Source organism: Scardinius erythrophthalmus, assembly GCF_964197995.2.
Source record: "Scardinius erythrophthalmus genome assembly, chromosome: 12".
Classification (NCBI taxonomy): Eukaryota; Metazoa; Chordata; class Actinopteri; order Cypriniformes; family Leuciscidae; genus Scardinius; species Scardinius erythrophthalmus.
Genome location: NC_138232.1, coordinates 15,772,486 through 15,916,664, shown reverse-complemented (window position 1 = coordinate 15,916,664; position 144,179 = coordinate 15,772,486). Strand labels below are relative to the sequence as shown.

General features: G+C 35.0%; 3 protein-coding genes across 4 annotated transcripts; 1 reads left to right on the top strand and 2 right to left on the bottom strand.

The window, feature by feature from the left end:
* Positions 1 to 80,459: 80,459 nt before the first annotated feature.
* LOC308700056 (uncharacterized protein) lies at positions 80,460 to 84,286 on the bottom strand. 2 transcript variants are annotated; one of them, XM_081381392.1, is made up of 8 exons: positions 83,933 to 84,091; positions 82,745 to 82,846; positions 82,609 to 82,659; positions 82,023 to 82,382; positions 81,713 to 81,757; positions 81,558 to 81,599; positions 81,395 to 81,482; positions 80,460 to 80,941 (listed from the first exon to the last, which is right to left on the bottom strand). In XM_081381392.1, the coding sequence occupies exons 2-8, from the start codon at positions 82,824 to 82,826 to the stop codon at positions 80,785 to 80,787; spliced, it is 825 nt and encodes a 274-aa protein (XP_081237518.1). In that variant the 5' UTR covers positions 82,827 to 82,846; positions 83,933 to 84,091; the 3' UTR covers positions 80,460 to 80,784. The 2 variants fall into 2 exon arrangements, with proteins under 2 accessions (XP_081237518.1, XP_081237517.1); XM_081381391.1 differs by lacking the exon at positions 83,933 to 84,091 and adding an exon at positions 84,113 to 84,286 and having other exon boundaries at positions 80,502 to 80,941.
* pomgnt1 (protein O-linked mannose N-acetylglucosaminyltransferase 1 (beta 1,2-)) lies at positions 83,976 to 95,895 on the top strand (the record flags this gene model as incomplete). The annotated part of the gene is made up of 21 exons (XM_081381390.1): positions 83,976 to 84,143; positions 85,386 to 85,488; positions 85,741 to 85,856; positions 85,948 to 86,013; positions 86,154 to 86,267; positions 86,363 to 86,480; positions 87,523 to 87,621; positions 87,724 to 87,851; positions 89,020 to 89,090; positions 89,420 to 89,495; positions 89,623 to 89,706; positions 89,888 to 89,929; positions 90,025 to 90,083; positions 90,362 to 90,434; positions 90,653 to 90,781; positions 91,659 to 91,784; positions 92,019 to 92,083; positions 92,176 to 92,220; positions 92,324 to 92,459; positions 92,762 to 92,871; positions 94,554 to 95,895. The coding sequence occupies 21 exons, from the start codon at positions 83,976 to 83,978 to the stop codon at positions 94,633 to 94,635; spliced, it is 2,010 nt and encodes a 669-aa protein (XP_081237516.1). The 3' UTR covers positions 94,636 to 95,895.
* A 5,350-nt stretch (positions 95,896 to 101,245) lies between these two features.
* On the bottom strand, positions 101,246 to 115,923 carry tspan1 (tetraspanin 1; the record flags this gene model as incomplete). Its single annotated transcript, XM_081379738.1, has 7 exons — positions 101,246 to 101,305; positions 101,617 to 101,700; positions 104,125 to 104,271; positions 104,598 to 104,696; positions 111,045 to 111,119; positions 111,226 to 111,432; positions 115,867 to 115,923. The coding sequence occupies 7 exons, from the start codon at positions 115,921 to 115,923 to the stop codon at positions 101,246 to 101,248; spliced, it is 729 nt and encodes a 242-aa protein (XP_081235864.1).
* Between the last annotated feature and the right edge of the window lie 28,256 nt (positions 115,924 to 144,179).

Here is a 144,179-nt window from a genome sequence, read left to right as displayed (position 1 = left end):
GTATAATAACACAGTGTATTATTACACTGCAATAAATGTATAATACCACAATGTGTTATTACACTGTAATAAAGGTATAATAGCACAGTGTATTATTACACTGTAATAAAGGTATAATTACACAATGTATTATTACACTGTGATAAATGTATAATAGCACAATGCATTTCATTGTCATAAAGGTATAATAGCACAATGTATTCTTACATTGTAATGTATAATTACACAATGCATTATTACATTGTAATAAAGGTATAATTTCACAATGTATTATTATACTGTAATAAAGGTATAATAACACAATGTATTATTACATTGTAATAAATGTATAATAACACAATGTATTATTACACTGTAATAAAGGTATTATAAGACAATGTATTATTACACTGTAATAAAGGTATAATAACACAGTGTATATTACACTGTAATAAAGGTATAATAAGACAATGTATCATTACACTGTAATAAAGTTATAATACCACAATGTGTTATTACACTGTAATAAATGTATAATAGCACAGTGTATTATTACATTGTAATAAATGTATAATAACACAATGTATTATTACATTGTAATAAATGTATAATAACACAATGTATTATTACATTGTAATAAATGTATAATAACACAATGTATTATTACACTGTAATAAAGGTATTATAAGACAATGTATTATTACACTGTAATAAAGGTGTAATTTCACAATGTATTATTACAATGTAATAAAGATATAATAAGACAATATATCATTACACTGTACTAAAGGTATAATACCACAATGTGTTATTACACTGTAATAAAGGTATAATAGCACAGTGTATTATTACACTGTAATAAAGGTATAATTTCACAATGTATTATGGCACTGTAAAAAGGTAGAATTACACAATGTATTATGGGACTGTAATAAATGTATAATAAGAATGTATTATTACACTGAAATAAAGGTATAATAGCACAGTGTATTATTACACTGTAATAAAGGTAAAATTACACAATGTATTATTACACTGTGATAAATGTATAATAGCACAATGTATTCTTACATTGTAATGTATAATTACACAATGTATTATTACATTGTAATAAAGGTATAATTTCACAATGTATTATTATACTGTAATAAAGGTATAATAACACAATGTATTATTACATTGTAATAAATGTATAATAACACAATGCATTATTACACTGTAATAAAGGTATTATAAGACAATGTATTATTACACTGTAATAAAGGTATAATAAGACAACGTATCATTACACTGTAATAAAGTTATAATACCACAATGTGTTATTACACTGTAATAAATGTATAATAGCACAGTGTATTATTACATTGTAATAAATGTATAATAACACAATGTATTATTACATTGTAATAAATGTATAATAACACAATGTATTATTACACTGTAATAAAGGTATTATAAGACAATGTATTATTACACTGTAAGAAAGGTATAATAGCACAGTGTATTATTACATTGCAATGTGTAATTGCACAATGTATTATTACATTGTAATAAAGGTATAATTTCACAATGTATTATTATACTGTAATAAAGGTATAATAACACAATGTATTATTACATTGTAATAAATGTATAATAACACAATGTATTATTACACTGTAATAAAGGGTATAATACCACAATGTGTTATTATACTGTAATAAAGGTATAATAGCACAGTGTATTATTACACTGTAATAAAGGTATAATTTCACAATGTATTATGGCACTGTAAAAAGGTAGAATCACACAATGTTTTATGGGACTGTAATAAATGTATAATAAGAATGTATTATTACACTGTAATAAAGATATAATAACACAGTGTATTATTACACTGTAATAAAGGTATAATAAGACAATGTATTATTACATTGTAATAAATGTATAATAACACAATGTATTATTACATTGTAATAAATGTATAATAACACAATGTATTATTACACTGTAATAAAGGTATAATACCACAATGTGTTATTACACTGTAATAAAGGTATAATTTCACTATGTACTATGGCACTGTAAAAAAGTAGAATCACACAATGTATTATGGGACTGTAATAAATGTAAAATAATAATGTATTATTACACTGTAATAAAGGTATAATAACACAATGTATTATTACATTGTAATAAATGTATAATAACACAATGTATTATTACATTGTAATAAATGTATAATAACACGATGTATTATTACATTGTAATAAAGGTATAATACCACAATGTGTTATTACACTGTAATAAAGGTATAATAGCCCAGTGTATTATTACACTGTAAAAAGGTAGAATTACACAATGTATTATGGGACTGTAATAAATGTATAATAAGAATGTATTATTACACTGTAATAAAGGTATAATTTCACAATGTATTATTACATTGTAATAAATGTATAATACCACAATGTGTTATTACACTGTAATAAAGGTATAATAGCCCAGTGTATTATTACACTGTAAAAAGGTAGAATTACACAATGTATTATGGGACTGTAATAAATGTATAATAAGAATGTATTATTACACTGTAATAAAGATATAATAACACAATGTATTATTACATTGTAATAAAATGTATAATAACACAATGTATTATTACATTGTAATAAATGTAGAATAACACAATGTATTATTACACTGTAATAAAGGTATAATTTCACAATGTATTATGGCACTGTAAAAAGGTAGAATTACACAATGTATTATGGGACTGCAATAAATGTATAATAAGAATGTATTATTACACTGTAATAAAGGTATAATTTCACAATGTATTATTATACTGTAATAAAGGTATAATAACAATGTATTATTACATTGTAATAAATGTATAATAACACAGTGTATTATTACATTGTAATAAAGGTATAATACCACAATGTGTTATTACACTGTAATAAAGGTATAATACCACAATGTGTTATTACACTGTAATAAAGGTATAATAGCACAGTGTATTATTACACTGTAATAAAGGTATAATTTCACAATGTATTATGGCACTGTAAAAAGGTAGAATTACACAATGTATTATGGGACTGTAATAAATGTATAATAAGAATGTATTATTACACTATAATAAATGTATAATAACACAATGTATTATTACACTGTAATAAAGGTATAATACCACAATGTGTTATTACACTGTAATAAAAGTATAATTACACAATGTATTATGGCACTGTAAAAAGGTAGAATCACACAATGTATTATGGGACTGTAATAAATGTATAATAAGAATGTATTATTACACTGTAATAAAGATATAATAACACAGTGTATTATTACACTGTAATAAAGGTATAATACCACAATGTGTTATTACACTATAATAAAGGTATAATAGCACAGTGTATTATTACACTGTAATAAAGGTATAATTTCACAATGTATTATGGCACTGTAAAAAGGTAGAATTACACAATGTATTATAGGACTGTAATAAATGTATAATAAGAATGTATTATTACACTGTAATAAAGGTATAATTTCACAATGTATTATTATACTGTAATAAAGGTATAATAACACAATGTATTATTACATTGTAATAAATGTATAATAACACAATGTATTATTACACTGTAATAAAGGTATAATACCACAATGTGTTATTACACTGTAATAAAGGTATAATAGCACAGTGTATTATTACACTGTAATAAAGGTATAATTTCACAATGTATTATGGCACTGTAAAAAGGTAGAATCACACAATGTATTATGGGACTGTAATAAATGTATAATAAGAATGTATTATTACACTGTAATAAAGATATAATAACACAGTGTATTATTACACTGTAATAAAGGTATAATACCACAATGTGTTATTACACTGTAATAAAGGTATAATAGCACAGTGTATTATTACACTGTAATAAAGGTATAATTTCACAATGTATTATGGCACTGTAAAAAGGTAGAATTACACAATGTATTATGGGACTGCAATAAATGTATAATAAGAATGTATTATTACACTGTAATAAAGGTATAATAGCACAGTGTATTATTACACTGTAATAAAGGTATAATTTCACAATGTATTATGGCACTGTAAAAAGGTAGAATTACACAATGTATTATGGGACTGCAATAAATGTATAATAAGGATGTATTATTACACTGTAATAAAGGTATAATAACACAATGTATTATTACATTGTAATAAATGTATAATAACACAATGTATTATTACACTGTAATAAAGGTATAATACCACAATGTGTTACTACACTGTAATAAAGGTATAATAGCACAGTGTATTATTACACTGTAATAAAGGTATAATTTCACAATGTATTATTATACTGTAATAAAGGTATAATAACACAATGTATTATTACATTGTAATAAATGTATAATAACACAATGTATTATTACACTGTAATAAAGGTATAATACCACAATGTGTTATTATACTGTAATAAAGGTATAATAGCAGAGTGTATTATTACACTGTAATAACGGTATAATTTCACAATGTATTATGGCACTGCAAAAAGGTAGAATCACACAATGTATTATGGGACTGTAATAAATGTAAAATAAGAATGTATTATTACACTGTAATAAAGGTATAATAACACAATGTATTATTACATTGTAATAAATGTATAATAACACAATGTATTATTACATTGTAATAAATGTATAATAACACAATGTATTATTACATTGTAATAAATGTATAATAACACAATGTATTATTACATTGTAATAAAGGTATAATACCACAATGTGTTATTACACTGTAATAAAGGTATAATTTCACAATGTATTATGGCACTGTAAAAAGGTAGAATTACACAATGTATTATGGGACTGTAATAAATGTATAATAAGAATGTATTATTACACTGTAATAAAGGTATAATAACACAGTGTATTATTACACTGTAATAAAGGTATAATAAGACAATGTATTATTACATTGTAATAAATGTATAATAACACAATGTATTATTACATTGTAATAAATGTATAATAACACAATGTATTATTACACTGTAATAAAGGTATAATACCACAATGTGTTATTACACGGTAATAAAGGTATAATTTCACTATGTACTATGGCACTGTAAAAAAGTAGAATCACACAATGTATTATGGGACTGTAATAAATGTAAAATAAGAATGTATTATTACACTGTAATAAAGGTATAATAACACAATGTATTATTACATTGTAATAAATGTATAATAACACCATGTATTATTACATTGTAATAAATGTATAATAACACAATGTATTATTACATTGTAATAAATGTATAATAACACAATGTATTATTACATTGTAATAAAGGTATAATACCACAATGTATTATTACATTGTAATAAATGTATAATAACAATGTATTATGGGACTGTAATAAATGTATAATAAGAATGTATTATTACACTGTAATAAAGGTATAATTTCACAATGTATTATTATACTGTAATAAAGGTATAATAACACAATGTATCATTACATTGTAATAAATGTATAATAACACAATGTATTTTTACACTGTAATAAAGGTATAATACCATAATGTGTTATTATACTCTAATAAAATTATAATAGCACAGTGTATTATTACACTGTAATAAAGGTATAATTTCACAATGTATTATGGCACTGTAAAAAGGTAGAATTACACAATGTATTATGGGACTGTAATAAATGTATAATAAGAATGTATTATTACACTGTAATAAAGATATAATAAGACAGTGTATTATTACACTGTAATAAAGGTATAATAAGACAATATATTATTACATTGTAATAAATGTATAATAACACAATGTATTATTACATTGTAATAAATGTATAATAACACAATGTATTATTACACTGTAATAAAGGTATAATACCACAATGTGTTATTACACTGTAATAAAGGTATAATACCACAATGTGTTATTACACTGTAATAAAGGTATAATAGCACAGTGTATTATTACACTGTAATAAAGGTATAATTTCACAATGTATTATGGCACTGTAAAAAGGTAGAATTACACAATGTATTATGGGACTGTAATAAATGTATAATAAGAATGTATTATTACACTGTAATAAATGTATAATAACACAATGTATTATTACACTGTAATAAAGGTATAATACCACAATGTGTTATTACACTGTAATAAAAGTATAATAGCACAGTGTATTATTACACTGTAATAAAGGTATAATTTCACAATGTATTATGGCACTGCAAAAAGGTAGAATCACACAATGTATTATGGGACTGTAATAAATGTAAAATAAGAATGTATTATTACACTGTAATAAAGGTATAATAACACAATGTATTATTACATTGTAATAAATGTATAATAACACAATGTATTATTACATTGTAATAAATGTATAATAACACAATGTATTATTACATTGTAATAAATGTATAATAACACAATGTATTATTACATTGCAATAAAGGTATAATACCACAATGTGTTATTACACTGTAATAAAGGTATAATAGCACAGTGTATTATTACACCGTAATAAAGGTATAATTTCACAATGTATTATGGCACTGTAAAAAGGTAGAATTACACAATGTATTATGGGACTGTAATAAATGTATAATAAGAATGTATTATTACACTGTAATAAAGGTATAATAACACAGTGTATTATTACACTGTAATAAAGGTATAATAAGACAATGTATTATTACATTGTAATAAATGTATAATAACACAATGTATTATTACATTGTAATAAATGTATAATAACACAATGTATTATTACACTGTAATAAAGGTATAATACCGCAATGTGTTATTACACGGTAATAAAGGTATAATTTCACTATGTACTATGGCACTGTAAAAAAGTAGAATCACACAATGTATTATGGGACTGTAATAAATGTAAAATAAGAATGTATTATTACACTGTAATAAAGGTATAATAACACAATGTATTATTACATTGTAATAAATGTATAATAACACCATGTATTATTACATTGTAATGTATAATAACACAATGTATTATTACATTGTAATAAATGTATAATAACACAATGTATTATTACATTGTAATAAAGGTATAATACCACAATGTATTATTACATTGTAATAAATGTATAATAACAATGTATTATGGGACTGTAATAAATGTATAATAAGAATGTATTATTACACTGTAATAAAGATATAATAAGACAGTGTATTATTACACTGTAATAAAGGTATAATAAGACAATGTATTATTATATTGTAATAAATGTATAATAACACAATGTATTATTACATTGTAATAAATGTATAATAACACTAGGGCTTGCATATACTAGTCGAGTAGTCGATCGATCGACTACTTCAACCACTAGTCGACGCTGTCGGAAACAATCGACTACTCGAGCGTCCATTAACCATAAATGAATTAAAAATGGCGACCAACAGACACCACACGTCAGATGTGTGGAAGTATTTCATCAAGGATGACAAAAATATTGTAATTGGCCAACTCTGCAAGAGGCCGTTCACATATTGCGTCTAAAAACGTGTGGAAAGCGCGCGCGGCCGTGCCGCTGTCTCCTACAAGTGCTCGCGCTCCCGTGGCGTCTGTCGTTGCTATGCAAACAAACTGCGCTCTCCATGATGACGACGAAGAAGTATCATTCAGCAAAGGATTAATTTATTTCTAGCCCTTGCATTAGCTTTACTACTAGATATATTTCTGGAGATGAGAAGAAAAAACCCGCCTGGAAAAACTAGCGCACCATGTTGCTTTCATTATGAGCGCGCGCCTACATTTGAAATAACGACCTTGAGCGCGGAAAAGACGCGATATGTGAACGGCCCCTAGAAGCAGACGTCTGAAATGAAAGGCAAGAACGGCCATTTATTTGGCTTTTGACTGTTACATGAAAATTTAAAATTAAATGTCATAATTATAATGTTTTGAGAGTTTACTTATGTAATTGTTGCATTAGGCTATGAATAAATAAATGTTTATTGATAAGATCTAGCTATTTCATGTCTTTTCATTTACAGTAGCATGAACGACGAGTAGTCGAGTAACTCGAGTATTGTTTTGATAAGAAATCGACTAGCAGAAATCAGTAGTCGTGCAACCCCTAAATAACACAATGTATTATTACACTGTAATAAAGGTATAATACCACAATGTGTTATTACACTGTAATAAAGGTATAATAGCACAGTGTATTATTACACTGTAATAAAGGTATAATTTCACAATGTATTATGGCACTGTAAAAAGGTAGAATTACACAATGTATTATGGGACTGTAATAAATGTATAATAAGAATGTATTATTACACTGTAATAAATGTATAATAACACAATGTATTATTACACTGTAATAAAGGTATAATACCACAATGTGTTATTACACTGTAATAAAAGTATAATAGCACAGTGTATTATTACACTGTAATAAAGGTATAATTTCACAATGTATTATGGCACTGTAAAAAGGTAGAATTACACAATGTATTATGGGACTGTAATAAATGTATAATAAGAATGTATTATTACACTGTAATAAAGGTATAATTTCACAATGTATTATTATACTGTAATAAAGGTATAATAACACAATGTATTATTACATTGTAATAAATGTATAATAACACAATGTATTATTACACTGTAATAAAGGTATAATACCACAATGTGTTATTACACTGTAATAAAGGTATAATAGCACAGTGTATTATTACACTGTAATAAATGTATAATAAGAATGTATTATTACACTGTAATAAAGATATAATAACACAGTGTATTATTACACTGTAATAAAGGTATAATACCACAATGTGTTATTACACTGTAATAAAGGTATAATAGCACAGTGTATTATTACACTGTAATAAAGGTATAATAGCACAGTGTATTATTACACTGTAATAAAGATATAATAGCACAGTGTATTATTACACTGTAATAAAGGTATAATTTCACAATGTATTATGGCACTGTAAAAAGGTAGAATTACACAATGTATTATGGGACTGTAATAAATGTATAATAAGAATGTATTATTACACTGTAATAAAGGTATAATAACACAATGTATTATTACACTGTAATAAAGGTATAATACCACAATGTGTTATTACACTGTAATAAAGGTATAATAGCACAGTGTATTATTACACTGTAATAAAGGTATAATTTCACAATGTATTATTATACTGTAATAAAGGTATAATAACAATGTATTATTACACTGTAATAAAGGTATAATACCACAATGTGTTATTATACTGTAATAAAGGTATAATAGCACAGTGTATTATTACACTGTAATAAAGGTATAATTTCACAATGTATTATGGCACTGCAAAAAGGTAGAATCACACAATGTATTATGGGACTGTAATAAATGTAAAATAAGAATGTATTATTACACTGTAATAAAGGTATAATAACACAATGTATTATTACATTGTAATAAATGTATAATAACACAATGTATTATTACATTGTAATAAATGTATAATAACACAATGTATTATTACATTGTAATAAAGGTATAATACCACAATGTGTTATTACACTGTAATAGAGGTATAATAGCACATTGTATTATTACACCGTAATAAAGGTATAATTTCACAATGTATTATGGCACTGTAAAAAGGTAGAATCACACAATGTATTATGGGACTGTAATAAATGTATAATAAGAATGTATTATTACACTGTAATAAAGATATAATAAGACAGTGTATTATTACACTGTAATAAAGGTATAATAAGACAATGTACTATTACATTGTAATAAATGTATAATAACACAATGTATTATTACATTGTAATAAATGTATAATAACACAATGTATTATTACACTGTAATAAAGGTATAATACCACAATGTGTTATTACACGGTAATAAAGGTATAATTTCACTATGTACTATGGCACTGTAAAAAAGTAGAATCACACAATGTATTATGGGACTGTAATAAATGTAAAATAAGAATGTATTATTACACTGTAATAAAGGTATAATAACACAATGTATTATTACATTGTAATAAATGTATAATAACACAATGTATTATTACATTGTAATAAATGTATAATAACACAATGTATTATTACATTGTAATAAAGGTATAATACCACAATGTGTTATTAAACTGTAATAAAGGTATAATTTCACAATGTATTATGGCACTGTAAAAAGGTAGAATTACACAATGTGTTATGGGACTGTAATAAATGTATAATAAGAATGTATTATTACACTGTAATAAAGGTATAATTTCACAATGTATTATTACATTGTAATAAATGTATAATAACAATGTATTATGGGACTGTAATAAATGTATAATAAGAATGTATTATTACACTGTAAAAGGTATAATTTCACAATGTATTATTATACTGTAATAAAGGTATAATAACACAATGTATCATTACATTGTAATAAATGTATAATAACACAATGTATTATTACACTGTAATAAAGGTATAATACCATAATGTGTTATTATACTCTAATAAAGGTATAATAGCACAGTGTATTATTACACCGTAATAAAGGTATAATTTCACAATGTATTATGGCACTGTAAAAAGGTAGAATCACACAATGTATTATGGGACTGTAATAAATGTATAATAAGAATGTATTATTACACTGTAATAAAGATATAATAAGACAGTGTATTATTACACTGTAATAAAGGTATAATAAGACAATGTATTATTACATTGTAATAAATGTATAATAACACAATGTATTATTACATTGTAATAAATGTATAATAACACAATATATTATTACACTGTAATAAAGGTATAATACCACAATGTGTTATTACACTGTAATAAAGGTATAATTTCACTATGTACTATGGCACTGTAAAAAAGTAGAATCACACAATGTATTATGGGACTGTAATAAATGTAAAATAAGAATGTATTATTACACTGTAATAAAGGTATAATAACACAATGTATTATTACATTGTAATAAATGTATAATAACACAATGTATTATTACATTATAATAAATGTAAAATAACACAATGTATTATTACATTGTAATAAATGTATAATAACACAATGTATTATTACACTGTAATAAAGGTATAATTTCACAATGTATTATGGCACTGTAAAAAGGTAGAATTACACAATGTATTATGGGACTGCAATAAATGTATAATAAGAATGTATTATTACACTGTAATAAATGTATAATAACACAGTGTATTATTACACTGTAATAAAGGTATAATAAGACAATCTATCATTACTCTGTAATAAAGGTATAATACCACAATGTGTTATTACACTGTAATAAAGGTATAATAGCACAGTGTATTATTACACTGTAATAAAGGTATAATTTCACAATGTATTATGGCACTGTAAAAAAAGTAGAATCACACAATGTATTATGGGACTGTAATAAATGTAAAATAAGAATGTATTATTACACTGTAATAAAGGTATAATAACACAATGTATTATTACATTGTAATAAATGTATAATAACACAATGTATTATTACATTGTAATAAATGTATAATAACACAATGTATTATTACATTGTAATAAAGTTATAATACCACAATGTGTTATTACACTGTAATAAAGGTATAATACCACAATGTATTATTACACTGTAATAAAGGTATAATAGCACAGTGTATTATTACACTGTAATAAAGGTATAATTACACAATGTATTATTACACTGTAATAAAGGTATAATTTCACAATGTATTATGGCACTGTAAAAAGGTAGAATTACACAATGTATTATGGGACTGTAATAAATGTATAATAAGAATGTATTATTACACTGTAATAAAGGTATAATAACACAATGTATTATTACATTGTAATAAATGTATAATAACACAATGTATTATTACACTGTAATAAAGGTATAATACCACAATGTGTTATTACACTGTAATAAAGGTATAATACCACAATGTGTTATTACACTGTAATAAAGGTATAATACCACAATGTGTTATTACACTGTAATAAAGGTATAATACCACAATGTGTTATTACATTGTAATAAAGGTATAATACCACAATGTGTTATTACACTGTAATAAAGGTATAATACCACAATGTGTTATTACACTGTAATAAAGGTATAATACCACAATGTGTTATTACATTGTAATAAAGGTATAATACCACAATGTGTTATTACACTGTAATAAAGGTATAATACCACAATGTGTTATTACACTGTAATAAAGGTATAATAGCACAGTGTATTATTACACTGTAATAAAGGTATAATTTCACAATGTATTATGGCACTGTAAAAAGGTAGAATCACACAATGTATTATGGGACTGTAATAAATGTATAATAAGAATGTATTATTACACTGTAATAAAGATATAATAACACAGTGTATTATTACACTGTAATAAAGGTATAATACCACAATGTGTTATTACACTGTAATAAAGGTATAATAGCACAGTGTATTATTACACTGTAATAAAGGTATAATTTCACAATGTATTATGGCACTGTAAAAAGGTAGAATTACACAATGTATTATGGGACTGTAATAAATGTAAAATAAGAATGTATTATTACACTGTAATAAAGGTATAATAACACAATGTATTATTACATTGTAATAAATGTATAATAACACAATGTATTATTACATTGTAATAAATGTATAATAACACAATGTATTATTACATTGTAATAAAGGTATAATACCACAATGTGTTATTACACTGTAATAGAGGTATAATAGCACATTGTATTATTACACCGTAATAAAGGTATAATTTCACAATGTATTATGGCACTGTAAAAAGGTAGAATCACACAATGTATTATGGGACTGTAATAAATGTATAATAAGAATGTATTATTACACTGTAATAAAGGTATTATAAGACAATGTATTATTACACTGTAATAAAGGTATAATAACACAGTGTATTATTACACTGTAATAAAGGTATAATAAGACAATGTATCATTATACTGTAATAAAGGTATAATACCACAATGTGTTATTACACTGTAATAAAGGTATAATAGCACAGTGTATTATTACACTATAATAAACGTATAATTTCACAATGTATTATGGCACTGTAAAAAGGTAGAATTACACAATGTATTATGGGACTGTAATAAATGTATAATAAGAATGTATTATTACACTGTAATAAAGGTATAATAGCACAGTGTATTATTACACTGTAATAAATGTATAATAGCACAATGTATTTCATTGTCATAAAGGTATAATAGCACAATGTATTCTTACATTGTAATGTATAATTACACAATGTATTATTACATTGTAATAAAGGTATAATTTCACAATGTATTATTATACTGTAATAAAGGTATAATAACACAATGTATTATTACATTGTAATAAATATATAATAACACAATGTATTATTACACTGTAATAAAGGTATTATAAGACAATGTATTATTTCACTGTAATAAAGGTATAATAACACAGTGTATATTACACTGTAATAAAGGTATAATAAGACAATGTATCATTACACTGTAATAAAGTTATAATACCACAATGTGTTATTACACTGTAATAAATGTATAATAGCACAGTGTATTATTACATTGTAATAAATGTATAATAACACAATGTATTATTACATTGTAATAAATGTATAATAACACAATGTATTATTACATTGTAATAAATGTATAATAACACAGTGTATTATTACACTGCAATAAATGTATAATAAGACAATGTATCATGACACTGTAATAACGGTATAATACCACAATGTGTTATTACACTGTAATAAAGGTGTAATTTCACAATGTATTATTACACTGTAATAAAGATATAATAAGACAATGTATCATTACACTGTACTAAAGGTATAATACCACAATGTGTTATTACACTGTAATAAAGGTATAATAGCACAGTGTATTATTCCATTGTAATGTATAATTGCACAATGTATTATTACATTGTAATAAAGGTATAATTTCACAATGTATTATTATACTGTAATATAGGTATAATAACACAATGTATTATTACATTGTAATAAATGTATAATAACACAATGTATTATTACACTGTAATAAAGGTATTATAAGACAATGTATTATTACACTGTAATAAAGGTATAATAACACAGTGTATTATTACACTGTAATAAATGTATAATAAGACAATGTATCATGACACTGTAATAAAGGTATAATACCACAATGTGTTATTACACTGTAATAAAGGTGTAATTTCACAATGTTTTATTACACTGTAATAAAGATATAATAAGAAAATGTATCATTACACTGTACTAAAGGTGAAATACCACAATGTGTTATTACACTGTAATAAAGGTATAATAGCACAGTGTATTATTACACTGTAATAAAGGTATAATTTCACAATGTATTATGGCACTGTAAAAAGGTAGAATTACACAATGTATTATGGGACTGTAATAAATGTATACTAAGAATGTATTATTACACTGTAATAAAGGTATAATACCACAATGTATTATTACATTGTAATAAATGTATAATAACAATGTATTATTACACTGTAATAAAGGTATAATTACACGATGTATTATTATACTGTAATAAAGTTTTAATAACACAATGTATTATTACATTGTAATAAATGTATAATAACACAATGTATTATTACACTGCAATAAAGGTATAATAACACAGTGTATTATTACACTGCAATAAATGTATAATACCACAATGTGTTATTACACTGTAATAAAGGTATAATAGCACAGTGTATTATTACACTGTAATAAAGGTATAATTACACAATGTATTATTACACTGTGATAAATGTATAATAGCACAATGCATTTCATTGTCATAAAGGTATAATAGCACAATGTATTCTTACATTGTAATGTATAATTACACAATGCATTATTACATTGTAATAAAGGTATAATTTCACAATGTATTATTATACTGTAATAAAGGTATAATAACACAATGTATTATTACATTGTAATAAATGTATAATAACACAATGTATTATTACACTGTAATAAAGGTATTATAAGACAATGTATTATTACACTGTAATAAAGGTATAATAACACAGTGTATATTACACTGTAATAAAGGTATAATAAGACAATGTATCATTACACTGTAATAAAGTTATAATACCACAATGTGTTATTACACTGTAATAAATGTATAATAGCACAGTGTATTATTACATTGTAATAAATGTATAATAACACAATGTATTATTACATTGTAATAAATGTATAATAACACAATGTATTATTACATTGTAATAAATGTATAATAACACAATGTATTATTACACTGTAATAAAGGTATTATAAGACAATGTATTATTACACTGTAATAAAGGTGTAATTTCACAATGTATTATTACAATGTAATAAAGATATAATAAGACAATATATCATTACACTGTACTAAAGGTATAATACCACAATGTGTTATTACACTGTAATAAAGGTATAATAGCACAGTGTATTATTACACTGTAATAAAGGTATAATTTCACAATGTATTATGGCACTGTAAAAAGGTAGAATTACACAATGTATTATGGGACTGTAATAAATGTATAATAAGAATGTATTATTACACTGAAATAAAGGTATAATAGCACAGTGTATTATTACACTGTAATAAAGGTAAAATTACACAATGTATTATTACACTGTGATAAATGTATAATAGCACAATGTATTCTTACATTGTAATGTATAATTACACAATGTATTATTACATTGTAATAAAGGTATAATTTCACAATGTATTATTATACTGTAATAAAGGTATAATAACACAATGTATTATTACATTGTAATAAATGTATAATAACACAATGCATTATTACACTGTAATAAAGGTATTATAAGACAATGTATTATTACACTGTAATAAAGGTATAATAAGACAACGTATCATTACACTGTAATAAAGTTATAATACCACAATGTGTTATTACACTGTAATAAATGTATAATAGCACAGTGTATTATTACATTGTAATAAATGTATAATAACACAATGTATTATTACATTGTAATAAATGTATAATAACACAATGTATTATTACACTGTAATAAAGGTATTATAAGACAATGTATTATTACACTGTAAGAAAGGTATAATAGCACAGTGTATTATTACATTGCAATGTGTAATTGCACAATGTATTATTACATTGTAATAAAGGTATAATTTCACAATGTATTATTATACTGTAATAAAGGTATAATAACACAATGTATTATTACATTGTAATAAATGTATAATAACACAATGTATTATTACACTGTAATAAAGGGTATAATACCACAATGTGTTATTATACTGTAATAAAGGTATAATAGCACAGTGTATTATTACACTGTAATAAAGGTATAATTTCACAATGTATTATGGCACTGTAAAAAGGTAGAATCACACAATGTTTTATGGGACTGTAATAAATGTATAATAAGAATGTATTATTACACTGTAATAAAGATATAATAACACAGTGTATTATTACACTGTAATAAAGGTATAATAAGACAATGTATTATTACATTGTAATAAATGTATAATAACACAATGTATTATTACATTGTAATAAATGTATAATAACACAATGTATTATTACACTGTAATAAAGGTATAATACCACAATGTGTTATTACACTGTAATAAAGGTATAATTTCACTATGTACTATGGCACTGTAAAAAAGTAGAATCACACAATGTATTATGGGACTGTAATAAATGTAAAATAATAATGTATTATTACACTGTAATAAAGGTATAATAACACAATGTATTATTACATTGTAATAAATGTATAATAACACAATGTATTATTACATTGTAATAAATGTATAATAACACGATGTATTATTACATTGTAATAAAGGTATAATACCACAATGTGTTATTACACTGTAATAAAGGTATAATAGCCCAGTGTATTATTACACTGTAAAAAGGTAGAATTACACAATGTATTATGGGACTGTAATAAATGTATAATAAGAATGTATTATTACACTGTAATAAAGGTATAATTTCACAATGTATTATTACATTGTAATAAATGTATAATACCACAATGTGTTATTACACTGTAATAAAGGTATAATAGCCCAGTGTATTATTACACTGTAAAAAGGTAGAATTACACAATGTATTATGGGACTGTAATAAATGTATAATAAGAATGTATTATTACACTGTAATAAAGATATAATAACACAATGTATTATTACATTGTAATAAAATGTATAATAACACAATGTATTATTACATTGTAATAAATGTAGAATAACACAATGTATTATTACACTGTAATAAAGGTATAATTTCACAATGTATTATGGCACTGTAAAAAGGTAGAATTACACAATGTATTATGGGACTGCAATAAATGTATAATAAGAATGTATTATTACACTGTAATAAAGGTATAATTTCACAATGTATTATTATACTGTAATAAAGGTATAATAACAATGTATTATTACATTGTAATAAATGTATAATAACACAGTGTATTATTACATTGTAATAAAGGTATAATACCACAATGTGTTATTACACTGTAATAAAGGTATAATACCACAATGTGTTATTACACTGTAATAAAGGTATAATAGCACAGTGTATTATTACACTGTAATAAAGGTATAATTTCACAATGTATTATGGCACTGTAAAAAGGTAGAATTACACAATGTATTATGGGACTGTAATAAATGTATAATAAGAATGTATTATTACACTATAATAAATGTATAATAACACAATGTATTATTACACTGTAATAAAGGTATAATACCACAATGTGTTATTACACTGTAATAAAAGTATAATTACACAATGTATTATGGCACTGTAAAAAGGTAGAATCACACAATGTATTATGGGACTGTAATAAATGTATAATAAGAATGTATTATTACACTGTAATAAAGATATAATAACACAGTGTATTATTACACTGTAATAAAGGTATAATACCACAATGTGTTATTACACTATAATAAAGGTATAATAGCACAGTGTATTATTACACTGTAATAAAGGTATAATTTCACAATGTATTATGGCACTGTAAAAAGGTAGAATTACACAATGTATTATAGGACTGTAATAAATGTATAATAAGAATGTATTATTACACTGTAATAAAGGTATAATTTCACAATGTATTATTATACTGTAATAAAGGTATAATAACACAATGTATTATTACATTGTAATAAATGTATAATAACACAATGTATTATTACACTGTAATAAAGGTATAATACCACAATGTGTTATTACACTGTAATAAAGGTATAATAGCACAGTGTATTATTACACTGTAATAAAGGTATAATTTCACAATGTATTATGGCACTGTAAAAAGGTAGAATCACACAATGTATTATGGGACTGTAATAAATGTATAATAAGAATGTATTATTACACTGTAATAAAGATATAATAACACAGTGTATTATTACACTGTAATAAAGGTATAATACCACAATGTGTTATTACACTGTAATAAAGGTATAATAGCACAGTGTATTATTACACTGTAATAAAGGTATAATTTCACAATGTATTATGGCACTGTAAAAAGGTAGAATTACACAATGTATTATGGGACTGCAATAAATGTATAATAAGAATGTATTATTACACTGTAATAAAGGTATAATAGCACAGTGTATTATTACACTGTAATAAAGGTATAATTTCACAATGTATTATGGCACTGTAAAAAGGTAGAATTACACAATGTATTATGGGACTGCAATAAATGTATAATAAGGATGTATTATTACACTGTAATAAAGGTATAATAACACAATGTATTATTACATTGTAATAAATGTATAATAACACAATGTATTATTACACTGTAATAAAGGTATAATACCACAATGTGTTACTACACTGTAATAAAGGTATAATAGCACAGTGTATTATTACACTGTAATAAAGGTATAATTTCACAATGTATTATTATACTGTAATAAAGGTATAATAACACAATGTATTATTACATTGTAATAAATGTATAATAACACAATGTATTATTACACTGTAATAAAGGTATAATACCACAATGTGTTATTATACTGTAATAAAGGTATAATAGCAGAGTGTATTATTACACTGTAATAACGGTATAATTTCACAATGTATTATGGCACTGCAAAAAGGTAGAATCACACAATGTATTATGGGACTGTAATAAATGTAAAATAAGAATGTATTATTACACTGTAATAAAGGTATAATAACACAATGTATTATTACATTGTAATAAATGTATAATAACACAATGTATTATTACATTGTAATAAATGTATAATAACACAATGTATTATTACATTGTAATAAATGTATAATAACACAATGTATTATTACATTGTAATAAAGGTATAATACCACAATGTGTTATTACACTGTAATAAAGGTATAATTTCACAATGTATTATGGCACTGTAAAAAGGTAGAATTACACAATGTATTATGGGACTGTAATAAATGTATAATAAGAATGTATTATTACACTGTAATAAAGGTATAATAACACAGTGTATTATTACACTGTAATAAAGGTATAATAAGACAATGTATTATTACATTGTAATAAATGTATAATAACACAATGTATTATTACATTGTAATAAATGTATAATAACACAATGTATTATTACACTGTAATAAAGGTATAATACCACAATGTGTTATTACACGGTAATAAAGGTATAATTTCACTATGTACTATGGCACTGTAAAAAAGTAGAATCACACAATGTATTATGGGACTGTAATAAATGTAAAATAAGAATGTATTATTACACTGTAATAAAGGTATAATAACACAATGTATTATTACATTGTAATAAATGTATAATAACACCATGTATTATTACATTGTAATAAATGTATAATAACACAATGTATTATTACATTGTAATAAATGTATAATAACACAATGTATTATTACATTGTAATAAAGGTATAATACCACAATGTATTATTACATTGTAATAAATGTATAATAACAATGTATTATGGGACTGTAATAAATGTATAATAAGAATGTATTATTACACTGTAATAAAGGTATAATTTCACAATGTATTATTATACTGTAATAAAGGTATAATAACACAATGTATCATTACATTGTAATAAATGTATAATAACACAATGTATTTTTACACTGTAATAAAGGTATAATACCATAATGTGTTATTATACTCTAATAAAATTATAATAGCACAGTGTATTATTACACTGTAATAAAGGTATAATTTCACAATGTATTATGGCACTGTAAAAAGGTAGAATTACACAATGTATTATGGGACTGTAATAAATGTATAATAAGAATGTATTATTACACTGTAATAAAGATATAATAAGACAGTGTATTATTACACTGTAATAAAGGTATAATAAGACAATATATTATTACATTGTAATAAATGTATAATAACACAATGTATTATTACATTGTAATAAATGTATAATAACACAATGTATTATTACACTGTAATAAAGGTATAATACCACAATGTGTTATTACACTGTAATAAAGGTATAATACCACAATGTGTTATTACACTGTAATAAAGGTATAATAGCACAGTGTATTATTACACTGTAATAAAGGTATAATTTCACAATGTATTATGGCACTGTAAAAAGGTAGAATTACACAATGTATTATGGGACTGTAATAAATGTATAATAAGAATGTATTATTACACTGTAATAAATGTATAATAACACAATGTATTATTACACTGTAATAAAGGTATAATACCACAATGTGTTATTACACTGTAATAAAAGTATAATAGCACAGTGTATTATTACACTGTAATAAAGGTATAATTTCACAATGTATTATGGCACTGCAAAAAGGTAGAATCACACAATGTATTATGGGACTGTAATAAATGTAAAATAAGAATGTATTATTACACTGTAATAAAGGTATAATAACACAATGTATTATTACATTGTAATAAATGTATAATAACACAATGTATTATTACATTGTAATAAATGTATAATAACACAATGTATTATTACATTGTAATAAATGTATAATAACACAATGTATTATTACATTGCAATAAAGGTATAATACCACAATGTGTTATTACACTGTAATAAAGGTATAATAGCACAGTGTATTATTACACCGTAATAAAGGTATAATTTCACAATGTATTATGGCACTGTAAAAAGGTAGAATTACACAATGTATTATGGGACTGTAATAAATGTATAATAAGAATGTATTATTACACTGTAATAAAGGTATAATAACACAGTGTATTATTACACTGTAATAAAGGTATAATAAGACAATGTATTATTACATTGTAATAAATGTATAATAACACAATGTATTATTACATTGTAATAAATGTATAATAACACAATGTATTATTACACTGTAATAAAGGTATAATACCGCAATGTGTTATTACACGGTAATAAAGGTATAATTTCACTATGTACTATGGCACTGTAAAAAAGTAGAATCACACAATGTATTATGGGACTGTAATAAATGTAAAATAAGAATGTATTATTACACTGTAATAAAGGTATAATAACACAATGTATTATTACATTGTAATAAATGTATAATAACACCATGTATTATTACATTGTAATGTATAATAACACAATGTATTATTACATTGTAATAAATGTATAATAACACAATGTATTATTACATTGTAATAAAGGTATAATACCACAATGTATTATTACATTGTAATAAATGTATAATAACAATGTATTATGGGACTGTAATAAATGTATAATAAGAATGTATTATTACACTGTAATAAAGATATAATAAGACAGTGTATTATTACACTGTAATAAAGGTATAATAAGACAATGTATTATTATATTGTAATAAATGTATAATAACACAATGTATTATTACATTGTAATAAATGTATAATAACACTAGGGCTTGCATATACTAGTCGAGTAGTCGATCGATCGACTACTTCAACCACTAGTCGACGCTGTCGGAAACAATCGACTACTCGAGCGTCCATTAACCATAAATGAATTAAAAATGGCGACCAACAGACACCACACGTCAGATGTGTGGAAGTATTTCATCAAGGATGACAAAAATATTGTAATTGGCCAACTCTGCAAGAGGCCGTTCACATATTGCGTCTAAAAACGTGTGGAAAGCGCGCGCGGCCGTGCCGCTGTCTCCTACAAGTGCTCGCGCTCCCGTGGCGTCTGTCGTTGCTATGCAAACAAACTGCGCTCTCCATGATGACGACGAAGAAGTATCATTCAGCAAAGGATTAATTTATTTCTAGCCCTTGCATTAGCTTTACTACTAGATATATTTCTGGAGATGAGAAGAAAAAACCCGCCTGGAAAAACTAGCGCACCATGTTGCTTTCATTATGAGCGCGCGCCTACATTTGAAATAACGACCTTGAGCGCGGAAAAGACGCGATATGTGAACGGCCCCTAGAAGCAGACGTCTGAAATGAAAGGCAAGAACGGCCATTTATTTGGCTTTTGACTGTTACATGAAAATTTAAAATTAAATGTCATAATTATAATGTTTTGAGAGTTTACTTATGTAATTGTTGCATTAGGCTATGAATAAATAAATGTTTATTGATAAGATCTAGCTATTTCATGTCTTTTCATTTACAGTAGCATGAACGACGAGTAGTCGAGTAACTCGAGTATTGTTTTGATAAGAAATCGACTAGCAGAAATCAGTAGTCGTGCAACCCCTAAATAACACAATGTATTATTACACTGTAATAAAGGTATAATACCACAATGTGTTATTACACTGTAATAAAGGTATAATAGCACAGTGTATTATTACACTGTAATAAAGGTATAATTTCACAATGTATTATGGCACTGTAAAAAGGTAGAATTACACAATGTATTATGGGACTGTAATAAATGTATAATAAGAATGTATTATTACACTGTAATAAATGTATAATAACACAATGTATTATTACACTGTAATAAAGGTATAATACCACAATGTGTTATTACACTGTAATAAAAGTATAATAGCACAGTGTATTATTACACTGTAATAAAGGTATAATTTCACAATGTATTATGGCACTGTAAAAAGGTAGAATTACACAATGTATTATGGGACTGTAATAAATGTATAATAAGAATGTATTATTACACTGTAATAAAGGTATAATTTCACAATGTATTATTATACTGTAATAAAGGTATAATAACACAATGTATTATTACATTGTAATAAATTTATAATAACACAATGTATTATTACACTGTAATAAAGGTATAATACCACAATGTGTTATTACACTGTAATAAAGGTATAATAGCACAGTGTATTATTACACTGTAATAAATGTATAATAAGAATGTATTATTACACTGTAATAAAGATATAATAACACAGTGTATTATTACACTGTAATAAAGGTATAATACCACAATGTGTTATTACACTGTAATAAAGGTATAATAGCACAGTGTATTATTACACTGTAATAAAGGTATAATAGCACAGTGTATTATTACACTGTAATAAAGATATAATAGCACAGTGTATTATTACACTGTAATAAAGGTATAATTTCACAATGTATTATGGCACTGTAAAAAGGTAGAATTACACAATGTATTATGGGACTGTAATAAATGTATAATAAGAATGTATTATTACACTGTAATAAAGGTATAATAACACAATGTATTATTACACTGTAATAAAGGTATAATACCACAATGTGTTATTACACTGTAATAAAGGTATAATAGCACAGTGTATTATTACACTGTAATAAAGGTATAATTTCACAATGTATTATTATACTGTAATAAAGGTATAATAACAATGTATTATTACACTGTAATAAAGGTATAATACCACAATGTGTTATTATACTGTAATAAAGGTATAATAGCACAGTGTATTATTACACTGTAATAAAGGTATAATTTCACAATGTATTATGGCACTGCAAAAAGGTAGAATCACACAATGTATTATGGGACTGTAATAAATGTAAAATAAGAATGTATTATTACACTGTAATAAAGGTATAATAACACAATGTATTATTACATTGTAATAAATGTATAATAACACAATGTATTATTACATTGTAATAAATGTATAATAACACAATGTATTATTACATTGTAATAAAGGTATAATACCACAATGTGTTATTACACTGTAATAGAGGTATAATAGCACATTGTATTATTACACCGTAATAAAGGTATAATTTCACAATGTATTATGGCACTGTAAAAAGGTAGAATCACACAATGTATTATGGGACTGTAATAAATGTATAATAAGAATGTATTATTACACTGTAATAAAGATATAATAAGACAGTGTATTATTACACTGTAATAAAGGTATAATAAGACAATGTACTATTACATTGTAATAAATGTATAATAACACAATGTATTATTACATTGTAATAAATGTATAATAACACAATGTATTATTACACTGTAATAAAGGTATAATACCACAATGTGTTATTACACGGTAATAAAGGTATAATTTCACTATGTACTATGGCACTGTAAAAAAGTAGAATCACACAATGTATTATGGGACTGTAATAAATGTAAAATAAGAATGTATTATTACACTGTAATAAAGGTATAATAACACAATGTATTATTACATTGTAATAAATGTATAATAACACAATGTATTATTACATTGTAATAAATGTATAATAACACAATGTATTATTACATTGTAATAAAGGTATAATACCACAATGTGTTATTAAACTGTAATAAAGGTATAATTTCACAATGTATTATGGCACTGTAAAAAGGTAGAATTACACAATGTGTTATGGGACTGTAATAAATGTATAATAAGAATGTATTATTACACTGTAATAAAGGTATAATTTCACAATGTATTATTACATTGTAATAAATGTATAATAACAATGTATTATGGGACTGTAATAAATGTATAATAAGAATGTATTATTACACTGTAAAAGGTATAATTTCACAATGTATTATTATACTGTAATAAAGGTATAATAACACAATGTATCATTACATTGTAATAAATGTATAATAACACAATGTATTATTACACTGTAATAAAGGTATAATACCATAATGTGTTATTATACTCTAATAAAGGTATAATAGCACAGTGTATTATTACACCGTAATAAAGGTATAATTTCACAATGTATTATGGCACTGTAAAAAGGTAGAATCACACAATGTATTATGGGACTGTAATAAATGTATAATAAGAATGTATTATTACACTGTAATAAAGATATAATAAGACAGTGTATTATTACACTGTAATAAAGGTATAATAAGACAATGTATTATTACATTGTAATAAATGTATAATAACACAATGTATTATTACATTGTAATAAATGTATAATAACACAATATATTATTACACTGTAATAAAGGTATAATACCACAATGTGTTATTACACTGTAATAAAGGTATAATTTCACTATGTACTATGGCACTGTAAAAAAGTAGAATCACACAATGTATTATGGGACTGTAATAAATGTAAAATAAGAATGTATTATTACACTGTAATAAAGGTATAATAACACAATGTATTATTACATTGTAATAAATGTATAATAACACAATGTATTATTACATTATAATAAATGTAAAATAACACAATGTATTATTACATTGTAATAAATGTATAATAACACAATGTATTATTACACTGTAATAAAGGTATAATTTCACAATGTATTATGGCACTGTAAAAAGGTAGAATTACACAATGTATTATGGGACTGCAATAAATGTATAATAAGAATGTATTATTACACTGTAATAAATGTATAATAACACAGTGTATTATTACACTGTAATAAAGGTATAATAAGACAATCTATCATTACTCTGTAATAAAGGTATAATACCACAATGTGTTATTACACTGTAATAAAGGTATAATAGCACAGTGTATTATTACACTGTAATAAAGGTATAATTTCACAATGTATTATGGCACTGTAAAAAAAGTAGAATCACACAATGTATTATGGGACTGTAATAAATGTAAAATAAGAATGTATTATTACACTGTAATAAAGGTATAATAACACAATGTATTATTACATTGTAATAAATGTATAATAACACAATGTATTATTACATTGTAATAAATGTATAATAACACAATGTATTATTACATTGTAATAAAGTTATAATACCACAATGTGTTATTACACTGTAATAAAGGTATAATACCACAATGTATTATTACACTGTAATAAAGGTATAATAGCACAGTGTATTATTACACTGTAATAAAGGTATAATTACACAATGTATTATTACACTGTAATAAAGGTATAATTTCACAATGTATTATGGCACTGTAAAAAGGTAGAATTACACAATGTATTATGGGACTGTAATAAATGTATAATAAGAATGTATTATTACACTGTAATAAAGGTATAATAACACAATGTATTATTACATTGTAATAAATGTATAATAACACAATGTATTATTACACTGTAATAAAGGTATAATACCACAATGTGTTATTACACTGTAATAAAGGTATAATACCACAATGTGTTATTACACTGTAATAAAGGTATAATACCACAATGTGTTATTACACTGTAATAAAGGTATAATACCACAATGTGTTATTACATTGTAATAAAGGTATAATACCACAATGTGTTATTACACTGTAATAAAGGTATAATACCACAATGTGTTATTACACTGTAATAAAGGTATAATACCACAATGTGTTATTACATTGTAATAAAGGTATAATACCACAATGTGTTATTACACTGTAATAAAGGTATAATACCACAATGTGTTATTACACTGTAATAAAGGTATAATAGCACAGTGTATTATTACACTGTAATAAAGGTATAATTTCACAATGTATTATGGCACTGTAAAAAGGTAGAATCACACAATGTATTATGGGACTGTAATAAATGTATAATAAGAATGTATTATTACACTGTAATAAAGATATAATAACACAGTGTATTATTACACTGTAATAAAGGTATAATACCACAATGTGTTATTACACTGTAATAAAGGTATAATAGCACAGTGTATTATTACACTGTAATAAAGGTATAATTTCACAATGTATTATGGCACTGTAAAAAGGTAGAATTACACAATGTATTATGGGACTGTAATAAATGTAAAATAAGAATGTATTATTACACTGTAATAAAGGTATAATAACACAATGTATTATTACATTGTAATAAATGTATAATAACACAATGTATTATTACATTGTAATAAATGTATAATAACACAATGTATTATTACATTGTAATAAAGGTATAATACCACAATGTGTTATTACACTGTAATAGAGGTATAATAGCACATTGTATTATTACACCGTAATAAAGGTATAATTTCACAATGTATTATGGCACTGTAAAAAGGTAGAATCACACAATGTATTATGGGACTGTAATAAATGTATAATAAGAATGTATTATTACACTGTAATAAAGATATAATAAGACAGTGTATTATTACACTGTAATAAAGGTATAATAAGACAATGTACTATTACATTGTAATAAATGTATAATAACACAATGAATTATTACATTGTAATAAATGTATAATAACACAATGTATTATTACACTGTAATAAAGGTATAATACCACAATGTGTTATTACACGGTAATAAAGGTATAATTTCACTATGTACTATGGCACTGTAAAAAAGTAGAATCACACAATGTATTATGGGACTGTAATAAATGTAAAATAAGAATGTATTATTACACTGTAATAAAGGTATAATAACACAATGTATTATTACATTGTAATAAATGTATAATAACACAATGTATTATTACATTGTAATAAATGTATAATAACACAATGTATTATTACATTGTAATAAAGGTATAATACCACAATGTGTTATTAAACTGTAATAAAGGTATAATTTCACAATGTATTATGGCACTGTAAAAAGGTAGAATTACACAATGTGTTATGGGACTGTAATAAATGTATAATAAGAATGTATTATTACACTGTAATAAAGGTATAATTTCACAATGTATTATTACATTGTAATAAATGTATAATAACAATGTATTATGGGACTGTAATAAATGTATAATAAGAATGTATTATTACACTGTAAAAGGTATAATTTCACAATGTATTATTATACTGTAATAAAGGTATAATAACACAATGTATCATTACATTGTAATAAATGTATAATAACACAATGTATTATTACACTGTAATAAAGGTATAATACCATAATGTGTTATTATACTCTAATAAAGGTATAATAGCACAGTGTATTATTACACCGTAATAAAGGTATAATTTCACAATGTATTATGGCACTGTAAAAAGGTAGAATCACACAATGTATTATGGGACTGTAATAAATGTATAATAAGAATGTATTATTACACTGTAATAAAGATATAATAAGACAGTGTATTATTACACTGTAATAAAGGTATAATAAGACAATGTATTATTACATTGTAATAAATGTATAATAACACAATGTATTATTACATTGTAATAAATGTATTATAAGACAATGTATTATTACACTGTAAGAAAGGTATAATAGCACAGTGTATTATTACATTGCAATGTGTAATTGCACAATGTATTATTACATTGTAATAAAGGTATAATTTCACAATGTATTATTATACTGTAATAAAGGTATAATAACACAATGTATTATTACATTGTAATAAATGTATAATAACACAATGTATTATTACACTGTAATAAAGGGTATAATACCACAATGTGTTATTATACTGTAATAAAGGTATAATAGCACAGTGTATTATTACACTGTAATAAAGGTATAATTTCACAATGTATTATGGCACTGTAAAAAGGTAGAATCACACAATGTTTTATGGGACTGTAATAAATGTATAATAAGAATGTATTATTACACTGTAATAAAGATATAATAACACAGTGTATTATTACACTGTAATAAAGGTATAATAAGACAATGTATTATTACATTGTAATAAATGTATAATAACACAATGTATTATTACATTGTAATAAATGTATAATAACACAATGTATTATTACACTGTAATAAAGGTATAATACCACAATGTGTTATTACACTGTAATAAAGGTATAATTTCACTATGTACTATGGCACTGTAAAAAAGTAGAATCACACAATGTATTATGGGACTGTAATAAATGTAAAATAATAATGTATTATTACACTGTAATAAAGGTATAATAACACAATGTATTATTACATTGTAATAAATGTATAATAACACAATGTATTATTACATTGTAATAAATGTATAATAACACGATGTATTATTACATTGTAATAAAGGTATAATACCACAATGTGTTATTACACTGTAATAAAGGTATAATAGCCCAGTGTATTATTACACTGTAAAAAGGTAGAATTACACAATGTATTATGGGACTGTAATAAATGTATAATAAGAATGTATTATTACACTGTAATAAAGGTATAATTTCACAATGTATTATTACATTGTAATAAATGTATAATACCACAATGTGTTATTACACTGTAATAAAGGTATAATAGCCCAGTGTATTATTACACTGTAAAAAGGTAGAATTACACAATGTATTATGGGACTGTAATAAATGTATAATAAGAATGTATTATTACACTGTAATAAAGATATAATAACACAATGTATTATTACATTGTAATAAAATGTATAATAACACAATGTATTATTACACTGTAATAAAGGTATAATTTCACAATGTATTATGGCACTGTAAAAAGGTAGAATTACACAATGTATTATGGGACTGCAATAAATGTATAATAAGAATGTATTATTACACTGTAATAAAGGTATAATTTCACAATGTATTATTATACTGTAATAAAGGTATAATAACAATGTATTATTACATTGTAATAAATGTATAATAACACAGTGTATTATTACATTGTAATAAAGGTATAATACCACAATGTGTTATTACACTGTAATAAAGGTATAATACCACAATGTGTTATTACACTGTAATAAAGGTATAATAGCACAGTGTATTATTACACTGTAATAAAGGTATAATTTCACAATGTATTATGGCACTGTAAAAAGGTAGAATTACACAATGTATTATGGGACTGTAATAAATGTATAATAAGAATGTATTATTACACTATAATAAATGTATAATAACACAATGTATTATTACACTGTAATAAAGGTATAATACCACAATGTGTTATTACACTGTAATAAAAGTATAATTACACAATGTATTATGGCACTGTAAAAAGGTAGAATCACACAATGTATTATGGGACTGTAATAAATGTATAATAAGAATGTATTATTACACTGTAATAAAGATATAATAACACAGTGTATTATTACACTGTAATAAAGGTATAATACCACAATGTGTTATTACACTATAATAAAGGTATAATAGCACAGTGTATTATTACACTGTAATAAAGGTATAATTTCACAATGTATTATGGCACTGTAAAAAGGTAGAATTACACAATGTATTATAGGACTGTAATAAATGTATAATAAGAATGTATTATTACACTGTAATAAAGGTATAATTTCACAATGTATTATTATACTGTAATAAAGGTATAATAACACAATGTATTATTACATTGTAATAAATGTATAATAACACAATGTATTATTACACTGTAATAAAGGTATAATACCACAATGTGTTATTACACTGTAATAAAGGTATAATAGCACAGTGTATTATTACACTGTAATAAAGGTATAATTTCACAATGTATTATGGCACTGTAAAAAGGTAGAATCACACAATGTATTATGGGACTGTAATAAATGTATAATAAGAATGTATTATTACACTGTAATAAAGATATAATAACACAGTGTATTATTACACTGTAATAAAGGTATAATACCACAATGTGTTATTACACTGTAATAAAGGTATAATAGCACAGTGTATTATTACACTGTAATAAAGGTATAATTTCACAATGTATTATGGCACTGTAAAAAGGTAGAATTACACAATGTATTATGGGACTGCAATAAATGTATAATAAGAATGTATTATTACACTGTAATAAAGGTATAATAGCACAGTGTATTATTACACTGTAATAAAGGTATAATTTCACAATGTATTATTACACTGTAATAAAGGTATAATACCACAATGTGTTACTACACTGTAATAAAGGTATAATAGCACAGTGTATTATTACACTGTAATAAAGGTATAATTTCACAATGTATTATTATACTGTAATAAAGGTATAATAACACAATGTATTATTACATTGTAATAAATGTATAATAACACAATGTATTATTACACTGTAATAAAGGTATAATACCACAATGTGTTACTACACTGTAATAAAGGTATAATAGCACAGTGTATTATTACACTGTAATAAAGGTATAATTTCACAATGTATTATTATACTGTAATAAAGGTATAATAACACAATGTATTATTACATTGTAATAAATGTATAATAACACAATGTATTATTACACTGTAATAAAGGTATAATACCACAATGTGTTATTATACTGTAATAAAGGTATAATAGCAGAGTGTATTATTACACTGTAATAACGGTATAATTTCACAATGTATTATGGCACTGCAAAAAGGTAGAATCACACAATGTATTATGGGACTGTAATAAATGTAAAATAAGAATGTATTATTACACTGTAATAAAGGTATAATAACACAATGTATTATTACATTGTAATAAATGTATAATAACACAATGTATTATTACATTGTAATAAATGTATAATAACACAATGTATTATTACATTGTAATAAATGTATAATAACACAATGTATTATTACATTGTAATAAAGGTATAATACCACAATGTGTTATTACACTGTAATAAAGGTATAATTTCACAATGTATTATGGCACTGTAAAAAGGTAGAATTACACAATGTATTATGGGACTGTAATAAATGTATAATAAGAATGTATTATTACACTGTAATAAAGGTATAATAACACAGTGTATTATTACACTGTAATAAAGGTATAATAAGACAATGTATTATTACATTGTAATAAATGTATAATAACACAATGTATTATTACATTGTAATAAATGTATAATAACACAATGTATTATTACACTGTAATAAAGGTATAATACCACAATGTGTTATTACACGGTAATAAAGGTATAATTTCACTATGTACTATGGCACTGTAAAAAAGTAGAATCACACAATGTATTATGGGACTGTAATAAATGTAAAATAAGAATGTATTATTACACTGTAATAAAGGTATAATAACACAATGTATTATTACATTGTAATAAATGTATAATAACACCATGTATTATTACATTGTAATAAATGTATAATAACACAATGTATTATTACATTGTAATAAATGTATAATAACACAATGTATTATTACATTGTAATAAAGGTATAATACCACAATGTATTATTACATTGTAATAAATGTATAATAACAATGTATTATGGGACTGTAATAAATGTATAATAAGAATGTATTATTACACTGTAATAAAGGTATAATTTCACAATGTATTATTATACTGTAATAAAGGTATAATAACACAATGTATCATTACATTGTAATAAATGTATAATAACACAATGTATTTTTACACTGTAATAAAGGTATAATACCATAATGTGTTATTATACTCTAATAAAATTATAATAGCACAGTGTATTATTACACTGTAATAAAGGTATAATTTCACAATGTATTATGGCACTGTAAAAAGGTAGAATTACACAATGTATTATGGGACTGTAATAAATGTATAATAAGAATGTATTATTACACTGTAATAAAGATATAATAAGACAGTGTATTATTACACTGTAATAAAGGTATAATAAGACAATATATTATTACATTGTAATAAATGTATAATAACACAATGTATTATTACACTGTAATAAAGGTATAATACCACAATGTGTTATTACACTGTAATAAAGGTATAATACCACAATGTGTTATTACACTGTAATAAAGGTATAATAGCACAGTGTATTATTACACTGTAATAAAGGTATAATTTCACAATGTATTATGGCACTGTAAAAAGGTAGAATTACACAATGTATTATGGGACTGTAATAAATGTATAATAAGAATGTATTATTACACTGTAATAAATGTATAATAACACAATGTATTATTACACTGTAATAAAGGTATAATACCACAATGTGTTATTACACTGTAATAAAAGTATAATAGCACAGTGTATTATTACACTGTAATAAAGGTATAATTTCACAATGTATTATGGCACTGCAAAAAGGTAGAATCACACAATGTATTATGGGACTGTAATAAATGTAAAATAAGAATGTATTATTACACTGTAATAAAGGTATAATAACACAATGTATTATTACATTGTAATAAATGTATAATAACACAATGTATTATTACATTGTAATAAATGTATAATAACACAATGTATTATTACATTGTAATAAATGTATAATAACACAATGTATTATTACATTGCAATAAAGGTATAATACCACAATGTGTTATTACACTGTAATAAAGGTATAATAGCACAGTGTATTATTACACCGTAATAAAGGTATAATTTCACAATGTATTATGGCACTGTAAAAAGGTAGAATTACACAATGTATTATGGGACTGTAATAAATGTATAATAAGAATGTATTATTACACTGTAATAAAGGTATAATAACACAGTGTATTATTACACTGTAATAAAGGTATAATAAGACAATGTATTATTACATTGTAATAAATGTATAATAACACAATGTATTATTACATTGTAATAAATGTATAATAACACAATGTATTATTACACTGTAATAAAGGTATAATACCGCAATGTGTTATTACACGGTAATAAAGGTATAATTTCACTATGTACTATGGCACTGTAAAAAAGTAGAATCACACAATGTATTATGGGACTGTAATAAATGTAAAATAAGAATGTATTATTACACTGTAATAAAGGTATAATAACACAATGTATTATTACATTGTAATAAATGTATAATAACACAATGTATTATTACATTGTAATAAATGTATAATAACACAATGTATTATTACATTGTAATAAAGGTATAATACCACAATGTATTATTACATTGTAATAAATGTATAATAACAATGTATTATGGGACTGTAATAAATGTATAATAAGAATGTATTATTACACTGTAATAAAGATATAATAAGACAGTGTATTATTACACTGTAATAAAGGTATAATAAGACAATGTATTATTATATTGTAATAAATGTATAATAACACAATGTATTATTACATTGTAATAAATGTATAATAACACAATGTATTATTACACTGTAATAAAGGTATAATACCACAATGTGTTATTACACTGTAATAAAGGTATAATAGCACAGTGTATTATTACACTGTAATAAAGGTATAATTTCACAATGTATTATGGCACTGTAAAAAGGTAGAATTACACAATGTATTATGGGACTGTAATAAATGTATAATAAGAATGTATTATTACACTGTAATAAATGTATAATAACACAATGTATTATTACACTGTAATAAAGGTATAATACCACAATGTGTTATTACACTGTAATAAAAGTATAATAGCACAGTGTATTATTACACTGTAATAAAGGTATAATTTCACAATGTATTATGGCACTGTAAAAAGGTAGAATTACACAATGTATTATGGGACTGTAATAAATGTATAATAAGAATGTATTATTACACTGTAATAAAGGTATAATTTCACAATGTATTATTATACTGTAATAAAGGTATAATAACACAATGTATTATTACATTGTAATAAATGTATAATAACACAATGTATTATTACACTGTAATAAAGGTATAATACCACAATGTGTTATTACACTGTAATAAAGGTATAATAGCACAGTGTATTATTACACTGTAATAAATGTATAATAAGAATGTATTATTACACTGTAATAAATATATAATAACACAGTGTATTATTACACTGTAATAAAGGTATAATACCACAATGTGTTATTACACTGTAATAAAGGTATAATAGCACAGTGTATTATTACACTGTAATAAAGGTATAATAGCACAGTGTATTATTACACTGTAATAAAGATATAATAGCACAGTGTATTATTACACTGTAATAAAGGTATAATTTCACAATGTATTATGGCACTGTAAAAAGGTAGAATTACACAATGTATTATGGGACTGTAATAAATGTATAATAAGAATGTATTATTACACTGTAATAAAGGTATAATAACACAATGTATTATTACACTGTAATAAAGGTATAATACCACAATGTGTTATTACACTGTAATAAAGGTATAATAGCACAGTGTATTATTACACTGTAATAAAGGTATAATTTCACAATGTATTATTATACTGTAATAAAGGTATAATAACAATGTATTATTACATTGTAATAAATGTATAATAACACAATGTATTATTACACTGTAATAAAGGTATAATACCACAATGTGTTATTATACTGTAATAAAGGTATAATAGCACAGTGTATTATTACACTGTAATAAAGGTATAATTTCACAATGTATTATGGCACTGCAAAAAGGTAGAATCACACAATGTATTATGGGACTGTAATAAATGTAAAATAAGAATGTATTATTACACTGTAATAAAGGTATAATAACACAATGTATTATTACATTGTAATAAATGTATAATAACACAATGTATTATTACATTGTAATAAATGTATAATAACACAATGTATTATTACATTGTAATAAAGGTATAATACCACAATGTGTTATTACACTGTAATAGAGGTATAATAGCACATTGTATTATTACACCGTAATAAAGGTATAATTTCACAATGTATTATGGCACTGTAAAAAGGTAGAATCACACAATGTATTATGGGACTGTAATAAATGTATAATAAGAATGTATTATTACACTGTAATAAAGATATAATAAGACAGTGTATTATTACACTGTAATAAAGGTATAATAAGACAATGTACTATTACATTGTAATAAATGTATAATAACACAATGTATTATTACATTGTAATAAATGTATAATAACACAATGTATTATTACACTGTAATAAAGGTATAATACCACAATGTGTTATTACACGGTAATAAAGGTATAATTTCACTATGTACTATGGCACTGTAAAAAAGTAGAATCACACAATGTATTATGGGACTGTAATAAATGTAAAATAAGAATGTATTATTACACTGTAATAAAGGTATAATAACACAATGTATTATTACATTGTAATAAATGTATAATAACACAATGTATTATTACATTGTAATAAATGTATAATAACACAATGTATTATTACATTGTAATAAAGGTATAATACCACAATGTGTTATTAAACTGTAATAAAGGTATAATTTCACAATGTATTATGGCACTGTAAAAAGGTAGAATTACACAATGTGTTATGGGACTGTAATAAATGTATAATAAGAATGTATTATTACACTGTAATAAAGGTATAATTTCACAATGTATTATTACATTGTAATAAATGTATAATAACAATGTATTATGGGACTGTAATAAATGTATAATAAGAATGTATTATTACACTGTAAAAGGTATAATTTCACAATGTATTATTATACTGTAATAAAGGTATAATAACACAATGTATCATTACATTGTAATAAATGTATAATAACACAATGTATTATTACACTGTAATAAAGGTATAATACCATAATGTGTTATTATACTCTAATAAAGGTATAATAGCACAGTGTATTATTACACCGTAATAAAGGTATAATTTCACAATGTATTATGGCACTGTAAAAAGGTAGAATCACACAATGTATTATGGGACTGTAATAAATGTATAATAAGAATGTATTATTACACTGTAATAAAGATATAATAAGACAGTGTATTATTACACTGTAATAAAGGTATAATAAGACAATGTATTATTACATTGTAATAAATGTATAATAACACAATGTATTATTACATTGTAATAAATGTATAATAACACAATGTATTATTACACTGTAATAAAGGTATAATACCACAATGTGTTATTACACTGTAATAAAGGTATAATTTCACTATGTACTATGGCACTGTAAAAAAGTAGAATCACACAATGTATTATGGGACTGTAATAAATGTAAAATAAGAATGTATTATTACACTGTAATAAAGGTATAATAACACAATGTATTATTACATTGTAATAAATGTATAATAACACAATGTATTATTACATTATAATAAATGTAAAATAACACAATGTATTATTACATTGTAATAAATGTATAATAACACAATGTATTATTACACTGTAATAAAGGTATAATTTCACAATGTATTATGGCACTGTAAAAAGGTAGAATTACACAATGTATTATGGGACTGCAATAAATGTATAATAAGAATGTATTATTACACTGTAATAAATGTATAATAACACAGTGTATTATTACACTGTAATAAAGGTATAATAAGACAATCTATCATTACTCTGTAATAAAGGTATAATACCACAATGTGTTATTACACTGTAATAAAGGTATAATAGCACAGTGTATTATTACACTGTAATAAAGGTATAATTTCACAATGTATTATGGCACTGTAAAAAAAGTAGAATCACACAATGTATTATGGGACTGTAATAAATGTAAAATAAGAATGTATTATTACACTGTAATAAAGGTATAATAACACAATGTATTATTACATTGTAATAAATGTATAATAACACAATGTATTATTACATTGTAATAAAGTTATAATACCACAATGTGTTATTACACTGTAATAAAGGTATAATACCACAATGTGTTATTACACTGTAATAAAGGTATAATAGCACAGTGTATTATTACACTGTAATAAAGGTATAATTACACAATGTATTATTACACTGTAATAAAGGTATAATTTCACAATGTATTATGGCACTGTAAAAAGGTAGAATTACACAATGTATTATGGGACTGTAATAAATGTATAATAAGAATGTATTATTACACTGTAATAAAGGTATAATTTCACAATGTATTATTATACTGTAATAAAGGTATAATAACACAATGTATTATTACATTGTAATAAATGTATAATAACACAATGTATTATTACACTGTAATAAAGGTATAATACCACAATGTGTTATTACACTGTAATAAAGGTATAATACCACAATGTGTTATTACACTGTAATAAAGGTATAATACCACAATGTGTTATTACACTGTAATAAAGGTATAATACCACAATGTGTTATTACATTGTAATAAAGGTATAATACCACAATGTGTTATTACACTGTAATAAAGGTATAATACCACAATGTGTTATTACACTGTAATAAAGGTATAATACCACAATGTGTTATTACATTGTAATAAAGGTATAATACCACAATGTGTTATTACACTGTAATAAAGGTATAATACCACAATGTGTTATTACACTGTAATAAAGGTATAATAGCACAGTGTATTATTACACTGTAATAAAGGTATAATTTCACAATGTATTATGGCACTGTAAAAAGGTAGAATCACACAATGTATTATGGGACTGTAATAAATGTATAATAAGAATGTATTATTACACTGTAATAAAGATATAATAACACAGTGTATTATTACACTGTAATAAAGGTATAATACCACAATGTGTTATTACACTGTAATAAAGGTATAATAGCACAGTGTATTATTACACTGTAATAAAGGTATAATTTCACAATGTATTATGGCACTGTAAAAAGGTAGAATTACACAATGTATTATGGGACTGTAATAAATGTATAATAAGAATGTATTATTACACTGTAATAAAGGTATAATTTCACAATATATTATTATACTGTAATAAAGGTATAATAACACAATGTATTATTATACTGTAATAAAGGTATAATTACACAATGTATTATTACTCTGTAATAAAGGTATAAATACACTCTAATCAGAGGTAAAATTAGGCCAGGTCCACAGGTCCACAACACACCCTGCCGGAGCTCAGCTCCGTCTCGTTCAGCACCAAATATTTTTATTCCACTTGAATTATTTTTCATCTCCTGGCAACTACATGGCATATGATATTGAATAATTAGCAAGACTACACAGAGACACCCAGGCTACATGGAATTATCAGACGTCATAATGCATTAATCTCTGCGTTCCCTGGTTCAGCACCCCGCCCACAGTCATTAAGGGAAAACTGTCACAATTCTAAGCGTAACAGCGACGTTACCAAGGAAACCCGCAAACAGCTAGAGCGATCGAGTTGCTACCACTGAAGTCCTCTGTTTACAGTCTTGAATCTTTGATTTTTTATTATTTTTTTTTGTTGCCAAATCAAATGTTTTATGGTCAAGATTCATCTCGTAGCTGGCTGCCTTGGTTTCAGACACAAAACTATTTATATCAGCACTTTAATGAAACGTCAATGGAGATATTTAACGGGGAAAACACTTCGGAAAAAAGAGTCGTTAAAAAATGGTGATCACTGTTGAAATCTAGGTCAAATGAAAGCGAAGCTCGTTCTTCTTTGAAGTCTGCATCTACTGGACAGATGGCGCCTCCCCATTGCTCCGGTAAGTGATAACAATAAAAGGAAACAATAAAGTCAAATAATAAAAATAGGTAAAAAAAAGTTTGAGCTGAAAGAAATGTTAGCTGTCTGTATGTTTAACCATTCAATTGAGCTAACGTTAATGTTAGCGAGCTCAGTAACATAAGCTAAGTTAGTTGACATTGCTCAGGCCCAATTTAAACTCTGATTACAGTTTATACCTTAATTACAGAGTAATAATACATTGTGTAATTATACATTTATTAAAATGTAACAATAAATGTTTAATTATAACTTTATTACAGCGTGATAATACATTGTGTAATTATACCTTTATTACAGTCTAATAAAAAAGTTATTACAGTGTAATAATAAATGTGTGATTACAACTTTATTACAGTGTAATTATACATGTATTTCAGTCACTGATCTATATAATGACTGGATAGCTCATGACGTTCTAATCTGCCACTAGGCAGTGAAGCCACCGGAAGTGTTCAAGCGGCCATCTTACGATTCCCTACCAGCAGAGGGCTCCAATGCCTGTTATACAGAGATTGGTAGCTCCGACGGTACTTGACCCGCTGTGCAGCATACAAGTGTAAAACAACGTTCACAAAAGGATGTAGGAAAAATTGCCCACAGGTTGTAATTCAAGCCCTATAAGTAGTCATTTATATGCAAAATTGTCGCTATGCCCGTGTTGTTTTCTCCGAGGCAAGAGCTGCCGCTTCTTCAAAAAAACAACGATAAAACAGTCAACAGTAGCCTATAAGAAACCTCAGAGCAGCAATAATCACAAGTGTCCAACAGCGACACCATTTGACAGCTTCAAAAGAGCTTCGTAGAGAGTCCGTTTACCGTTACATTGATTAACCTACAATTTGTATTATGCATTTCCTGAACATGTTTGCTAATCAAACACTTTATATGAACAAACTACTAATCTATAAAACACAATCGGTCTACCAACCTTTTACTGTATTGTCAATTGATGTTGATATGCGCCAGGGAGAGAGAGCAATACAGCGCTCGTGTTGTTTGAAGGCGATGAGAGTGCGCGCGCGACCGGGGCTCTCGCTCTCTGCTTGTTCTTATGCGCCCTGTCCACTGATCTAAATAATTCGTTGTTGCGACGACTTGAACGATGAACTAATTCCCTCCCTAATTTTGATTTAACGAATTACAACGTGGCTACAATATAATAAAACGAGGGAACAAATTAGTAGGCTAAACGTGCTGAGGTAGGCTATTATTATTATTAATTCGTGGCTACGAAACAATATTCACCTGAATATTCACCAATTCACAAAAATATAGGTCTTTACCTTTCACTATTTATTTAATAGTATCAAACTGTTTTTCTTACCTGTGAAGATAGCTTTTCAGTAAAGGCCGACTAGTGTTCTCGTACAGCTTACTATTCCTTTTGCAAAGAAATTGCCATTTTTTAATAAGCAGGAAAAATTTCCGACTTTAAACAAATACCCATTTCAATGCTTAGGATGTTTGCGTTGTGAAAATGTACAGGGAGACTTTAGATTTAAAAACTGTGTCTCGTTAGGCAATGTTTTTTCAGTCAAATCAAAAAAAGCTGTTCTTGTACAGCTTTTTATTCCTTTTGCAAAGAAATTGCCGTTTTTTAATAAGCAGGAAAAATTTCCGACTTTAAACAAATACCCATTTAAATGCTTAGGATGTTTGCGTTGTGAAAATGTACAGGGAGATTTTAGATTTAAAAACTGTGTCTCTTTAGGCAATGTTTTTGAAGTCAAATCATAAAATTTCCTATTGATTCAATAGAACGTGAGCTCACTAGGGAATACCAATATGGCGGCGCGGTGGCTTCACTGTTTATGACGTCATGAGCTATCCAGTCATTCTATATAGATCAGTGATTACAGTGTAATAATACATTGTTCAACAATGCCTTTATTATGATGTAATAATGAATGTGTAATTATAACTTTATTACAGTGTAAGTATACATGTATTACAGTGTAATAATGCATTGTGTAATTATACCTTTATTACAATTTTATAATAGGCCTAAATATCTAATTTTATTTTTTTTACAGTGTAATAATACATTGTGTAATTATACCTTTATTACAGTGTAATAATAAATGTGTAATTATACCTTTATTGCAATGTAATTATACCTTTATTGCAGTGTAATAATACATTGATTAAATATACCTTTATTATGTCCTTCGGATGAGATGTTAAACCGAGGTCCTGACTCTCTGTGGTCATTAAAAATACCAGGATGTCCTTCGAAAAAAAGTAGAGGTGTAACCCCGGCATCCTGGCCAAATTTGCCTCTTGGCCTCTGTCCATCATGGCCTCCTAACCATCCCCATACTGTATACTGATTGGCTTTATCACTGTCTCCTCTCTACCAGTAAGCTGATGTGTGGTGGGCGTTCTGGCACAATATGCCTGCTGTCACATCATCCAGGTGGATGCTGCACATTGGTGGTGGTTGAGGAGATTCCCCCTTCCATGAAAAAGCACTTTGAGTACCTAGAAAAGCGCTATACAAATGTAACAAATTATTATTATTATTATTATTATTATTATTATTATTATTATTATTAATATGAGCTTTTTATAAATGAGCTTTCATTTGACCCAGATATCAACAGTGACATCCATTTTTTAACGGCTCTGTTTCCGAAGTGATTTCCCCCGTTTAATATCTCTGTTGACGTTTCATTAAACTGCTGATATAAAGACTTTTAAGTCTGGAACCAAGGCAGCCAGCTACGAGATGAATCGTAACCATAAAACATTTGATTCGGACAAAAGAAAAAAAACTTTTGAAAACGGCAAAAAAAATAATAATTCAAGACTGTAAACAGAGGACTTCAGTGGTAGCTGCTCGATCGCTCTAGCTGTTTGCGGGTTTCCATGGTAATGTCGCTGTTACGCTTACAATTGTGACAGTTTTCTTTTGATGGCTGTGGGCGGGGTGCTGAACCAGAGAACGCAGAGATTAATGCATTTTGATGTCTGATAATTCCATGCAGCCTGGTTGTCTCTGTGTAGTCTTGCTAATTATGCAGTCTCATATATGCCATGTATTTGCCAGGAGATGAAAAATAATTCAAGTGGAAAAACAATATCTGGTGCTGAAGGAGACGGAGCTGAGCTCTGTCAGGGTGTGTTGTGGACCTGGCGAGGCGGAGCTGCGCTCCGGTGCGCTCCTGCCCAATTTAACCTCTGGGTGACTGAAAACGCAAACTTTTGAAAAAGGGTTTCAAAGTGCAAGTTTTTGAAAATGGTTTCCCTGTAAACAACAAAAAACGCATGCATATTACACGTTAAGTCTATAGTGTTTCATCGGCATCTAATGGACTGGCAGCAGAATACAGCGTTTTAAGTAGTTTCCGTGGATCCGTGTGAATTGGGATCGTTTTGACAATGTCTGTAGGCCCTATGCGGAAAACTCAAAGAAAACACGTACAAAAACGTCTTGTAAAAGTCCAAACATAACAGAACCGTGGCACATATAGAAATGCAACTTAAGATGCTTTTCCACTGCGTGGTACGACTCGGCTTGGCTCGCTTTACTTTGGTTTGGTTTGCTTTTCTACTGCAGTTTAGTACCGCTTCAAGGTGGGTGGGATAAAGACTGATCATTACCCAGATAGTATACATATCCGGGCCTCATCTGGGCCAACTATGGCACATCTGGCTCAGTTCTGGCAGCGGCAGAGGTTATATGGGCCGTCTCTGGCCCACACACATCAAGCCGGTTTTAGTGTGAGTCGTTTAGTTGCGCCGCCTCTACTGTTGCTTCTCGTCTACCATCGAGAGGTGCGTTTGCACCTCGTCTACTGACCACGATACTGCCATTTCTTTTTTCAAGCTGCGTGCGACGGTCGTTTAAAGCAAGTCATTTAAAAAAAGTTGTGTGAACAAATGATACTGCGGTGGCTGTTGCACACTATTTAAATAGCAGGTTTGGTGTGTCATGTGCAAATCCAATGACGCCATATTGACGATCAGTGATCTGCAGTGTTTACGTAACATTTAATATCGGTACCCCCCAAAAGTGAGCCGTATCGAACCATGCGGAAAAGCGCCAGATAAGTGGAAGTATTGTTAAATGTTGCATTTTGCTATACTGTCTTTATTTTTCTGTTTATAAAACAGAGTTAGAAAAAAAAATAGATACCTTTCATTCATGACCTTGCTCTTGTTTATTCTCTTTCTTGGAAGACCATGTTTGTCTGCCTGCTTCTGGAGCAGCTCCACTCAATGAAAATCTCTACATGGGGTCATTGTGCCACTCTGCCCAGCCTCCTCAATTAAGTCTCACATCCGTAGCATCATCATGGAGACCAATGCAAGAAGAGCCTGTAAGATATTCTGTCAGGCCCACATATATTCATCTGAATATAAACAGCAGAGTGGGATTAAATGCCTTCTGTTTTGTCCCTAAATAATGAGAATGAAAAAAAAAATTAAATGTTAATGGGGAAAACAAGAACAAATATTAATACCTTGCATATCCCACTTTTTTCCTTTCTGCAACAACATACATGAAATAATATCCTAGATGAATCCTCTGGCCAGAAATCATTACAAGACCAGTAAGGACCTGAGAAAGTGAAGAGAGAATGCAAGTGTGCATTTTAGAGGTGGGCAGGATGGAGTTAGGGAACTCCATAAATAAAATGTTGATAAAAAATGATAATTTGGTTTATTGTAAAGTAAAGTACAACCCTTAACCATTTTATAGACATTTTATTTAACTCAAAAGGATGTTTTAAAAGTATCTGTATTGATTGTTACTGAAACCATCAGTTATTTTAGGAGAAGTTCGAATTGTGCATGCACATATAACCTGATATGACCATGGTGAATTGTGTATTAAATTATTACTGATTTTATATTTATTGAGTGATACAAATTATTCCTGCTCTCTCCTGCTGTTTGTTTAGGGGGGTTCTGGTACAGTAGATAGTAAAAGGATTATCATTTACCCATCCTCATGTTATTCCAAACCTGTATGCATTTTTGTTATCATGACTATATAAAGAGGGGAACATTTCTGCATAAGCATAAATGGTTACACTTTATTTAGTAGCAGTTTATTTTAAGGTGACGTAGTTACATGTTACTACATGTACTTACTGTAGTAATAACAGTAAATATTACTACAGTAAGTAGATGCAAGGAACTAACCTTAAACCAATCCCTAGTATAGTATAGTATAGTATAGTATAGTATAGTATAGTATAGTATAGTATAGTATAGTATAGTATAGTATAGTATAGTATAGTATAGTAAGTACATAGTTATTTAATATTACTGTCACGGTCACGTTCTTCAGCCTTCATCTGTGTGTGCACTTCATTCCCCAGAATCATCATCATCACCTGCACTCCCTCATTAACCACCCTTTATATTCAGCACTCTCCCTTCACTCCTTGTCTGGTCTCGTCGATGTTCACCTTAACATGACCCACAGACTTCCGAACACTTACCTGGATTCCTACCTGTCATTTCATCCTCTCCAATCCATCCTGCCTGCCATCCTGTTCTGCCTTCAGCCCGACATCATCTGCAAAGAGAAAGAAAGACAAGGACATTACCAACCAGCTAAGCATCCACTGTTATTCTGTGTTTCTGTTACTCACCATCTGTCTGCATCTCCACACTCCCTGAAAATAAACTTTTAACCTTACCATCTTGTCTGCATCCTCTGTAAAACCGTGACAGAAGACGAGACCCCACGAAGCATGGAAGTTGCTCACTTCACCCTAACCCCAGCTGATCATCTGATTCATTGTTTTCAAGATGGGTGCTCAATCGAGGAATATGTCGCCGGCTTTCTGGAGCTTTCTGTTGGGGTAAGCTGGACAGATGATGTCCTAAAAACAGTATTTTGGGGCGGACTGGATAACCATCTGTACCAGCAAGCTCCAGCGGAGGCAATCCCAGGCTCATTTGCCCAGTATCTAGATCATGTGTTGTGGTTGAGTGGCTCAAGGTTCACCGTAGGTGAGGTTGAGGACATCGCCACTCAACCACCATCTCCAGCCATCATCATCCGGAATTCAGTCACCAGCACTAGCGGGCCCGCGCTTCGCGCCGGTCCAGCCGAGCCCGCACTTCACGCCAGAGCTGCCGAGACCAAGGCAGTAGGCTTCGTGCCCGCCGCCCCTGAGTCTATGAGCGCCTGCCCGCCAGAGCCAGAGCCAGTCGCCTGCCCGCCAGAGCCAGAGCCAGTCGCCTGCCCGCCAGAGCCAGAGCCAGTCGCCTGCCCGCCAGAGCCAGAGCCAGTCGCCTGCCCGCCAGAGCCAGAGCCAGTCGCCTGCCCGCCAGAGCCAGAGCCAGTCGCCTGCCCGCCAGAGCCAGAGCCAGTCGCCTGCCCGCCAGAGCCAGAGCCAGTCGCCTGCCCGCCAGAGCCAGGGCCAGTCGCCTGCCCGCCAGAGCCAGGGCCAGTCGCCTGCCCGCCAGAGCCAGTCGCCTGCCCGCCAGAGCCAGTCGCCTGCCCGCCAGAGCCAGGGCCAGTCGCCTGCCCGCCAGGGCCAGTCGCCTGCCCGCCAGAGCCTGTGAGCGTCATTCTCCCCGAGCCAGAGCCAGAGTTTTCAAATCCCTCTTCATCGCTGGTTCCGTCCAGCTCAAATCCCTCTTCATCGCTGGTCCCGTCCAGCTCAAAGCCCTCATCGCTGGTCCCGTCCAGCTCAAAGCCCTCATCGCTGGTTCCGTCCAGCTCAAAGCCCTCATCGCTGGTTCCGTCCAGCTCAAAGCCCTCATCGCTGGTTCCGTCCAGCTCAAAGCCCTCATCGCTGGTTCCGTCCAGCTCAAAGCCCTCATCATCGCTGGTCCCGTCCAGCTCAAAGCCCTCATCATCGCTGGTCCCGTCCAGCTCAAAGCCCTCATCGCTGGTCCCGTCCAGCTCAAAGCCCTCATCGCTGGTCCCGTCCAGCTCAAAGCCCTCATCGCTGGTCCCGTCCAGCACAGAGCCCTCGCCGCTGGTCCCGTCCAGCACAGAGCCCTCTTCGCCGCTGGTCCCGTCCAGCACAGAGCCCTCTTCGCCGCTGGTCCCGTCCAGCACAGAGCCCTCTTCGCCGCTGGTCCCGTCCAGCACAGAGCCCTCTTCGCCGCTGGTCCCGTCCAGCACAGAGCCTTCTTCGCCGCTGGTCCAGTCCAGCACTGAGCCCTCTTCGCCGCTGGTCCTGCCCAGCCCAAAGTCTACACCGCTGGTCCTGCCCAGCACCAAGCCTTCACTGCTGGTCCTGCCCTGCACAGAGCCTTCACTGTTGGTCCCATTCAGCTCAACGCCCTCTTCACAGCTGGTCCTGTCCAGCTCAACGCCCTCCTCACAGCTGGTCCAGTCCAGCTCAATGCCCTCCTCACAGCTGGTCCTGCCCAGCACAGAGCCCTCATCGCTGCCCAGCACAGAGCCCTCATCGCTGCCCAGCACAGAGCCCTCATCGCTGCCCAGCACAGAGCCCTCATCGCTGCCCAGCACAGAGCCCTCATCGCTGCCCAGCACAGAGCCCTCATCGCTGCCCAGCACAGAGCCCTCATCGCTGCCCAGCACAGAGCCCTCATCGCTGCCCAGCACAGAGCCCTCATCGCTGCCCAGCTCACAGCCCTCATCGCTGCCCAGCTCACAGCCCTCATCGCTGCCCAGCTCACAGCCCTCATCGCTGCCCAGCTCACAGCCCTCATCGCTGCCCAGCTCACAGCCCTCATCGCTGCCCAGCTCACAGCCCTCATCGCTGCCCAGCTCACAGCCCTCATCGCTGCCCAGCTCACAGCCCTCATCGCTGCCCAGCTCACAGCCCTCATCGCTGCCCAGCTCACAGCCCTCATCGCTGCCCAGCTCACAGCCCTCTTCGCCGCTGGTTCCGCCCAGCTCACAGCCCTCTTCGCCGCTGGTTCCGCCCAGCTCACAGCCCTCTTCGCCGCTGGTTTCGCCCAGCTCACAGCCCTCTTCGCCGCTGGTTCCGCCCAGCTCACAGCCCTCTTCGCCGCTGGTCCAGTCCAGCTCAGAGTCCTCTTCGCCGCTGGTCCTGTCCAGTCCAGAGCCGCCTTCATCACTGGTCCTGTCCAGCCCAGAGCCGCTTTCGCCCCCTGCCTCTTCCAGTCCAGTGTTAAAGCCTGATATTTCCCCAAAGGAATTTTGGGGGGGGGGCTATCAGTCTTCTCCGCCATGGCCACCCGAAGGGTCTTCTCCACCATGGCCACCTGAAGGGTCCTCACCGCCGTGGCCACCCGAAGAGTCTTCTCCGCCATGGCCACCTGAAGGGTCCTCACCGTCGGGGCCACCCGAAGGGTCCTCTCCGCCGTGGCCACCCGAAGGGTCCTCTCCGCCATGGCCACCCGAAGGGTCCGCACCGCCATGGCCACCCGAAAGGTCCTTACCGCCATGGTCCCCTGCTCAGCCTGTATCACCATGGTCCCCTGATCAGTCTGCTTCACCTTGGTTCCCTGCTCAGTCTGCACCGTCCTGATCACCTCCTCTGTCTGTCCTGCCACCATCCTGGAGTCCGTACTCCTGAACCTGCTCCACCTTCCCGTCACGGACTCCAGGATGCCCACCCTCCCTCCCGTATGCTGCCTTCTTCGGCGCGGGACGCGCCTTACGGGAGGGGGGAGTAATGTCACGGTCACGTTCTTCAGCCTTCATCTGTGTGTGCACTTCATTCCCCAGAATCATCATCATCACCTGCACTCCCTCATTAACCACCCTTTATATTCAGCACTCTCCCTTCACTCCTTGTCTGGTCTCGTCGATGTTCACCTTAACATGACCCACAGACTTCCGAACACTTACCTGGATTCCTACCTGTCATTTCATCCTCTCCAATCCATCCTGCCTGCCATCCTGTTCTGCCTTCAGCCCGACATCATCTGCAAAGAGAAAGAAAGACAAGGACATTACCAACCAGCTAAGCATCCACTGTTATTCTGTGTTTCTGTTACTCACCATCTGTCTGCATCTCCACACTCCCTGAAAATAAACTATTAACCTTACCATCTTGTCTGCATCCTCTGTAAAACCGTGACAATTACTCAGTACGTCACCTTAAATGGGTCCTATTATGCCCTTTTAAGTAAATTGTAAGTTGATTTTGTTTTTGGGGTGTACTAAAAATATGTATATTTTTTCACATATTTTACATCATTTTAGCACCTCTCTCCCCAGTCTGGCTCAAACATGCTGATTTCGATGAAGCCCCTCCTTCCAAAATATGAAATGTGCTGTGATTGGCACCGTTTCGAGAAATGTTTGAGAAATGTCATGCCCCCTCCATAACTGCGAGTTCTTCTCTAAAGTTATTTTATTGCTGGACCCTTGTGTGATGACTTACAATGTGCTTTTGTGCTTTTATTACTGTAAAAGGGTTACATGAAAGTAAATATATTGCTCAAAAACATTTATTGATGAAGTCAGTTGTTTGTATTGACCATGGTTAATTGACCCTTAAAATTATGCAATTTCTCATTCTCTTGAAGTCTAACCAATCTAGCCATACACACACAAACACACACATACTGTATACACCCAATTACATTAGTGAGGCCACTGTGACCTTCTCACATACATACATACAAGTAATTGTTTCTTTAGAGGAAGACAGAAATACTTCCATCTGTATCTCTTCCTGTTTTCTTCCCTCTCTGCCACCTCTTTATTTTGATTAAAATTAAGCCTCCCAGTCCCCATAGAAACTCAGCTTTACAAATACAGACAGTATCTTATTTCACTTGTCCATGGGAAAAAAAATGATCATGTGGTGATGATCTTGGAGGATTACCGGGGCATGTTTTGAATCTTAGAGATTGAACAATGCTACTCTGACCCACCAGACCTCAGCTTGTCACAGCAAAGGCCGTTAAGAACGAGTGAGCTTCCATCCTAATGTCTGCGTGACAGTCTGATGAACTGTGATGCAGAAATGAACAGTGAGCGAAAATAAAGTAGAAAACTGAACAAAGGAAGAAGGGCAGTAGAAGGCAGCATATATTTTTTTAAAAAATATAAACCAGACTCATTTAGTGAGAAATGGTCTATTTACAGAGGTGTCTGGTTGAATGCACTTACTGTTTTGACAGCAACGTTGCAAATGAGGGTGAAAGAAAGGACAATTGTGTAATGCCATTGAGACTGGAAAAAGAGGACAAGATTGTTTCTTGCATATTGATGACTAACAAATCATATTTTCATTTATTCTGCATTTGTATGGTATTTTGTAGTTATCAATACACATTTTATCTGAAGCGAGATACAATGGTTGGTCGAATAGCTGCCCTGGAGCACGCCGGCATAAGGCAGCTGGCTCAAGGGCACAAATTGGACGTAAAGGTCAGAAGTGGAATCAGTAATAAGCTCCTGAGGATGTGTGAAGTAGGGTTCAGTATCTCCTTCAGTCCCTGAGAACCTGTTATGCGTTAGACCAGAACCTATAAGGCTATCCATGTTAAAATATTAGATATGGTATATACTCATAGTATAGCCTAGTGAAAGTTATTAAGTCTTTATTTCTTCTGCAGAACACACACAAATATACATTTTAGAATAAAGTTCCAACTGTTTTTTTGTCTGTACAATGAAAGTGAGTGTACGTTTACACAACAATGATATGCTCAAAACGGAGAAGTTTTTCCTTTGAGTTTGCCACGTACAGACGACACCATTGCCGATCCCCATTCACACGGATTTGCGAAAACGACAAAAAACTGTGATTCTGCTGCCTGGCCATTAGATGGCGATGAAACACTGTAGAGTGAACACGTAAAACACATGTGCACGACGTCATCGTCTTCAGAGATTCGCATTTTTGTCGCTTACAGAGAGACCGTTTTAAAAACTTGCACTTTGAAACCCGTTTTCAAAAGTTTGCGTTTTCAGACACCCAAAGTGCCGTTGTCGTGTAATTGAACTGCCAAAACGCATTAAAAGTTTTCCGTTTTTAGTTTAACGGTGTCGTGTAAACAGCCCCTCAGTGGGGACCGAAACAACACTGGTGTTAGCAAAGTTGCAGATGAAGATCAGGATAAAGTTCAAATGCAGGGTTTAATAATGATCCAACAAGCAAAATAACAGAAGATAGTAGCAACGCATTCACAGATGAGACCGGACAAACATTGAGTGAAGATGAAGAACTTAAATACACATGGTGATGAACTAAATGACGAACAGCTGTGATGACGATTAGTGGCGGGAAACTCAAATAAAGGAACACCTGTGACTAATGAATACAAAATGCACAGTGTCAGTATTCAATATTCATTTTCATTATGCAGTGAATTATGTGTGTAATGTAGAACTGTGTTTTGTGTAGAAATCTCAGGCGAAATCCCAGCCTTTATCAGAGAATAATCACTGTAATTGTGTTGTAATTGTATACTGTCAGACTGAGAAATGTGTACAGTGCTATTTTGAATAACAGAGGTCTTTTTCTCCTCAGGTCCAAAATGCCACAGCACTGCTATTGCACATTAAACATAAAGAAAATCATTACTTTTACATTTGGTTGCATTTGCACATACATACCCGGAAAAAAATGTTTTTCAAATTTCCATTTACATGCACTGGAGAACACAGGAAAGTATTCCATTGCTTATAAGTCTACACTTGAGAGTTTCAGAGACCACTTTTATTTCCTAATTTGGATTTTCCAGTAGTGAAAGCACTGCAGCTGTGTCCAATTATTGGTATATTTGTGCTTACAGGAGGTTGTTTATTGTCTTGTACAGTGTTAGGGTCATGTACAGGTAATAAAAACAATGTATTTATTAAGAAGTTCACGGGGAGAGACAAAGGATTGTTCGGAACCTTATAAGCAGTGTTCTATTTGAAATGCACATTTTTGTTGCTTTACTTCTGCTGTGCTTTATTGTGAGGCTGTTGTGGTCTCATTATCCAGTTCTTTGAACACAACACAAAATTGATTTCCTCTCCGGGATTTTGGAGAACTCATCAATGGGTCCCCTTATACAAAGAAAAAAGGTCAAACATGTAGGAAAGCATTTTTGGGGAAAATGGGTACCGTAATAGATTAGAGTGTGTAGTAGATCACAGATGTTGCAGATCTTTCAGTGACCTAAAATACAGAGAAACGCTCATCCAATCAAAGGGACATTAGGATGTAATTTCCCTGTGCGCTGAAGATCAACTCTATGAGATTTGACATGCGTATACGAGAGGAAATGATAATCAATTTCTCTGTTAAAATATAAATTATTATATTGGGATTTCAAAAGCTAAAGCCGCAAGCACCTAATAGCATTAAGATGAATAATAAGATGTTGAGGATCAGAAGATGCTGCATAGTGGATGCTCAAGATTTTTCCATGTTGTTGCCATGGAGATGTTCCTTGAACACTGTTCTTAGACTGTATACATAGTTGCCCTATCGATGTCCTTGTCGCAATGTGAATAGGATGTTTTTTTCTTGCACCATTCTATAATTATTGGTGCATAATTCAATATTAAAGAATATTGTGGCATATAATCATGGTTTACGAACACTATACTAAATTTAATCTTTAAGACAGCTGTCTGACTGTCAGTGTTGTTTTGGCAAGCTCAGGGCAGCAGAGAGAAATGCACTTCTGGTAGCCTAGATTAAAAAATATCAGAACATGAGGAGGGCAGTAATTATTTTGTCTGAGGTGACTGACTGTTGATTGTATTTCTCGGAATAAATGGGATAGAAATACGCAGTAGCCTAAGTGGCTATATACGGAACATATGTTTGCGTTTATAAACATGAGGGCACACAGGGCAGTGGAATTAAAAATTATTCTGTTGACTTGAGACACTTTAAGACACTTTACACATTTTAACTTTTGACACCGTGTCTTTACAGCGGTCAGACATGTCCGTCTAGCACATTTACATTAAAAAACAATAGAAAAGTTGATGCGAGCAGTGGAGTGAAAGAAATGAAAGGTCTAGAGACGCGGTTTTATTTTAGTAAATTTTAATTTATTTTAACTTGAGCACTGCGTGTCATGTGCCAGATGCTGCAAATCACGAGATGCGAGCGCAACTGTCAAACATACTGCATGTTTAGCCTACATAGAAAAACAATAGAAAAGTAGCACAGTTCCATGTAAAATACGGGACACGCAAACAGTGAAACGGGAATAAAACTTTCTTGAGCAACCGTGTTCTGTGTGAACGTCCCATAAAGGCCCGTTCACACCATTAAAGCACCATGGTACAACAATACTACTCGTGTTCTAAAGAGAGAAACCCGTAATTTAGAGCGTAAATGGAAACAAACTAATTTAGAGGTTTTTAGAATCGCTTGGAAAGACAGTACGTCACGCTATAAAAAGGCCCTAAAAGCGGCCAGGGCTGAGCATCTCCGCAAACTAATAGAAAATAACCAAAACAATCCTAGGTTCTTATTTAACACCGTGGCTAGACTAACAAATAAACAAGCGTCACCTGAACAAAATATTCCGTTACAGTTTAGTAGTAATGATTTCATGAATTTTTTCACTGAGAAAATAGAAAACATCAGATCCACAATTGTAAACGTTCAATCTTCAATCGCGCCTTATAATTCAGCCTCGATTATCACCCCGCAAGAACAATTACAGTGCTTTACAACTATAGAACAAAAAGAGTTAAATAAATTTATCATTTCCTCTAAAACAACAACATGTTTATTAGATCCCATACCAACTAAACTATTGAAAGAAGTGTTACCTATAGTGGAAGAGCCTCTCCTCAATATTATTAACTCGTCTTTATCTTTAGGTCATGTTCCAAGAACATTTAAATTGGCAGTTATAAAACCTCTCATTAAGAAACCACAATTAGACCCAAATAACCTAGCAAATTATAGACCCATTTCAAATCTTCCTTTTATGTCCAAAATATTAGAAAAAGTTGTGTCTGCCCAACTGGGCTCTTTCTTGCAAGAAAATGACACCTATGAAAAGTTTCAGTCTGGGTTCAGGCCGCATCATAGCACTGAAACTGCGCTCGTTAAAATCACAAATGATTTACTCTTAGCTTCTGACCAAGGCTGTATCTCAATACTAGTTTTACTTGATCTTAGTGCTGCGTTCGATACTATAGATCACACAATACTCTTAGATCGGCTACAAAACTATACCGGTGTTCAAGGACAAGCATTAAGCTGGTTCAGATCATACCTATCTGAACGCTACCATTTTGTCTATTTAAACGGAGAAAAATCGATCATAACTCCAGTAAACTATGGAGTGCCGCAAGGATCTGTGTTAGGCCCTCTATTATTCTCAATATATATGCTGCCACTTGGAAATATTATAAGGAAACATGGAATTAGTTTGCATTGTTATGCTGATGACACTCAACTATATATTTCATCACGGCCGGATGAAAACGCTAAATTATCCAAATTGACAGAGTGTGTTAAAGATATAAAAGATTGGATGACGCACAATTTTCTTTTATTAAATCCAGATAAGACAGAGGTAATACTTATCGGTTCAAAAAACCGCCCACAAAACCTCTTACAATACAACTTTAACATAGTAGGGTGTCCTGTTACTTTATCCTCTACAGTAAAAGACCTGGGTGTTATATTAGATTGTAACTTGTCTTTTGAAAATCATATTTCATATGTTACAAAAACAGCATTTTTTCACCTTAGAAATATTGCTAAATTACGTAACATGCTATCTGTTTCTGATGCAGAAAAGCTAGTTCATGCATTCATGACCTCGAGACTAGATTACTGTAATGCTTTATTAGCTGGTTGTCCTGCATCCTCAATAAACAAGCTACAGTTAGTCCAAAATGCCGCCGCTAGAGTTCTTACTAGATCAAGAAAGTTTGACCATATAACACCAATTTTATCATCACTACATTGGTTACCTATAAAGTTCCGTATTAATTACAAGGTATTGCTACTGACTTATAAAGCCCTAAACGGCTTAGCTCCAGTTTATTTAACGGATCTTCTATCGCCCTATAATCCATCGCGCTCTTTAAGATCACTAAATTCGAGGCTTCTGGTCATACCTAGGATATCCAGATCCACCAAAGGAGGGAGAGCATTTTCACATTTAGCACCAAAACTCTGGAATAGCCTTCCTGATACTGTTCGTTGCTCAGATTCGCTCTCCCAGTTTAAAACTAGATTAAAGACGCATCTCTTCAGCCAGGCATTCATATAATATTTTAATCTTACAGTTAAATCCGGTCTCTACTTCATAAACGCCAGAGGAGAACTGGCCCCCGACTGAGCCTGGGTTCTCCCAATGTTTTTTTTTCTCCATTAGGTCACCTAATGGAGTTTTTCGGTTCCTTGCCACTGTTGCCTTTGGCTTGCTCAGTTGGGGATGCTTAAATTGATTAATCGATTCACCAGTGCTATTGATCTGCATTACCAAACGTGGATGTTTTACACCAGAAACAAACACTGATGTACTATTTTATTTAATACTGTGAAGCTGCTTTGATACAATCTGTATTGTGAAAAGCGCTATATAAATAAAGTTGACTTGACTTGACTTGACACCAAGGTAACTATAAATTATAGCCATACCATAACTGTAATGATGGGTCAGAAACGTTCGGATCCATTTGCAGTGTTTATTAATAGAATAGTCAAACAGGCAGAAATCAGGGAACAGCGTTAAGAATGTCAGAGGCAATCCAGAATCACAAACAGAGTTAGGCAGACGTCGGGGCAGGCAGCAGAGAATCAGAAACAATACCAGGCAAAGGTCAGGACGGGCAGCAGACGAAACACGTGAGTAGAAATAACAGGCAGGGGTCAGGAAACAGGAATCAGTACAATGCAGAGAAAACGCTCAGAGATGTCAGCCGTGGCAAAACAAGACTTCGCAATGACCAAGAGTTCAGAGTCAGTATAAATAGAGAGGAGAAGTGGCTGCACCTGTGCAGGTGATTAGACATAGGTACGGGGCTGATGGGAATTGAAGTTCAATACTCAGGTGAACTTGATCTTTGGTGAGAGGAGAGAGCCACAGAGGTGCGATCTATGACAGAGCCCCCTCCCTGCGAGCGGCTCCTGAAGCGAGGATCAGCACGACGCCGAGGTCTTCCACGGGGTCTAGGGGCAGGTCTCTCTGGGTGGTTCTGATGAAACTCAGTGGTAAGTGCGGGGTCCAGTATATCTTGTGATCTCACCCAGGATCTCTCTTCCGGACCATACCCCTCCCAGTCGATTAAGTACTGTAACTCCCTGCCTCGGCGCCTTGAGTCGAGTATCTCCTTTACCCGGTAGGCCTCCTCACCGTCGATGATGAGGGGAGGGGAACTCTCATTGGCAACCTCATCCTGGTCCCTCTCTCCTCTCGGAACCCCAGCCGGTTTGAGCAATGACACATGAAAAGTGGGAGAAATGCGATAAGTGGATGGTAAGGCTAGGCGGTATGACACTGGAGTTATTTGTCTAAGAACTTTAAAAGGACCCACGTACCTAGGATTTAGCTTCTTGCTGGGGAGTCGAAGATGAAGATCTCTCGATGACAGCCACACCCACTGTCCAGGAACGTACTCTGGCCCCCTTCTTCGAAGACGATCGGCCTGTTCTCTGACTCTACGGACTGCTCGTTGAAGGTGTACATGAGCGCTGTTCCAGGTCTCCTCACTCTTCTGTAACCAGGCATTAACGGCAGGGACATCGGTAGGTTCGCCAGACCAGGGAAATAGAGGTGGTTGGTACCCAAGTACGCATTGAAAGGGTGTGAGACCCGTTGCGGGTTTGAGGAGGGAATTTTGTGCATACTCGGCCCACATGAGGAAACGACTCCAGTCCTGCTGGTTCTGATGACAGTAGGTGCGCAGGAAACGTGTAAGTTCTTGGTTTAGCCTCTCTACCTGACCGTTGGCCTGTGGATGATATCCGGAGGTCAAACTGACATTGATGTTGAGCTGTCCACATAGCTCCTGCCAGACCCGGGAGGTAAATTGCGGTCCTCTATCTGATACAATATCCTCAAGTAGCCCGTACAGTCGAAAGACCTGCTGTATCAAAGCCTCCGCTGTTTGAAAAGCTGTAGGCAGTTTGGTTAAGGGAATGAATCTACAGGCCTTAGAGAATCGATCCACCACCGTAAGTATCGTCGTGTAGTTCTGGGAGCGAGGCAGATCAGTGACGAAGTCAACAGCTATATGAGACCATGGTCGTTGCGGTACTGGAAGGGGCTGAAGTAATCCGGCTGGTTTCTGATGTGATGCTTTGACTATGTTGCAGATGGTGCATTGATGTACAAAGGAAATCACATCGGCCTGGAGCGTAGGCCACCAGAAGCGATTAGTCACAAGATGAGTGGTGGCTGTAATCCCGGGATGTCCAGCACTGGGGTTATCATGCACCCACTGTAATACCCGAGTACGGAGGCATTGTGGCACATAGGTGCGATCTGGAGGGCAATCAGGCGGTGTTTGCTCCTGACTCTGAGCCACTGCAATCTCTGTCATTATGTCCCACTGTACTGGGGCAAGAATGAGGGTCTTGGGAAGTATGGGCTCTGGTGTAGACGGAACAGAGGAACTGTCGAACTGTCGGGAAAGGGACTTGGAACCCGGGCGGTACGTAACTTTGAAATCAAATCTGGAGAAGAAGAGAGACCACCTGGCCTGTCTGGGGTTCACTCGTTTGGCGGCCCGAAGGTACTCTAAGTTCCGATGGTCAGTCAGAACCGTAAAAGGCAAGCGAGCTCCCTCCAACCAATGTCGCCATTCTTCAAAGGCGGCCTTCATAGCCAGAAGTTCTCTATCTCCCACATCGTAATTTCGTTCAGCTGGAGTGAGTTTGCGGGAATGGTAAGCACAGGGGAACAATTTAACTGGACTTCCATGCCGTTGTGATAATATTGCCCCAATCCCAGTATTGGAAGCGTCCACCTCCACAATGAACTCTCTTTCAGGATCTGGATGGTGCAGAATGGGAGCGGTGGTGAATTTCTCCTTGAGCTGTTTAAATGCTGCGTCACTCTCGGCTGTCCACTTTAACCGGTGTCCTCCACCCTGGAGAAGAGATGTGAGCGGTGCGGCAGTGATGCTGAAGTTTCTAATGAACCGTCGGTAGAAGTTGGCAAAACCCAGGAAGCGCTGCAATTCCTTCACATTAGTGGGTTGTGGCCAGTTAACCACTGCTTGTACCTTGCCGTTGTCCATGGTTACTCCCTCGGTACTGATGACGTAACCCAAGAAGGCGATCTGCGTCTGATGGAACTCACACTTCTGGACCTTGGCGTATAGTTGGTTGTCGATGAGGCGCTGAAGTACTGCTCTCACATCTTGCACATGTGTCTCGAAAGTCTCAGAGTAAATTAGAATGTCGTCAATGTAAACAATTAATTTCTGGTTAAGCATATCTCGGAAGATCTCATTGACCAGTGCCTGGAATACGGAGGGACTGTTGGCTAGCCCGAACGGCATCACGTGATACTCATAGTGCCCGGTAGTGGTTGAGAAAGCGGTTTTCCACTCGTCTCCCTCCCTGATCCGAATCAGATTATATGCATTGCGTAGATCCAATTTAGTGAAGTACTTTGCGGTGCGGAGCTGTTCAAGGGAAGCAGGAACCAAGGGTAGAGGATAACGAAACTTCACAGTAATCTCGTTGAGACCACGATAATCGATGCAAGGGCGTAAACCTCCATCCTTTTTTTTCACGAAGAAGAACCCAGCTGACGCAGGGGAAGTGGATGGTCGAATGATTCCCTTAGACAGTTGTTCCTTGATGTACGCCTTCATAGCGTCAGACTCTGGTTGCGAGAGGGGGAAAATTCTTCCTCGTGGGGGCACAGCTCCGGGAATACGATCTATAGCACAATCACAGGCTCTGTGAGGAGGAAGTTGAGTAGCTTTACTCTCACTAAAGGCGAGTGCAAGATCATGGTATTCGACAGGAATCTGTTGAAGGTCTGGATTCTCAGTGTGAGTGGAAATCGTGGTAGTCTTGATGAGAGGATGCAGGCATTCCGTTAGACAGGTGTTGGACCACTGGATAATCTGTCTATCAGTCCATGAAATTACGGGATTATGCTTCTCTAGCCAGGGAAGACCCAGGATGATGGAGTGTCGTGGAGATTCGATGGTGAAAAACTGAATAGTCTCAGTGTGCAGAATGCTAGTGCTTAAGGTTACTTCTTGAGTGATGTGTTGGATTTCTCCGGTACCCAAAGGGCGTCCGTCTAGTGCTGCAACTGCCACCCGGGATGTACATGGAAGTAGAGAAAGATCATGCTCTTTAGTGAATGATAGATCAATAAAGTTTCCTGCAGCCCCTGAATCTATCAAAGCAGTGGTATGAACTATTTTCTTGCCAATGCGCAAACTGACGGCCAATTCAAAGGGTTTAGAGGAACATAGATTAGAACTCACCGCAGCAGAGTCTCGTGATGTGGGTCTGTTGGGACAGGTCGCCCTCATGTGGCCGGATTGCCCGCAGTAAAGGCACAAGCGATTGCGCAATCTTCTCTCTCTCTCTGCGGGAGTAAGCCGAGTGTAACCGATCTGCATAGGCTCCGCCTCTAGACTCGCGGAAGGAGATTCGACAACTCGGTGCATCTGAGGCGCTCGTCGTGCTCGCATCAGGTTATCAAGGCGTATGGTTAAATCCATGAGTTGGCTGAGAGACTTATCCTCATCTCGACACGCCAGTTCTCCCTGCAGATCAGAATTGAGCCCTTTTCGGTAGAGTAACTTCAACGGAGCCTCCGCCCACCCAGTTTGTGCAGCGAGGGTGCGGAAGGAAAGTGTGTAATCTGCCGCTGAACTTCCCCCTTGACGTAGAGAAAGCAAAAGTTCACCAGGCTCCTTACCCCCGGCTGGATGCTCGAAGACCTCTCGAAATTGCCGGAGGAAATCATCATAGGAAGGAAATGACAGGTTTCCCCCCGACCAAAGCGCCGTCGCCCAATCCAGAGCTTTTCCAGTTAAGAGTGAACAGATAAGAGACACTCGGCTGTCCTCGGTGGGATAGAGATTAGATTGTTGGTTAATAAACAGTGAGCATTGCAAAAGGAATCCCTTACACCGTGCAGGCGAGCCATCATATTTATCAGGAAGAGACAGTCGTGGATTACTTGAACTTGAACTCACATTCTGAGTTGGCTGCTCTGGAGATGCTGCGGGAGGAGCTGCGGCGGTGGCTTGTGTCGTGAGGGCTTGCATAGATCTCACTAATTCCTCGGTCAGCGATGTCAGCTTGACGAGCTGTTGTTGGTGGGCTGCGAGCATGGAAGCCTGTGACGATACTTCGGAGGTAAGACGATACATGGCTGCTGGATCCTGTGGTGGCGAAGTCTTCTGTAATGCTGGGTCAGAAACGTTCGGATCCATTTGCAGTGTTTATTAATAGAATAGTCAAACAGGCAGAAATCAGGGAACAGCGTTAAGAATGTCAGAGGCAATCCAGAATCACAAACAGAGTTAGGCAGACGTCGGGGCAGGCAGCAGAGAATCAGAAACAATACCAGGCAAAGGTCAGGACGGGCAGCAGACGAAACACGTGAGTAGAAATAACAGGCAGGGGTCAGGAAACAGGAATCAGTACAATGCAGAGAAAACGCTCAGAGATGTCAGCCGTGGCAAAACAAGACTTCGCAATGACCAAGAGTTCAGAGTCAGTATAAATAGAGAGGAGAAGTGGCTGCACCTGTGCAGGTGATTAGACCTAGGTACGGGGCTGATGGGAATTGAAGTTCAATACTCAGGTGAACTTGATCTTTGGTGAGAGGAGAGAGCCACAGAGGTGCGATCTATGACAATAACGATAAAGATGTATCTTTAAAAACGTTCTAAATTTAACCCTTAAATGCATGAATGTTTCGCCAATCATTACATATTCGGGTCTTTATCGACCTGGATCTAGGCTATATCTTGCGATGGATCTCTACCTGACGCGATAATATGAAACTCTCGTGATATTAGAGTAACAATTACAGAAGAATAAAATACAGCATATTTTGTTACCTTTTGGAGACTGGAAGGGTTCCGTTGGTGCAGATGTTTTATACCATCACTGTACAAATGTGTACAAAACGGTGTGGATGCTATTATTGTTATTGTTATATTTATCTTTATAGTTATCATTCCTGGTGTGAATAATTCACTAAAATCCTACTAAAAAATAGTGTTTTCCACACTTTTCCTGCTTTCAAACTCTGCTCTCAGATATTCCAGAGATCATATTAACTGTGCAGACCATTTTGTGAACACTTGTGATTCCGTGTGACACAGTCCATTTACTAATTAGCCAGTAATTGACCTTAGTCTTACAATAGTGCCCCCATTACTTGGGCCCCACATCAGGGACAGGGGGGTGTTAAGGGTTACAGAGGAGATTTGCACTGGCATTTGGATAATTGCTGTCAAATCTAATTAAAGTTTCTCATTTGGCTGACGTAGAACCACACAAAGGATTGTGCAACTACTTCAGCTCTTTTGCCCACTTAAACACTTTTCTCTTACACTTATGAGCAAAGTAGGTTTGTTTGTGTGGTGTATTCTTTGAATTTCTTTGATCAGAGGAAAGAGTCAAGGAAAATGCATTGGAGTGAATCTATTTGTTATAATGGACAAGAAAAACAGTATGTCCATTGAAGGGCTGAATCCAGCTATCACCATCCATTTGAATAAGAGAATTAATGTGATTACTATGTGCATTAGAGTGTCCTTGCAGAGAAGCTTAGAATTTATTTAGATACATGGACCCTTGACTTGACAACACTGACTGAAAGTCTCACAAAAGAAGAAGAAGAAAAAAAATCTGGGAATTTGATATTCTACTGAAAAGGTCAGGAAATGAATTTTGATTGACTGAAAGGGTAACAACTCTCCGGTTGTCTATTTACATAGTACAATCAGGTTAACAACTACAGACAGCTGTCACTGTGTACTCTTAACAATAAATATTGCAGGAATTTCAATTCACCTGAAATGTATAATGAAGTAATTAGTAGGTAGAATTATGAGACTCAGACAATGATTTCTGTGTAATTGTGTGAAGCATTTAGAAAGGTTAAAGCACAATTGTGTCAGTGAGACTAATAGAAACACTATTGCTCTCTATTATAGAAATTAACTCTTCTTGTTAATGACTGTTTTAATCTTTTTTTTATGTGAAAGGGGAAGAGCCATTTGTGAAATACTAAAGCCATTTAATCATTTATATTTTTAACTGTACCAGTCTAAACATTCATCTACATATTTTCCATGAAGTAAAAAACAGTGGGGTGCATATTATTTTAATAGAAACCAATGACCAGGAATGTGGTAATTGAGAAACTGATGAGTGTGAATGTGACAGAGCCAAGAAGACAAAAATAAAGCGTCTAACAACACGATGTGTCATCTGTATCACGTACTGCATGTTCCTGTGGACACAGACATGACCTCTTGCCATCAGAAAATTGTTGCCATTAACAATGTGTTGCCCTGAGCAACACTGGCAAGTGAACTCGGCCCATTTAGTCTCCTGAGACAATGCAGCAATGAGATGTGTGTTACAAGAGCGAGGACAAGTTGCGGTTCTCAGTTCTGGTTTGCCTGTGTTTAGTTATGCCTGTTTTCAGTAATTTGTATTTTTTGTTATTTCTTTATTAAAACCTTCTGCAATTAGATCCTACTCTCCCTCATCTCTGTGTTCGCCCGTCGTAACAGGAAGTCTTCATCCTAGTAAGGTTGCGTAACTCAGCTGTCACGTCATCAAGAACAGTTTCAATTTGAAAAATCCTTTGAAGGCAGCCTTCATACTGCATCATTTATTTGTCCTGTTTTGAAGGATGAATCAAGTGTATCCATCACGTCCTCCAATCACCCACAGTCCTTTGCACACATTCCAATTCACACAAAAGAACATGAATCGGCACTGAGCTCACCGATTTCTCTGCGCAATGCAAAAAAAAAATATTTTAGAGATGAAGGCATTGTGTTTTGTTTTGTTGTAAATTAATCACAGAATGCTGAACTGTGGGTAATATAAACCACTGAAAGACTACATACAGTTGTAATTACCTGTACTGCATTCAGTTCAAGATTTTTAATTTAAAGTATATTTCAAATTATAATTGTAATAGTATTTTTGTGCCGTGACCGTGGGGGCGGAAACATTTATGACACAGCCATGTACAAGCCTCCGAAGAACTGGACTAGGAAGGACTCATCCTCACTGATGCAACCTTCCATTTGAGAAGTACTCCTTTTATGTATATTTGTTTCATCCTTCTGCTGTGGATCATTCATGATAGTCAGTGCAACAGTCATCGAATAACAGTTTGGGATGTAAATAGACCAAGGAGGTGTATGAGGCCCATGTTAACATGAATATTGTCATATATATTTCATACAAACAGATACAACAGCTACATGACATAAGACAAAAAGTCAAACAAAGCAACAACAAGTCCCAAACTTGTTTAGAAAATGGCAGGAATGTGATGCTTGTATTTTGAGTCCTTATGTCAAATCCAGGCAGCTTAAATCTTAAAATGCAGCTTACACTCAAGCTTACCACAGAATTGAAAGAAAAAATGGAGCGTCAAAAGTAACTCTAGAGAGGTGTGAAGAGAATGGGATGGAAACATATAAAGTGATGAAAAACAACGTGTGAGGGAAAGAAAGTTAAAGGGTAGAAAGGAATGCTCGACGGGCACACACAGTGTGACAGTGATGTGAAGTTATTGCTCAGTCTCATTGTGGATTGTATTGGTCATGCCTCATAACTCAATTCGACCTGTCTAAAGCCCAGCAGAGTCAGAGACAACTTAATAGATGCAGGGCAGCAGGGAAGGCACCATTCATCTTCACAGATTCCCAATGAGAACATTGCACGTACACGTCGTCTTCTTACACGTCGAAAATGTTGACTGCACCAAACACAAGTATTCTGTAAAAAGTAAAAAGATAAGTAAAAATTAAATTACTGTATTTTATTTTGTTTCATATCATTATTTAATTTTATTATAGTGTTTTGGGTAACACTTTTGTCAGGTTTGGGGGTGATGAAAAGAGCTTTTATTAGTTATAAAAATAAAACAAAATACAAACAAAAACTACCCTGAGGGGGAAAACATGACTGGCAACTTCACTTGACTTGACTTGACTTGACTTGACTTGACTTGACTTGACTTGACTTGACTTGGGGAAATACACAAGAGGAGACATTCAACTGTGTAACGGGGTTTAGATGTTATGGGAAGAAGGAGGCGGGAACCGGCGGACATTCAAACATATTTAATAAATAAATACACAAATACAAAAATGAAAGTAAAAGCCAGCAGCCCCTCACGGACGACTGCTGGCAACACAAACCAAAAACAAAACATCAACTAAAACACAGGCCTGTCCTCTCTCGCTCTTCACTGTCGTCGCTCCTCCTTTATGCCTCCGCTCCTCCGTGAGAGATGCGAGACCGGTGCGTCTCACAGGTGTAGCTCATCATAATTACGCCACCGGCCTCGCGCCGTCCTCCCACGGCCCTCGGCCTCGTCCTGCTCGCCACAAACTGGTAAACATGCGATGACGTTCTGGCAGAAGACTGCAAACACAAGGAGAATAAATAGGGAGCAAACAAGGCAGGTAACAAGGGAGGACAGGTGGGGCAAATGTTACACATAAGTTACCATTGGCTTATTGACCCCCTGGAGGTATGACCTCTGCAGAAGCTAAAAGGCCACTATCACAGTACCCATAAGTATATTACAACAAGTTATAATTAATTATTCATAGTTCCCTTTTGAGCTGATTTGCTAAATGAGAATTGGACCATAAACTAAAGTGTGACTGTAAAGTGTGTTTTGTTTTTGTTTAAAAGAAGTGATGTGTTCTGACGCCGTGAGCCAATTCACATGGCAGGGAACATAAGAAGATTCTTCTGAAACATGTCACGGTATCCATGAAATCTGGTCGCTATTATTGAGCTGTCACCACTCAGTTCAGCTCCGGTGTTTATAAAACCCTGTCTAAATATTTTAGCTGGTGTGAGAGGAGGCTTATGGTTACCAGGGAAAAATCTATGTGGGTTTACATTGGACAGTTTATCTTAATTGCTCTGCAGAAAGCTCAAAACAATCTCACTATTTGTGTATATTTTTGCTACTCCTGTGAAACTTTGTTCACACTGTCAACTGGAGGTCATTGGGTCACTGTACTGTGGTTGCTGAACATAATTGGTGGACTGTATAACTGGACATAGCTTTTCCACAAAGGAGATGTATTCACATAGCAGCAGAGCATAATGCATCATATTAATACTGACCATTACTAATATGAATTGCCATTTTTATTTATTGCTGTATGTGGACAAACATATAATACTGTATAGAACAGCGTAATCACTTATATTATCTGTATATAAATAAATATTATCGTCTCATAAATATTATCGTTCCCGTTTTGTCTACATTCAACTTCACAATACCAGAGCTCCACGGATTTCACTTGCTTTATTGAGGCGCACATTTGCATAAAGTTGAACTTTTCTCAAATTTCTCGTGTTGCTGAACATGCATGCCTACATTAGCTGTGTCCCAAAGTGAAGGCTGCGTCCTTCGAAGGCCGTATTTGAAGGCCGGATGGCCGTATTTGAAGGCCGATTGCGTCACCACGGCGCGACGAAGGACGTCCCAATTCAAAGGCTGCATCCTTGGAAGGTCGCATTTAAAGGCCGATTGCGTCACCACGGCTCGATGAAGGCTGTCCCAATTCAATTCTCCATCCTCCGAAGGCCGCATTCGAAGGCCGGTTGCGTCATCGCGCCGCGACGAAGGCTTCCCTGATTCAAAAGCGACGCCAAATGCACCCTTCGTTTCCCCGTGAAAAGAAGGATACATAAATGGACACTTAGCGGCCTATTCTACCCCATAAGTCATTGCGCGCCGTTGACGACAGCATTTATTTATTTATTTTTAAAGGCGGCCGAGACTAGAGATCGGTGGTGGACAGCAAATTCACATTTAAATGTAAGTATGATGTTTTCATTTACTCAAATAGCTAGCGAAACCAGAGTTAATGTTTCTTATAAACTTCTTCTTAACTCCTTCGTCACCATTGCGTGGCTACATTTATCAGGTAGTTTTAGGCAAAACTTGTGGTAATAACGTTATTAGTTTAACGACCTATTTGTAATATTTGCACTTGTGTATTATAATAAATATCACTCACCCAATAAAGCCCAAAACAATAAGAAAAGCAGTAACGTTAGATAAGGCAATGGGGTTTCACTTTTATGTGTTTTTGTAGTGCTGTCATGCAAGCTATGTGATTTTAACCAAATTTTAGTATATAGAAATATGATTTCTTAAGTATTTTGTATGCATGTCTTGATGTGTCATATTTTGCAGTGTTAACAATGCATTTAAGATTGCTCCTGTGTTAAGTACCCTTTTCTGCTTTTTTAGAACAATTCAGGAAAAAATGGGTCTATATAAATATATATAAAAAGAAAAGTAATAGAACATCTTTGCTGAAATGTATTGTCCTGTTGTTGTTAACAAGCCATGGTTCATTTGCTCTGCCTTTAGGATTGCAAGTGTCCTGGGACAGGAGAGGGTGTGAGTGGGAAACCCACTGCTGAAACTTGGCCCTGGTTTGTCCTCATGGATGAGGTGTTGGGACAGAGGCATTGCACCAACCCCCCTGTCCTCATCGCCTCAATCCCTGAGGACACACCAGGGCCGAGTTCAGTAGTGGGTGCCCACGGTGAGAAGGAGCCAGGGGCAGCAGCACCAGCCCCACCAGCAGAAGCACCAGCACGAAGGCGCCGAGACAGGACGAGTTTTTGGACTTGATCAGAGAAGAAATGCAACTACAGAGGGAGGCAGAGGCGAGGAGAGCACAGGAAAGAAGGGAGAGGATGGACAGGCTGTTTTCTCTTCTTGAGAGAATGATTGAAAAATATATTTCCTACATATTCTTGTTTAACTTTTTTCACTCTTATTTTTTAAAAGAAAAATTATGTACATTTATTTTTATGCAACTTTAATTGTGTAAATAAAAGAGAATGAATTGTTCTGGACATTGTTTATTTTTGTAATGACAGTAATACTTTCTGCATGAAACAAATTCTATACCTTTTTATTTTTTCAAATAAAATTGGTAAATGAAAATCATTTGTTCTATAGGCTACATTAAAGTACTTTTTCCAACTATTTACAAAATACGTTAAACATATCAAAATCAACATAAACATTTAATTTTACAATACATAAAATAAGAAAAAAATTATGTAGACTGTTGAGCTGAGCTGCTGGACCGGGATGGGCTGCCCCTGGTAAGGCCTCCTGCTGGTGGGACATCATCTGGGATGGTCTCCAGGGTGTTTAAGAGCATATTTCCACTATCCACTAAGTTGTCTACCAACAGGTTTGCAGGGCTGATTCAATCGACGCCTTTCTGAAAAAAGTACTTTTAATAACTACTGCATTTATATTAGGCTACTACTGCATTACTGCGTAGGCTATGTTGCATTTTACTTCTGTATATTTTCAATATACAGTAATATCTGGTTGTTACATTATATACTTTTGTGTAGTGTAATGTAATCATATTGTGATGTGAGGGAAAAAAGTACTTCAGGTTACTTCACATTTGTAAGTGAATACTTAACGAAATATGCAGTTCCGAAAATTAAAGTAACAAAATGTAGGCTTATTGTCACAATATTAACAAATTGTTGCTAACTACAGCAGCGTCCCATATCAAAGGGCGCATCTGACGCGCTCGGACCCGTCTAGCCTACGAAGGGTTGTTCTTGTCGCCTGGCAACCATGACAGCTGCAGATGACGAGCGCGAGAAATACTGGACTTTTTATATTAAATTGGGTTTTGTATTCAAACAGGGCTAAACCGAAAATACATGATCCGGCAGCGCCGGGGCTCACCATGTCCTCCAGTAAAATATAAAACATAAAAATGACAATAGCCGATTCTGGCTCCATAGCTGTTTACTCAGTTATCAAAATGAATGATCAGGATGGCAGCTGTCCTCTCGCACCGTTGCTTGGCGCCAGGAGCGGTGATCGGGAACACCTGGTTGCACAATTAGGAAATCCTAGGAAGGCTACATGGTGCGTCCTTCAGAGGACGCATAGGCTGCATCCTTGAAGTCTGCGTCCTTCGAAGGAATCCAGCCTTCAACATTGGGACACAGCTATTGTGTCTTATGTCAGAATCAGCCACCTCGCATTTAAAATTAATTGCTTTGTCAGTGCTAATTGTTGTCATTGGGAACACCCTTTTGTTTATTAGGTAGTGTATATAAGGTAATCTAGTAAAAACACAAACTTTTTTCATGTTAATGGGGTTTGCTGTATCTTGGGATGTCACCAGTCCACCGAGACCTCTGTTAATTGAGAGTCTGATGTTTAATACTTATTTTTATACATTTCACAAATTACAAATGGAGGAAGTTTGGTAATTACCACAATTGGATTTAGAGTAACACTGCAGAAAGAAAATAACAATCTCACAGCATCAAAATATGTTTATTTATGTTTAATAAGGAATCTAGCAGCTCCCAATAGAGCATTAAACCCTCAGTTTCAGTCTAACAATTAATTTTCTCTCTTTTCTAGAAAGCATATTTTTTTCATCCCATAATTGTGCCTCTTCGCTCTCCCTTTATCTCTTTGTTCTTCTTCCTTGAAACCAGTCATAATGCTGTAATTGACCACGCATAATCAGGGGAGCAGTAGTCCGTCATATACACAGCACATTAACTCCACTGAAAAGATTATTGGAAGGAGAAAAAAAGGATGATTAGAAAGATTCTACTGGATGGGCAGAAATAAGGGGAGGACGAATGAAAAAGGTGGGAGAGTGGCCTGTCAAACCCCATCTAATAAACACACACAAACAGTCTAATGAGGCAGTATCCGATGCGTGCCGGTTGGTTATGGGTCAACATCAGTTTGCATACATTCCACCAGTCTACACACTACATGAGTGCCCAATAAAGGCCAGAAATGAATAGCTCCATTTACAGTAAGACAAAGACACGAAGGACAACACTTATATCCCTTTTATACCAGGGGCCCAATGTTGTTTAGAGTAATCGTTTATTTTCATGCTACAATTAACGCCTCTCATTTGCTGCCTAAATTTCATGGTGAGTTTCTAGAATAATGGATATCAATGTTATTTACCAGGTACCAAGTAAAGAGATTTAGGCAGTAATTTGTGGATAGAGGAATGCACATAAACAAATGCAGATAAAGGTGTCAGAGATAAGCTGTCTGTGCACATACTCCAATGTGTCAAGATATTGTATACAGTAGACCGTATACAGTTCATAAATAAACTGGTATTGAGGATATACAGTAGGGGAACTTTGCCATTAAAAATTAAAATGTAAAAAACAAATTGTGATTAGATGCAACGCGGGATTTTTCAGAAACGAGGGAGAGTCAGATGCAAACGCAAAAAAGAGACATTTGTTAAAAAAACATAACCAAAGTAAATCCAGACACAATGACACTTAGGAAAAAATCCAGACACAGGGTAAGGCAAGGCAAGCAAAACAAAACACAACACAACACAACACAACACAACACAACACAACACAACACAACACAACACAACACAACACAACACAACACAACACAACACACATAAACATCCATAAAAGACAACACCAGAGGGAGTTATAGAGGGCGCATATTGCTACCATCTCTAAACTGCCGACACTTGGAAATAACAGACAAAACGAGGCGCTGGACACAAGCAGCGTAATTGCCCATCTTTGTCTCCTTCTGCCCATATGAAATATGAAGGTTACTGAAACTGCCTCTGTACTTCCTCCAGATCCTCTAATATATGCCACCAGGGAGGCACATCAATACCAATACTCCTAGAACTAGCCAGACGACAAATGATAATGTGATGTGCGGTTTGCCAAATACACCTCATAATCATATTGTCCTTCATGCCCTAGGCAGGGCATCAGGTAGAAGAATGGGATGTGGCCGTGTTAGATCCCAGTTCTACACCTGCAACTCCCAATGCACCAGAGAGTACCATATACATACATACATAGTACAAACTTTCTGAAGACAATAAAGGTGTGACTATTATATTCCCTCTACTTCAGTGGTTCTCAACTCCAGTCCTCGGGACCCGCTGCTCTGCACATTTTGTTTGTCTCCCTTATTTAACACACCTGAACCAGATCATCAGCTCATTAGGAGAGACTCCATGAACTGAACTGAGTGTGTCAGATAAGAGAGACATACAAAATGTGCAGAGCAACGGGTCCCGAGGACTGGAGTTGAGAACCACTGCTCTACTTCATCTACAACAGCCTAGCTCACTGCTAAGAAGACTTACGGAAGCCTCAAAACATTCAAGGACACAACAAACAAAGGGTTGGGGCACTAACAGCAAAATACCGCTCCCTATCTTTGTGGCACCTTTCCCCAAATAGGACACACTCCGTAACTAAAAGTGGGTCACAAAAGTGAGCACACCAACTTTACTAAAACTTTATTAAAAGTACTAAAAGTGATTGTGATTATGGGTAGTGATGCCCCTGTCTCCAACTGAGGGCAGGAACAGGGTCAGAAGAGGGGGACCATGGCAGCAAGTGAGCAGCCGATGGAACGGGCCGACTGCTAGGTGGCACGGCAAGATCGGTGGTGATCAGAGCTCCAGGACTGCGTCTGGAGATAATCCCTCACCACAATTGAGGTCCTTTAATAAGTCAGCTTGGTAGGCTTGCAACACCGCCATGGCGTGCAAAGCCACACCAGCCTGGCCCGCCGCAATATATGCCTTGCCAATGAGCTTGGATGTCACCTGGCATGGCTTCGATGGCAAGGCTGGAGCCTTCCATGAGGATGCCGCTGTGAGAATAAGATAGTTTGCAAGCAACTTCTCAACCCGGGTCATCTCCACATATCCGTGTTCATCAAGCTCCTTAATGTTGGCATAACTGTTCATCACAGGGGCACTCGCCACATGGGTCGAAAACGGCTTCTCCCACAGTCTCGCCACCTCAGTGAGGAGATCGGGGAGGAAAGAAAGGCTCACTGAAGTGGGACACTTATGACCCGAGAGGAATCGCTCATTCAACCTGCTTGGGCCAGATTCAGTGTCCAATCTAATTTCAGCTTGGCTGTGGCTCAGGTCATTTTGTTGACCAGCTCCTCGTTTGTGGGGGTAAGGGAGGAGACATACTCACTAAAAACATTCACCTTACCTCAGAATTAGATCAAGCCAATAACATGCTCTCCGCCATATCGGAAGAAGCTGCCGAGCAGGGCTCAGCCTGAGAGCTGAAGATCTAGCGGGCAAAGCCTGAGAAAGGGTTAAAGCTGTCTCAAGTTCATCTGCTAGCTCTATCTGCGACCACCACGATTGCAGTTGCCGGGCAGTTTTAGCAGCAGCAGGACCCGATCCACTTGGTGCAGACACCTGCCTCATATCCCATTTAAAAAGCACTGTTACACTCTTAGTTCAGAGCCTGCTCCTTGGCCATGACAGGGCAGGCGAAGTGTTCAGAGACAGCCTTTTTGGCCGTGAAAGGGCAAATCGAGAGTTCAGAAGTGGACTCCGCCACCTCGGGAGAAGCTGTCGTGATGGCTATTGTGATTATGGGGAGCACAGTCGACAGTGGGAAGACCTCCAGGACAGACGGCTTAGGACCACCGAACTTGGAAGTGCTAAGACTACCAGACTTCGGACCACTGAACTTGGGAGCACTGAGATCACCGGACTGGGAACCACCAGACATGAAAGCACTGGGACCACCGGTCTTGAGACCACCAGGCTTGAGAGCTCTGAGACCACTGGAAAAGCTTTCAGTGCTGCTCGTACTGACATCAACGGTGGGTCCGAATCCTTTGCTGCTGGTAACAATTGTTTTGGCTTCCCATTCTGTGTTGGTGCATGCTCCAGGACCACCGAGCTTGAGTGCGCTGAGACCGCCAGGTTTGAGGGTTCATTCTGATTAACTATTGTTCATCTATGTTGGGAACCATTTTCATTGGCAAAGAAAAAATAGACAAAATAATAAGCTATATTGGGTCTAACGTGTAACTTACTTCATATAACCTTCTTGTTTATTAAATGATTGTATAAAAGCAGTGCTTACAACTGAATTTAGAGTAAACTCTGAACCAAAGCACTCTTGATTGTGTTATTGTCACGTTTAAATCATGAAACATAAACGAGGACTCAAATGCAGATGAAACAAAGGTAAGATTTTAATTAACAAACCAAACAAAAGTACAAAGAATAAACAAAACTCCCACGTGGGGGAAAACACTAGAACAAATACTAAACAGGTTTAAACACTAGGAAGAAAACACAAGAACATAAGACAACGTAACAGCACAAGACTACTGACACAAGGAGACTAAATAGGGGAACAAACAAGGAGGGTAACGAACACAACAGGTGGGACAAATTAACCAATAACTAGATAACAAGATGGGAGGGGCTAGACAATGGACACGAGCACATGGCTCAAAACAACAAAACACCCAAGTGCAAAACAAGACAGGACAAGCTTGTGACATAACCCCCTCCTAAAGGAGCGGCTACCAGACGCTCCACTAGGACAGGAGGGACGGACCAAGGCGGGACGGAGGGACGGACCAAGGCGGGACGGGAGGGACAGACCAGGGCGGGACTGGAGGGACAGACCAGGGCGAGACTGGAGGGACAGACCAGGGCGGGACTGGAGGGACAGACCAGGGCGGGACTGGAGGGACAGACCAGGGCGGGACTGGAGGGACAGACCAGGGCGGGACTGGAGGGACAGACCAGGGCGGGACTGGAGGGACAGACCAGGGCAGAGACAGTCCAACGGGCGGCCAGGGCGGAGACGACAGTCCAACGGGCGGCCAGGACGGCGGCGACCCCTCGGGCGGTGTAACTGGCACCAACGGCTCCGGCTCTGGAACTGGCACCAACGGCTCCGGCTCTGGAACTGGCACCAACGGCTCCGGCTCTGGAACTGGCACCAACGGCTCCGGCTCTGGAACTGGCACCAACGGCTCCGGCTCTGGAACTGGCACCAACGGCTCCGGCTCTGGAACTGGCACCAACGGCTCAGGCACTGGAACTGGCACCAACGGCTCAGGCACTGGAACTGGCACCAACGGCTCCGGCTCTGGAACTGGCACCAACGGCTCAGGCACTGGAACTGGCACCAACGGCTCAGGCACTGGAACTGGCACCAACGGCTCCGGCACTGGAACTGGCACCAACGGCTCCGGCACTGGAACTGGCACCAACGGCTCCGGCACTGGAACTGGAACTGGCACCAACGGCTCCGGCACTGGAACTGGAACTGGCACCAACGGCTCCGGCTCAGGGACAGACACGGGCACCAACGGCTCCGGCTCAGGGACAGACACGGGCACCAACGGCTCCGGCTCAGGGACAGACACGGGCTCCGGCTCAGGGACAGACACGGGCTCCGGCTCAGGGACAGACACGGGCTCCGGCTCAGGGACAGACACGGGCTCCGGCTCAGGGACAGACACGGGCTCCGGCTCAGGGACAGACACGGGCTCCGGCTCAGGGACAGACACGGGCTCCGGCTCAGGGACAGACACGGGCTCCGGCTCAGGGACAGACACGGGCTCCGGCTCAGGGACAGACACGGGCTCCGGCTCAGGGACAGACACGGGCTCCGGCTCAGGGACAGACACGGGCTCCGGCTCAGGGACAGACACGGGCTCCGGCTCAGGGACAGACACCGCCGACTCGGAAACATACACCGCCGACTCAGGGACTGGAACAGACACCACCGGCTCAGAAACAGACACCACCGGCTCAAGTGTGTGCGTAGCCCACACACACCACATGGCTGTGGCCATAATGGCCAGTGTCGCGGTCACTGAAGGCTCAGGAACAGACGCCACCGGCCCAGAAACATACACCACCGGCTCAGGAACAGACACCACCGGCTCAGGGACTGGAACAGACACCACCGACTCTGGAACAGACACCACCGGCTCAGGCACAGGCACCGGCTGTACGGCCATCTTGTCCAGGGACACCGGCTCAGCAGGCATGACGTGAACAGTTTCTGGCTGGGCAGACACGACGAGAACAGTCTCCGGCTGGGCAGATGTGACGTGAACCGTCTCTGACTGGGCAGACGTGACGCGAACCGTCTCTGACTGGGCAGACGTGACGTGAACAGTCTCTGACTGGGCAGACGTGACGTGAACAGTCTCTAGCTGGGCAGACGTGACGTGAACAGTCTCTAGCTGGGCAGACGTGACGTGAACAGTCTCTGGCTGAGCAGGCGTGACGTGAACAGTCTCTGGCTGGGCAGACGTGACGTGAACAATCTCTGGCTGGGCAGGCGTGATATGAACCTTCCCGGGAACCTCCAGGATCTTAAACAGCATCGAAAAATAATCCAACAACGTTTCAGCGGGCGTTCTGTCAGGGGACACAGACTCAGTGGCAGCCATCTTACCCGGTGACACAGACTCGGCAGACGTGACGTGAACAGTCTCTGACTGGGCAAACGCGATGTGAATGGTCTCTGGCTGGATGTGAACAGTTGCAGAGGAAGCCTTTCTTCTCCTCCTGCGTTTTGGAGTCCCCAAACTCTGGACCACCGGCACTGAGGTCACTGGGACCATCGGCGCTGGAACCACCGGCATTGGAACCATCGGCACTGGAACCACGGGAACAGGCGAAGAAAGACGTTTGGGGCTGAACCTCGCCGGTCCATGGTCAGAGAATGACCAAACTGGAGAATGCTGTCGGTGCTCACCTCTAGTATCTCCTCCCCTACGTCCTCCACGAGTTCCCCTAAATTTGACCAGCCGGGTTCCTCTAAAAGTCTCTCTGTCCCATGTGGTAGGAGAAAGCCCGCGAGAATCCATACTGCTGAGTCCTCAAATGGCTGTTACGTTCTGTCACGTTTAAATCATGAAACATAAACGAGGACTCAAATGCAGATGAAACAAAGGTAAGATTTTAATTAACAAACCAAACAAAAGTACAAAGAATAAACAAAACTCCCACGTGGGGGAAAACACTAGAACAAATACTAAACAGGTTTAAACACTAGGAAGAAAACACAAGAACATAAGACAACGTAACAGCACAAGACTACTGACACAAGGAGACTAAATAGGGGAACAAACAAGGAGGGTAACGAACACAACAGGTGGGACAAATTAACCAATAACTAGATAACAAGATGGGAGGGGCTAGACAATGGACACGAGCACATGGCTCAAAACAACAAAACACCCAAGTGCAAAACAAGACAGGACAAGCTTGTGACAGTTATATTGCCTAAATAGATAATGACATAAAATGTGTGTATGAATCCAACAATAGTAGAAGCTTGAATTTCCACTTTTGAAGCCAGTCATTGAAATATATATATATATATATATATATATATATATATATATATATATATATATATATATATATATATATATATATATATATATATATATTTTAATATTTTGAGTCAGTCCAAGTACTAGGGTTTTGCACAGCTTGTCACAGGGGTAAAGGACTCCTGCTCAGAGGCCATATGTATGGCTCTGGAGCGCGGTTGAGTGCTCACTGATGGTGGTACTGTTTGAATCATAACTGGATAAGGGGAGACCAAAGCATAATGAAATTAATGTCTATACTGTACTGACATCAGCATGTTCATACAGTATACCTCACCCTCATTCCCTCAATTGCTCAGTGCATAGATCACCATGGCAACTTCAGAAATGTCTGGCCTGTCTCTCAGCTGTTGTGAATGTGAACAGAATGCTCTAAAATTGAGCACTCATCATGACATAGCTGTTCTTTACATCTGACACCAACCTTACCTCTTTTTTATGATTTATACTCCAGTCAGTCCTGGTAAGCATGAAAGAAACGTTTTCTACAGCATTTGATGTTCCCAGAGACTTCATAAGGAAGAGTGCCTTTTTTAAAATATCAACATACTAATGTAGTTGAATTTACTTACAAGCTTCTGTTTTGCTATAAAATCACAATAAAAATGTCCAATCTCTGTAAAGTCAACATGAATTAAAAATGGATTCTATTTACTATCTTAAGACATATCATGGTCTTATTGGTGCATTATTCATCAGCATGTTATTCCAAAGAGAAAAAAAAATGACTTGACTGGCAATCATGCTTGAAATGTAGAAACTGTAAAGTGCTTCAAGGGAGGAATTATGTGAAAGTGACTCCACATTTCAGTCTAGTTGAGATGTCCTCAGAGGCTAGTGTACTTAATTGCACTTTTGCACATGCACAAATGACTCCTTGTCCAAAGTCATTTGAAAATTCTGTGTTGTGTCCCTATTGTGTTGTGTCCCTAAAATCCCTATTGTTGTTGTTTAGTCTTGTTTTAGCATCATAGTTGAATAGTCAAGACAAATACAAATCATTTGTTTTTAATGCTTCCTGGTCTTTAGTTATGAGTTTAGAGAGCAAATGCTGTAAACACTCTGTCTGCTTTTAGCCATAGTGTCAGTGTGGCAGCATTTTGCCCTTCGACCTGCATCTCCAAGGTGCCCCTCTCAAACTGCCAGTCTCTAGCAGGAGAGGCCAGGCAGGGCACTGTAACGGTCAGACCCCCTCCCTCACTGGCATCTGATCGTCTGTCAGCAGCAGCATGCTAAAACACAAGCACAATAGAGGGTAAGGAAGGGAGAGAGAGGAAAATAAAAGAGAAATTAGAGGTCCTGATAAATTCCACCCACAGCCACAAAAAACCCACCCCACCTTTTTTGTTTTCTTCAAACAAATGCATTTATTTTTTTCAAACAAATGCATTTCATTGAGTGCATACATTATAAAGAAAAATGATGCATGTTTGCAACACTGATAAATAAACAAATAAAAATTAACAGAAAAAACTGCTGAAACCTACAATATCATGCATGGATATAATGCAGACTATAACAAAGAATTTTCATTTGATTTTGTTAAAACCAAACCATAATTTCTCCAAATAACAGCATTAAATTCAAACTCTTACACTAAGGGCAAACATACTTTACTGTTTCCTTTAAAAAATAGTGTTTTAGATATATTTTTTTATTGTTGACTGTATTTTACTTGATTTGACTTATAATATTATTATTAATGACTATTACTGTATAAGATAATGGGTGAATTGGTGTTTAAGAAATACATTAGGACAATGCAAAGACATGCTGCCCTCTAGTGTTACTTTGGGTAATATTTGACTCCTGGTAACAGAAATTAATTTTGTCTGTTAAAATATAGTAGGCCTATCATGTCATCATATCTAAGCTTAATAAGCAAACACAGTCACTATTCATGATATATTAAACATTTTGGTGATTCTATGTATGTATATGTTTGTATGTAGCCTGCATGTATGTATGGATGCATGTATACCATATTTATTTATTTAAAGGGGTGGTTGATTGTGATTTCACTTTTTTCATTTTAAATAGAGTGTAATGTTGCTGTTGGTGCATGAACATTATCTGCAAAGTTGCTGCGCTGAAAGTTCAATGTAAGCAGAGATATCGACTTTTAAAAATCAGGAAGTTTAATGCCTACAAAAACGACTCCAATGGGACTACAACGAGGTACTTCCCGGGTTTTATACGTAACTAACCCATGCAAAAAAGGGGGCATGGCCATATTTCTGCGGCTTTGTCGAAGAGGAGGAGTTATAGTGGAGAGCTGTAGCCATGCTGTCGAAAGTGTGTTATTTTCACCCAGCTGCCAGGTCTTCTGTGTTTGGGCTTCATACGGACGCTGTAGTTCGTCAACAATGGCTAAAATTTATGTTTGATTATGTTCCTGAAAATTACAATCGTAATAGCTCTCTGTGCTGCGCATTTTACGGAAGACAGCTTCCAGAATCTCCACGAATTCAATGCCGGATTCAACAAGAAACTGTTACTAAAACATGAAGCAGTTCCAACTTTACAACCAGAGACAGCAGTTGTTGGGCCACAACCTGTAAGTAAGACTTAATAATTTGAAATGTATTTGCATGTATAATTTCAGACGTAATGTTTTAGTTTTATCAAGGACGTAAACAAATGCCAGCGCTGGCTTTAGTAGCCACTTACACGTACAAACGCGTACAAACATTTTGAACCTGAATTTGTAATTATGCACTAATTTTGTAAATGTATTTTCCATGTATATTTTATGACGATCGATTTGATAAAGAACGTAAACCAATGCCAACGCTGTTTGTTTATAGCCAGTTAGTTTGATGCTATTTTGTGTGTATAAGACAAACGTGTAAGTTAAAAAAATATATATGTAGCCTAATCGCAACAGCAAACTTCAAACTGCTGAAGTTAAAACAATAACTTTAAAAAACGGTATTACTCAGTCATTTATTCAGTTATATTAAATGTTTAATCAGGAGAAAACCGTATCTCAAAAGCTAACAAGCAGCAGTAGCATTTTCAAGTAACAGCATATCGAAATACATATATAATAGTAGATTAGAATAGAATAATAATAATAAAAAATGTACCATTCAGAAACGTTTTGTAAGAGCCGTGTTTGCGGAGGTTGCTTGACTCTATTCATTGCCGCTTTCTGGGTCTGATATTTACATTTGACCGGAGCACATGTAACTTTCGCACGTAAAGGTAATGGGCGTGAAGTTTCCGGACAACATGCACTACGCAGTTTAGCCAATTACAACACACCGGCCCAACTAACCAATCTGAGCCCATTGCCTGTTTCCGAGGGAGTGTTTTCATAGAATCAGGAAGTCAACCGGTCGTTCAAATGACAGAGGAGAAAGTGGCTTACAATAAAGGTGAAATTTATGAAAAATAAGACTTAAACAAAAATAAAAACCCCCGAAGACATGTTATATTGCACCCCATAAACACAATCATGCAAAGAAAAAAAGCAGTAAACCACCCCTTTAATTATTTATTATTGGTGATTTTTTGGTTATTTCATTGGCTCCAATTCATTCATTCATTCATTCATTTTTTGTGCTTCAAACCCAGGTTTCAGGTCACTTTAAAGGTGGCATCAGTGATTTCAGGCCCAAAAAACCTCACAACACCCTCCCCCTGTCGGTGATTGGTTGGAACACTATTTGTTTTGGTTTTGAGTGTTTGGCTAAACCATTTGTTTTTGTGTGCAGATCTCAGAGCCTAGGCTGCCTACAGAGACGCGTTTTTTTGACGCCATGCTTATGGGGTGGGCAGCTAGCGGATCGTTAGGAAAGATTAGATGAATGTGATAAAAATATTTTTGGGCCTGAAATCACTGATACCACCTTTAAGAGGTCCACACCTTTACTTTCCTTCCACCTGTACCAGCAAAGTATAGCATAGAAATGTACTGTACTTGTGTCAGGTCCTTCAAGGCCTGCATGGAGCATGTAAACTAGAAAGTCTGTTCATGATAGGCCTGACAAAAACCAGGACATGCAATCCCTGAGGTGACAGCTCCAGGGAGCTGCTCAGTGTCTATGATGATGACAATGTGTAAAACATGCCTAAAATACCACTTTACTGAAACAAAAGGGCCTAAACTCTTGTGTCGTATTGTTAAAAAGAAGAAGAAGAAGAAGAAGAAGAAATCTTTGATTGAGCATTGGTTAATGATAATTTAAAAATACCCTATTGTTGATTGTTAATTGATCTGGATGGAGCCTCCCCAGCATATGAGAGCTTGTTGAGTTAGCATCATTTACTGAGAAGCGAAGGGAAAAGTGCTCACCCCTGAAGTGCTGTCTGCTGTCAAGCCAGATCTCCAGACAGTCAGGGGGCATGTCTGAGTGAGAGGACAGAAGGATAGAGGTGGGGGAAGTAGGAATGAATTATTCTAAATAGCCGCCCATGCTGGGAGAGTCTCAATTTGGATGCTAATCTCCCTACATACTGTACTGTCACATTAGATTTAGTGCATTCAGTCGTGGTACCTCATGATGTTCTGTGCCAGTTTGACGTCATTAATACCAAACCTCACTGGTTCTCTTGTGATCTATTGAGATGTGATGCATTTTGATGCGTCTTAAATGCCAGATTTTATAGACTTGAAATCTAGTTCATGAGTTGTATGAACTACTTTATTTTTGGAGCAATTGTATTGTTTTTAATGAGTTCAGCCAAATATAATTTAAAAGTAAATTGTACAATTTGCATATGTCTAAGATGTTGAGTTTGAGATGTTTAAAAATCTGAAAAGCATACATAAATTTGCTCGGTTATAGTCTAAAATGGCCATGTACTGTATAATCTTTGAACTGAAAACAGACTGACGTACATATTAAAATACATTTATTTATAATACAACTTCATGTAACACATTTTACAGTAAAGTACACTAAACAACATTTAACATTTTAAACTGCATTGATATCACATGATAATTCACAAGATAAATAAGTATTTTATTAGCATATGTTTTAATCTTACATAAGTAGGCCTACTAGTGCATTTTTTAATATATTTATTTAAAATAATATTCTTAAATTAACAATACGCTTAGAAATGCTTACACATTCTTGAAAGTGTATTGTTTATATTAAATTTCGTACTACTAAACTGTCCTTTTAAAATGTTAATCATATAAAAAATATTTTTAGTATACAGAAATTCACTTTTTATGATGGTAAGACTGACATTAAAGTTTATCAAATGTCACAATGTCAACATTACATACATTCGCATTTTCAGTCAATTTTTGATGCATGATTCATCTCTGTTATTTATTATTTATCTTTTTTATTTATTTAAATAAATGTGTTCTATGTCAACACTACATTTTATGCACTGTAAAATAACCATAATTCTACAAAAACATGTTCATCATCAGCTTGCCTGGCGTCCTTTGCAAAAGGTTTTATGTTAAACCATTCAAAAATACAAACCAATAGTCATTTTGCAAATAAAAACAGCTGATGTAATTATTCCTTAAAGACCTCTAACCCCATATCCAAAGCTTATGATAACAATTATTCAACTGAAAACAATTCCATACATCAGTATCGGCCTCTTTATTTTGCCATGACTCACTTAATAAAGCACAGTGACTGTTTGTATCTGATAACATCTATATTTGGAATGTGGAATGTTCATCTGCCAGAATTTTGTTGCTTGTCCAACAAATTGTCCATCTCCATCCAGGGAAGATCCCACTGGATTTCAGTTCCGTCCTGCTTGGTTTTAGGCATTTCCTGTTGGACCCTTTCCCTTCTAAATGCCCCATTTGGACAGACAGGCAATTTCTCTCTGAAAAGCATGCATAAACATTGCAGATATTTGCTACAGAGAGCAATGTGACACAGAAGTCTTCAATTAAATTAATATCATGCACTTATTAAAAGAAACTACTTTAGCAATGATTTATTTATTTTTTTATGTAAATTCGTCATACTAAATCTCAAGGTTCATAATGGCATGAGGTTGAATAAATACTGACACAATTTTCATTTTCTCGTTGAACTGTTCCCTTATGGGTGTATCACCATTACTTTACCCGATCTCATGAGAAAACAACTATTTCACAAGTTGGTGATCTTGTATGAGTTTGTATGATTGGGGGGGGACGACTACGCATGAAGTTCCACCACTAAAACTAACCCTCAGTTAGTTTTAAGCATATACGAAAATGTAGGAATTCATTCAAAATCACCACCAATTCGCCAAAATAGTTACAAAGTGTGTTGGTATACTGTAGCCTACCTAAAACCTGGAAACAGCAGCCAGAGCACAGGAAGAAGTACCAGAAGAACCAAGATGATACAGAGACCCGACACCCAGACCAAAGTTCCTGCATTACAGAGTTTACAAGAATGGCTATAGCATTGAAACCCAAATTCAATCACAGATGTCCTGGATCTCATACCTGTATATGGCTTTTCATCTTCTGAATCAGCTGTGGAGTTCTCTAAAGACACAAAGTGACTGAACTGATAAAATTATGCACATTATGTATTCACAGTGACTTAAAAGATATACGGACATCACACATCTAACTGAAAGCTATAGTTACTGACTGACCTTTCATCACTGGATGAAGTGTGCTCAGGAGAATCACTGTACCATCTGGGAACAGAGATTAGGCCTATATATAAATATATGCATATAAGTGTATTGCTTTACAATATACTGAAGTATCCTTTTACGATTTTAATGAGTATTTTAAATCACTTTCAATATACATATATACGTGTGTGTGTGTGTGTGTGTGTGTGTGTGTGTGATTGTAATATATCTCCCAGCTTTTCACAATTCACATATTAATAAAAAGTATTTTAGATATTAATAAAAAACGAATAAAAATCTTTATTATTGCCACTGATGTTCTTACAGATCACGGTGATGTTGATGGTGTTGCTTGTCTTGTTTTCAGCAGCATTCTCACACCAGTAAAGTCCACTGTTCTTACTGTCAATGTCAATGAAATGACATTCTTCAGGCCTGTCTATAGATTCTGTGCCATTCAACTGCAAACATCCAGACCTCGCTTTAGCACCTTGAAGCCTCCTCAGTATCCAGCCTGTTGAATTACCAGCATTTACTAGGCAGCGAAGGGTGAACTTTTCCCCCCTGAGGTGTTGTCTGTTGTCAGGCCGGACCTCTAGAGAAGCGTCTGAGTGAGAATCTTTGACTGATTCATACTGATTCACACTTTCAAATGCTCCATGTGTGAACAAGGAGGAAAGCAGCACTGAAAAGATATATAATGCAACAACAATATGTTAACATGTTTCTCCATCTAAATTAGTGTATTGTAGACTATCAGTTAAACCAGGCTTAGGAATTATAGGATAAACATTGACAAAACAGATCAGTGGGTTGTGCTTTAGATCTGATTCTTGAGCAGTTAAACAATTGAGCAGGCAATTGTTAAAAAGAGTTCATACAAAAGTATATATTAAGAAGAAAAAGCTCACCTAAATAACCAGCAGCTGACATAAGTCCCATGTTTTCCTTTAGCGCTGGGCCTTGTTAAAGAGAAAAAGTATGCAAGAGAGACATAATGACAGTGCAACACCCAACCGAACATTTAGAGGCATTTATTTACCCCACCTTTTCCGCTTGCTAGAGATGATCTGATAAATCCGTTCACACAGTTTGTAAACTGGGAATTGGGCATTTCTTCTCTGCACATTAACCAGTTAAATTAGTAACCTAATGGAAAAATAAATACAACCTCTTTGCACATCTGTTTGACCAAAATACAACCTAAATAGACAAACAAATAAGGCAAGTTCAGCTGACACACATATTGACACTTTTGTCAATAATTCTCTAAATTAATATTTTTGTTATGCATTTTCAATATGAGCAAATCAGTCCCCGCAAATCAACCCCTCTCTACTGTATATATAGCCTAATATGAGTTTTGAAACATTATTTGTTAATTTTTTTCTTTGCTGTATTGTTTAGGATTTTGTCATTTGACATTTTACAAAGATATTTAAATATATATATATATTATTCAGTCACTTTTTCGTTACATAAAAGAGCATGTTAGGTCATACAGTGATTTTGAGTGGCCTTGTCTAGATACGTTCTTTAAATGGCTACACTGAAACAAAGAGCAACTACACTGCTTTCAGCTCATTCTTATAATTTCATAATTTTAATTTCATATTTTTAAACATTTAGTGGTTCTATAATTTCGTATAGATATTTCTATTTTCTATAGATAGCTATTTTAGTTTTTATTGATTTTTTAAATTCTTTGAACTGAAAACTTTTAACAAGACAAACAAGGGGCTTTTATTTTGAAACGCGAACTAGAGGCGCTGTCCTGCATTCTGGCTTCACTGTGCTTATTACCTGCATATGGCCAAATGTTACTAGACCCTACATAAACTAAATTACAGTTAAATTTTCTGGAGAGGCGGGACGTCGTTTCCGTTCAACATAACATGCTGCTGAGGTAAATGGTCACTAGCACTTATTCTGTGAAGAGTTACAATCAACAGAATTTCCAAAGCCAACAGAAATGGCTTTTTGAAAGAATTTCAGCTGTTGTGCTCAGATAGCTAACGTTACCTCACCATCTGTTTGCCATAGTCTCTATTAATAATTCGGTATTCATATCATCAGCTTGTACACATGCACGAAATGTTACAAATGCAGTTTAGCAGTTCATCAAGAATTCGTGGTATCCTACATTAAAGGTGTGTCTCCTGCATCATATTTTAACATTGCAAAAAATATTTGAGCAGTATTTATGTCCATAATTTATAACTGCTATGATTGCACCGTGCTGTGTAGATGAAGAAGACGTGATTTCAGGCGTTGTCGGATGCAGACAGGTGTTGTGATCAGGAGCAGTGGGAAGGACTGGACATCCATGGACACCTGGACACCCAATCCAAGAGCCAAACCCTTCATCCCCCGCCAGCAGCGCAGCCTCTACCTAACATGGAAATACAGACTCACCAACAAAAGAGCAATGCGACGAATCTGCCAGGTCAGCATGTCACTTTATAAGATTATGCCTGGGTGGCAGCTCCATCATATAACCTAAAGAGCAGGGTGCTTTTTTTATAAATAAAAATATTTCATTGCTGTATTTATAACAATAAACTGAATTTATTTTGATTCTGTTTTCATAATTCACACACCTGTTGAAATAACCTTTAAATTAGTTTTGTGCAAATGAGGACATTAATTAAGTTAAACTACTGCATGTCTGGCCATCGGATAATCAATTAGAAATATAATTACCAACTGAGTGATAACAACACACGCAACTGTTGGTCTGCAACGTCGCAATTACTGACAGATTGTAGCAACAAATCCAGAAATGTCACTTTTCCGGTCACTAATTACATTGCCACAATTAAAGTTTGGTTATTGGTTTATGTTGCAGTTATGTAACGGTCACTTGTTATGGTTATTTGGGCAGCACTTGATCCTGAGATGGAGGTACAGTAGGGTTAAAAAAATAAAAAATAAATAAATTTGAAAATAAGAAATATTTTGAATTAAAATGTATAAGATGTATTTCTCACAAATCAGATCAAATTTGTGACACTGTCCATGTGACCTTTGCACAAAAGGTCACGTTCTTGTTTCCAGTGAAGCACCAGATGCTCAGTGGAACATTTCAAATCATGCTTTACAACATGATCATCTGGATTTATTTTTGTGGTGTTTATGCAGCTCGAGAGTTGCTGTCATTATAACAAATACTAGAATTTTGATACTGTTCATTTTGCAATTCATCTTGTACTTGAATTTTAATGCTGCTAATTACATTTTTATGAATTTACAAAAAGTATTTTCACCAGTGATCTAAGATGTTTGGACCCCACTGTATGTCATTTCAATTATCACAGTTTTTATGTTTGTGTGTGTGTGTTAACTTGCTTAACAATATTGTAGAGAATAAAAATGTACCCATAAAGTAAGCTACATCTGACAACCTCCTTTTGGAGATGTCATGTATAAAATAAAGATTTTTTTTTAATTGTAAAAATACAGAAAGTGGTTTGCTAGGGTTCAATATAGTATTTATAACTAGCTGTTTATAAAAGCAAAAGAATTCTATGGAATGTCCCCATTTAGATAGCGAAGTAAACGTGTGTGTGTGTGTGTGTGTGTGTGTGTGTGTGTGTGTGTGTGTGTGTGTGTGTGCGTGTGTGCGTGTGTGCGTGCGTGTGTGCGTGCGTGTGTGCGTGCGTGCGTGCGTGCGTGCGTGTATTTGCAGGCCAGTGCTGTCCTGTTTCTACTGATCACAGTGATCGTGAATATCAAACTCATTCTTGACACAAGGAGAGTTGCCAGTGAGGAGGATGCTGTTCAAGAATATGGTAATGTTGAAAACTGTCTTTGTGAACACTAAATGTTTTATGATACCTGATTGGCCAATTCACATGTTAGAAATATTAAGTAGTCTTATTACTTGAGTGAAATTATTTCAGCTTATGTGGATCAAATAACTACACTTTTATGTCTTTTTTTTTAACCTTTTTATTTATTTTTAACTATTTCAGTTCTGAATTAGTAATTAGCTTTGAATTCTTCTTTTTTTTTTTTTTTGCTATCATTGAACATTTTCTCAGATGATGCCCTGCCTAACATGGAAACCCCACGCAGGCCAGCCAGTGGGAGGAAGGTTTTGGATATTGAGGTGTACTCTAGTCGCTCTAAGGTGTATGTGGCAGTGGATGGCACCACTGTAAGTGATTCTAAACCTGTTTTATAATATAACACATTTGCCACACTGTTACCAGATAACGATATCAATAATATTTTATGTGTTTTTGTAGGTGCTGGAAGATGAGATGAGGGAGCAGGGCCGAGGCATACATGTTATAGTTTTAAATCAGGCCACTGTAAGCACACACAGTCACACCTCATAATCTACTGTATCTTCTTGTATTATTACTATCATTTTTATGATGTCCACTCCATCATTATTTCGATTATTTATAAGATTGTATAATTAAATGTTGCTGTATCGTCTTTTGTTTAGGGTCATGTTATGGCCAAAAGGGTGTTTGATACTTATTCTCCCCATGAGGATGAAGCCATGATCCTCTTCCTCAACATGGTCACACGTGGCAGAGTCCTCATCTTCACTATTAAGGTTAAAGAAATATCTCTCCCATCCACTTTCTTGATTTTAGAGTTGTGTTGTTTAACTTGTTTGTCTGTAAGTGCATTTCTTATTGGCCTCTTTAGGATGAGGGGACTTTCCACTTGAAGGATTCTGCAAAGAATCTTCTCAAAGGTTTGGGAAGTCAGGTAGCAGTTACCTTAGGCTGGAGGGATATGTGGACTCTGGTTGTGAAGAAGGGAGGTAAGGACAATGTTTTTTGTCTTTTCACTCTATTATAGTAGGTATGTTTGTTTATTGTATCTCATGGCTAATTATTTTTCTTCTGTGATGTGATATAAATGTACCGTTTTAGGGGTGTGCAGTAGAGCCAATATCTTTTACAATCTCAAAATAATTTATTATCTATTTCTGTATTCCGATAAAAAGTAATAAATGTGTATGATTCAATGTGTATATCAAGCTCTAATTTCTGAGAGACATGCATAATTTATGATTGTGCTGTGCTCATTTCATTTTCAGTTTACGCTCATTCGTGTGTCATGACTTTAAAACATTTACATAGAAACATCAAATATTCTAGTAGAAAATGTGTATAATGTAGTAGTTGATATTACTCCTGACAAGGTCTGATTTCTGAGATACGCACAGACGGCAACACGGCTATTTCATTTGCGAACATTGTGCTCATTTTATTCATAGACTTCACACTCATTTACTACACACACTCATTGTGTAGTGATTTTAGAGTTTTGATATAAAGTTCAGTCATGAAACTCTTCTGATCACCTGATTGATTCACTTAAAGCCGATTGGTCGTCCAGTCGTTCTATTTGTTCTATCTACGTAACCTATTTATTCCTGACTTTGAATCGGATCAGTTCGTTGCAGCCCTTCCCCAGCACCACCTGCCTGGATCTGCTTGGGTGGTTCTCACTGTTTTCTTGCAGCAGTCTGAATTCAATTGACTGTTTTCATGTGCATTTTTAGACGTATCCTCACTCATCCAGCAGCAGCGTAGCAGATCAAGTCTGCCAAGACCATGCCTATGTACATTCCATGTTTATTAATAAATGCTGGTTAAATTCGTTGTCATGATTGAAGCATAGCTATAATATTGTGCTATCCCCTGACTGACTTGTTTTCCAGCTAACACGAGGAGTGACTGTCTGCAGACTATTTTCATTCTCTGTAAAATTTGTGATATGTTTTGAAGCCATTATCCGTGCCTTTCTGAATAAGACATTCAGCTTCGGGCTCATCCCTATACTGTTTATTTTCTCAGGTCAAGTGTATGGGGAGAAGCACTCCAAGTCTCCTGCACTGTCCACATGGGGTGATCCTGTGCTGCTGAAGACTGAGGTCCAGCTGACAGCTTCTGAAGGTATTTTTGCCAATTTTTATGAGTGTAGATTGTTAGATTACATGTTGCAATTACGTTATGGGTTATATCAGAGCTGTTTGTTTATGTCATGATTTATTTTAGAGGCTGAGTGCCATTGGGCAGACACAGAGCTGAACCGCCGGAGGAAACTTTTCTGCAGTAAAGTGGAAGGATATGGGAGCATTTGTAGTTGCAAAGATCCAGCCCCTATAGAGTTTAATCCTGACCCAGTAAGACACACATCATGTTATTAAAATACCTTTTATACACTACCGTTCAAAAGTTTGTGGTCAGTAAATCTTTATCCCCCAGTTTCACAGACAAGGCTTAAGCCTAGTCCTGGACTACAAGGCATGTTTGAGCTGTTTTAACTGAAAGCAGCTTCCATTGTTTTGTTGAGGATGTCAAGACGCACAGGAGTAATGTTTTTTTTTAAAGCCCGTTTAAAAAAGCTACTTAAATGTCCTAATTCAACTAAGGCTTAATCCTTGCTTAATTTAATTTAAGCCCAGTCTGAAACCAGGCCTATTACTTCAATTCTGCAAGGATGCATTACATTGATCAAACCTGATGTTGTTACAAATATAAACATTTCTATTATAAATGCTGTTTTTTTTTTTTACTTCAGAATCGTGGTTTTCACAAAAAATATTAAGCTGCATGACTGTTTTCAACTGAAAATCTTTCTTGAACACTGAATCCGCATTCCGCATATTAGAATGATTTCAAATGATCATGTGACACTAAAGACTGGAGTAATGGCTACTGAAAATTCAGCTTTGCCATAATAGATGTAAATTACTTTTTAAAATATAAAACTGTTAAAATTTTAATATATTTCATATTAATGCTGTTTTTACTGTATTTTTATCAAATAAATGCACCTTGATGAGCAAAACAATCTTTTAGTAACATAAAATCTTACTGACCTCAAACTTTTGAACAGTAGTATATCTTAAGGTTGGATCAATACCAAAATCACAGTCAGCTGAACATGAATTTTACTGAAACTCTTTTTCTTTTCTTTTTTACAATATTTCATACTTGAAATATACTTGAAGGATAATGAAATTCCAAGTACAAAGATTGGTACATTCATCAGAGTCAGATGCTGATATTTTACAGTGATCAACTTTTGGTACCATGATGTTTTTTTTTTAATCTATGGTATCAGAAACGTGTCACAACAAAATGCATGATACCAAGACAGACTCTACAAGGTTTCTCTACAAGTTTCCTTGTTTACCTGAACGAAAGTGTTTAAACTTTCACTAGTTAAGTGGTTGTTATACCCTTCATCCTGAGATAACCTTGCATTTATATCAGCATTTAGACAGCAGAACAAAGTCTTTGTCTTAAATCTGTGTTGTTGACTAAACCTTTCCATGTCCTGTCTAGCTGCCTAACAACAATGTCTACAACACTCCAGTAGCTGTTATAGCTGGAAATAGACCAAATTATCTCTATAGGTTAGTAAACTTAGATTTCTTTGTACTTTACCATACTACCAAACCACCTCATGTATGTATTAGTTAAATTTGTGCACATATATGAACTCACACACACAAACATCACGGTTTCCACAAAATTAAGCAGCACTACTGTTAGAAACATTGATGATAAGAAATGTTTCTTGAGCACCAGATGAGCATATTAGATATTTCTGAATGATCATGTGGCATGATCTCACATAAAAATAAGTTTTGGTTTGGCTTCAGGAGAGAAATCAGAAACCCTGTATATAAGAAAGCATACCTTTAATACCAGACTGATGTATAAGCTATGTTTGTTTCTCTAGAATGCTGCGCTCTCTTCTTTCCTCCCATGGTGTCAATCCACAGATGATCACTGTTTTCATCGATGGATACTATGAGGTGCCATCTCCTTTTCCTCTTTTTTTTCTTTTTTTTCTCTCTTCTTCAATGCATTATTTTTTCTTCTTCATTTTTGTAAGACGATTCATACATATATACTGAATTAACAACAACATTTTCTGCTTAGGAACCTATGGATGTGGTGGATCTCTTCGGTCTTAAAGGAGTTCAGCATACGCCTATCAGTATTAAGAACGCTAGAGTGTCACAGGTGATAAGTTTGAGGCTTATCTTCTTAGAAAGATGTATAATTAACATAGAAAGGTCACTTAACATAATGGCCAGTTACAGCTGATTGCTGTGGGCTCAGCTTTAGTGGCAAAGCATTTAGTGTCGAAGCATGTGAATGACAGTAAGATGGTACTAATGTTCTGCTGTTCCTTTTGTCTCAGCACTACAAAGCCAGCTTGACTGCAACCTTTAATCTGCATCCAGTAAGTAAATGTTCACCTGCCTTAGAATTTGTCTACAGTTACATTGTAAAACACCTTGCAAGTGTCTGACTTTGGGGGGGAAAATTATGTTTTAGGATGCAGATTTTGCCATTGTCCTGGAGGAGGACCTGGACGTTTCCATAGATTTTTTCAGGTATGGATGTTTAATTTAATATAATATAATATAATATAATATAAAAATAAGATATAATATAATATATCAAATTTTACTGAATTACACCTGTAATACTAAAAGATATTCACTAGATGGCAGCAGACTTCTATATTATTTATTACAGGCTTGTTTAGAAATGTATGAGTGCCGAATCAGCTCAACGAATCTTAATAGAAAAGAGTGAATAACGTTTGACAGATCATATCTAAATGTCTTTTACATGTTTGATTTATTTCTTCTCCCACATTTTTCTCTAGCTTTCTCAGTCAGACCATCCATTTGTTGCGTGAGGATGACAGTCTGTACTGTATCTCAGCCTGGAATGACCAAGTGAGTGAAAAAAAAAGTTATTTTCAATTTGTTCGTGACTTGAAAATAGACTGTTTACTTTGATAACATCTCGGGGGGGAAATGCTGCCATATGGTCTTTCTTTTGGTATATTTTTCTTCTGCTAAACAGTGGTTAATGTATCCTCAGCCTAAATTTCTCGAAGTCTTGAAAGGCCTTCTAGCAGTGCACATGACCTTGCTGCTGTGCTGTTTTGTAGGGCTACGAGCACACGGCAGAGGACCCATCTTTGTTGTACAGAGTGGAAAGCATGCCTGGCCTTGGCTGGGTGCTTAAAAAAAGCCTTTACAAGGATGAATTGGAGCCCAAATGGCCAACTCCTGAGAAGGTGAGGCAGCTAATTCCCACATTTAGCCTATAAATTATGTCTAAATAGGAAATGTTTATATATTTACAATTTACATGCAAAACCCCTCAAAAGTGATGTCTCATTTGGCACAATTTCCTGCTCCATTTGCATGCATGAGAAAACTTCTAACAGTGATTATTGCTTCTTTCACCAGTGGGAAATGCTGTTCTCACTATGGAATTTAGCATTTTGTTCTCTGATTTGAATAACATTGCTAACCTTTGAAGAGTCAGTTTGGTGTGTAATGTATAGTGTCTAGAAAAGACCAGTAAAATCGATTTATTTAAATAGGAACATATAGTGCCCTCATTTTGAAACTTTGAGAAGAAAATGGACAGTTTTGCATACTGTTCTACATACACTACCATTCAAAAGTTTGGGGTCGGTAAGAATTTTTTTGTTTTTGATAGAAGTCTCTTATGCATTAATTTAACAGTTATATTGCCAAATATTACAATTAAGATAACTGTTTTCTATTTTGATATGCTTTAAAATGTAATTAATTTCTGTGATAGCAATTACTCCAGTCTTCAGTATCACAGGATCCTTCAGAAATTGTTCTAATATGCTAGTTTGGTGCTCAAGAAAAAATTGTAATTATCAATGTTGGAAACAAATAGTTGCAGATGCTGCTTAATAATTTTGTGGAATCTTTTGTACCATTATAAATGTATTTACTGTCACTTTTGATCAATTTAATGTGTCTGCTGAATAAAAGTATTAATTTCTTTCAAGAAAAAAAAATACTGACATCAAACTTTTGAACAGTAGTGTATCATCTAAATATATTAAACCTGCCTCTGATAACTTTTTTGTTTTGTTTGTTTTTTCTATTCGTATTGTTGCCATCCCTTAGCTATGGGACTGGGACATGTGGATGCGGATGCCAGAACAGAGGAAGGGGAGAGAGTGTGTCATTCCTGATGTCTCCCGCTCTTATCACTTTGGCATCATTGGCTTAAATATGAATGGTTACTTCCATGTAAGTGAGATGGTTATACTGATGATTATGTTAACTTCTGTTGTTTACTTGTTAGTTTACTTGCAACAGTTCTTTTATTATCTTAACCATTATTTTATTTACTAAGAGTATTTTTCAATGGAGAACTGAATCTAGGACTCTGTGAATCCAGTGATCAAGTGTTTATTTAAGATGTAAAATATAACAATGTTTTATATACAATTTGAATTCAATGAAATGCATGTTTCTCTACAGGAAGTTTACTTTAAAAAGCACAAGTTCAACACTATTCCGAATGTTCAGATGAAAAATGTAGATAGGTATGTATTGTTCCTGCTGTCTCTATATTGGCCTCTTTGTCTATTATTTATATCCTGTTCGATATTTTTTGATATTCTCTCCATTTTTACAGCTTGAAGAAAGATGCTTATGAGATTGAAATCCAAAACCTACTCCGGTAATTTTATCTGAAGATCCTAAGTCCTTCATTGCAGAGTTAATATAACACCTTAAAATTGCATCATTACCAACAACTAAAGTAATCATTTGTGTGTCTGCAGTGAGGCTGAGGTTCTGGACCACAGTAAAAACCCATGTGAAGACTCATTTATCCCAGACACTGAGGGAAAGACCTTTGTAATGTTCATCAAAATGGAGCAGGAGACAGATACAAACACCTGGACAGAACTGGCAAAGGTCTGTTGCATTTAGTTGAGGAGGCTTTGTGAATATTCTTGGTTTAAATATAAATAGGATTTTGTTTGAGCATTTCAAGGAACAAATTGCTGCATTTCTTAGCTGGTTAGCCACTATTTACCCTGCATTTATTGTTACAGTGGGTTGCAATGAATCTGTTGATTGAGATCTGTGGCCTGTTTATATGTTGAAGAGACTGCAAGGGTAGATAAATGGCTTAGAGACACTGAGAAATATAAGGGAATAAATACTGAGGGGAGAGTAGTATTAGGTTATGGCCTCATTTTGTTTATTGCCTATAGTGCCTGCACGTGTGGGACCTGGATGTACGAGGTTATCACAAAGGACTCTGGAGGCTCTTCAGAAAGAAGAACCATGTCCTGGTAGTTGCTGTTCCAATCTCCCCGTACTCGTGAGTATACATTTAACAATTGATTTATCTAATTTCCAAGCACAGGAACACATTATTTATGTGTGATACTGCTTTGTTAGAAATGTTCCATTAAAAAATACAATATTACATCAATGAAACCAAAAACACAATACAAAGTATAGGATGAACCATCCTATGCTGCTAGCTTCACCGGATTTTTGGCTCATTCTTTCTGGCAGATTTGCTTCAGGTTGTTCTGTTCAGATTCAGGTGTGTGCCCCAAAAGTGTCACAGATTCTCAGTTGGATTTAGATTTAGACTTTTTGTTCTTAATTGTTGTTTCCAAGCCTTTTTTTTTTTTTTCTATAATCTCAGCAATTCTTGTCACAGTTCTTTGTCACCTTTATTTATATAGCGCTTTATACAATACAGATTGTTTCAAAGTAGCTTTACAGTGAGAACAGGAAAATGATGCTTTTCGGCTGATGTTCAGGTGAAGTCAGTTCATTGTTGTTTCAGTTCCGTTGTAAAGATAATCAATTACTGAATTAATTCATAATCTATAAAGCTGCAATTCTGCAAAAAAAAAAAAAAAAAAAAGTCATCGTCCAGCTCAGTTCAGTTCTCATACAACAGCGTCCCTCCAGTCAGATCAATAATATTGTTGAATATTAAGTGTCCCAAACTAAGCAAGCAAGAGGCAACATTGGCAAGGAACCCAAACTCCATCAGGTGATAGCCTGGGTTTCCCCATGCTGCCTTGCACGCAGCGAGATTTTATTCACGCGGCTAGGCAGCCTGGACACCATGGACCAGATTTTCCCCTCAAAAAGGGAACCAATCACAGAACAGGGAGGGAGCAGCAAGACGATGACGACATCTATGCGACACACCGAAGCAGTTTGTTTATATCTATGGATCCAACATGGCATCAGACGCGAAGTTACCTTTCGATGCAGCCTTAGATAGTGTTCTAAGTAGTTTAGAACGCAAGTTTATTTCGTTGTCTTCCTCATCGAATTTCTGCCGCTCTACATACGTCATCTGGTATAATTGAAATGATTGGCTATTTGATACAGGCGCATTTGATAGACATTCGTAGCGCCCAATAAACGGCTCTGGGCATTCGTAAACCACGCCTCAAATACGAGAAAATGAACATGTGGTTCCCAGACCACGTCTCAATGAGGTGACAGAATGGAGGGAAAAAAACTTGGGAGAAACCAGGCTCAGTCAGAGGGCCACTTCTCCTCTGGGACAGTGAACGAACACGGTGTCATTATGATTCAGGCTGCATCACAAGTCCGAGTTCAGATCGGGAGCCTTAATTTCAAATATTCATCCAGTTCCTTTTGATTAAAGACCTTTACTGTTATTAACAATACTTAACTTAAAGCATGTCAGATAGAAAAAATATGCCAGTTTCAGGGGTTAGAAAAAAAAATCATTGTAGGATGTGTAATTCAGTAAATTGAATTACATATTATAAACAATTTTATATTATATGATATTAATGATATTATATTATTAAAAGCACTCTTAAATGGAATAAAAGCAAAACGTGGTTATTAATAGCTGAAACCTTCTTGGAAACTATTTATTTATTTATTTATTTATTTATTTATTTATTTTACTCTTACTTTATTTTACTTCATTTAAAATGTGTGCATGCATGTTTTTAACTTTCTGTGCATGACCTTCACTGCATCTTTTCCCCCCAGTGGTAAGAAGCCCAATAATGTCACTCCCATTCACCTGGAGCCAGCACCTAAAGAGGAGGGACCTCCTGTGGAACAGATTTAAAACACTGCTAATCCCACGCAAAGGGCCTTTCCTAACCACTAACAGACAAGGCCTATGTCAGGCCGATAATGGGCCTTGTGTTACTCTCTAAGGCTACTGAAAGACAAAGTATAGGATGAACCATCCTGTGCTGGTAGCCTCTAGGAACTACAGGCTCTTTGAAACTAGAACGATATGAGTGTGGATTTCTAAAAACGGTGTGTGACGTGACCTTCTCTTGTTGTTGGTATGTATTTTGCATTGGGAGCATTTCCTGAGGTCATGAAATTTCATAGGAGTTTATCCTGGAAGGTTTGACTTAAGTAAAGATGTTTTAAAGTATTACCAGTGCTGGTTTGAGTTACTGAATTACTGAATAACTTTTTTTTGTTGACACTGAGTGCTTTGGGCCGTCCTGCACATACGTTTTAACTTATGTCTATTTATTTTGTCAATATCAAGGTAACTGCAGGTTTATTTTTACCTAATGAATTCACTTTTACACAAGAAAAATGCATTAAGAAACAAAAGGCTTACATTTGTTTACAAATGAACTATGTACAGACATATATATGTACAGACATATATATTTTTAGAACAAAAGATTATCATATTTTTATTAGTTTGAGTTCTTTAGTGGTTGAAAACATACAATCAGTATCCTTGTACAACACATAACCTTTATTGGACTGCACAGTCTGAAACTGACAGTTTTTAAACTATATGATTGATTTTTTTATTATTATTATTAAATGTTGTGCTAAAATGTCTTTCCAACAAGATTTAAGAATTTTAAGAATCCTCTTTCACAGAGAATGATAGTTGATGCTGCTTAGGTGAGATCTTTGTGTCACAGCCACTAAAGAGCCTTATATGAGCAGAGTGGAGGTTTAACACTTGAAATCAATGCAATCTCAGCTGCATCATAGATCTACCCTGTGTTAACGTGAGTTTCTGTAAGTGAAGATGTGGTGAAAAATTGATTTCTCATGCAATAATGTCCAAATCATTTCATGGAGGAGATTTCAGATTAGATTGCTGTGGGTTGCAGTGATCAGTGCTAAAATCACTACAGATATTTTATTTGTGATGCCACTAAACATTTTCATAATATCTGGAACATGTGCAATACCATAATAGAAATGTTTGTCATCTCAACATATTATTGTGTACTCAAGTTTGCTGAGGTTGTGTCTAATATGTCAGATTCTTCAACAGTTTTGTATTTTAAGTAGTTAAAATTGATTTTCTTGTATAAAATAAAACTTTTTTTTTTATTTCCTTGGTTGTCTTTCTTAAATTTGTATTATGTTTTGCTGTAGCTATTTGTTTCTTAATGTTTGCAGGATGCATAGTAAGGCCTGTTACTTTAATGATTTTTTTAATCATGACACAAATTGGAATGAGATCTAATAATTATAATTGTAATATTTTTATATTGGGGCAAGCAGTGGTTCTCAACCTTTTGTATTTGGTAAATCCTTTTTCCAACATGTTTTTGTCTTACCCTGAATCTCTATAGTAAGCCTTTTTTAAGTGTTTATATTTTAGACCTGTCAGGATGTTTTTTGCTGGAAATCACTCTCCCCTCCCGTGCGTGTCTCCTCGTATCTGTAAATAGAGAAAAGTTGCTTGGACACTACTGACATGTGAATTATGTGGAAGTGTCATAGGTTAGTTGTCATAGGAATCAGAGAGGTTGACATGGAACACCTTAATATCAAACCTCCAGGGAATCACCTGTAAAAAAAAAAAAAAAAACGCAGAACAGAGGAGAGTCTGCTGGCAAATGAGAACAGAACAGAGCTCATAACAAAACTAGAAACAACATTGGCTTGGCCTTCCGATATGGCGAGAAATGTTATGAAAGCGACGTGGACGTTCAACAGGTGAGTATTTTATTTAACAGATACATTTATGTTTTTAACAGATTTTTAATTGACTTTTAACAGAAATAGTTGTATCTAGCTCTCTAAAGGTTCATTGTAGGCTAAAGCATTATTAAAGGGCACCTATAATGCAAAATTCACTTTTACATGGCGTTTAAACATAAATGAGTGTTGGCAGTGTGTGTACACAATCACCCTATAATGATAAAAATCCACCCAGTGCTTTTAAAAAAAAAAAATCCTCATAAATCATAAGCAGCGTCTCAGAACAAGCTGTTTTCAGATTCTGGCCAATGTGACGTACTTTTGCACAAGCCCCGCCCACGACTGTTGACTGACACTGCAATAGACCCGCCCCGAGTGAGCTAAAGACAGTCCGCCATTGTTTCGACGGCGGAGCAGCTGTAGAACAAAGAATGTCTTCTAAGCAATTGAGGTGTTTTGTTGTTGGGTGTAACAATGAACATAACAGTCTTCATTTACTCTCGTTGTTATTCGAGGATGTCTCTGTTCCAACTGTTCGTGATCCAGCTTACAGTCTCCGGAGCGATAGGCCTAAAGGCCTCATTATACTTCTGCGTCGAACTCACACCGTAGCCTCTACGCTGTAGGCAACACGTTGGTTTTCATTTATACTTCTGCGTCGTTGTCCGCGTTGACGCGCATGCAGAGGGAGCGTTTGAAACCCGAGGGAGCGGTCCTAGCAGACCAATCACAGCGCTTGCGTCCGCGTAGAGTTGACACGTTGTTACATTTTTGGAGAGGTGCTCGTCAGGGTACGCCGAAGGGTACGTGCGCTACACACAGCCTATGACATAGCTACGCCGTGAGTTCGACGCAGAAGTATAAATAGGCCTTTAACTGATCAGATCATCTGAGTCGTTTTACGGATATAAAGTTTACCAGTTTATTAAGCATCCCCTCAAAAGGTCTGTATATATTTGTTTACTTTTAGTTGGTAGAAGTGTTTCTGTTTAATTTGCTGTGCAAGTTGATGATAATGAGAGAGAGAGAGAGAGAGAGAGAGAGAGAGTTTATGGAAAAGACTTTAATGCACACTTAGTGATTTTCTGGAATAAAACTAATGCTTCATCTCTTGTGTGATGTAGCCTACAATAAACTTCATTGAGCTCAGTATATTTTGGCAATTATTTGGACTGGGTTTGCTGACAGATGACAAATACTTGAAACCGTAATTAAACCATGCAGCATATATTCTCTGGCTCTGTAGGCATTATTGTCTGACTCCAGGTTGAAATGAATACCACTACTGAGAGTTTCAGAGGAGATTGTCCTAATTGGAGCAGCTCATTTGCATTTAAAGCGATACACACTAAACCGGCATGTTTTTCTGACCCCCAAAATGTGACAATTTAAACATGTTGTAAAAAACGATCTGTTGGGTATTTTGAGCTAAAACTTAAACACACACACTCTTAGGACATCAGAGACTTATTTTACATCTTGTGAAAAGGGGCATAATAGGTGCCCTTTAAAGGGTCATTTCATTAGGGTTGTTTTAGTGCTGTGCTGGACTTTTAAAGGAGTCCAACAGACCAATTTTGTATTTGTAAACAGCGATGACGTATCTTGTGGGTTGGGCCTAACTGGTGGCAGAAACTGACAGCTCTGTAGTAGCGGTGTCAGATTTCAGCTGTAAAATCAAATTCACAAAACAATAAGAATATGGATCATCCGAACGCTTTCTCAAATTATTTTAATGGTTTGCCAGAAGATCGATTGTCTTACATTAACAAGCTAATGCTTAGCAACGGGGTGAGGTTCCCTGACCTGTACTCACTGTCGGGGCAATGGGTGAGAGATCCAGCTAAATGGCCAAAGCTGCAGTAGCCGGACATCATCTTATACCTGGTAGAAAAACCCAGCATATACACTAAAGAAAAACTAAAAGCATTCAAGTCTCTTGATGCATACAACTTTGTACTTTGCGGTCATGTCCAGGATATTGAATATCAAGAATTGTCTCATAATACGGACCGTCAGGATAGGAAATACAGACACAGCAAGCACATCAGGGGCCTTGCATGAGGAAAGAGAAGTCAAGAAAGCAGCTCTGAGTCAGATCAATTTCAGCAAGCCAAAGAGAAGAGACAGTCAGCTTAAAGACATTCCTGAGAAAAGTGGCAAGCTTGATGTGAAAGGCATGAACATCAATTGATTTCACCTTCTGATAGATTCAGCCCTTTTTCTATTCCTGTTGAACCTATAACCACAAAAAAATAACGACCAAGAAATAACACTTAAGATAAACTACCATCATTTGTTAAGGTAAAATGATCCTGATAAAAAAAAGATCTGTCCATTTTTTTGGAGCTACCATACACTGACTCTGCCTTGAATAATTGAACAATGAGGGAACAAAGCCTGGATCCATGAATGCCTCCCCTGCAAGACAGACTCAGTCATTAAGTTGCAACGTCAATGACATTATGTGTCCCCAAGGTTTATCAAAGTTTGTGCTCAGTCTTAATGTATAGTAATTGTCATATCACACATATAATATTACTGTTTATTAAATTATTGAATAAATACTGAATGATGTTACAGCTAGACTGTCTGTTACAATTTTTGGATTTAGCTGGATCATTGTTCACTGACCGCCACAGTGTTCTTGTCAGAGAACTCAGAGGTGCGGTAAAGTAGGTTTTATGTTGGACATTCGTTAGACATTCGATCTTTTCTGCAGCATTAAGTGAATATGTAATGTCTTAATAGTCGTGGATGATGCTGTATCTCGTCTAGGTCACATTGTAAAGCATAATGTCAAAAGTGAATATTATTCGATGATGTAATTGTTTTAAGAATTGGAAGTGAAAAAGTCCTCACAACGATCCCCACTTGGGCACTTCAAGTTAGGGAGTGTCTCAAAAGTGCCAAATCGACAACAAAGCTGGTTAAGAATGTGCATTATTCCACATTAACACTAAACACGTGATCCTTTTACATATGTAGTTGATGTTAGTATATAGATTAAAAATAGATTAAGCCAATTTTTAACTTGTATGATTTATATATCTGTTATACATATGTAATAAAACTGAATGTTTTAAATGAAATAGGCTACATCTATTTAACTTTGTGGTTGTTTTATATAAATACCTCAAATGACTACAATGTATTTATACACACATGCGGCATATAATACACAACTTAGATTGGTGAATTTATTTTTTTTTTTGTTACATTTCTTATGAATTTTTTCAAAATAAAAATCTATATAACTTCCTGGTCATGTGACCTGATGATGTCACACCACACCAATTTATTCACCAACCCTTGGAACACACCATACATGACTTGGATTTGGAAAATGCCATTTCGTCTATTTTTAATGAATTTTTGAAATACGCAAACCCATATAACTTCCTGGTCATGTGACCTGGTGATGTCACATGACTTGGAATTTGTTCACCAACCCTTGGAACACACCATACATGACTTGGATTTGGAAAATGTAATTTCGTCTATTTTTAACGAATTTTTGTTCAGTTTTTGCTTGGCGAATGTTTAACGAATGTCCAACATAAAACCTACTTTACCGCACCTGTATTTTATGTCTATGAGTAGGATAACCATATTCATTCACACAGTCGCGCAGAGCCGAAGCACAACCAAAACAATATTCTTCCAAACCATTTCCATTTTTTTTACTGCTAGAGGGCCAAAAGATACACATACAGTAGTGTACCTTTAACTTTTTACAGTTAATTGCAAGCAGTTAAACAATGTGTTCTTGGTGTGTTTATTTTTAAAGATTGATTATTGAAAGGTTATAAAATTATATTTATGTTTTTTTTTTTCAAATAGTTTTTCTGTAGTTCTCAATAAATATACATTTATTTTATTTTTAAAATGATTGTTTCCTGTTAGATACGCAGACAGCACAGCAGGCAAATTATGTGGAAATCTGAAGCAACCCACAAAGGAAATGGTGTGACTATTGAAATCAATGCAAATGTTGTGTGGTTGATCCCTTGCATAAATGTGATTCGATTGTGTGCCAAAGTTGTAGGGATGATTTCATGATGATGCAGACCGCCAGCTTGAGTAGGTGTTGCAATATTTTGCAATGCAATATTTTGCATTTGTCTTTTAAAACTATTAACTCATCATGATTCTACACTAATGAAATCAATGAGGTAGAAGGTCACACTTCTTTACCTGTTTGCCTTTCACTACAAGGGATTCTTGAGATTGATGTCCTGTTACATTTTATATTTTCAGTATCTACTGTTCATAAAAAGAGCAAATTATCATCCTAAGTCACTCTTATATTCAAAGGGTTATTGGAATAGTTTTGTATGGTGCAAAAAAAAAAAAAAAATCATTATTTATGACACATTCTCCATGAACATTTTCCTATCTCTCCCTAAACTAATGTTTCATGTATAAGAACAGCTTGTATGACATTAAGCGTTTCAGTGCAAAACAATTATTGCTTCTCTATGTAAATGAACTTGATCTCTGGTTAAAAAATTACTTTCTCTTACAAAGGGAATACAGATCTGTGGCATTTATTTTATTATTTTGCATTACATTACATGCTCAGAAAGATTACTTGTCAAATTCAAAATATAATAACAGACAATTTCATAATATCCTTGTAATCTTACAATAAATAGTGGACTAATATCTACAGTTAAATTATTATCTAAAGCTTGTCTTGTTTATGGCATAAACAAAATGCATTTACATAATTGTAAACAAGTAAGATGAGACTTTTAGTCTGCTTTTTTGTCCAAGTAGCAATAGAGATACATAGACACCCCCATCGCTGCCAACTAGAAAACAAAATACATTGTCAATTGTAGGTAAATAATGTGTCTGTGGCATATGATTGAAGTGCCTATAACATGCATAAGGACATTTAAATGCATTTTGGAAACTGTGAAGATACTAATGCCCCTCACTACACCATTTGCTGGACATGCAAGGTGGTAAATTGTTCTGTATACCAAACTAGGCTTAACAAATCAATATAAAGGCTATATAGTCAAATCCTGAGAGCTGCTAAACTATACCTACATAAACCCAATGCACTTCTTTCAATACATTTGTTATTGTAACAGCATGATGGATGTGTTGTGTTTACCTCAATGGCTGTGACTCCAGCAGCTATTCCTCCCGCAATGTCAACGTTCCTCCGGGTGACCTTAACAATTTGTTTAAAACAGCCCTGGGAAGAGACACCAATATCAGATGAAAGGGCCCAAATCACATAAACGCACTGCTGTATTACACAGGGGCGTCGGAACGATCTAAACAGTGGTGGGGGGGGTCACATTTATACCTTATCAGCTTGGCTCATGAATATTAATAAGGATACATTCGCCTAGTAATTCCTGGTAAGTGGGCACTTAGCCATAGCCATAGTCATAGGTTATGATGCCTTCAGCCAATCAGAGCTGTCATCATGACATTTTCCTGTTTTACTCCATAGTGATTGGTTGATTTCTGAACCACATACTACTCTTACTGTTTCTACTACCATCTATTTCTGGTATAGAACTAAGAAGAATAGTATGCTAGAATCCGGTTTCAAATTCAGGACTAATGAGTCCTTCAAGTAAGCTCAGAAATATCGTGATTACGAGTTCCGAGTGCACGAATGGCCGAGAGAAGTTATATTTAAGAGTGGGAAACTCTATATTCTAGAATAGATGATACACAAGTTGCAGAGTTATGACTTTAGTCATGTCGATTTGAAACATTGCAGAAACATAATAATAACATAATTGCGATAATAAATTATAAAGTGAATTATAATGACTGATTTTGAAAGTTATTTTCATTGTGCATGCATTATTTCATTCATTTTCATAATTTCAAATTCAGATGTAGTTACTTGGCTACTTCAGTGTTATGTTTTCGACTTGAACACATACACTTCAGCCGTACTGAAGGCACTCGTTATTAAATATTTTAATAACTCTATAAAAACTCCATAGTAACCATGTTTGACAACTACCAACCACCTAGTAACACCATAGCAACTAAAAAAATACCTTAGCAACGTCTAGAAACGCTCTAGTAACCACCAAAAATACCGTAGCAACCACCCAGAACACCCTAGCAACCACCCAGAACACCCTAGCAACTGCCTAGCAACGCCCTAGCATCCACCCAAAATACCATAGCAACTGCCTAGCAACACCATAGCAACCACCCAGAACACCCTAGCAACGCCCTAGCAACCACCAAGAATACCCTAGCAACCACCTAGCAACCACACAGAATACCCTAGCAACCGCCCAGCAACACCATAGCAACCACCCAGAATACCCTAGCAACTGCCTAGCAACGCCCTAGCAACCACTCAGAATACCCTAGCAACCACCTAGCAACACCATAGCAACCACCCAGAATACCCTAGCAACCGCCTAGCAACACCATAGCAACCACCCAGAACAGCCTAGCAACCACCTAGCAACGCCCTAGCAGCCACCAAGAATACCCTAGCAACCGCCTAGCAACCACCCAGAACACCCTAGCAACTGCCTAGCAACGCCCTAGCAACCACCCAGAATACCATAGCAACTGCCTAGCAACCACCCGGAATACCCTAGCAACCGCCTAGCAACACCATAGCAACCACCAAGAATACCCTAGCAACCGCCTAGCAACACCATAGCAACCAGCCAGAATACCCTAGCAACTGCCTAGCAACACCATAGCAACCACTCATAATACCCTAGCAACTGCCTAGCAACGCCCTAGCAACCACCCAGAACACCCTAGCAACTGCCTAGCAACACCCTAGCAACCACCCAGAATACCCTAGCAACCGCCAAGCAACACCATAGCAACCACCCAGAACACCATAGCAACCACCCAGAACACTCTAGCAACCACCTAGCAAAGCCCTAGCAACCACACAGAACACCCTAGCAACACCCTAGCAACCACCTGAACAAAATGAATAAGCCATATCTCAGCACCAGAACATCGTACAGACATGTTTGTTGGCTTGTATGCAATCATGTACCAAACTTTAGCAACCGAGTGGCGAGTATTGCCACTGCAAGCACCACTTCACATTTTCTTCAGGAAATGTACATTCTAGCATGTTGAGGTACGAGTTTCCCAGGTGCACTTTAATTCAGCATCAATCATATGCTATTTATGGCTCAGATGATTGGCTCAAAACAATTGTGCCAAGAAGCGCTGCTATCAGAATTATCGACTTCATAATTCCAACTGGGAACCAGAGATTATTTTGAAACCAAAAAGTTGGGATGACCCAACCTTTCAACATGCTGAAGTAGAGAAAAGTTTCAGTAGTAAATGTTAGTTAACCTTTTAGCTGTTGCAGACTGGTCATATGCATTTGCGAATGTTTGTACGTGTTTGTTGTATACATGTGTTTATATGGAGAAAAGCTCATGTATTAGCGAGTACTATAACGTGGCAATTTATACTCATTATTTTTCTTCACACAGCAGCAAAAACTTATAGAATATGATTATTTGCCGAAAAAAACAAAAAGAAGCTAGTTTCTACACCCCTGGTTATACAGCATCTACTGTAGCAGCTTTAAACATGTCCAAACTATTGCTAACTTTTGCAGTGGTATTATTTGATAGAACTGCATGTTTCTCACCATCACACTACTGAAATTTGCATTGTCCTCATCACAGGGGAAGAGCTCAGGACCTACACAACAGGTCGGAGGGTAAAGGAACCCATTCTGCTTATAGTAGTAGGATTGAGAGAAGTCCGTGTAGTTGCTGAAGCCACAACACTGCAACTGTTACACAAAATGAAAGGGCACTAACAGTCAGCTCCATATTCACAAATGGATTTGTAAGGCTAACATATTTATGTTCCCATGTTATACGTGTGATTATTGATCTGTAACACTCTTGAAGGGTTTTCATTTGCCTGTCAAACTCGAGGCAGTCTGTTTAGTAAGCTCATTTTCACATCTACTGTCAACTACACCACACTGGTTTTAAAGGCACTTTTGGCCAGGAAATTTGACATGATCGATTCATCTTATTTGACCATATACTGAAAAGCCTGAGGCACAGATCAATACTCATCTATGCATGCATTTGGTTGGCTGTGGCTTACTGTTGTCATGGTTGAGTTCCACAAGTCTGTGAGGATTTGATCTTTCCCATACTGCTCCTTCAGTCCTGTTGTGGCCCACGCTCTTAGAATGGTCTCAGTCTTTCGAAATCACAGACAGAAAGGGACAAATGAAAAGGCACACATGAGAACTCATACTTTTTTTATTTTACAGCAAACTGCTTTCACCATGTGTCTCCACAAAGCAACTATCAATTACATTTATCATGACTAAATTAAACAAAGGCTCTAGGCAGTAAAGTCATTGCTCTGCAATGCATTTTTTTTTTTTTTTTTTTTTTTTTTGGCTAGTGATAATTTTAAGGTTATTTCTTTATAAATTGATGTTTTTGGCTATCAAAGATTTATATTCATTAGTAATTTAATAGCGAAAGCATATGTTAAATGCATGAGTATTAGGGCTGTCAAAATTGCATTCACATTATTTTATTTTATTTTTACAATAAGCTTTACAATACATTTTACAAAACACATTAAAAATACTTTACAATAAGGTTCCATTTGTTAAATTGTTAAAATTGTAAAAAAAAGTTTTAAAGCAGGGCTATGCAGTTTCGGGAATTTCTTCGCTGTATTCTCGCTTTTTGCTCGCAGGTTTCTCTATAGAGCTCCCCCTACAGCTTCGGAATAGATATTTGACACTGTCGAAAAACTCGTTGGCGACTCTCAGATACCAGAGGCTATAGATCAACGACATCAAAGCAGATGGGACATTCTTTAAAACGTATTCTTCATTCGCAACCCGTTCTCATACCCAAGGCGTCACTTTCGACCATGCTTCAATATCTGACGCTCAAAGCACCCTTTAGCGTCCATATGAGACGCATAACCCTACCACAGACCTAAACCTACCCAACCGAAGCGTCACATATTGACGCTAAAGGGTGCTTTGAGCGTCAGATATTGACGCTTCCGAAAGCGTCAGTTACATGACGCCTAAACCTACCCATAACCGAAGCGTCACATATGGACGCTAAAGGGTGCTTTGAGCGTCAGATATTGAAGCATGGTTGAAAGTGACAAAAAGTGACGCCTTAGGTATGAGAATGTGTTGTCATTCGGGTTCGAACAGCATGAGGGAGCGCAATAATGACAGAATTTTAGCAGATTTTTTTGCTGTAAAGCAATTCGTTACATCGCGAAATCTGATATCACGCGATAGTTCCTGACACTGCGGCGGCCCAAAGTTGCAAGGGTGGTTTTTCGGCTCACAGGCGAATGGGGGGTGCGAGACGACCACCATTCAACCCGAAAAAAGTCATATAACTATTCCAATGACTTCGAAGCTGTTCGGTTAAGGTAAAAAAGTTACTTAGTTCATCTTTAAACTAACAATTAAGAATACATCTAAATCGTTTATTAAATTTAATGTTATTTCAACATTTACTTATACATTATTAAAATAAAAAGTCATACCTGTTATTTAATGCACCTGAGCTGACATGAATAAAAAATGAACGATTGGATTTGTATTTAACAAAGATTAATAAATAATGTAACAAATGTATTGCTCATTGTTAGTTAATTTTAGTTAAAGCATTTAAAAAAAAATTTACGTCAGCACATTTATTTGATTTTGTAACATTGTCATGTATCAGTAAACCATGATATATTTACTGGTAATGTATTTATAAATCAAACTTTGGTAAGATGTTAAACATCTGATTTGAACTTTAATCATTATCAAAGTCAAATATCATCCAAGTTTGAAATGCGAAATGCAGTAAAGCAGGCCTACAGGTCAGCCAGTAGACAGTATATATAGACAGTTGCTATATTATTGAATTAGAACACATTTGCACATAATTCTGTGTGCATTTCCTGTGCACTTTGATGCATAAAGAACACCATTACATAATTTTAACATAAAAACATGCGTTTTTTACATAAAAAAAACGAATAAAAGTTATTTTTAGAACTGAATGTGTGATAACACATAATGTGAATGCATTGGTGCTGCATATGCTTTGTGAAGTAAAATATTTGTGATGCATGCTTGCGTTCTCTCTCTCTTCCCTCACTTTCTCACTTCTGTCTTATTAGTTGGAATTTGATTAATAAACCTAGATGAGTTTTAGTTACAAGGACTCTGTTGCTAGGTGTTACTTGTGTATGTGTGTTTGTTGGGAAAGGTGGGGTCAGCAAGAGTGGTCTTCAGCACATCCATGCCTGTGGGGATGTGCAGACAAAACATGATTAAAAGTGCTCCCCCTCCCACCTATGAAGCTGTGGAAGCTACATAGATCAGTAGAGTTATTCCATTTAAGATAATCCATCAATGTCTGGTGGAATTCCCTCACAATCTAGACAGGACAAAGCACTGTAAGGCAAAGGAGCGATTGCTAATTGCTGATCTGAGACCAGTGCATACGGCACAGAATTCCTTTTATAACGTCAACTGAAAGTAATGCAATATAAAAACGTTAATTGAATGTGCTTTTTCTAATCATAATAACAATCTTTAATTTAAACAGTGAAAATGTTATTGCCAAACGACACCACATCAGCTAAATGTTATTGAAATGAGAGTGATTATATTTTGGATCTCACAATAAACAGCTCTGACCAATTGAACATTAAAAAACGTAATCTCCACAACGATTTGGCTTATTCCATAACAATTTTACATGTTAATGTAAACATGTAATGCTATTCAGTTCCATACTGTGTGATTCTTATGATTTTGTGAAGCCTATTTCTTATCGAAATAGAGCAGCTGCTCAAAGACCAGCACATGAATTATTAAAACACCAATTTCTTCTGTCATGATAATAAATAAATGAATGAATGGATAAACGTGTGATGGTGACAAACAGCACATTAAATGGGCATTTGCATGCTTAATCATTCCTCCAAATGATTTAGCTGATGTATAACTCACAAGAATGTCCTGCACTCTTCCTTTCTGGTGACTCCCCAGTAGCATTAACCGCTCTGGCTTGTTGATGAAGTACCATGTTTCATCCAGATAGCTATATAAATGATGTTTCAGGAACAAACTGATTCTACGCTTGCATAAATGACTAGAAGACTATTTAAAATCCCAATGGAATAGATCCACAATTACCAAACACCCCAAATATACAGTGTGATAGTTTTTTTCATTACAAATTATGACACCATAACGCGTGAAACTAAACTACACTTAGTATTTTTTTTTATTAGTGTTTAGTTGTCAATGGTAAGTTGTGTAAAACCTGATGATCTTGTATGCAATAATATCTGACAACATGGTTAATGTAATTTAATTAGTGATTAGATTTAAAATCTATTTAAAATTATTAAATTAAACTTAGAATATTAAATAATAATTTCGTATTAATTTATTATTATTATTATTATTATACATTTTATTTATTGGCACTACACTCAAAGAAACCTTATAAACACAGTAAAACAATCAACATTAAATAACAAATAATCATGATTACAGCCTGGACAGACTGGATACAAGCATAAAAGCAATCACATAAAAGCCTGTCTAAAAAGTTGGATCTTAAGGAGAGATTTAAAGAAGACTTTCATTGTTTTGCACATCCTGGCAACAAGGAGCTGCGAGACTAAAGGCTCGGAACCCCATAGAAGTAGTGTGAATTCGAGGGACAACAAGAGTGAGTGCAGAAGATGATTTTAAAGTACAAGTACGAGTATAGATACGGTCAGATAAGTATGAAGGGGCAAGATTATTGAGTGCCTTGTTCTGTAAGAAGAAGGATTTTCAACTCGATACAATATTTAAGTGGGAGCCATGCAAGTGTTGTAATATGGGAGTAATGTGTTCTGCAAAAAAATCGAGCAGCTGAATTCTGCACTAGCTGGATTTTGTAGAGAAGCTTTGAAGGTAGGCCATAAAAAAGAGCGTAACAGTAATCAATTTGAAAAGTAAGTAAAGCATGAACAAGAATCGCAGTGCTCTTTAATGAGAGAGCCGGAACAAAGTCAATTAATATTACATATGTGGAAATATGCAAAGTGAATGACTCTGTTTATATGTGCTTCGAATGATAAAGTACTGTCAAAGATGACACCCAAACTTTTCGAAACAGACACTGGAAAATTATCAATATTCAGAGGAACATGGTTTTAAACCAACAAGAAGAATTTCAGTTTTACTGCCTTTAAAGGGATACTCCACTTTTTTTGGAAATAGGCTCATTTTACAACTCACCCAGAGTTAAACAGTTGAGTTTTACCGTTTTCGAATCCATTCAGCCGATCTCCGGGTCTGGCGGTACCACTTTTAGCATAGCTTAGCATAGATCATTGAATCGGACATGACCATTAGCATCTCTCTCAAAAAAATGACCAAAGAGTTTAGATATTTTTCCAGTCTAAAACTTGACTCTTCTGTAGTTACATCGTGTACTAAGACCGACGGAAAAAGAAAAGTTGTGATTTTTTTAGGCTGATATGGCTAGGAACTATACTCTCATTCCTGCGTAATAATCAAGAAACTTTACTGCCGTACCATGAGTGCAGCAGGCGTAATGATATGACGTAATGAAAATAGTCCCCAGCTCAGTAACTTCCAATGTGACCGGGACTAAGTTTGTCTAACCTATTAGACCTATTTCAGGCGCTGCGTCATATCATTACGCCTGCTGACTCATGGTACGTCAGCAAAGTTTCTTGATTATACGCAGGAATGAGATTATAGTTCCTAGCCATATAAGCCTAGAAAATCGCAACTTTTCATTTTCCGTTGGTCCTAGTACACGATGTAACTACAGAAGAGTCAAGTTTTAAATAGGAAAAATATCGAAACTCTTTGGTCATTTTTTTGAGAGAGATGCTAATGGTCATGTCCGATTCAATGATCTATGCTAAGCTATGCTAAAAGTGGTACTGCAAGACCCGGAGATCGGCTGAATGGATTCGAAAACGGTACAACTCAACTGTTTAACTCTGGGGGAGTTGTAAAATGAGCCTATTTCCAAAAAAAGTGGAGTATCCCTTTAAGTTTAAGAAGTTTTGATGTAAACCACTCTCAGCTAAACAATCTGAGAGGATAGATGGAGAAAAAGTTGAGGTAGGTTTGGGGGTCATCGGCATAGCAATGGAATTGAATACCAAATTTCCTTAAGATATTACCAAGGGGTAAAAGATAAATAAGGAATAAAAGAGGACCCAAAACTGAGCCCTGCTGAACACCAGTATTGACATATAAAGGCTTTGATCTAAACTGCTTCAGCTGTACAGATTGAGTACGACCTGTAAAATAAGATTGAAACCAAGTCAAGGGGGTAACAATGATTCCAATAGACTCCAATCTGTCTAAGTATCATACTAGATAGCATTAAATGCTGCTCTCAAATCGAGCAGAATAAGTATAGATTAAAGTCTAGAGTCTGCAGCTGACAGTAAGTCATTAGAGATCTTAATTAGTGCAGTCTCAACACAATGATTTGGACGGAAATTGAAATTACTCATACAAACAATTATCAGAAAGATGATCCCAGACCTAGGCTGCTACAATCCTTTCCAGTATTTTAGAAAGAAATGGTTGATTTGAAATGGGGCGAAAATTATCAAGTTACTTGAATCAGCTCCCTGTTTTTTAAGTATAGGAGTTACACAGTGCTTTTCAGTGAAGACGGACCAATACCATAAACAAGTGAAGTGTGTATGATGTCAGTGATCAGAGAAGAGAGAGAAGGCAAGCAGGCTTTAACCAAGTACTTTGGATTAGCATCCAACATGACAAGTGGTAGATTTAGATTTTTGAATAATATAGACCACTCCCTCCTTGCCTGGAAGTTTGAAAGGAAAGAGTAGAATTTATAGGTTGATCAGAACAAGAATTGATAAGACAATCATCTAAATTTGTTACAGACATTTGTTGATGAATATTTGACAATTTTCTGTAAAAAAATACATAAAAGCTTCACAGATCAATAGAGCACAGATGGGAATGAATAGAATCAGGTGGCTTTAAAATATTATTTACCACAGAAAAAAAGCATTTATATATAGGTTTAACTATTCGAATGCACTAAATGAGATTGCTGTCTGTTAAATGGAAAATTCCGTTTTTTAATTTGCCCTAAAAGGCCTTTGTGTTTTTTAATTAAATGGCATTATTCTCTTAACATACCCTCCATAACTCATTTAAAGTTGTTGTAATTATTATACATTTCACTAAATGGGTGAAGCTCTGTATGTAAATCGCCTGTTTTGCATATAAAATGCCTAAACGTCAATATTGTAGTGCGATAAATTGCTCAAAGTGAGAGTGCTGGCATAGCGCCTGAGGCAATCTGGGAGTTATTAAGTGGCTGAATGTGCTGGAGCCATTTCAAACCCCCTAATTTAATGATGGCCAGAGTATGATGGGAATTTACATGCAGCTAAAATGAAAAGAGAGACAAACAGTGAGTGGGGGGATGGGGAGGCTTGACAGAGAGGTCAGTGGTTTAGGGGAAGACTCACATATGAAGAATAAACCAGTGATACTATTGCAGCTGCCGCCTCAGCAATGCAAATGATCAGGATGATGGAGAAGAACTGGTTGCACAGAGCAGAAGAGAGTGAACATACAAACAAAACTAACGTAAAAACATTATATTCATATGGCACTTTTATAATAAGTAATAAAATGATTGAGATTTACCATTATAAGAAGGCATTTGCTCTCTTTCTGAGCTCCGCAGCACCCCAGCATTCCGAGTAGAGTCATAACTGCTCCAATAGTGATGCTGAACATTCCCACATTGACATGACTCAAGAACTCATCAGTAAAGGGTGGCAAAACTTCCATAAAGGAATCGTTCATCACAGTCACCCATATCCCTGCAGTTGCCATACAAATCCCCGCCAGCTGTCAAAAAAAAAAAAAAAAAATTCTCATTTTTACTTCCGTACACCATTGCATTTTAACAGTAAACTTTGCAGTTGTTGTAAATGTTAAATACTGCAGTTTGGACACTTTCATTCTGAACAGACTGGCTGTTTACAAAAGTTAAGTAAATTGACGCTTTATCTGTACTCTGGGGACCTGGAAACAAAGCTTGCTTCTTCCCAACTGTAATTGCGTGTGTACTGTATATGATGATTATATTGCCCGTGTGCCGAAAAAGACAGATTAAACCCACTGACTACAGACACACACCAAAGTAGAGGCGTTGTAGCGTACTAGCGTTTTGGGCAGCACTGAGCACTGTGAGCGGAGTTTTGGCACTGTAGAGGACATGTGACAGCAACTTCATGTGTCTTTTTAAGTGTCAACCACGCTTTTTGATGTTTATAATGGGGTATCAAATACAGACCAGCGTAAGGAGATTTACTGGGTAAGTGTCTTTTTGTTGTTGTTAATCACAGTAATCATGTAGTCTTCAAAATAGAGTAAATGACTTGTGAAAATATCTTAAAAGAAATGTTTGAATATGAACTGTATCAAGGACAGTAACGTGACTAGCTGTATGCTACAACCTTTTGTATATTTCAAAACAAACTGAAATCGGATACTAAGTGACGTATATGTAACTCATATTTTAGTTCATGAAACATAACCATACCTCATGCTCAAGTTGCTTTGCTATAAGCTCTAGTTCACACAAAAGCTTTATGACCAGAGGCATGTATCAGTTATAGTCATTTGGATTCGGCTTCTTTATCGTTTGCATTTTCCCATGACCTTTTATTCTCACCATTACGTTGTACGATAAGAGGCCCTGCATGGATTTCCCATTATTGCCAGAGTGTACCTGAGTTATGTGTGTTCTGCCATAGAGGTAGGTCATTCAACAACGGCAATGGCTCAATAGAAAACCAAAGGGTACCCTTAATGGCCACAAGCCTGCAGGATTAGGTGCTTGACTGCTCATTTATGTCACTTCCAGGACTCTTCACAGACAATATGTCTGACACATAACCAGGTCTGTTTATGGCATGGATCTCCTGGTAATGATGGAAACAGTGTTTTTTTTTTTTTTGTCATTCTGTGTCTTCTGATGTATCAAGAGCCAGATGCAATACCACGGTTGCCTCATTTAACTGTGAGACGTAGAAGAGCTTTATTCATCGACTCTGCCTATTTCAAGTGATGCCTCCAAGCAGAATGATACCATTCAATCAGATCCCAAAAGGTCTAAGCCCCAGAACACATTTTGGGGTGGTTTGGGTTAATGAGTGGATTGGTGTCAGTATGTTAAATCACAGTTGGTGCCATAACCAACTCTAAAACCTGATATGTTCTGTCAGACTCAATCACGGCTGTCAGGGCCGTTCACATCTAACTCAGCTGGCTGACAGCTGAACATGAAACACTCAATACTCCTTCCTGTAAATGTTTATTTTTTCCACATGAGAATAATTTTTAAAATTGTTATAATTTCCCGTTTGAGCTCATGGAGCTTTGGGAATTGTTTGAGTGTTTTAGCAGTTTAATTGTCAGCTTTTGATAATGGGCACATCTCTAAGCAAATAGAATGTGACAGGCATATTACCTTCAACTTCTTTTCTTCACAGTTTCTCTCTTTCTGCTATAATTATTACTGCTGTTTTTATTGTTTTTCTGTGAGTAATGCTTTGATGAAATGCTACCATGCATGGCTTAATGTTGGAAATGGCATGTCAAAGGAAGATGCACCTGGAGAGATTACATGGAAATAAGATTGTGTGTAAGGGTATACTAAGGAAAGGAATTGGCACACTGCATGGAAGGTGAGGAAAATAAGTTGGATTTCCATGGTATTACACTGGGATTTATGAAGACCACTGTGCAGGGGGATCTAAATTGAAAAAAAGACCGTATGGGCTGTCTCGCTGAATGTACGACGAAATAAGTCAAATATTTTGAACATAAGAACCCTTAATTTAGTTGTATCAATATGAGCTGTTGCTTTGATGGAGCGTCTTGGCTCATATTTTACCCAACAACAGAAATCAAAATCAGTTGTTGTAACTATTTAAAGTCCCCCTGTATTCAATCATTTTCTCTCTTAAAACTCATCTTTGATCACCAAAATGACATATTTAAACTTTTTTTCCTTGTAAAAAAAAACAAGTAATAAAAACTCAGTGTTTTAGCGCAATTTCCTCACGTCATGGGATCACAACACTAAGAGATAGTAAATCTTTTCCTGGATTTTTTTTTTGTGCGTTCCCGAGATTAGACCTTCCTTAACATTATGCCGAAAACCCGAAGTCTCTAGGTGGTCTGGTTGAGGAGTAGATAGAAGTGCAAGATTGGTGCGCACAGACAGAACAGAAATCATGAGTTAACAATCGCAATTTTGTCCGGTGGAAAATTGCGCTAAAAAATGTATGCCTTATAATAGCGTGAATGTAACTACACCCTTGCCTCAATTAGTATATGCGGTTCTATGAATATGCAAACTAGCCCCGTCTCCACTCACTCACACCAGCTCAGAGATCCACTCATTGTCGATCACACGTTGACGTGATTGGTTACATGGTAGTTTGTGACGTCAGAAACACCAGCGATTTCAATACGCATTTTTTGAGACTGTCTTTGATTCACTGGAGTTTTAAGGTGAAAATACTCAACAATAATGTTGACTCATGAATTTGCACATGGTTTGTCTCAAAGCATATTAAAAACACCACATAGACAAATAAACAATATTAAAAGTGTGATTTTCACCACAGTACAGGAGGACTTTAAGTAATATTCTATGGGAGTATTTGCACTTGGACACTTCATATGTTTTTATTGATATCACTGATTTAATTGATAGCTATCCTATCATGTAACGCTAAAGTGCAAGTAAGTACCCTCAAAGATGCATTTGAAATGGATAGCAATCGGTGGTTACAGACTCAACTTAGCCAAATGTAAATGCATTTAGTGGTTGTTCAGGCTGCATACATAAAGCCCCACCCCATAGGGTGCAAATACCTCTATAGCATTCAACTCTAAACCTCCAAAAACTTGAACACCTGCATAATTTGGCATTCTTCTGGGTCTGATTCATATTTAGCAGAAAGTCCTTTAATGACGTAAAATATGGTTATCATCCACGATCCACCTCACAAAATCTGCATTATTTGCAGCATATTTGACAGTACAGGCCAGTTCACATCAAAAACGATAATATTTTGTTTATAATAAACACCCGCTGCAGTTATATCATCGGCTGTATTAAATGCTCAAGCATCAGATGAATGGATTCCGATTGGCTGTCAATGGTTTTTTTATTGTTCATTAGCTGAAAAAAAGTGATTTAAATGATACAGTTCCTCTATGTTGTTATGGTTATAACTGTGGTGTGGACTTTACAACTTCCATAGATTTAGAATGATTATTAAAACTTTATAGGTATCATCATAGTTATTGTCTTTTGTGTGAAAACGGGCCTTTAAATATTTAATGCAGGAAATAAACATTTCACATAATGCCAATGCGCACAGCATTACTAACCATGAATGCGCTCCATAATCAGTGGACACATAAAACAAAGCAAGATTCTAATTTGTGAAAAATACTTTGTTTATATTGTTGACCAACCATTGCTTTTGAATCACTATTTCAGACTTAAGATTAATTAACTAACTGATTGATTTACTGTATGTTGAATTCTGACAAAAAGCACAGAATTCAAAAAAGCACTCTCTTTTTTTCTGCTTTTAATTGACATTAATTAATTATTTGCAGAAAACCTTGACCTCTTATTCTGCACAACACATGTAAGTCTTGACAAGTCTTGACAAGTATTAAGACTGATACAGGTACGTCAGTTGTAGATCAGATAAATTGTTCACCAGATAGAAACCAGCAGTATGCTGTTCTAGCAATACTTTGAATGAAATATTGCACACTATTATGTACGCTTTCACTTGTTCCAGTATCTACAGCCTTAAAAACCTCCTGTCCCACCAAGCAACCCAGCATACCCATCATTTCAGGCACTTGCAGGCTTTAACTCTCAAACAAAGTGGCTGTGAACAATAATGAGATGAAAATTGTTGAATGTGAGCAAGTGTGGCTGCCTTACATTTACAGTTTGATTGTGATCATCAAGACTTCACCATGGAGCAATGAAATATTTTCTAATGGATTCGTGTTATCGGTTTGCATTAGTTCAATTTATGTGTGGACTGTGTGCGTTTGTTGTAAAGAGAAGAGTATAAATTATTTATTGCTCATTCGGAGGCAGGCTGAATCTATTTCATTCTTTACACCCCACATAAAAGTCTCAGTCAATGAATAAAGAAATGCAATTATTCTTCTAAACACCCCTCTCCCCGCACTCAAATGTAAACATTTAATGAGAAAATAAAGCATACTTACGCAGATAAGCAAGTTAAACACAACCATCACAACTTTGACAAATGTGAAGCAGCCCATTTTATTCTGTAATGAAGCAATAAACATAAATAAGATTCAGAGCTGCATTTCATAGTTTGATTGTTTTCACACACACCAGACATGTAATATATTAGCACTTAAACTGTTTAAATCCATTTAAATCCAATTTTGTTTAGCTTATGTAAAAGCAACTCACCTGTTTCGATCCAAAGCGCACTAATGTAATGTTGAGTGAGCTGTTAAGTGAATAGACAGAGATGGAAAAGAGACAGAATGAGAGGGAAAGAGTGGAAGAGACTTGAACAGGTGAGATGGGTGTGGTTTGGATATAACATAGCTGGTTAGAATGGCTTTAATGTGGCTTGAGTGTCATATGATTTGCATTGCCCTGCACAGTCAGAGTGGTTTCCAATTTTGATTACCTCCATGATGTCACCTAAATGCATATGGTCCAAAATCTCCCACACACATAATAATCATTATGAAAACAATCATTTTGCTGTTTTTCTTGCTTCTGAATGGTAATGATTAGCTAAAGTAATTTGAAATGTACTCATGAAACCAATTAAAAAATAAATAAAATTGTTCCAATGTCAAAGAGTATCCACAGAGAAAAGGTCAAGGAGAAAGTAGAACCAAAAACATGGTAAGTGCTGTCTTTGAGGTTGACTTTGATCAGTACCTATCAGGTGTTGTACATATTCCTTCATTTCCTTTGTGTACTTTTTCATGTGTGGTTTCCTTTGTTCTTTTGTACCAAAGGAAATGTATCTGCCAATAGAGGGCAGTATTGCAGTGCAAAGGCTCTCAGCTTGGATGGCTTCACTGGTTCACCATTGTGGTATCTTAGATACTTGGAGATGATTGATGGTCCCTTAGAGGACGAAAATGTCTTTGTCCAGTTTTATCCATAGGAAAACAAAACAAAGAGATATAAAATCCCCTCAGCAAATGATTTTGAAGATTTGCTGGAAGAACCTTTAAATAATAATAATACTATATATATATATATATATATATATATATATATATATATATATATATATATATATATATATATATATATATATATATATATATAACATATATGTATATAGTTATTTAAGGAATATATGTATCTTATTTTTTATGTATATCATCTTTGCCTTGCATGTCTCAGCTGTCATACCTTTCTCTCTACCTATACACTTTCCTGTACCTTCTCTCATTCTCTTTTCTACCTTTTCCTACTCCTAGTTCTTTTTTCTTTTTTTTTTTTTTAAATATAAAATTATCTTTGTCTGGAAATTGTTACATCTTTCACAACTCTGTTTGCTCTATACTTTTTTCCTTTACATTCACTCAATCTCATTTCCACTTATTCGCCTTCCGATTTTCATGGCCAGCATTATTTGACATTCCTCACACATCTAAGACTGGGCCCTACAGGCGAGAAAATCACATAAAGAAAAAAAAATTGATAGATTGCCTGGTGCCACCTTGCCAGAGTTAAACACATATCAACAGCAGCCCTTTTCGTAATATCACTTTAATGGTCCTATTGTGAGTTATGACAATCTCGCCAATCCCATCATTAACCCATCCAGTCCTTAATCTCACCAAGAAGAGCACCTGTCAGACATCATTAGGAATTAAAGCAGTTAATAACCTCAGACATAGTCCTGTATTTTGGGGAGGGGGAGAAATAAAATATTAGGTCGACACTTTTTCATCATAAGTAAGGCAAGTGTCCCAAGCGAAAGAAAATTCAGCTATATCAGCGGAGCCAGTAAAACATGGACAGCCATAATGAGATTGGCTAGATTAAGTATTATCTGTTCCCTCCAGGGCAGGAACTCAGGTGATGCATGGTTGGTTTCTCGTAGTTGCTGTGATGATCCAGAGGGGCATTTCGTCATTAAGGATCTCCTCCCAGGACGGGACCCTTGTCATAGGCTGGCCAATAATATGACCTGCGAACCTGCAAAACAAGCAGCTCTGCTCTAATGAGGAAGTATACGACCACCACGACAAATAGTTTTACCATAATGGCTCAGACTAAGAATCTCAGGACCATTTTATTTGATTAGACAAAGCTAAGATCAGGCAAGTGAAAACTCTGATTTATTATATCATTAACAATGAAAACACTGTGGTTCCAGTCTTCCAAAACAAATCCTTTGTCAAGTTCACCATCTGGAGAAAACAAATACCCTTAAAACCGTATACGAATAGTCATAGGGGGAAAAAAAAAACAAATCAGGCATTCCTATTACTTTATTAAGACCACAAGAGAACCCTCCCTGACAGCAGTCAGTATAATCACATTGTAAACACAGCCTGTAAATCCCTCTGCGTGAGACTTTCCTTTTCATCATAGTGAGGGATTATGGAATGCGCAGAGCAGCAAACATAGACAGTAGTGACTGTGCCTAAACACAGACTCCCCTGTGACCTCTATTGTCTCCCCTAGTATTAATTTATCACAGGAAGCCATAAGCAAATGCATATTAATTCAAGTTGGTCCATCATGCCATAGGCGACTAGGCCTATAAATCAGATCAAGGAGAAGTGCCTAGCACAGTTTATGGAAAGGGAGAGAGAGGCATTGCTGTGCATCATAGTCTTATTCCTTTGTTCTATACATTGTCCATGAGACACAACAGCGTGTAAAATGATTTTGTGACCATGCATATATAGGCTATAATATATATATATATATATATATATATATATATATATATATATATATATATATATAGCTTAATTTTAGCTATTGCATGGCTTGGAATATAGTGCACAAGTCATTTTATGATATTTAGAGCTTAGAGCTTGCCAGCTGAGGTCACTATGAACTGTTGTTTTATAGCGTTAACTATATAAAGATTGTTAAAGTAAGAAAAGGAGTTTGACTCCAGTGTAATCCAGCTATTAGAGGCCTCTCCACAAGAGGTCTGATAAATGGAAAATACCCAGTGAAGGTCTCAAATAGTGCTCCAAGCTCCTGAAAATTGTTTTCAGATGGAATAGAGAAGTATTTGGGGACGAAAAAGGTGTAACTGTGAGCCTCTGTGGTGGCATGGACCCTCTTGGTTATTTCCAGGGGGTTGATCATGATATGGAGGCTCTCATGCAATAAATGGCTTCAGAGAGAGCTGGAGATGAGCATCCCCGGAGCGTGGCTCCCCTTAACGACGCCTCCCCTTTCACCTCCGGAAATGTTAAGTACGGGCTCGGGAGCACTGAAGCGAAGCGACGTCCGCCTGGCCGTATTTCATGCAGATGGGCAGGTTAAATATGCCAGCCACGCATCTGATGCCGGGCCATCTTTTTCTCTTCCCCAACCTTAATCTCGCTCTTTGTGGTGTCACCCCTTCAATGCATTTTCTCATTTCTTAGCTTCATCAGACATGCATTACAAGTGTCTTCTTAAAGGGATAGTTCACACTAAAATGAAAATTAAGTAATCATTTACTCACCTTGGTGTTGTTGTGGGGTTTTTTTGTGTGTGTTTTTTGACAACACAAGGATAAAGCACCAAGCATAAAAAAAGATGCAAAAGTATCATAGAATGGTCATATGCGACATGTTGTATATTCCAAGTGTTCTGGTTGTATATGATGTAGGGTTTGGTGAAAAACAATGACTTGGCTGACCTCTAGTTGAAGATCTAGTATGGGCCAGAACTCCATTTGACAGTCAGAATCACAGTAAATGCGATAACTTTTTATTTTGACAAACACAACGGATATATTCACCTCAGAATTGTATTTCATTTAGCATTTTTATTAATCTTGATTTCTTACAATCTCTATATGGACCAGTCTGAGTGAACTGCAGAGCTAAGATAGTCTCATGAACGTGCAGCCGTACATAGAAAATCAATGGCCAAGCTCAGGATTTGCATTAGATAATTCTTTAAATTTCGTTTGTTTTTCACTAAACCCTATCGTATAGCATCAGAAAGCTTGGAATATATGACACGTGTCACCATTCTGTGATACCTTTCCTATTCTCACAGCCATTAAAATAGATGAGTGCAAGCAGGACATTTTTTTTTTTTTTAATTCTCCTTTTGTGATCCAAAAAAGAAAGAAGGGCATATGGTAACACCAGGGTGAGTAAATGGTGACTTCAGTTTCATTTTAGGGTGAACTAACCCTTAAAGCATTCAGAATGATGGCTCACTGCTGCCTTCTAAAAGTTAATGCATTGGATGATTGTAAATTGTTTAGCTATAGTTCAAAGGGGAAAAAGGGAAGTACTCAATCTTAAAAATTCGATGAGCCACAGAATCCATGGAGATCTCTCTCCATATGTTATTCCTAATATGTCTTTGAGTGTGAAGTCCAGACCCATAAAGCAGTCTTGAACCATCTCACAGGAATTTGCTTTATTGCAGTGGCTTCCATATAGTGTTTCTTCAAGACCCAGTGGCAACTCGACACATACCAAAATATTTGTTAATGCATACATTTTGATGTTTTTTTATTGATTGGACAACACTGAGCTTAGCACAAACCATATTTATTCTTGTTACATTTGAAGCTCTATTTAATGTAGTCTGGGTCATATTTTCTTTAACCTTGTGTAGTTTCATTCATGGGTTTTTGAGAATATGTCACACAACCTGTCCAGGTTGGTATCTGTATTGCCTCTACCAATAGACAGATGAATGGATTCTATGCCTGATCACTTCCTTATTTAGCCTCAGTGGCCACCTCAACTTCCGGTAGCAGAGTGTATGGAAATTGTGAGAAAATTAAACACAAAATGAAATAATGAGGAAGAGTAATATTGAAAAAGCAATATTGATTTGATTCACCTTCAAAGTATTTACAGCTTCTGGAAATCATTACGAAGAAGTTATGTTTTAGCATACTGTATAATAAAATGTTGTTTAATATAGTTAATAATATTATATAACAAAATGTATTGGAAGAATATAGAATATTTCAGCGGAAATACATAGGCAGTCAGCTTGCATATAGAGTGTCATGTTTGGCTTTGGGTTTTGGTTCACGTTTTCATTTATTTTATTTTGTAGTCATGGTACCTTTGTTTCCTGGTTTTGTCATGTGATCCCCTTATCCCATCATGTGATCATTTCATGTGCTTCCCTAGTCTCATGATAGGCTTGTTCGACTTGAACCGACGATGCACAGACCGATCGGTTTATGACATCAAAGTACTGCGAGAGTGATTGAAAAGCATACGAACACGTCAGCTCTCTAATCGCTCTCGCGGTACCTTGATGTCATTCACCGATCGGTCTGTGCAGCGCCGGTTCAAGTCGAACAAGCCTGTAATGTTCTGAATGGTTTTTCAGGTCATGTGTTTCTCTGTTCAGGGCTGCGTTCAGCCCCGACAAAACGTTGCACAACGTTTTTTAAACAGAAACGGTGATGCGTTGAACACACTGTTCTGATGACGCAAGAGTTGCAACTATGGCAGCTGAGAAGGCCATTCTTTGTGAAGAATTTTCTGTGCCTGATGAAGTTGGTATAAATATGTGTTTAATACTACAAAATATGCCCGATGTTACAGTTACTGCACTTGCCGCCCAGAACAAAAGAGAACATCCCAATCGAGTGAAGGGATTGCTGAAACTCAAATGGAAGCACACATCTTACCTAATTCAGACTAAAACACATCTATTTAGCCTCACATACTGACTTTATTTGTAGTTCATACTGTTTTAATACTCTGTATTTTCTTTCTCATTTTTAGGAAAAGCACTTAATTGCCATTGTTTATTTTTATACCAAATGTCATACACTTGCAATGAAGCTAAAAATATAAACAACTACATCATTATGTTGATATCCTATATTTTTACAGTAAAACTTACGACAAACATGTCTTCTAATATCTTCAGTTGTTACGTATACCGAGCTGCATCGAACACATTTGTAAATTACTTTCCTTGAACCCATGCGAGTTCACTTTAATACCGCGTGCTTGATATACATGTTGCTGCTGATTGGACTGCAGTTCTGACTCACCCAAGAGAAAACGTATCTCAAACCCCGTTGCACACCGGTTTCCAGGAAACATGACGTTCAACCCGGAAACCGTAGCAAAACGTTGCGCACTGTTTTGAACTTGAACGTGCCCCTGTTTTGTGATTGGTTTATTACCTTGATTGTTCACAGGTGTTTCTTATTGCTCATTAGTCACCATTGTTCCTTATAGCTTTGTTGGTGTCATACTACTGTTGGTGAGTTTATGTTTCTGTTCAAGTTTAGTTCATGGTTCAGGTCAAGCCAAGTCTTTGTTTATTGTATATTTTGTCTACGTTTATGTTAATAAACTGCTCATGGGTTCTTCAAACTTGCCTTCAGTGCTTTTGTGACAGTCTATTCGGGGCTGGATATTCATCCTGTGGTGTCAATAACAAAAAAGATATAGGAAACATTTTCTCAAAAAATATAAAGTTGATAAGCCTATTTATTTTGCTATCATTACTATGTATCATTATATGTTCAGATCTTATTATTAATATTTATCACTGTTATCCCTGCATTTTTTTGTTCTCAACCTAAGGAATAACGCCGTATTCCACCATTCAAGGAATTCATTCAGCAGACCTGTAAAACTGTGGTTACATAATTCAGCAGTTCAGACACTCTCATGTGGACTCATCTGGAAGTTGTTACACAATACAAAGAAAGGAACGGGGTGTGAATGCTCCATTTGCCTTGAATGTTAGATGGGATTGTTGAATGTTAGTAGTTCACCACAAAACACTTCTTGAAATGTTCTTTGTGTAGTGCAAATGCTTGGATTGATCATCAAAAAAGAAAGAGAATCCATTACCATGAAAAATTCCATTACAACATCAGTATTGTATGTGGGACTTGCTACCATTTTTTTACTGTAAATGTTCTGCGAACCACAGCTGCTTTGTGTATATTGTGTGATTTGTACAGTGTGACACCGGTCTCTTGCTGTCCCAGGGTGCTACCAAGCACTTCTTTCTAGTCCAAGCAGTCTGGGATAGGTAAAGATCCAAAGAATACATTTACTATAATAAGAGACTTTCTGCCTTATTATAGTTTCGCATTTTTTTCTCTTCCATTAGCACACGCATTCATATGCTTGCGAGTACAGCCACACGCACATAGAAACATAAACCATAAGACTGAGTTGGTCAGAAATCTTTCTCTTTGATAAACCACAGGGGGCTGAAACCACAACAAAGCAACAAGAGAGAGTGATATAGATTTGCGCAGTCTACAATGGCATGTACAGCACTGCGGCCACGTCACCTCGATTAAAATTTAATCGAGAGCAAAACACGGTGTGTGCATCAGTGAAACTTAGATTTATTATTTATTAGACATACTGAGCTGTTCAGGCCTTGTGAATCATTCATTGTGTCATACTTCCCTTATATAGACTCATATAGCTGATATATGAAACTCGTAAAAATGCATGAGAGGCGAATTGAGGGATCATCACGGAGCGGTGTGAGGTGATCTCAAAGCTGCGTTATGGATTCCGCTCACCAAACAGCTCTTTGTCTTGTTGCACGCCGTCAGAACCACCGTCCTTGCTGCATTATGCTCTCGCTCGCCCTATCAATGACAATACCCTCTCTGCTTCCTCACGCAACAGATGGACCGCTGCCTCATTAACTTTAATACGTCCAACATCAATTAGAGAGGAGTTAATTGGGATGCTCTAAGGTGACTGCCGGCAAGCGCAGTGCATACGCAAGCCCTCCACTTAATAAATGAAACTTGTCAAGGCAAAATATGCCAACAGCGGAGCTGATGGGCCTCATTGTGAGCAGGGACCGCGCTGTCGTTTCGCTAGCTCATTTTTCTCACATCACATACCTAAGGAGATGACCTTGAAGGGGCACTGCCGTTCTGCCTCCACATCCTTTGTTGTTTCCACACTGTCACTCTTTTTTCAGAGTGATCACTTTCTCTCGTACCCGCACTCGTTCTCTCTCGCACACTCATTCGCCCTCCCTCCTATTCACACTCTTTATCTCTCAACAGCTTCATTATCTCATGACTCTGCCACAGCCTGTGAGAGATGAGTGTCCCACTTCGTGTTGTTGTTGTTGTTGTCGTCTAGCCGCTGTGGTCTCAAGGGACATCTTTTTGGATGAGACAGAGCACCATGTTTCTGTCAGGATGGTTTGCTGACTCAGCGCCTCTCGTGCAATGTGTCTTGCTGAAAAAGGTGCCGCTTGCCGCCAGACAAAAAGATGGGACACGGTGCTTTCAAAAAGCAAGCACAACACATACTTTGTTATGAAGACAAATGGGTTTTGGTACTGTGTGACACATCCAGACGCTCAGTGCACAGCGATACAGTGGAGGCCTCAGTGCTCAGACCCAGGAGTAACAATCCAAAGAAAGTTAGCGCAACAGCGATTAGCAATTTCTCATTCAGATCGGGTATTGTTATTTTTGGTAAAGAAGATCGAAAGCACTTGTTTCAACACAATCCAATCTGAAATTAATTAACACATCGTTCAAACACACATAATTGTTTTATATATATAAATATAGGTTATATGTGTTTGCGCACATGATATAAGGAAGCAACGTAATACGCACAAGATGACAGGAGGTTGACGGCGATGCGCAAATCAAGTTACCCCTCCCACTTCTGTTAGTTTTACTGAGATATCTTATCCCGTGCGAATTGGCCATTAATAGTACAGACATCCTGTGGTAAAATTACATTACTCCATCTACCCTTGTAAACTTAATCCCGTCCGAATAGGGCTTTAGTCTGTACATGATGGAGACGTTCTACTGAGGCTCCATCCATCCATCATTCTATTGTTCTATAGTTCCTTTTATAGGTCTATCTACTGTTTTATCGGTTATTCTTTCTGTCGTTATACCGCTCTTTCTGACGTTCTTTCTATGGTTATATCAATCTATAGTTCTGTCGTTCTATCAATTTATCCAGAGAAAGCTTTTTAAGCTTTGTCAAGCCAATACTATTTAAAGATTGTCTTGACGTTTGCTTTGGTTTAATTAAAAATGAAATGGTTTAAATTAATTTCTTTGAATTTCAATTTGTTGTGCTTTCAAGTTCAAAATGCGAACTTATTTATTAACTTTAAATTACCAAATTCAATTTAAACTCATGAATTTAATCCGAATTAAAAAAAAGCATTAATTTCTGAATGGTGCGTGACCCTGGTTTGCTGGCCCTATATGTATGTGATTTAATATTTTGCTATTCTTCTGGGGTAACACAGTCTCACCCCCAAACGTCACATACTGACGCGTCTTGACCAAACGGCAATATACGACGAAAAGGGTACCCCTAAAACGTCCGTATGTGACTATTCGGGTTATGGGTAGGTTTAGGTATGCGTTAGGGTACCGCTAAGAGGCGCTGCTGGTGCGCTTATGTCTTCGTCTCATATGGACGTTTTAGGGGTACCCTTTTCGTCGTATATTGCCGTTTGGTCAAGACGCGTCAGTATGTGACGTTTTGGGGTGAGACATGACCCTGACCCGCACATAGCACTAACACAAGGTGATGAAGTGCTTTGTGTTTGTGCACCACACACCAGTGACTACAAGCACTATTAATCTCATGGTTTTCCCTACTATTCATTTCTGCATCATTCTGAACCCCATAAAATTGGTTACAAAATTGGTTTTATCCAAATAAGGAAATCTAAATTTTCTTTCCTAATATTTTCAGCCTCATGGAATGCTGAAAGTCTTTACTCTCCTCTGTGACAGTTTAAAAATGAGGAGTTTATTATAATAATAATAAAATAATGAGGAGAGCCGTGTCTAAGCCAGAGATGTATTTATTCATTATAAGGTGAAATAATATATTCAAATGGCCCTTACGAAACAAAATATATTGCAATATACTAGAATTTATATTGCAATACATTAGAAAATATATTTCAATGTATCAGAAACTTCCTCATATATTTGAAAATATATAGCAATATATGGATGGACAACCTATTGCTATATATTGATTCATATATTAAAATACATTGATATACAAACAAAACTGTATTACATTTATTGCATGTATGTTTATTGAAACAAAGTATTTTTTATGAGTTAAGCAAGCTCATGCATAGGTTTACAGAGAGATTGATTAACAATAGTCCAAATCAAATTTTTGCATGACATTCATTATATTTTACTTTACATTATATAGCCATATGGATGGGCTATGTATTGGCTATGGCTATGTATTGATTCATATATTGTAAAATGTAGATGAGAGTATTATAAATTAAATGATCATTAACAGCAGCAATACAACATTTTTTTTTTTTTTTTTGAGTCCACTTTGAATTCCCCCACATGACATTTCATCCTCAACATGACCAAAGTCCAACTTTCCAAGCGCACTCAGGCTACGTTTACACGGAAACGATCTGAAGAGCAGAGGTGGAAAGAGTAATAAAATATTCTACTCAAGTAAAAGTACTATTACTACAATTTTTTTTTACTTAAGTACAAGTAAAAGTACCGGTCGAAAAATCTACTCAAGTAAAAGTTAAAAGTAGCTCATTTAAAATGTACTCAGAGTAAAAGTAACTGAGTTACTTTTTTAACAGCGGGGGTGGGTTGGGGAGTCCCCCGAGTAGGGTTGTAAAGGTATGAGATTTTCACAGTATGATAACCGACTAATATAATGGTATTAAACAATTATTAAATATAAAAACTGTATTATTAAATTAGGGTTATTATTATCATCAGTTAAAATGACAGTTACAGTAAATGGGATGAAAACAGTATTTTTGGAAACATTTGTTTTGTTTATTAAAATTTCAATAAAACATGTCTAATCAACTAATTTCAATAAATGATTATGAATTTGATTAAAGGAGTAGTTCACTTTAAAATGAAACCAGCCCATGATTTACTCACCCTCAAGCCATGTATATGACATTCTTCTTTCAGACGAAATTCAGAATTATATTAAGTCAAGTCACCTTCATTTATACAGCGCTTTAACAATATAGATTGTTTCAAAGCAGCTTTACAGAGATAATAGGAGATTACAGTAACAGAGAGTGTTTTGGCTTTACAGCCGCTCTAGAATAAAGTTATTGTCCAGCTAAAGTTAGTTTTTGATTCATTCATTTTTGACTGATTCATTCGTTGCGAAAAGCAAATTAGTTATTAACTTAGGGGCCGCTAACACGACAGCACTTTAACAGAAAACAGAAAACTTTAATGTGTTCTGGCCGTTCATTTGCACGACAACAGTGTTTGGAGCTCGAGAATGTAAACCTTGAAATAGGTTACAAGGTGCAAGCTTTAAACAAATTTGAAAAACACTATCATCTCTGTGTAAACTTCAAAAACGTGAATCTGTGAAAACGCTGACGGCGTGCACATGCGTATTACGTGTTTAATCTATAGGTATGTGCATTTGAATGTGTGCATGCGAGTAGTCTTTCTTTACAAATTTACCTCACCAAATTACTTGTACTGGCCTGCATAATACAAAAAAAATATTTGTCGCTTCCGCGTATCCATGCGAACTGGAATCATTTTGATAATGTTTTATCTGTACAGAGGTGAAGGAAGCCTCTGATATTAATAAACACCCTGACGCTTCCTAGCTTGATAATGGCTGTGGATTGCAACCATCAGTTTGAAGCTCATAAAAGTGCATCTATCCATCATAAAAGTGCATCCATCCATCCATCCATCATAAAAGTGATCCACACGGCAACGGGGGGTTAATAAAGGCCTTCTGAAACAAAACGTTGAGTTTGTGTAAGAAAGATATTCATATTTAAATCTTTATGAAGTAAAATAACTAGCTTCCGGCCAAACGAACATATGTATTCGACTTAAATCTAAAGCGCAACTTATGCGAGTAATGCGACGTACTGCTGAAATTTATGCTACGCCAGGACGCACTACACTACTTCTGACGTCATGAGTTGCATAAGATCCGTTTTAGGTGTAAGTAGACTGCGTATGGCGTACTTTTTTGAGCTTTAAACTGATGGTTGCAATCCACTGCCATTATAAAGTGTTTATTAATATAACTCCGATTGTATTCGTCTGAAAGAACAAAGAAGAAAGTTATATAGCCTACACCTAGGATGGTTTCAGGGCTGATAAATCATGGGGTAATTTTCATTTTCATTTTAACTACTCATTTAACAACTTATTTTTTATCATTAATAATTTATTAAAATGTTCAAGAACAATAGACTTCTATGAAATGTATTTAATTCAGAAAAATCCTTTTTGTTTTTTATGATTTAAAACAAATATATTATCCAAAACGGTGGTAATCAAATAAAAGTTTAACACATTTTTTCATCCTTTTATTTTTTGGCAAAGTGCTGCAAAACAGATTTACTCAATTAAACCATGGACAAAAATCATTAAATAATGTTTAAATAATCTGTATTATTATTGTTGTTGTTAATATTATTATGAGAAGTACATTCTATTGTAGGCCCACAACAGTTATGTCATCATTTCTTCGTAGTTAAACCAAACTTTTATTTTGATGTGTTGTAATGAAGTCCTGTTTCAGAGTGTAGGCTATTTGACAAGGTTTTTCTCAAAGGTCATTCTCTCAGAGCAGCTCTGGAGATGTTCATGTTTTCATGTTCTCATATTGTTTGTGAGATGCTGAAAACACTATTAGCGCGTCGCGTACTTGAGTATGTAGTAGACGAAACGGCTCGTCTCATTTGCACTGATTCACACAGACACGCAGATTATACATTTATATAGCAGTCTCTTGTGCTTTAATATATAGACTACAGACCATGTCGCAATTTGATTTATTGTAGGCTACAGCTTTACTTTCATGTGTTCATGTGTTTCATGGATGGTGTTCCCGAACACGTTCTATGTGTTTCCTTCTTTTGCAGCCAATTTTTTGCGTCCACAATTTTTGCAAAATGAATAGGCTATGCTCGAGCCTCGAGGACAACCACGCGTTCGTTTTTCTATATCCAAAGTATCCCCATACTTACCAGGGGTTCGCCTCACGTGTGTGTGTAAAGAATCTGTATTGTCCGTCTCCATATTTTTTGTGGTTTTTACGTGTCTGTTCTCCCGCCCGTCAATCAATCAATGCTGAGCACGAGCGCGCGCGCTGTTTTAACCATAGTAGGCCTATGCTAGTTCATTTTTTTAATAATGTTTTTTTTTTTTTACTCAGTAACGCATATGTTTTAAAATGTAGCGAATTACAATACTTTAAACAAAACATACTTAAGTAAAAGTAAAATTACAGATTTTAAAAACTACTTAAAAAAGTAGAAATACACAAAAAAACTACTCAATTACAGTAACGCGAGTAAATGTAATTCGTTACTTTCCACCTCTGCTGAAGAGAAAACGCAAAAGTGATCACTTTTTATTCTGCGTTTAGACGAGCGTTATCGGGGGGGGGAAATCTGCGTGCATGTGGTGACGCAAAAGTGTGTGAAATTCAATGTAGTATGCACTCCAGGCGGCTAGGTGGCAATGTGAAGCACTGATCGGTGCCTTCACTGTCTAGCAAACTTTTGCGTTTTTACCATTTAGACGGAAACGCGATGGTGGAGCGTTTTTAAGATTTCCACTCTGGAGGGTGGTTTCACTTTTTTGCGTTTTTAAGCCCCGAAAACGCCGTCGCCGTCTAAACGAAAGGCACATCTGATAAAATATGTTTACGTTTTCACCCGCGAGCGTTCTCGTGTAAACAGGGCCTCAATCACAGTTTTTGTTAAGAGAAGAAATGCTTTGGAGAAATGCTCTGTGCTGCTGCCTGCTGTTTCATCAGATCTGCTCTCATCTGACTCTCCCCTGCTCACACTGGCAGCGGCGCCAGCGCGATCTGAATGCGCCACTCCTAATGGCTCTTAGGACCATAACATAACACTGCACTAAAGGATTGTTGTCCTGTTTTTTCCACTGATGGATTGTTCTGTTTTTGTTGCACTAAAAACTGTTTTATTTTTTTACAATGAAGAACAGTTGTCCTTCAGCTGCTGCTTTTGAAATAAACCTCATTCAGTTAATGTGAACTATCGATGTCTTATTCAATCTATTATATTTTAAAATATATGACAGACATTGTACATTAGATTATTTCATGTTTACCATGTATACAATATATAATATGATAATTATATAATATATTATGTAATATAAATCAATATATTTTTCAACATATTTAATATATGTTCCCATATAAATCTGATTATATTATCTTGTACATTGAGGTATATTATTGCATATAATTTTACATATATATTTACATATATATACAATGCCTCTTCCAATATATAATTTAATATAATGTGGGATATATTTCAATATACATAACAATATATTAAATAGTATAATAATATGTATTTATTCAATATATGAAAACGGCAATAATTGCAGTATTGTCCCATATATTGCAATATATAACTTACATATATAATATATTATTATATAATATATCATATGATATATTACTATGTCAATTTCACAATATATGGAGACACATGAAATATATTGTCACGTAATATATTGAGAAATATATTTTTGTTGCGTAAGGGGGTAGAGTGGAACAAACTAAATTGCCAGATACTTTTTAACATCTGTTTGGAGGCTGTTTATGCGGATATGACATTTACCTTTAGACTGCCTTTGCTTGAGTCAGTCAAATCCAGAAATGCCCAATTAAATCACCTTTTGATATTGAAATGAAGATTTTATAAAGGAAACCATTAACCTGTGGAAATGAAAGAATAAACAGTGGTGGTAGAGTGTATGCCCCAGATCATCCCCAGGGCATCAGTTGTGGTTCTGGATGGCTGACTCATTAGAATCCCATTTTCTCTCTCTCTCTCTCTCCCTCTTTGTCTCTCTGTCCCTCTCTCTCCCTTTCGTTCTCCCAGTGTCGTCCTCTTATGAGGAGCATGTTGTACCATACCAACAGGGCAGACCTGTTTCCCACCGCTTTGCCATGGGGAAATTTGCATGTGCATTGACTGTAAAATTGAGCGCTCCCACAGAATCAGGTCTTAATCAAGCAACACTAATGATCTTACATTTCGCTAAGATGAATTTGTTTGCTCTTTCCGTTGATGTATGTATGTATGTATGTATGAGTATATTGTGTGTGTGCACATTGTGTATATATATATATACGCACACACACACACACACACACACACACACACACACACACACACACACACACACACACACACACACACACACACACACACACACACACACACACACACACACACACACACACACACACACACTGGCTTTGCAATGGCTTTGAATTCCATAGGATACATGTCATTTTTTACTAAGACAAAATTCTTAAATCTGACAACATTAGTCGAGGAATATCTTATGTAAGATATAAAGACTATACCATAAAGGGAACAATAGAACAGTAGAGTCTTTATAGTTTTAGCCACTGAGGGGCAGTGTTTCTTGTATAAATACATGTACAACATTTTTTATAAAAATTATATATATTTCCCATGTGCAAAGATGCAACACAATAGAAGGTTCTGTAAAGCGAACACACAATTGAAAGATTTATAGTTTCATTCTTCCAGTTTTGTTCTATTTAAAATAAAAGCTTGAACAATATCCTTTAGGGAAAATTGTATGTATTACTTAAGGCTGTATTTATAAAAAGATTTTCCTGCACACTTAAAGAGCAGGATTCCTAGTTGTATTGTCCTCAGTCCGTAGCATAACATCAACATTTCTTTATTTTGATTATGGGTCTCTGAAAAGGCATAGGATGCTCTTTTGCTCATCACAATGAAGAGTGTCCCAGGTCAGTACATAAACTACATTAAGTCTGTCAGATGTAACAAACAAAATATAATTTGCTGCTATTGTAAACAGCAGGCACATTATGTTGTGAAAAGGCAGGTGGGATTTTTTGAAGCTGTATCAATTTTTTTCTATGTAGAACAATGAGTCCAGCTCACCCACTGGCACATAAACAGGCATGCACATATGTATTCATGTGCATATCAAGCATATTTTCTGTACACACATTATACGTTGGCAGTTTGGAATCTGAGTGAAAGTGGAACACTCGAATGCAGAGAAGAGCCGCAGTGTTACGCAATGTCTGTGTGACAGACAGAAAGGAAGAGCTAATGTGATGGTGGTGAATGTGGGTCAGTGCCATGCTCACTGAACCATCACACTGAGCCTGAGAGATAGTATCATTCCTCTGGCCGTACCTCAATCACACACACACGCACAGACAGACAGAAGCACATGCCTGCACACTGTTTCAAGCACATGTAAGCAAAACTGGCATAATAGCATTTTCATAAATGCTTCAAAGACAGATGGAGCAAAGCAAGCGAGTTTAAAGAAATTCTTTACCCAGATATGAAATGTCTGTCATTATTTACTCATACTCGTTGTATGAGTACATAGAGGTATGAGTAAATAGATAAATCATAGAGGTATCGTATGTATGAGTACATACCTCTATGATTTATCTATTTTGAGTAACACAATGGGAGTTTTTGTAGAATACCCTGGTCACTGTTTTCAGTATAATAGAAGTGAATGAAAACTGTGATTTCACGGTCCAAAATGACACAAAAAAGCACCATAAGTCTTGGTGTAAGAATAAGAAAATGTGGTTCATATGACTCGTTCTAACCTGCTTTTTTATTTCTTCTGTATAACACAAAGGGGTAGTTTTTGAAGTATCCCCCTGTCACTCTTTGTGGTATAATAAAATGGAATGAGGACTGGGACTGTCAAGCTCCATAATAACACCATAACAAACAGCACCATAAGCCTAAAAAAATCTGGTCCATATAACTTCAGTCAATTCAAAGTTGTTCCTCATTGGGAGATATAGAGTGATAAATTATATTGGTAACACTTTACAATTAGGTTTCATTTTGTTAAAATATAGCATAATATCATATCAATAATAGTTGATTTATTTAACTAACAAGAACTAACCATGCAATACATCTGTTACTGTATTTGTTAATATGTGTTAACATTAGTTAATAAAAATACAGCTGTTCATTGATTGTTAGTTCACAGTGCATTAACTAATGTTAACATATACAACTTTTGATTTTAATAATGTATTCGTAAATGTTGAAATTAACAAATATTATTACATTCTGCAAAAGTGCAGCTCATTAGTTCATGTTAACTAGTGTAGTTAACTAATGAAACCTTATTGTAATATGTTACCATGATATGTATATGTATTTTATGTCAGTAATCTGCTATACTGTTATAAATTCCTCATTAATTAACATTACAAGCTTTCAGAATTTCTTCTTACTTGTTGGCCATGTACAGTAAATATCAGCAACTGCACCAAATTGGATATTTATGCTCAGTTTGGGCCTCTGAGGTTTTTCTTTTCTCTTCGTGTATGAGCTCCATATTCTTCTATTATAAGCTTAAAGGATAACTATCACCAAAATGCAGCCTAGGGTCTTTTTGTTAATCTACCTGAGGCAAACTTTCGTTTAAAAGCATAATTAGAATTTTGACAGTCATAAATAGTCGATCTCCGAATGCAACGTAACAGGGAGGAGAGTAAAGATGGAAAGCTCCTAAAGCTTAGTTCCATATAAATTCACAGATAATTTGTTGTTTTGTCATTAGTGAAAAATAACTATTTGGAAAAGGATGCTCATATAAGAAGCAATACTAAAAGTCAGTTCATTCACATTCAGAGATCGACTATTTTTGACTGTCAAAATGCCGGCGGACACAGCTACAGTGAGTTGTGAGTTAAACTCTGTGTACACAAACAATGTTCTCAATGCTCGAGTTCATGTGTAGAGCCCCTGGTGATACTTCGAGCAAAGTTTCATGTTGTGTCGAGCCTTCTTAGTGTTTTAAAAATAGCAATTTTTGATGCTATCATAGTAGTGCCCCAAGCACTCCCATTCAAAAGGCAATTTGACCGAAAACGAAAATACAGTCAAACTTAAAAGTTGCGTTTCCATTCTAATTATGCTTTTAAACTAAAGTTTGCCTCGGGTAGATTAACAAAAAGATTTGCATTTTGGCGACAGTTATCCTTTAAAAGCCTTGTGTTTCAAATATAGTGTTTAACAAACAAGTAATAAAAACTCGGTGAGTGTTTTAGCGCAATTTTCTCACCTCATGGGATCACAACACTAAGAGATAGTAAATCTTTTCCTGGATTTTTTTTGTGCGTTCCCGAGATTAGACCTTCCTTAACATAATGCCATAAACCCGAAGTCTCTAGGTGGTCTGGTTGAGGAGTAGATAGAAGTGCAAGATTGGTGCGCACAGACGCACAGAACAGAAATCGTGAGTTAACAATCGCAATTTGTCCAGTGGAAAATTGCGCTAAAAACAAATACAGTATGCAAACTTTATTTAGATATCTTTTTTTTTAATAAACTATTCCAATTCTTTATTTTTTTTTATTTTTTTCTGACTATTGATTCATATGTCAGGCTTTACAGGGTTAAGGGGAACAGTTCATATACAGGCCTCAAACAGTCATGAGTTACTGTTGTGACATAGATGAGAAGAGGTGGATGCAGGCACAATGAGAGAAGACAGGGCAGGGCACCACTGAGATGTAGGGTAAATTGCAAAGGTCAACCTACCGTCGAAGACATTAGCTCCTGCCCCTTACCTGATTAAATAGGTTTTGACAATGAAGCCGCTGCACAGGGCACATACTTTGTTAGTGCAGTGACCTCTTTATCAGTCAGTAAGCTACAAGTCACATCTATGGGAGCAGAATATCCTTACCATTCCATGACATTGTGCTAGGGTTTAAATTGTACCCACTGCCATATTTTTACTTTTTCACTTTAATATCATATCTTTATTCATGTGTATGAGTGAGATTACTATTGAATTTGAGTGGAAGTGGATGTGAAAAAATGCAATGAAAAGGTTCCATGTGTTAAAGGTTCTTTATGGAGCTTTATTTAAAAGAGTGTACTAGTCTTTTCACATACTGTTTTTTTGCGTACTGTAGGGTAGTATGCGGTTTTGGATGCAGCCTTACTTTAATTCAGTGACATTTTAAGTGTGGCTTAAAGGGATAGTTCACCCAAAGATGAAAATTATGCCATCATTTACTAACCCTCATGTCATTCCAAATATGCATCACTTTCTTCTTTGGAACACAGAGGTTGTAACCAAAGCAAATGAAAGGGAAGCCTGCCACCTTTAGCCAAAAAACTGCTAAAGCTAACGGCCCGGCTTTGGCGGTACGCAGGAAAGGAGACAGGAAGCCTTTTTTTTTTTTTTTTTTTGAAGGGATATCAATTCACTATACGCTGAATAAACAGCTCTTGTGAGGAAATAGCTTATCATTTAATGAATCGACAGCCTGTTTGCTAACCTTCAACATGTTTTACCAGGGACGTGCAGGGAGTTCCTCAGGGACAGGGGCTCAAATGTAAAAAAGGGGCATATATATATATATAAGTTTGGACAGTACTATTTTTTATGTTTTTGAACATTTATGCTCTTTATGCTCATCAAGGCTGCATTTATTTGATCTAAAATTCAGAAAAAAACCTTTAATATTGTGAAATATTACTACAATTTGACATAATGGTTTTCTATTTTAATATACGTATAGGATTCTGAGTTTAAAAAAAGAAAACAATTTATTTAAAATATAAATATTTTGTACCAATATACACTACCGTTCAAAAGTTTGGGGTCAGTAATATTCTTTTCTTTAAAAAAAAAAAAGAAATTAATAGGCTATTTTTATTCAGCAAGGATGTGCTAAATTGATTAAAAGTGACAGTAAAGACTTATAAAATAATTTATATTTTAATTAAATACTGTTCTTTTTAACTTTTTGAATAGTGAAAAAAGTATCACAGGTTATCCAAAAAAACTGTTTCTAACATTGATAATAAATCAGCATATAGAATGATTTCTGAAAAAATCATGTGACACTGAAGACTGGAGTTATGGCTGTTGAAAATCCCGCTTGTTCCTATTGTTTTTGCTGTTTGACTTCCTGTGATTTGTTCCTGCTTTCTTTTGCTGTGTCTCATTTTGAAGGCTGCGTCCTCCGGAGGTCGCTTTTGTCGGCGAGGCTGCTGACCACTATTCCAAAGTCATTAAGGAATTATAAAAATTTATGTTTGACAAGGAATGATGGTCAATTTTATAATGGTTACAGTTCTGAAATAAGACATCCTTTATGACGTATGCGGTCGACAAATACGACCTCCAGACGACGCAGCCTTCGAGGGAGTTCAACGGGCTGCAACTGAAGAAAACACATGCAAATAGAAAAAACACGCAAATTAAGAAAACATCATCAGTTTCACAACACGTGTGCTCCAAATACTCACAACACAACCAAATACAGAAACGCGCTGCAAAAGTTCAGTGAATATAGAATTTGACAGTTACATACAGTTCAAAATACAGAAATACAGGATTTATGTATTTAGTTGTGTTGTGAACTTTTGGAGCACATGTGTGTTGTAAAACTGATGAAGATGTTTTCTTAATTTACAGGTGTTTTTTTTCTATTTGCATGTGTTTTCTTCAGTTGCAGCGCCTTGAGCTCTCTCGGCCACCGTACACATTCCCAGGTGGGAAGGCACGTCTGAATCCAATGTTAGCTTCACTTCTTGTCCCCTGAGATACCTTCATTGATCAAATTTTGAAAGCAGAATAGATGTATCCTTTGCTGCCTTTGATATCCCATAATCCTATGCATTCCATTCGGAGACAGTTAAGCTAGTAAAATAAAGATGACGTCTGAAAGTTGCGGTTGCTGGTCGGTTTGTGTGTAAATATACATTTTTGATCAATTTTACATGCGCATTTGTTTTAGTTCTGTTTCTCCCATGCCTGGAATATTTTGTTTTCTACCTGGATTTACTTTTGTTTGTTTTTTAATAAATATGTCTACTGCATCTGTATCCAATGCTCCCTCATTACTAAAGCAGCCATGTTACACAATTATATCAGGATTCTCAATTTGGGTGAAATATTATGAATTTTAAATGTGTCCAAACACTTTCTTGGTCCTCTGTGTGTTATCCGTTATTTTACATTTGAAATTCTATGTACTCACTGTGCTGAATAACACAACTCACTGAGCATCATCTTTTATTGATACAGCAATGGCTTCTACAGTTGGCCTTCAATGCTAAATGCTCAATATATAACTCAAGCTTCTCCCAAAAATGGCCCAAATCAAGGCCTTTATACAGTATAAGCTCTGTTAGGGTCTACTGGGGTTTATTGCCATTTAGTGCCATTTAAAGAGGTGTCCGCTACCCTGAAAGCTTCTAATAAAGCCTACATGTCTTGCTTAAAGACAGACAGGCAGGCCTGGAACATTACTCCAGGTGCTTAAACGCACAGTAAAAACCACTGCTCACTGTTATACGCATCAATAAAATAAAATAAAAAGGTCTCCTTGGGCCAAATCTTAATTGGAATTGAAACCACACTGAATTTAAATGCAAATTGCTCATCGAGGACGACGCATGTAAATCCCTTTACGTTGACTAAACCCTTAAGTGGACTTGAAACCCGCACCTCTAAGTGATCCTAAGTATTTTTTCACACCATGTTATTAAAGTTCTACCCCGGTGGCCGTCTTTCATTCATGCCCGAAGCCAAACAGTATTGGATGTCATTAATTTCACTCAAGCAGGGGGACAAACAAGGGAAGTAGGGGACCGATCACCCTAAGGGAGCGAGGGCTCATTGGAAAACTCCTGGGGTCAACAATGAATAATTTCAAATTGCCTCCATAGCGAATTAGACTTGACCTTGAATGTGTGATTCTGCCTGACGAACCCTAAAATGATCATAATTTGCCATCACACCAGCCAACATTTAGTCACTATAATTCTTTCTCTAGTCAGACTTTGGGACAAAGAGTGTTTTAAAGATGTATAGCAAGGCTTTCACTGGAGAGAGACTGCATCAATCAAAAAGACTAATTAAGGAACAGGATGTTTTGTATTTACTGAATTGTTTTAACTGACAAACACAAGCAGAAGCCATTCGTCCTTTGCATGAACACACAACCTCAAAGGGCCAAAACGAACTACCAATCCCTCCTTGACAAGCCAATAGCTTATAATGAGCAGAAAGTGATGGGAGACCGAACATTCAGAATGTTAATGGAAAAAGATAGTATTGATTCACAGATGACCCTTTATAGTCTGCCAACAAATCAGGACTGGTCTGTCCCATTTGCCCTTTATGTTTTCAGACACACAAAGTGGCAGAGCCTTGCGTTCATGCAGATTTGATTTCTCCAGAGGCTTCCTTTCTATTCAGCCCCATTGAAAAGCGCTTTCCATTAAACTAGCACAGACCTTGGTTAAATGGGCTTGATCTTCTTGTGCAGAAATTTGGAGTTAGCCTTGGGGATATGTAATGTACATAAACCCTGATGCATGCTGCATACAACTACAAAGGTTAAGAGGAGCAATTGTTTAATTTAGGGAGCTTTTGAATTTGAACTTGACTCTTACGGTTCGCAAGGTCACATAAACAGATGACACAGTGTGCCTCTGGGCCTCTAGCAGGCCGCCGCCACAATCATGGCTAGATCAATCCACACGTCTCCTTAACGGCTTGCTGAGGGGCGAGTGCGGTGGAATTGATTGCACATCCCTTCAGCCCCTCATAGCTTACTCTTATGAGATTTGGTTAATGCTCTCTGTGTCCCTATGGTGGGCCTTTACCCCTCCTTTTTCCTTGATCTCTTCATTACGCAGTTCTAGTCACCACTTACGAGGACACATTTGCTGCTTCAGTTGTGATCTTGTAATTATGTATTTAATTGTAATTCACATAATACTAAGCAAGTGCTTAATTGGTGTGTGCTTCCATAGGCAGAGTTTCACCTTTGTGCTTGGTGGGGGGGTTCTAGGTCTAATCAAGTAATCAATTTAAAATAAAATTGCAAATAATTTTTATTTTAAAATGTACACACATTTCACTCATTCATTCGTATGTCGAAAAGTCAAATGTTACTTGTCTCGTCACATTCAGTTATGAATTACATGAATCATGATTGCATATATTCGATTCAAAACTGCAAAAAAAGTGGTTTGCATCATAGCCTATTACTGTCGGTCGCTGAACATTTCTATTGTAAAACAGTTGTCTAATATTTACATCTTTCCACGAACTCTCGCTGTGTTGTGACAGTAAGACCCAGCTTCTTTGATTTGATTGGCCATCTCGATCATTTTGAGATTGATGAGTGCATTTAGATCGCTGAGGCAGAGCAGCCTAAAAATTGTATCAGCCTAAAAATGTAACTTTTAAAACTTTTTGCCATCCTAACAATGGCTTTACTCATTCTACACTAAAATTATAAGATAAGACAAATAAAATGAGAAAATCTTAATTCTATTTTTTTTTATCCATATAGCATAGATTTGGTTAATGGATCTATAGTATACAGTACTTAGTATGAAATAAATGTATTTTAAATACATTTTGGTATAGGTTTTATTCACTAGGGTATTGCTGCCAACATCTTCTTTATTAAGATTTTCAACTTCAGATTTTTTGGTAACACTTCACAATAACGTCCCATTAGTTAACACTAGTTAGTAACTGCATTAACAATGAGCAATACAGATGTTTTTGATTCACTAAATGAAACTTTTTTTTCAAGAACTGACCTACTGTACACTGATGTGCTGTTTGTTTTACACTGTTGATTCGGTAGCATTGTTACAACTGAACACTGGATAGAGTTACTATATTAGCATTCCGTTCACATTGCTGGAATAATACTGCAAGAATAGTTGAAGGAACCGAACTTCATTTATTCAGGATTTTAAAGTTAAAGTTAAAAGGGTTTATTTAGTTACACAAAATTGTTTCAGATTTTTATATCTAACAATAATGAACCAAATGCTTTATTTTAGCCATCAAATCCTACTTGATACCGATAAGCGCAATAATTATATGAAATCCAGTAGATGTTTACTTTTTTGCCATTACTTTTTTCCAATTTTCCCACATGCAAGGTATAAAACCCTGTTCACCTCTCTGTGCTTTTAAAGGGACACTCCACCCATTTGCACTAAGCTTTGCATTGTTAGAAACCCAATCATACTATTGAATGGTCGTGCAACACTCTCTCATTTTCCCCTGAGACAGGAGAAATCCGTTATTTACCTCTTACACTTCCTCCCACAATGACGCAAAAATCGTCATTTTGCGTCATTGTCGGAGGAAGTGTAAGAGGGGGGGATTTCTGTTGAGACTACAAGCACCAGTTCCTCATCTTTCCCAGGGGGCGGGACCCGCTCACGCTACAGACCTATTACAGATCAGTGGGTGGGACTTTACTCTCTGAAACTGAAAGCAATATCCTCCATCTTGTTTGAAGCTAAGCTAACAGACGCTGTGGAGACAGATGTACAGTTATGACAATAGCCGAGTAGAGTACACAATATGATATAGAAGAAGATGATTTCGGAAGTCTGATGCTTGAATCAGGGGTTTGTGGTGTAGGATTGAGTGCGAAACAAACACAAATGAATCTTCCAGGTGAATTGTTCAAACATAATTTCTCACAGAACTGAACATTCCAGACACCAAATCACCAACCCCAGAGCCATAAAAGAAGGCTCCAGCCAGCCAGTCTCCGTTGACCAACGAAAACCCCCAGCTAAGAACTTTATGGCCATGCAAGCTTCAAAGAAGATGAGCCTAACTAAAGAAAGAACTGGTCAATGTACACTGTAAAAAAAAGTGTAATTTTACAGGCAATTGTCTGTATTTTTTTACAGAATTTTACCGTTTTGTCATTATACAGCAAATATCTGTAAAATAAAAGGCATTTGCTGTAATTTAAAGGTCCATTGTTAAATTTACAGGTAATTGCTTGTATTTTGGTTTTACAGCAATTTTACGTTTTTTAAAAGGAACTTGTCTGTATTTTTACAGAGTTATGTGTAATTTTACAGAAATTATAAGTAATATTTTACAGATTTTTTCTGTGAAATTAGAAAACAAAGTAAAGAAGGTATAACTGCGGAAATCAGCATCTATTCAATATGTTTTCCCTACAGATTATTAAGCATGTGGGGGCTAAAGTGAGTTTTTTTTAAGGTTAAATAAAAGTATTTGTACCATAGACAGTGATTTGTACATACAGTACCCTACATAGACTACAGTAGGCCTGAATTATTTTTTATTTCACATTTTATTTTATACTCATTTTGATCATTATTTCATTGTCTTATTCTCCCATAATTTCATGTATATTTCATGAATAATTTTTCCAAATCTCCGTTGCTTCACATTCAGGGCTTTGTGTGTGTGTGTGTGTGTGTGTGTGTGTGTGTGTGTGTGTGTGTGTGTGTGTGTGTGTGTGTGTGTGTGTGTGTTTGAGTGCGCGCGCGCGATGACGCAGGTTCAAATTCATTTCCGCTGTTTACTCCCGCCCACAACGGTTAACGTTAGCTGTAGCTGATCAGTCGAGTTTGGGCAAGCGGGAGATTTGAATTCAGACTACTCTCGTGAAGTGGATTCATTGTGAGATCAACAGTGGTTCAAACTTAGCAATCGTATTCGTCAAGAGCAGCCGTGAGCAGGAGCTGTTTCAGTCAGTCCGTTTGGATTCTTCGGAAATAACGCCCTTTTCAGTGAGCCTTGTTCGTCACAGCGGACATCATGCCAACCGATCACCGGTTGAGGTAAGAGTCTCATTATACTAAGTTACATGTGAACGATATTTTATATTACATTTGTGTTAAGTTTACAGTTTTCAAGCTATTGTTAGCATACTTAAATGATGTTCAGTTAACTGGCGAGAGCTGGAGGGCAAAACACTAAAAATGTAGCATGCGTCTTTACATTTTCCATCTGTTTTAAGAAAGATCTGTTGAACCCACACCTCAAAAGACCTAAAACGAGCTTTCGTAGACTTGTTATACATATCAAAGTCCGTTTAATTGTATATAAAATCTTCGTTAATACGCGATAGTATCTGTCAGTAAATCAATCTCTTAAATGGTGGGACATTTTGAAACACTGCCTGGAAGCTGAAAACTCTTCTCTTAAAAAATATCCTTGGTTTTAATTATAGTAAAATTATAGTAACCACGTTTTTGGCGGATTTTTATTACTATTTTTAATAACCACAGTTATACTACAAATAGGCCTACCATGTTTGTTTGTTTTTTTGTTTCTTTGTGGTTAAACCATAGTTAATTTTCGTAAGGGTTAACGTGGCTATCTAGACTGTTAAGAAAACGAATTCAGTAAATACTGTAACTTACTTGATACAGTGAAGCACATGAGACTAGAATATGAACACATGATAAATTGCATATTCTGGCTGCATCTGCTTGCCAACTTGTAACGTTAGCTATAGAATGCATACATGTGCATATATTAGGCTTATAAAATAAAAGTTGATAGAATGTTTGTGTTCTGATGAAGAAATGAACTTATCTACATTTTGGATGGCCTGGGGTCATCATAGTAGCCTTTTTCATAGGATACTTTTGATCATTGGTTATGAAAATTGCATTGATCCAGATGAACAGAAAGTTAACTTACACCCCTAGGTGTCTCAGCTCAAAACTTCTCTGTTACCCTTTCCTGCTCAGCTTCCAGATCATAGTCAGTTGAGGTTTTGCATTGTCCCAGTGGAACATATTCTGATATGTGTAAATGTAATACTGAGTTGTTAAATTTATTTATTTATTTATTTTTTGTGATTTCAGGTCAAGTGGAAAGCAGAATGATCATGGCAAACAAGGTATGGGAAGAAGTAATTTAAAATATTGTTATGGCTGAGTCATCTGATTCCATATGATTGCACTAAAAGTGGCAGAACATTTAATTTGTTTTATACTGTATTTTCCCATGTGAATATTCATTTGATCCTTGTGAGGCCACTGGAGCTGCACAATGTTTGGTTTTACTACAGTAAGACCACGATTGTGTTAGATTCCACCCATCTATTTATTTATTATTATTATTATTATTTTTTTTTTTTTGTAGTGTAACTAGGCTCTGTCATTTAGAAACATGACTTTTCCTATCACTTAATGACACATATCTCTACCTTTCATTCCAGCTAAAGGATCTGATGGTTGCTGCTCGCATCTCAGCCTACCTGATGGACAATTCTTGCTGGATGAATGACCTTCACCTTCAACTCAACCTTGCCAAGACAGACCTGCTTATGGTTTCAGCCAAACCATCCTTGCTGTGTGATCCTGCTGATTTGCCTTATACAACACCAGAAAGATCCGGCCCTTCCTATCGGAGCCACACAACTCCTTGTCTAAGCTCTTGTTCTATCCAGACTGGACTATTGTAATGCTCTCCTGGCAGCTCTTCCAGCATCAGTCAAACCTCTGCAACTGATCCAGATGCTGCAGCAAGACCTAAACTCACTGCTTCAGATCTATGTGTCTCCAGAAGCTTGTGTTCTGCAAGTGAACGGCGCCTTGTGGTGCCATCATCCCAAAGAGACACAAAATCACTTTCACTGACATTTCCCTGGACTGTTCCCTGCTGGTGGGATGACCTGCCCAACTCAACACATTTTCAAGAAACTGCTAAAGATCCATCTTTTCATAAACACTTGACCCACTGTGCTACACTAACTGGGACTTGTCACTGCACTTGTTGCTTCTATTGTTCTCTTAATATAAATATAAAGTCTTTTAATGTTGAAATTTTTACATGTTCTAAATGATATACTAAGCTTGTATTTCCTATCATTCACGTATATTGATGTTCAGTGTTTGTTTAATGAGTAATACTGTAAATGTGCAGGTATTCCGTACTTGTACCTTTAGTTAATTTAACAGAAATTTACTGTACATTTGCTATTATTAAGTACTTAATTAGAGATTGGTCAAAGTTATGAAACTGGATCTGCAAAAAAATAAAAACCGTAAATATACAAACTTTGTATTTGAATTTATGGACTTATTTCATTTTTATACATAACTTCATAGTTATTTTACACAGAAAAACTATATATTAAAAGATAATTACTGTAGATAGACAGAGCATTATTATAAAATAACTTTATAAAACCCTAAATTTACAGTTTAACCTTAAAGTTAAATGTTCTTTTTATGTAATTTGACATAATTTATCTGTTTTTCCACGGTTTAATAAGCCATTATTAACAGTAATGTACTGTAATTGAATTAATTTTGACCGTAAAGTCAATTCTGTATTTTTACGGTTTTTGCCTGTAATTTTGTGAAATGGTAATTTGCTGTAATTTAACAGAACCCGTCTGGAAACTTTGCTGCCAGAGATTTACCGTTTTTTTACGGGATTTTTTTTTACAGTGTAAGATAGCTTGGAAAAGAA

What these genes read in the sequence shown, in the direction of transcription:
- LOC308700056 (XM_081381391.1), bottom strand. Translation starts at nt 82,826, where the DNA reads ATGTGCAGAGAAGAAATGCCCAATTCCCAGTTTACAAACTGTGTGAAC. An exon ending in ATCTCTAGCAAGCGGAAAAG is followed by an intron (nt 82,660 to 82,744) that starts GTGGGGTAAATA and finishes CTCTTTAACAAG; the next exon opens with GCCCAGCGCTAAAGGAAAAC. An exon ending in ACTTCATCCAGTGATGAAAG is followed by an intron (nt 81,600 to 81,712) that starts GTCAGTCAGTAA and finishes TTGTGTCTTTAG; the next exon opens with AGAACTCCACAGCTGATTCA.